The sequence below is a fragment of the Equus asinus genome, chromosome 1 (assembly GCF_041296235.1).
Source record: "Equus asinus isolate D_3611 breed Donkey chromosome 1, EquAss-T2T_v2, whole genome shotgun sequence".
Taxonomy (NCBI): domain Eukaryota; kingdom Metazoa; phylum Chordata; class Mammalia; order Perissodactyla; family Equidae; genus Equus; species Equus asinus.
The window spans coordinates 125,812,163-125,956,341 of record NC_091790.1 but is presented as its reverse complement, the minus strand read 5'-3'; positions in this window follow the sequence as shown (position 1 = coordinate 125,956,341).

Sequence of the window (144,179 nt, the reverse complement as noted above, 5' to 3'; positions counted from 1 at the left end):
TAAGGGAGTGTCAAAGAAAGGCAAACTTTACTTATTTGAGGGTTAACTTTTCATTTGTAAATCACGCTTTTCCCTTACCTTTTAAGCAGTTTATACATTTTTTTCTGAATAATAATTTACTTCAGTGATGATACAGTTTTGGTCAAGCCACAGTTTAGCTAAAAGTTCCTTGTAATCTTCATCTCTTCTCATTCATTTGAAATATTTCTGAAATGGGAGGCTCAATAAGGTACAATCTTGTAGAATTGAAAGCACTTTGAAGTGCTTTCTGTTTATACACATACTGCACTTATTAATTGTAGAATTAAATTTAACAAAACAAAAATTAAAATAATTCTTTGACTTCATCAAACTTATTAGTTATTACCTTATTAGGCCACATTTCTTAATTATTTGGCCATTGAAATATTAACTTTTTAAATGAAATTTTACAACTTTTTTTTGAGGTTTCTAAAGTATTCATGATTTTTAAAATTTTTCCAAAAGTAAGATAGGTTTTTTGTTTTTGTTGGTTTTTTTTTTTGAGGAAGATTAGCCCTGAGCTAACTACTGCCAGTCCTCCTCTTTTTTGCTGAGGAAGCCTGGCCCTGTGCTAACATCCGTGCCCATCTTCCTTTACTTTATATGTGGGACTCCTACCACAACATGGCGTGCCAAGCAGTGCCATGTCCACACCTGGGATCCGAACCAGCGAACCCGGGGCCCCAAAGAAGCAGAACGTGTGAACTTAACTGCTGCACCACTGGGCTGGCCCCCCAAAGATAGTTGTTTAGCATCATGTAATTTTTTTTCCCAAACAGGGAAACATGAGTTACTTTTTTCATTTGATATTTCAATGAATTTAAATCAACTATGTTGCCTTAAATGTAGCATACCAAAACCAGTGTTTAAAAATATAGTCAAAGTTCCATAAGGTAGCATTAATCACAGAAATCTGATGAGAATACAAAATATATTCATTTTAACAAATGACCTTAAGATGTGTTGGGAATGGATCTACATTATTATTCTTGCAACTTTTTGAAGTGTTTTTTCAATTTTACTTTAAATCACTTTTTAAGTAAAGGGAAATTGCATATTTCAAGCACTCAAAAGAAAAAAGTTGTCTTCTCTCATTTATTTTAGCATTTCCGGATAGTAGTTGTGAGAAATAGAGAGAACCTGTCTCTGGAGTCATGCATTGGCACCATAACTAGAAACGTTAAGAATGTTAATGACGAGAATCCTCTTCTTAAGTAAGAAATGAGTAATCTAAATATTTAAGTGCTAACATTTAACCATTGAAGCTTTTTTAAATAATCGGGTAAATATCAGTGTTTTGCTATTAGTTCCGTTGTCAAATTTCTTACAAATATTCAAAGTGACCTAGAAGCCAACTGCTATGAGCTCTGTATTATTGCTCTTTTTACATACAGTTAACTCCATTTATATTAACTCCATTTATATTTTGTGCTTGAAACCACAGAAGAGTCATATTTTTTCTGATGGAATAAGAATTCAAAGCTTTCTATTTTCCTGCTGTTTGTCTTTAATAAATAAAATATTGTAGAAATGCACATTGATACATTCATATTGCAAAATCAATGTAGCTATTAAAGGACTTTGGGCAACAAGTACTTGCTGTTATGGAAATATTTCCAAACATGTTTGAAATGAAAAAGTGATGGCAGATGTGTTTGCAGTATTTTGTTATCTGAAATAAAATATAATTTACCAGTCAGCAGAAGGACTAGAGAAAGAGTATAGGTAAGAGGAAACTTTTAACTTTACTTTATAATACATAAACATTTTCTAATATATATATATAAAAATTTATAAAGAAATCTTTTTTGTTAATGACAGGGGCTTGACACTGTATCATATATATCATATGAAATTTAAAATATTTGTGCTGTGACACAGGTGAAAAGAGACATTTGTTTACACTAAATGATAAAAAAATCCCTTTTGTCCTAAAGATACATACCAGATGCACCTATAAATATTTATGAAAATCTGCCTGTTGGACCAAAGCTAGTCAAGTTTACAGCAACTTATAGAGACATAGGAGACTCAGTACATTGTGAATTGATAGGTACACAAAAATAATTTTCAATAAGTGAGGGTATAATAACTTTTTGTTGCCAATCATTTTATAAAGTATAATATAAAGTGTGTTTTTCACTAATTAAAAATAAACCTGATTATCATTCTGTTAGGATAATAGAATCTTTAAAATACTGGGAAGAATATTTAGTATATTTTTTGTGAGGTAAAAAGTGATCCTTCCTTCCATCTCAGAAGTACGGAAATAGTCTGCACAACATGTCTACTCCGGGGGCTCCCCAACAATCTAGACCCGCAGCAATGTTCTCTGGGATTACATTGTATGATTTTTCTCTGAGAAGTGGATTTTCCCATGGAAACCAGAATACGAGTCACATAAATTGAATATTTATTCTATATCATACATTCTCATAAGCACTTTGCATACACAATAACTTCTTTGGGCTTTTACTATCCTAATCCTCATCTAACATATGATGTCTGGAAAGGAAAGTTAATTTACCCGAACTCGTGCAGCTAATTTGCATGGCAAGATCTGCACTTGAATTCAATCTGTTTGATTATGACACCTATAACTCTAAGTACATGCTGTATGACCAAAAGTTCACAATTCAAACAACCTAGGCATAAAGCAAGGGCATGAGAGACAGACAGGCTTCTTTCTTCTTAAGAGGTGATGTACATTTTCACACATGAAAAGGGCAAAATTAAACACACATTGCATACCATATCAGCGGAAAGAGTAAATGTAGGGAGTAGAATCAGAGGAAAGTGACCTGTGGAGGTGAGGACCTACGGCAAATCAGAGCTTAGGCAAAGGGAAAGGGTGCCCAAGCCAGTAGTGAGGAGAAGGGAGTGGGGGCAGAGATAGATTAGTTACATATAACGGGATTAATAAAATAACTATGTTAAAATAAATGGAGGTTGGCTTCTCCTGTCAGACATGCGAGTTACAAATGGAGAAAATGAGGAAACTAGAAAGAACAATATGAGAATGAATTAAAATTGAAGGTGTTAGAGTAAACCTAAGTTTTTCATTTTAAGTATGTGTATAGGAAGATATATGTCTGTGTGTATAGTTACATAAATAAATATTGATGTAATTGTATTTGTTCACATGCATGCGCACACATACAAATGCATTTCTGTAGTTATGTCTACTGAAAGAGTTAAAGAGCTTAGGAGGATGATACCACAATAACAATGAGCACACCTAGTACCCAGATATTGATTTCTAAATACCATTTACCCTGTAAGAGCCTTAGAGAAATGGCTTCTCTTTTTTTGAGGTGACAGGAGTTAAAATACAAGATGAGCTTGAAATATCTTGTTGTGACAGAAAGCAAAAATATGCCAAAAGAATGATGAGGGTATGATAAAAAGACACAAATCAGCTTGAATTGGCTTCCTCTAGCCATTTCAAGGACAATTTGAACATCAAAATGAATAATAATAGTTGCAGATTATAACCCATTATATAAAATGGGACACCATGAGTCCACAGAGACGTAAATACATAAGTAAATAGTTTGACGGCGAACAGGATGTTTACATATTTTCAAAATATCTCACCACAAAATACTCATTAATTGAAAAGGATAAAATAGCAACTTTGGAGTAGACAAACCTGGCAGACACCACTTTAATCAAACAATTAAAGTGGACATCGTCAGTACCAAAACAAACTGATAGCATTCAATAAGAACACAATATCACTTCTGTGATATTTAATCCAAGGCTACATAACCAAATCTTATCAAGAGTAGATAATCCAATTTGAGGAAAATTCTCCAAAATTACCAGCCTTTAGTCTTCAAATGGTCATAAAACTTAAGGGAAGATTGAAGGAGACTAAAGAGATGTGACAATGTGTGATTCTGAACTGGACCTTTTGCTATAAAAATATTATTGAGACATTGATGAAACTTGAAAGGGGATCTCACTAGTAGATGTATTAATGTTAACTTCTGGATTTTCTTCTTTTTATTGTGGTAATGTTGGTGTTGTGGTAATGACATAGGTAAAGAAAGCAGATAAAATTTTAGGAACATGAAAGCACTCAGGAAATACTGTTCCTATGAGTTTTTCCTGAGGAATTCACTAAAGAATGCACTCCAGACAACCAAAATAACTGCAGAGATATCAACGTAAGAAATGATTGTGAGAATTAAACATATATTTACTTAGAGAATTAAAAATAAATAATGTTTATAAAGGAGACATAGGAGATATTACACATAAAGTCTACATGCTCTGCAAATAGAGATACAATAAAATTATTTAAAAAGCAACTCAATTAAAATATTAACAGTTTTTATTTTTTATGAATTTTGCTTTGTTCTTGTTTTTTTCTTTGCATACAGCCCCCTACCTCAACCCTACTTTAACTGGAGATAGAAGAAGAAAAAGTATTTATGGTAGGAAAAAAATTGGAATAGAAGAGCAATGAGGGGAAGCTAAATCTAGCAGATGTTAAAGCATATTTTAATGCCTTTGAATTGCAAGCAGTGTGATACTGACAAATGATGAGACAATTAGACATATGAAACAGAATATAAAATCTTGATAAGAGTTCCAAATGATCATGAAAAAGTAGCATTCAGTAAAAGTGCATAAAAGATTGACATTTTAATAAGTGATGTAATTACTGGATAGCATTAAGAAAATAAAATATTTTTATACTGTACACCAAAACAAATTAAACGGACTAGATTTTTTTAAATGCAACCATATGTGTAATATAAGTAAATATAAATGAATTTCTTTATAATCTAAGAGTAGGGAAAACTTTTATACTATAACTCAAAATTCAGAAACCACATGGGAATAAATTGATGAATGTGATTAATCATATCATCATCATCATCATCACACCATTTTTATGGCAAACAAACAAAATCACCATGAGCAAAGTAAAAATACAAAAGAGAAAAGAAAACATTTGCATATTAGAAGAAATGAGAGTAACAATCATCTATAAAAATGGGCTAAAGATAAGAATTATCAGTTTAGAGTCATTGCAAATGATTCTTGGCCATATGAAAAGATGCTCAATCTTGCTCGCAATAAAATTGAAAATTAAAATGACACTACGTTGCTGTTTCTAATGTATCAGATTAGCAAAACTTCATGTTTGACAATATCCTCTGTTGATGAAGTTGTGGGAAAACAGACCTTATATACTGCTGGTGAGAATGAAAAATACTACAACACTTACTGAGGAAAATTTGGCAGACCCTAGAAAAATTGCGTATGCATTTACATTTGACTCTGCAATCCAACCTCTAAAAAATATCTCAGAAAACATAGGAAAAGTATAAAAGACGTGTATGCACTTGCTATTCATTGCAGCATTATTTAATAGCAAGGCTGAAAACATCCATAACATACTGGTTGTATACGCTGTGATACAACTAGACAATGGAATAATATGAACCTAGAAAAAGAAATGAGGGAGTCTCTTTCTATATTATTATGTAATGATCTCCAAGATGTATTAGAGGGAAAAAGGTGGAGAAAAGTGTGTATGGTGTATTACCATTTAATTTATCAAGGAAAGAACATACAATATATAAAAAACTTAAAAATGTTGGAGAATTTCAAAGAGAATTAAGAGACAAATCAACCAATTACAAAATATGGACTTTACTTAGATGATGATTTGAAAAGCAACAAAACGTCATGAAACAATCCAAGATATCTGATCATTACTGGATATTTGGTAATGCTGAGGAATTAATGTGATGTTTTTAAGTATGATAATTATGTCCTAGTTATATTTTAAAAGAATAGATAGGAACATATTTTTCTTCAAAATAATCCAGGTAGGGGATAAAGTAGACGATGCTCTAGATGAATCAAAATTGAACATGTACTGTTGAAGCTAGTTATGGGTACATGGAGGCTTACTGTATTATTCTTTTGGACTTAGAATATGTGAATACACCCCATCATAATATAAGCATATAATTATTTTCAATTGCAATAAGCTATATCTTTAAAATAATTTGAAAAGTGGATGGATTATAGTAAAGATATTAAGAATTTCTCTCATTGTCTTCATTCTACGTGTGTTGCACCCCCTGCCAGATACACATGTCCAATCAGCCAGAATATATGTTTATCAAGTCTACCTGCTAAATATGAATTGCTGTTCTTTCAACATCTCTCACCCAGTCTTCAGCAGTGCAATTTACTTTTCTCAAAATGCTCTGTTCTTGCATGTGTTTTTGCCCTTCCATGTGCTGTTCCACCTGCCTGGCGTGTCCATTCTATTTCTTTCTCTTTGGCTTCTGTTTGCCATAATTCCCTCCTTGCAATCTCCACGTCACCCCAAACTTCTCTACCTGTATTTCCTGTGCTGGTTTTTCAACACTCAGCCTAGACTTCACTGTGCACCCCTCACCCCACCTGCCATGACCCTCCTATGTAACATTTTCTGATCTATGCCGCTTGGGTGGCTTCTCTCTTCCCCATCACTAACCATTCCCCAGAGATCCCCAGTGGTGACTAGTTTATGAGCTTCATCAGACGACAACTGTGATTTGTCCTTTAATTTATCCCTAGAATTATTTGATCCATGTCACTATTTTAATTCATAACGTGTTCATCTTGTGAATGTTGAACACATTTGTATGTGTCTGCGTTTTTGATTCAGGACAGATCACAATTTCCTGTCCTTTGGATTATGAAGACATAGCCATCCCACATTCTTGGGTATTATATGTTAGAGCTTATGACAATGAATGAATGCATTTCAGAACTGGAACACTCACAGTGATTCTACAAGATGTTAATAACAATCCACTTCAACACACTCGTGATATTTACATGTAAGTTATCATAACAATTTGGCCTTCAGATTTTGGCATAGAGAGAAAAACAAATGGGTAAGCAACATACCGTTCCTGGAATGAAGAAGAAGCCCTTCATTCCTTCCTTCTATATTTTTCAAACAGTTTGTATCTTCTCTTTTTTCCTCCCTGATACGTTGAACTTGCTTTATTTTGTCTTAGAAAATTATAAAAATTAAAGCTAGAAAGAACCCCAAAGGATGATTTTTGCCTAGCCCCTTGTTTTCAGGGAGGTAAAACAACTATCACATTAAAAATCTATATATTTGTATATATGTATAAAAAGCAAAGAAAAACTATTTGTATATATAGTAAAGTTATAATTCATTTTTAAAAATTTTATTGACATTAATTTAAAGATACTTTTAAGCCACATGCAAACTTATCTTTCTTGGTGTGGCTTTTTAATTACATAGAGATTTAAAAATATAGGCATGTTAGGTTATTCCCATTATATAAATGGAGTGCCAAATCTGTAAGATTTCATTTACTTACAAAGTTTACACAGTTAATCAGGAGTGTACTAGATCTTGAAACCCAAATTTCCTGATCCTTGGTACACTTTTCTCTACAGAATACTCATTTGCTCAGAAAATTCTTAATCTAGTATGGGAGTATTCATACTCTTCTTTCAGTTTCTAGTTATACGTCTCATTCCAACAGTGTGTGTAATAACCAACCCTAAGGAAAACCATAGAAACACGTGCTTTATATCATCAAGCAACAGAAGATGATCGAGATGAAGCCAAAATCAACTATATGGAGTAAAAGTTAGATAGTCCTGCAAGTTGAGCAATGGCGGCTTCGGCTCAATCAAAATTTTCACTTACATAGCAGAAACAATGTTTTATATGCTGTTGTAAAAGTGTTGTAAAAGTGTTTAGGTGGTCTGCTCTTGAAAAACTTATCTCCCACTTAAAATAATACTTTCTGAATATTATTGCAGGCATATATTTGATAATTTTGTAGTAACAACATATAGTCCAAAATCCACATATAGAAACAGTGACATTGCTCTATTGTACTTCAAAAACTGACTTGTAGTTTATAAGCTTTTTGTCAGAGATACGTTTTACTAAATAACCGAGAGGCAGAAATAATAATAATTCTGTAGCCACTCTAATTGTAGATTGCTCTTTCTATTTCAGCTAGTACTTGACAGATGCTCACTGAAGGAATATTAGAATTTTTGGTTTCTGGAATATTCTTTTTCTTAAGTTAGGCAACTCATCTTTTATTCCACTATTTTTTTTCAAAGCTAAGGTAATATAAGTAACTAAAATTAGAAATATTCTTTTAAAGAAAAAAAATACAGCTGTCTTTGTTGGGCAGGATACTTAGTAGTTACTGTAACAAAAAATAAAATTTAAAAAAATCTTTGGCTAAACTCAATAAGCATTTCTTTGTCCCTATGGAAAAAGTAATGAAGGTTGTTGGCTCCACTGAGGAGCACTCCTCTATGCTGTGACTCAGGAGTCCTGGTTTATTGGATCCTCTGGCTTTGCCATATTGTTGTCTTTTGCTTCCAACCACAGGGAGAGATGAGAGAGAGTGAGAGCATGTGGAAGGTAAGCCAAATGTTTAATTACCTTGCCAAGACTGATACATAGCGTTTCCACTTACCTTTCATTTGCCAGCACACTCTTCTCTTCCCCTACTCCCATAGCCAACTGTGGAAGTTGGAAAACTGGGAGATATAGAGGCATATGAATATTGGTAGAAATTAACAGCCCCTGCTAACAGTTAAGTAGATTTAATAGACAGTCAGTAGTAGGACTACTGTAACTTGAGCTATACATGGAGCAGATCAATGTATTAGTTCAAGTCTAATAATTATTTAGGCAACTTCGCAACAAGAAGACAGTTTTAAAACCAAGAAAACAAAGAAAATTATGCTGCTCAGAGAGGCAAGAGGTCAAGGGTTTATTCTTTTCTCCACCCTGTGTATTTTTAATTGTCATTTAACTTCTCTAGTTCTCAGTTTCTGTATTTTTAAAATGGGAAAAAAATAATTTATGTTCCTAAAGGTAAAAGTATGGAGCAAGTAATTTCCTATCACTTTCAAATCTAGGACTTATAAATAAAAAATTACAAATTTAAGGTACAAAATGTCATTTTTCCAATGATAATATGTGTTTGCGTCCTGCTAAATTTTCTGCTGATTAATCCAACATAATAGTGGCTCATTTTCTCTAGGATTTAGCAAGGGTGGCAAATAACTTCTTATCTTTCACATTTTCATCAACATTATAATTTTATTATTGGCAGAAGTGGTTATTTAAAATATGAACCCATTTTAAATTAAATCTTATCATCTTCATAAATCTAGATTAACGTGCTACAGCACATTTTTTCTCATATTTTACTCATTAGAGAATTGTCCTTCCTGAAAATATCCCAATTGACATTCTTTTAGTCACCCTAACTTGTACAGATAAGGATTGAACTGTTCCCAATAATAATATCACTTATTATTTGATTATGGATACTTTTTCAAATGAAACCTTTACTCTCACAAACAATGAACTGAAAGTAAGTATTTTAAAATTGCTCTCTGATTGTGGCCCCGTGATTAACCTTAGATAGAAAAATATTTTATTTTTATTATAAAAATTCTTAATGAGCCACAGTAGTTCAAATAGCTGGTGGCGGAATTTGTTCCTGTATTTTCAACTGAACCTTAAATTGCCAACAAAATATCTTAGTTTGGAACGAATGCTGGAATGCAGTTTTGATCTTGGGAACTGAACTAGGAAGGTTATAAATTTCCTAGAACAAATGGTTCTATGATAAAGTATTGGCTATACTTTTGGAATGTGTTAAAATCACCATAATTGCCATTGATAAGTATATCAAATAACTATTGAGCATTAATGAAATAGAATAAATATGCACACTTTATTACTGCACTTTGGATTATACAATAGCTTAAATATTTTACCAAGTCAATAAATCTAAATTTTACTTTTAATAATTCTTGAAACCAAAATCAGATATATGTTGCTGTATCCACATATTTTTAAATAGAATAAGCAAGGTTGAATTAGGTATTGTGTTCAACCAGGATTAGTGGTTACTATCTGGATATTGTTATGATAAAAAATTGCTCATCTAACCAATTGGCTAAGACACTGGACACGGTCTGTATAAGTAAGACATAGACAGGTAATAAGCAGTTTTTTGGCCTTGATTTGACAGAATCCCTTGCAATTAGACTCCTACCCAAGCCCCAAGTTGCATTTCACACAAACTCCTAATATCTTTACCATTTGCTGCCTCACACTCTATGTTTGAAGCACACAGAATCAATTTCACAATCTTAAAACCCTGTGCTGTCTTTCAGCTCTGGCTTTTACTCTTGCTGTTCACACTGTTCATATTACTAGGAAATGCTCCCCAGCTATTGTGTGCCCTGTTACCTGCACACTTTTGCACAGCCTTCATAACTTTCTTTAGACATTGCTTCTTTTAGGAAGCCATCTCTGATATTTCTTCTCCCTCTTATCTGGGTCAGGTGCTTCTCTTTGGGTTCTCAAAGAATTTTCTATTTTGCTCTTCATCAATATCCTTATCATGATATCTGGTACTCTCACACAATTTAAAATGCTTTTCCTTGATTAGTACCAATGTTGCACATCTTTTCATATATTCATCAATTGTGTGAAAAAACACAAAATATTTGTGTTTCCTTTGTGTGAAAAGCATAAACATGTATTTTTCCATTCTTGTGTTGTTTGTTTTCCTTGTTGATTTATATGATATATTCATATGTTCTGTAAAATATCTTATATTTTCTTGTAAATATTTTAAAAAGTGGCCTTTCATATTTAAGTTTTCTTAACACAAAGGAAGTGATTTCGTGGTTTAGAGTGAAGTAGAAATTCAATTGATTTTTTTCACCATTTGTAATACCAATTCACACAGTGATATTTCTACAGTGACCTGCAATGACATCTCTGACATGTATAGAATTTTTCTATATGTTTGTGCTTGCCTCTGGTTATTTTCCTATTGTTGCTGTAGTTCTTTTCAATGCTTAATTTATTTCTAATTTTTCCATATTATTTTAATGTCTATAGAATGAGAAATGACACACAGTAATTAACAGAAGCACTACCAGTGTGAATTATTAACTTCTTGACTGATATCTGGTTCAGTGACATCAGTGTTCTTCATGTCACCTCTCTTTACCTACTTAGAATATAGACTACAGAATTTTAGGACTAAAAAGTACTTTAGAGATCACCCAATGTTCATTCACACAGAAACTATTTTTTTCATTTGACAATTCATTTACAGTCCCTGATTTCTATAATTCTTGGAATATTGTAGAATCTTAAGAAAACAATTATTCACTTACACTTTTCTACACCAATTCATCACCTAGTTTCTACACATAAGTTCCCTCACTAATAGGTATTGGCTGTTTGTTGAAAAAAATAGTTAATGTGAATGTTGCTAAGGCTCAGAATTGACCTCAGAAGAACTGAAGACACAGCATGCAGTTGTATTCTTTCTAGTCCTCTTGGATGGCCTCAGACCTACTCTAGCTACGGCCACCCTGAGGCTTGTGTGATTATGCATGAGCTGTGAAGGGGGAGGCTCTTACCATTGCCCCTTTTATTTAACATTATGAAAGATCCTCAATGCATCATCCTGCCCTGCACATCCTTCCCAGAAGAGTAAAGTAAAAGAGCAAAAATATGAGATGCTTTGACCTCTCTCACTGAGTTGATCTCAAGTTTTGTTTTTGTGATATTACAAAGCTTGCAATTTAAAGCTTGCTTCTGAGAGATTATTCCTGCTAATACTAACTCATACCTAAGCATTTTTTGAAAATGCAAATAAATTCATGACAACTAATTTTTTATGAATCTTAAATACACATCAGAACAGCTATTTATGAAGAGAATGAATGGAATAGGAAAAAGAAAATCTGTGGCAAATTAATAGGTGTGAACGAATGTACATCAAATATGTAACTCTAGTTTTGCTGTTACTTATACAATATGAAGTAACAGTTACACAGCACCAGAACACACAGTAATATTATTGTAGGTTTTGCAATAAATTTATAGTTTATATATTATAAAACTTTGCTCTCCACTATAGAAGCCACTAGTTATATGTGCTTTTGAACACCTAAAACGTGGCTTGTCTGAATTGCGATATGCTGCTAGTGAGAAAAAAGCAATAAATTTCAGAGAATTAGCATGAACACAAATATAAACATCCTAATCAATATTTTTGGTGTTGATTACATGTTGAAATGATAGTATTTTGAACATATTTGATTAAATAAAATACTTTATTAGAATTAAATTTACCTGTTTATTTTTACTTTTTAAAATGTGGCTGCTAGAATTTCCAGTACGATGTTGAAAAGGATCTTAGTTCTGAAAGCTTATGATTTCTCACCATTAGGTATGATGTTAGCTGTAGTTTTTTGTAGATATTCTTTATCGTGTTGAGGAAGTTCCTCTCTAATCCTAGTTTACTGAGAGTTTTTATCATGAATGGGTGTTAGATTTTGTCAAGTTTTTTTTCTGCATCTATTGATATGATCATGTGATTTTTCTTTTTTAGCATGTTGATATGATGGTAATGTGGCTACTAGAAAAGTTAAAATTATATATGTGGTTTGCATTTATGGCTTGCATTCTTACTGAATATATCCCTATTGAAAAGCACTGTTATGGAATATCATTTTCACTTACTTTTTATGAAAGGTTTCACAAGTCTTGGTTTTAGATTCATGTAAATAATAGATGTTTAATCAAAAAAACCCATCAATATAATATTTTTCATCTGCATATTAGACCTACACAATTAGATTATGATAATGCTATTTTTTAAGAAATCACTTCAAATATGCATTGTTTGTGAGAGTATCTGATGAAGGAAGTCTTCCACTATCAAGTAAGAAATTATTAATTTTAAAAATTAAAATATTTTGACTAAAATAAAATAATAAATAATTTAAAATATGTTCTTAGAAGTTTGTCATATTTGTGAAGATTTGGATGACCTTTTATAATGAAGTATACAAATTATTACTCTTATGTTAACTTATTTAATGCCTATGAACTGCTATTTAAAAAAAGAAAGTCCAAATAAAAATTAGAACATGAGCGAGACAATGACGTCCAAATGTTATTACAGCACATTGCACCTACTTAAAGGCAATTTCAAAGTTGAATTTTTCTAAAATCATGGTCACTTAAAAGATTTCTAAGGGAATAAATTTATTTTGCATTAGAGAGAATACTAGTGTTCACATTCTTATAGTAAATTGCATTTCCTTCATATTTCTCTATTATATTGACATGCTTAACTATTTTAATCATATTTTGACTACTGAACAATATCTGCTCTTGTAAAATATGATCTTTAATTCAGAATAGTAGCAGTTATGTATAAACACATTATAAAAAAATTGTTTTGATGGGTATTCAAAATCAGTTAATAGAGTGTTTTAATCCTAGACTCATTTTTAAATTCTCTATAATTGAAAAGGCAATAACTCAATAACAGAACTTAACAATATAGATGTATTTGTAAAATTTTCACACGTAAAATTTAATATATAATATTATATGTTAATTAAAATGGAAAGGAAAAATAAGAATTATAGAATTATTTTCTATAATTATAGAATTATAGAAAAATATTATTATATATATAATTACAGATAGCATCACTTTAGCTACATTTTTATGTACTTTTTTCTCCATAGCAACTATTACAATCTTCATAAGGGTGAGTCACATAAATGAACTGAATCCAATTCGAATGACATTAGCTCTTGCCTTCAGCATATTTGAAAATAGTCCAGCTGATACCCTAGAAGGAAAAGTTACATTCACAGATGCATACTGGCCCTTTAATAATATAAAATATACCATTGTTGGAGGCAATTTTGGGTCACCTCCAAAATTTTACACTGAACAAGACACAGTACTGTAAAAATGCTGATATCAATTAATCATAAAAATACAAAGATCATATACACTCATTGGGAATTTATTTTTTTGAGAAACTCTGGGTATCAGAACATCTTAAAAACTAACTTTCTGAGAGATCTCATCAAGATGGCAGCATAGGCAGACCCTGAACTCACCTCCTCCCACAAACACAACCAGGTTAAAACTATGGAGCAATTACCCTGGAGAGAAAACTGAAAACTGGATAAACAGAACCCCCACAAGAAGGGACAGTCCTGACTGAAGCATAAGAGGCAGAAATTCCTTCTGGAGAGAAAAAAGTCACCTTTGTGGCCTGTGGAGCTTCACAGCTGGGTGGGTGGGAGCCACCTTAATGTACACAACCCTCCCGGGAAGAGTGGTGCCCTGAGTGGCGACCAATCACCACTATAACCATCCTTTAGACTCAGCACAACTGAGATAAGTGTCCTACTTTCTGGCTTTTCTGACTATTAACTACAATGGAGGATACCATCAGAAATGCTATTGGATGAAAGACAGAAAATCCTGGCTCTTAAAGGGCTCATGCACAAATTCACCCATTTCAGAGAGAAAACTAAAATCATCAGAAAGAAGGCTTCACAGTCCTTTGGTGAAAAGAGACTCACCTGGTAGGCTCTGGGTGCATCTCAGTGAGAGGTGAGACCTTCCAGAGACTGAGACATTGGTGGTGGCCATTGCTGTGACTAGTACAGCCATGCTAACACAGACGCTAGTAGACTCCATTGAAGCTCTTCCCCTGACCTGTTAGCCTAGGGGTCTGTCACACCCTCCAGAGCACAGATTTAATCCAGTTCAGCTAGAGCAGGCAGCCTGCCTTAGGGACTAGCCCCACCCAACAGCAAGCCCTCAGGTTACCTGTCAGCCTGCATAGACTGGGTGCCTTGATCCTCTACGTGTAGGCAAATGTGTCTACCTCTGTAGAGCAAGGCCTGTGTGAGGACCAGGTGGAATGTGGGGGGTGTTGGTGGAGAGGCCTCTGCATTGGGGCAACAGGATACACTCCAGGGGCTTGGGAAGTGTGTATGGGCCAGGACTGTGTTGACAGCGTGTGTATACCTGTGGGGGGTGGGGCTTATCAGTGGCAGAAGACCTGTGCATAACAAATAGCCACAAAGAGTATCAGCCCAACCTACCAAAGCCTGAAACAATTGGTTGCTCCTGGGCCTGGGGCCAGATATACTCAGCTGCAATCCTAAGACAGCTGACAACAGTCTTGCAGGCCTGAGGCCTATAGCAACTATAAGCTCCTGCATCTACCGACCAGGTACACTGGGTACCTACCCAATTAACAGGAAAACTGCAACAGGAACATGCTATTAGACCTTGTAGCCAATGGTGCTGGGGCTCCCCAAACCCAATTTACAGACAACTGGCCAAGGAGGGAAAGACTAGACTCCCTGGGTACCTGCAGTAAGAGCAACCCCACCACAGTGAAAGTACACAAGTAGCCCACACAGTGGCCACTCCTGGATCATTTGGACTGGTGACGAGAGGGAAGCACACTGCGGGGCCCCAAAAGGCATCTCTTACATAAGGCCACTTCTCCAAGATCAAGAGACATAGCAGACTCACCTAATACATAGAAATAAGTACAGAGAAAGAGGCATAATGAAGAGACAAAGGAATATATTCCAATTAAGGGAATAGGACAAAACCCCAGAAAAAGAACTAAATGAAACAGAAATAAGCAATCTACCTGACAAAGGAGTTGAAACAAAAACTCATAAGGATGCTCACTGATATTGGGAGGAGACTGGATGAACACAGTGAGATCTTCAACAAAGAATTGAAAAATATAAAAAAAGAACCAATCAAAAATTAAGAATACAATACTAGAAATGAAAAGTTCACTAGAGAGACTCAAAAGCAGAGTTGATGATACAGAAGAACAGATCAACAAGCTGGATGGAGACTAGAGGAACTATCCCAAGCTGAATAGATAAAAGAAAAAAAGAATTTAAAAGAATGAGAACAGTCTAAGGGAACTCTGGGACAATATCAAGCACACTAACATTTGGATTATACATGTCTCAGAAGGAGAAGAGAGAGACAAAGGAGCAGAGAATCTCTTTGAAGAAATAATAAGTGAAAACTTTCTTAACCTAAAGAAGGAAACAGACATCCAAGTACAGGAAGCACAGAGAGCACCAAACAAGATGAACACCAAGAGGCCCACACCAAGGCACAATATGATTAAAATGTCCAAAATTAAAGATAAAGAGAGAATCCTAAATGTGGCAAGAGAAAGGCAACAAGTGACATACAAAGGAAAGCCTATAAGGCTATTAGCAGACTTCTCAGCCAAACCCTACAGGCTAGAAGAGACTGGCATTAAATATTTAAAATACTTAAAGGAAAAAACATACAGCCAAGAACACTATCCAGCAAGGTTATCATTCAGAATGGAAGGAGAGGGAAAGAGCTTCCCAGACAAGCAAAAATTAAAGAAGTTTATCACCAATAAACTGGTTCTACAAGAAATGCTGAAAGAACTTAAGTGGGAAAGAGAAGACCACAAATAGGGATAAGAAAATTATCAAAAAAAAGGCAATAAAATCACTGGTAAAGGAAAAAATATAGTAAAGGTAGCAGATCAACCACCTATGAAGATAATATGAAGGTTAAAAGACAAAAGTACTGAAATTACCTATTTCAATGATAAGAGGGTAATGGATAGTCACACACAAAACAAAAGATTATATATGATTTCAAAAACATAAAATCTGAGAGGAGGGGAGTAAAACAGTAGAGCTTTTAGAAAGAGCTCAAGCTAAAGAGACTATCAACTCAATTGTAGACTGTTATATATGTAGAATATTATATAGGAACTTCATGGTAATCACAAAACAGAAACCTATAATAAATAAACAAATCAGTAAGGGGCAAGAGATCAAACATATTACTAAAGAAAGCCATCAGACCACAAGGGAAGACAACAATAGAGGAAGAACAAAGAAGAATTACTGAAACACCCTGAAAAAATGTAACAAAATGTCAATAAATACATATTTATCAATATCTACTTTAAATATGAATGGGCTAAATGCTCCAATCAAAGGCATAGGGTGGTCAATTGGATAAAAAAAAAGACCCATATATATATGCTGCATACAAGAGACATACTTCAGACCTAAATACACTCACAAACTGAAAATGAAAGGATGGAAAAAGATCCTCCATACAAATGACAAAGAAAAGAAAGCTGGTGTAGCAATACTTATATGAGACAAAATAGACTTTAAAACAAAAATTGTAACAAGAGATGTAGAAGGGCACAACATAATGACAAAGGGAGCAATGCAACAAGAGGATATAACACTTATAAATGTCTATGCATCCAACATAGGAGCACATAAATATATAAAGCAATGATTAACAGACATAAAAGGAGAAACAGACAGTAACACAATAATAGTAGGGGACTTTAACACTCCACTTAAACCAATGGATAGATCATCCAAACAGAAGATCAATAAGGAAACATTGGCCTTAAATAACACATTAGACCAGATGGACTTAGTAGATATATATAGAACATTCCATCCAAAACCCACCGAATACACATTCTTTCCAAATACACATGGAGCATTCTCCAGGGTTGATCACATATTAGGCCACAAAGCTAGTCTCAAGGAATTTAACATTGAAATTATACCAAGCATATTTTCTGACCATGAAGACATGAAACTAGAAATCAATTATAGGAAGAAAATCAGAAAAGCCAGAAAAATGTGGAGAATAAATAAAATGCTACTGAACAACAGTTGCGTCAATGGAGAAATCAAAAATTACCTGGAGACAAATGAAAATGAAAATACATGACAAAATCTATGGGATATAGCAAAAGCGGTTTGCAGAGAGCAGTTTATAGCAATTCAGGTCTACCTCAACAAAGAAGAAAAATCCCAAATAAACAATCTAACAGCACATCTAAAGGTACTGGAAAAAGAAGTAAAAGCAAAGTCCAAAATCAGCAAAAGGAAGGAAATAATAAAAATCAAACCAGAAATAAATGAGATAGAGACTAAATAAACAATAGAAACAGTTAATGAAACCAAGAGCTGGTTCTTTGAAAAGATAAACAAAATTAACAAATCTCTAGCTAGACTCACCAAGAAAAAAAGAGAGAAGGCTCAAATAAATAAAGTCAGAAATGAAAGAGGAAAAATTACAATAGACACCTCAGAAATACAAAAAATTATAAAATACTATGTAAAGTTATATGCCAACAAATTGGACAATCTAGAAGAAAGGGGTAAATTCTTAGAATCATACAACTTTCCAAAACTGGATCAAGAAGAAGTAGAGAATTTGAATAGACCACTTACCAGTAAGGAGGTTGAAACAGTAACCAAAAAATCCCAAAAAATAAAACTCCAGGACCAGACATCTTCTCTGGTGAATTCTACCAAACATTCAAAGAAGACTTAATACCTATCCTCCTCAAACTGTTCCAAAAAATTGAAGAGGAGGGGAGCTTCCTAAATCATTCAACAAAGCCAACATTATCCAGATACCAAACCCAGTGAAGGACAACACAGAAAAAGAAAATTACAGACCGATATCACTGATGAACATCGATGCAAAAATCCTCAAAAACATACTAGCAAATCAAATGCAACAATATACTAAAAAGATAATACACTATGATCAAGTGGGATTCATGTCAGGAATGCAGGGATGGTTCAACATCCACAAATGATCAACATGATACACCACATTAACAAAATGAAAAATAAAAAAACCACATGATCATCTCAATAGATGCAGAGAAAGCATTTGACAAGATACAGCATCCATTTATGATAAAAACTCAAAATACGATCAGTATAGAAGGAAAATACTTCAACATAATAAAGGCCATATATGACAAACACACAGCTAATATTATTCTCAATGGAGAAAAACTGAAAGTTATTCCTGTAAGAACAGGATCCACACAAAGATGCCCACTTTCACCACTCTTATTTAACATAAAATCAGAAGTCCTAGCCAGAGCAATCAGGCAAGGAAAAGAAATAAAAGGGATCCAAATTGGATATATGAGTGAAACTGTCACTCTTTGTATACAACATGATTTTATATATAGAAAACCATAAAGAATCCACTAAAAACCTTTTAGAAATAATAAATGAATACAGTCGAGTTGCAGGATACAAAATCAACATACAAAAATCAGTTGTGTTTCTATACACTAACAAAGAAGTAGCAGAAAGAGAAATTAAGAATACAATCTCATTTACAATTGCAACAAAAAGAATAAAATACCTAGGAATAAACTTAACCAAAGTGGTGAAAGATCTGTACACCAAAACTATAAAACATTCTTGAAAGAAATTGCAGAAGACACAAAGAAATGGAAAGATATTCCATGCTCTTGGATTGGAAGAATTAACATATTTAAAATGTCCATACTTCCTAAAGCAATCTATAGTTTCAATGCAACCCTATCATAGTTCCAACAATATTTTTCACAGACATAGAATGAAGAATCCTAAAATTTAGAAGGAAAAATGAAAGTTCCTGAATAACCAAAGGATTCCTGAGGAAAAAGAACAAACCTGGAGGTATCACACTCCCTGATTTCAAAATATACTACAAAGCCATAGTAACAAAAACAGCATGGTACTGGCACAAAAACAGACACACAGATCAATGGACAGAATCAAGAATCCAGAAATAAACTCACACATTTACCGAAAGCTAATTTTCAACAAGGGAGCCAAGAGCATACGATGGAGAAAGGAGACTCTCTTCAATAAATGGTGTTGGGAAAACTGGAGAGGCATATGCAAAAGAATGAAAGTAGACCATTACCTTACACCATGAACAAAAACCAACTCAAAATGGATTAAAGACTTGAGTATAAGACCTCAAACAATGAAACTTCTAGAAGAAAAGATAGGCAGTATGCTCTTTGACATCGGTCTTAGCAGCATATTTTCAAGTATCATGTCTGACCGGGAAAGGGAAACAAAAGAAAAAATAAACAAATGGGACTACATCAAACTATAAAGCTTCTGCACAGCAAAGGAAACCAAAATGAAAAGACAATCCAACAACTGGGAGAAGATATTGGCAAACAATGTATCAGATAAGGAGTTAATATCCAAAATATACAAAGAAGTCATACAGCTTGACAACAAAAAAACCAACAACCCAATTAAAACATGGGGAAAAGATTTGAACAGACATTTCTCCAATGAAGATATACAGATGGCCAACAAGCACATGAAAAGATGTTCAACATATTAGCTTTCAGGGAAAGGCAAATCAAAACTACAATGAAATATCACCTCAGTCTGGTCAGAATGGCTACAATTAACAAGACTAGAAACAAGTGTTGGAGAGGATGTGGAGAGAAGGGAACCCTGAAACACTGCTGCTAGGAGTGCAAACTGGTGCAGCCACTATGGAAAGCAGTATGGAGTATCCTCAGAAAATTAAGAATAGATCTACCATATGATCCAGCTATCCCACTGCTGGGTATTTGTCCAAAGAACTTAAAAACACAAAGGCATAAAGATACTTGCAGCCCTATGTTCATTGCAGCCTTATTCACACTAGCCAAGACTTGAAAGCAACCTAGGTGCCCATCAAGGGATGAATGGATTAAGAAGATGTGGTATTTCTACACAATTGAATACTACTCAGCCATAAGAAATGATGAAATCCGGCCATTTGTGATGACATGAATGGACCTTGGGGGTGTTATGCTAAGTGAAATGTCAGAGGGAGAAAGTCAAATAGCATACTTTCTCACTCATAAAATTATGACAAACACGTAGCAACAGAGATTGGATTGGTGGTTACTAGAGGAGAGGGGGGAGGGAGGAGTGCAAAAGGGGTGACTAGGCACACATGTATGGTGATGTATTATAATTTGTCTTTGGGTTGTGAATATGATGTAATCTACACAGAATTTGAAATATATTATGATGTACACCTGACAGTTATATAATGTTATAATCTAATGTCACTGCAATAAAAAATAAAATAGCTTTCTCTTAAACATAGTCTTTGAAGTCTTTTAAATATGTAATGGTCACATTGGTTTGTTAACTATATTCATGAGTTCTTAATTATCAGGAAAAGCACTTAAGCTTTGGTCTTTGCTATCTAAATCTTCAGAAAGCCTGTGCATATATATATTTCTTCCACATCTAAGAATGTATAACAGGTGACTAAAATGGTATGTAAATTAATGTCTGCCATGACTTCACAGATGAATTACATGCTGGGACTATGAATATATAGCTAATGTTGATTTATATTAGTTCACTTCCATTTGTTATTATTGTGATTATTTCATTTATATAGTTTATAATTTAGCATAAATTGAGACTATTTAGTGATCCTGGGATAAAAGTTCTCCATTTTGTGTCAGGAATAATAAAGCTGTTGGATTTACTAGACAGGGATGTTGAATCACAGTATAAGATAGCTGTGAGAATAACAGACTTGGGCAATGATGCTGTCCCCCAACCCCCTCACACAGAGATGTGTCACTGCTCAGGTGACCGTCAATGTTCTGGTAAGAGTTAGTCACTGCTTCAAATGCTGTTATGTGTTAGGAGGTATATTCTTGGGAAATAAAAACAAGGGAAAATTGTGGATGGTTAAAGTTCAGTGCCCTCAGCATGGATCTAAGTTCAAAGAGTAACATGTTGGATTCAAAAACATAACTATAACATACAGTGACAAAGTTGTCATTATATACAAACTAATCTGTGTAATTTCAGAATTTGATTGTCTCACAAATCTGAATTTAGATTGAGTGCCTGATACCTAAAGGTGTATTTAAGAAGTTTTTGGAAGAATCATTCTGTTGTTATACATACTTCCAAAAGCAGACCAAGAGTTTTAGGAGGTTATTCTGTTTGATTCTTTTTAAAAATCTGTTTCTCTGCTCATCTGGTTGTCCTCTCCCCCTCTGGTTTTCACTTAAGAAATATTTTAATATATTCACAAGTGAAGATTCTCAGAGGTCAGCTACAGAGGTTCACAAACAGGAAGTATGTAAGCAAGAACTTCTATCTTGTAAATACTTTTTGAATATACAAGGCAAAAATATATATGACTTGGCTTATTTACAACTTACATCAATACAATTCCGTACATTACTTTTATTGGCAGAACTATACAAAAGGAAAAATTCTCCTTTATAGATAGTGCCAAATTTTCTTTATCATATGACTTTGTGCTCTTTGTTGCTACTTGAGAGCAGTAAGAATTCCAACTGTGGATCCTATGAAACAGGCAATGGCTTCTAATAAACATAATTTAAAACCACAAACACTGTTTAGAGACTATGCATACTCTAAATGGTCAACACTTTCATATGTGTTCTTGGTGAGCTAAAATCCTTAGTGGTGCCCATGACTCAGTGTTACAGTCCCCAGTCATCATGTATGGAAAACTCAATGAACCAGGCCAAAAATCTTTGTGGAGAGAAATTTAATAAAGTGACTTGAGTCGTTTCAACCATGACTCAGAGGATGTCATAAGCTAAGGAACCTGCTGTCCATATGCAAGTTTTTCCTTATACATTCAAGTGTACTCTGAGTTGCCTAAGTTTCAGTAGATGTCCTTTGTATTTGCACTTCTATAGCTGATCATTTCCACTTTCATTTTGTTTGTGAACCCCTATATTCAGATAGGTATAGAACAAAAGATCTTTGTTCCTCAGCTTTAAAGCATTCACATTTCTTTCTTTTATTGGGCTAGAAGGATTTATTCAGGAATGGATACTTCAGGAATGGGATTTCTTGGGACCAAGTAAAAGGCTATACACTCCTTACCATCAGCCAGGTGGGATTAAATTTGCTTAAGATGTTTTTGCTGAATTCAGATAGCTTTCCTCTAAAGATACTTCCAACTGAACTCTGGGTGGAAGGTATCAAAATATTTTATCCAGAAAAATAAATTGAGGCCAAAATTCCCAACATTTACTTTTTTTATACTACACTTTGTTCTAAGAAAGATTGAAGTACATATAAAAATAAATATGATATAACAATACTACTTAAATTAGAAGTAGATGAATGAATTTAAATTTCACCTGCAAGACTGAACAAACAAGAAAAAAATTATGCCTTCATAAAATGAAGGATGAGTGCTGTTAGGGACTGAATGTGTGTATCTCACCAAAATTCACATGTTAATGCCCTAATCTCTAGTGCAATGGTATATTGAAATGAGGGCTTTCAGAGCTAATGAGGACTAGATGATGTCTTGAGACTGAGGCCCTGGTCTGATGGGATTAGTTTCCTTATAAGTGGAAACACCAGAGAGCTTGCTTTCTCTCCATCAGGTAAGGACACAGCAAGCAGGCAGCCGTGCAAGTCAGAAAGACAGGTCTCCCCAGAAATCAAAATAGACTGGATTTTGATCTCAGACTTTCTATTCTCTAGAACTTTGAGGAAATAAATTTCTATTGCTTAAGCAACATAACTATATTAGTTATTAATATAACTAACATATATAGTTTTATAATTATAGAATATATATTATATTATATATAATATATAATATATATATTATATATAATATATAATAATATATTCTATAATTATAGATATATAGATATATAATTATAGATATATAATTATAATTATAATTATAGAACTATATTAGCAAAATAAATATATTATTTTGTTATGGCAGCCCAAGCAAAGACAAATACCAGTTTGTTTTAACAAACATAAAAATGTTACAAACTATAATAATAAAAGATATATTCCTAGCAAATCATAGATACATACCTAGATGAATGGAACAAATTAGGAAGTCTAGGATCCAAGATGCAAAATAGTAGGTTAATGATAAGTTAATTAACCATAAATGGGGTTAAAATAATGAATAAATCATTTGGCAAAAAATGAATGTTGTTACTTACTTTAGGAAGATTAAAGATTTAAATTTAAAATAAATTCTAAATGTAGATGAAGAAACATAAGTAAGTATTTACAAAATCTTGTGTTTGGGGAAAGACTTCTAAGCACCATAAGTAGGTAACATGTAGGACAAGATTGCTAGATCCAACTACAAAGACATTTAAACTGTCTTCATTTCAAAAATATCATAAAATAAACTGAAAGGCAAACAAAAGACTGACAAAATTATGTTTACAGCATTTATAGCAGAATTTCAAATATTAATATCTTTAGTCAACAAAAAGACCTTTGTAATCAGAAAGAAAACAAACTATCTCAATAGGAATTTCAAGTTAACATAAGAAAAAATTAGCAACTTTACTAGTAAGCAAAGGAATGAAAATAGAAATAACCTAATTCATTTTTGTGTACTAGCAAAAAAAGAGCAAAGGATATTTTGCATTAAAAATGATATAAAGAATGGACAATTCATTTCTCTGGGAATTTAAATTAAATTGGCACAATTTTTCTGAAGGGATTTTTGGCAATGCATGCAAATTAATATTCACATTTTATATGTGAAGGAGCTGACATTTACAGAGGTTAATTAACCAGCCTAACATGGTTTTCAAAAGCATAACCAATCATTAGTCCACTCCTTTAATCACTCTATGCTTCTATTCAAGTATTTTTTCAAAAGCATAAACGCAAAGACTATACTTCCAACTTCTGTGATGGAAAATTATCTCAAATCATAGCAAATGTTATTTTCTAAATTGCATTTTTATTTGAAAATATGTTATGGATATACATCCATGTCATTAAATATTCTTCTTACCATCTTATCTATGTCTTTCGAAAATTTTAATTGAAGCAATTATAGTACAGAACGTCTATCTTTGTCTCTAAAACAGCAACAAAACAAAAGGACACTGAAAAACACACCCAGGGCCACACTCGAAAAGCATATATACAATCTTCTGCTATATTCTCCAAGACAAACTAGTTTCAAAATATATTTCAAATTGTTTTAGTGAGATGAATTTTTAGACATCATTAGCTGTTGGCAAATTCAATTTTGTTATTGTCAATTGATTAGTTGATCTGCAGTTCTTTCTGAAATAATGATCTTCTTGGGTCATATGTTTCTCATACAATTCCTAGGTTACCATAATAAACTGCATCATGGTGATAAGCTGGTTTGTTAGAAAATGCGTATTCTATAGAAGCAGATGTTGGGGGGACATGCTCTCACTTTGACAAAATTGGGCACCGAACTTTCAGGGAACTTTCTAAAAAGAATTGAAGTTCAGAACACATCCCATTTACGCCCGTCAGGGAATCATGATCTGTCTGATAAAAGGATAATTCCTAACCACCATGACTTCCGAGTAAATTAGAAAATCTTTTCTCTTGGCTGCTGTCATTACCTAATGACATCTATTCATCTACTGTTGTCCATGCACCAGAATATGAGCTTTCAGGTTTCCTGATTTTGCTCTCAATTTCATGTGTCCTTTACTCTCTTCATCTGTTAGTATTCTATCTATCCTTCAAGGTCTAATATATTCCTTCTATTTGAAGTCTTACTTTACTTTTAAAGTAATTTTATTGGGATTATAATGGTTTATAACATTGTGTAATTTCTGGTGTGCATTATTGTTTATCAATTCCTGAATGCACTTCATCATTCTCACCCAAGTAGTCTAATTTTTATCCATCACCATACATATGTGCCCCTTTCTCCCTTTCGCCCACCCCCCCCCAACCCACTTCACCTCTGGTAACCACTAGCCTGTTCTCTTTATCCATGTATTTGTTATCTTCAACATATGAGTGAAATCATGCAGTATTTGTCTTTGTCTGGCTTATTTCTTTTTACACCATACCCTCAAGATCCACCCATGTTCTTGCAAATGGGATAATTTTGTCTTTTTTATGGCTGAATAGTATTCTTCTTTATCCATTCATCTGTAGAAGGGGCTTCTACATCTTGGCTAGTGTGAATAGTGCTGCAATGAACATAGGAGTGCACAAATCTCTTTGGATCATTGATTTCAAGCTCTTTGCATAAATACCAAGTAGTGGGATAGCTGGATCGTATGGTATTTCTATTTTCATGTTTTTGAGAAATCTCCATGCTGTTTCCCATAATGGCTGCACCAGTTTGCATTCCCATCAGCAATGTATGAGCATTCCCTTTTCCCCACATCCTTTCCAACATCTGTTGTTTTTTGTCTTGGTAATTATAGCCATTATGACAGTTGTAAGACAATATCTCATTGTAGTTTTGATTTGCATTTCCCTATTAATCAGTGATGTTGAGCATCATTTCATATGTCTATTGGCCATCTGTATACCTTCCTTGGAAAAATGTCTATTCATGTCCTCTGCCCATTTTTTGACCGAGTTGTTTTGTTGTTGTTGTTGTTGAGTTGTATGAGTTCTTTATATATTTTGGAGATCAGCACCTTGTCTGATAACTGATTTGCAAATATTCTCTCCCAGTTGGTGGGTTGTCTTTCCTTATTGTTCATGGTTTCCTTTGCTTTGCAGAAGATTTTTAATCTGATGTAGTCCTATTTGTTAACTTTTTCTTTTGTTTCCCTTGCCCAAGTAGACATGGTATTCAAAATGCTGTTGCTAGGATCAATGTCAAAGAGTGTACTGTCTATATTTTCTTCTGGGAGTTTTAAGGTTTCATATCTTACATTCAAATCTTTAATCTATTTTGAGTTAATTTTTGTGTACAGTGCAAGATAATGGTCTGTGTTCATTGTTTTGCATGTGGCTGTCAACATGCACCATTTATTGGAGAGACTTTCCTTTCTCCATTGTATGTTCTTGGCTCCTTTGTCAAAGATTAACTATCCATAGATGTGTGGTTTTATTTTCGGGCTGTCAATTCTGATCCATTGATCTGTTTGTCTGTTTTTATGCCAGTACCATGCTGTTTTGATTACTATAGCTTTGAAGTGTGTTTTGAAGCCAAGGATTGTGATGCCTCCAGATTTGTTCTTTTTTCTCAGGATTACTTTGGCTATTTAGGGTATTTGGTTGTTCCATATACATTTTTGGATTCTTTGTTCTATTTCTTGAAGAATGTCATTGGTATTCTGATTGGGATTACATTGAATCTGTAGATTGCTTTGGATAGTAGACACATTTTAACTATGTTTATTCTTCTGACTCATGCACATGGAATATCTTTCCATTTGTTTATATCTTCTTCCATTTCTTTTGATAATGTCTTATAGTTTTCATTGTACAGGTCTTTCACCTCTTTGGTTAAGTTTATTTCTAGATATTTTAATTTTTTGTTGTGATTGTAAATGGGACTGTATTCTTGACTTCTCTTTCTGCTATTTCATTGTTAGTGTATAGGAATGCAACTGATTTTTTTAAATTGATTTTGTACCCTGAAATTTTGCTGTACTTCTTGATTATTTCTAATAGTTTTCCTGTGGATTCTTCAGGGTTTTCTATATATAGAATCATGTCATCTGCAAATAGCAGAAGTTTCACTTCTTTCTTTCCAATTTGGATTCCTTTCATGTCTTTTTCTCACTTAATTGCTCCGGCTAACGCCTCCAGTACTATGTTGAATAGGAGTGGTGAGAGTGGGCACCCTTGTCTCATTCCAGTTCTCAGAGGGATGTCTTTCAGTTTTTCACCATTAAGTATGACGTTGGCTGAGGATTTGTCATATATGGCCTTTATTATGTTGAGGTACTTTGCTTCTATATCTATTGAGAGTTTTTATCATAAATGGATGTTGGATCTTGTAAAATGCTTTCACTTCATCCATTGAGATGATCATGTGATTCTTATTCCTCAATTTGTTAATGTAGTGTGTCACATTGATTTGCAGATGTTGAATCAACTCTGCATCCCTGGAATAAATCCCACTTGATCATGGTGAACAATCCTTTTAATGTATTGCTGTATTTGATTTGCCAATATTATTTTGAGGATTTTTGCATTGAATTTCACCAGTGATATTGGCCTGTCATTTTCCTTCTTTGTGTTGTCCTCGTCTGGTTTTGGTATCAGGGTGATGTTGGCCTCATAGAATGTGTTATGAAGCAGTCCATCTTCTTCAATTTTTCAGAATAGTTTGAGAAGGATAGGTACTAAATCTTCTTTGAATGTGTGGTAGATTCTCCAGAGAAGCCATCTGGTCCCGGACTTTTGTTTTTTGGGAGGTTTCTGATTACTGTTTCAATCTCTGTACTTGTGATTGATATGTTCAGATTCTTTATTTCTTCTTGATTCAGTTTTGGGAGGTATTATGAGTCTAGGAATTCATACATTTCTTAAAGGTTATTGAATTTGTGGGCATATAGTTTTTCATAGTATTCTCAGGTAATCCTTTGTAATTCTGCAGTATCTGTTGTAATTTCTCTTCTTTCATTTCTAATTTTATTTATTTGAGGCTTTTCTCTTTTTTTCTTAGTCAATATAAGAGTTTGCCAATTTTCTTTGTCTTCTCAAAGAACCAGCTCTTAGTTTCATTGATCCTTTTAAATGTTTTTTAGTCTCCACTTCATTTATTTCTGCTTTGATTTTTATTATTTCCCGCCTTATGCTGACTTTGGCCTTTGTTTGTTCTTCTTTATCTAGTTCTGTTAGGTACATTTTAAGATTAGTTATTTGAGTTTTTTGTTTTTGTTTTTGTTTGTTTTTTGCTTTCTGGGTGGGGGGGCTGTATTGCAATGAATTTCTCTCTTATGACCGCTTTGGTTGCATCCAATAAGAGCTGGTATTTTGTATTTTCATTTTCATTTGTTTCCAGGTATTTTTTAATTCCCCCTTTGATTTCCTCAAAGATCCAATGGTTGCTCAACAGCATGTTGTTTAGTCTCCATGTATTTCTGGCTTTCCCAGTTTTGTTTTGTGGTTGATTTCTAGTTTCATAGCACTGTGGCCAAAAAAGAAGGTTGGGGTGATTTCAATCTTCTGAAATTTATTGATGCTTGCCTTATTTCCCACCATATGGTCTATCTTTGAGAATGATCCATGTACACTTGAGAAGAATGTATATTCTGCTGTTTTTGGATGGAATGTTCTATATATATCTATTAAGTCCATCTGATCAAGTGTTTCATTTATATCTACTATTTCCTTGTTGACCTTTTATCTGCATGATCTGTCCATTGATGTGAGTGGGGTGTTGAGGTCTCCTACTATTATTGTGTTGTGCTAATTTCTCCCTTTATTTCTGTTAATAATTGCTTTATTTACTCTGGTGCCCCTGTGTTGGGTGAATGTATGTTAATAAGTGTTATGTCCTCTTGGCGGAGTGTCCTTTTTATCATTATATACTGCCCCTCTTTGTCTCTCATTGTCTTTTTTAACTTGAAGTCTGCTTTTTCTGATAAAGTATGGCAACATCTGCTTTCTTGTGTTGGCCATTAGCTTGGAGAATTGTCTTCCACCTCTTCACTCTAAGCCTATGTCTGCCTTTGGAGCTGAGTTGTGTTTCCTGGAGGCAGCATATTTTTGGTTCTTGTTTGTTAGTCTATCCAGCTACTCTGTGTCTTTTGATTGAAGAATTTGTTCTATTTACATTTAGAGTGATTATCAACATATGAGGGCTTAATACTGCCATTTTATCTCTTCTGATTGTTCTGTTTCCATTGTTCTCTTCTTTTGTATTTCTGACTTCCATTTCATTTTGGTGGTTTTCTGAAGGAGATTTCTCAGCTTTTTCTCTTTTTGTGAATTGTGGCTCTGCTCTGATTTGTTGTTTAGTGGTTACCATGAGGATTGTATGAAAGATATTGGAGATGAGATAGACCATTTTCTCATAGCATCTTATCTCCATTAACCTAAGGAGGTCCCTTCCCTTTCTTCTCCCCTTCTGAGTAATTGCTGTTACAAATTGTTCTGTTTTTAATTTTGTGAGTTTGTGGCTAAGTTGAAATGCTTATCACTACTTTTAATGCTTTCTTTCCCTTTCTTTTTTAAGTTGTAATTGTGTTTCTCATACCCAGTATTTCTTCTTGATTTTTTTTATGGTTTCAATCTCTACAGTGAATAGATTCATTTTATTGCTGAGCTCCTTGAATTGTCTTTTGTCTGTGTTTTTATTTTCTGTGTTATCTTGCAAGTCATTGAGTTCCCTTATAGTAGCTATTTTGAATTCTCTGTCATTTGCATTGTAAATTTCTGTGTCTTCTTGGTTGGTTTCTGGAGAATTTTCATTTTCCTTCTGATCTGAATTGTTGCTGCAGTTTCTCATGATGCTTCACAAGCTAATCTTTTGTCAGGGCATTTGTGGTATTCTTAGGACACAGATTCCACTTGTTACTGCTGAGGGAAGCAGGAGCAGAGTTTCTGGCCCCTCCCTGTCTGCTGGAGGCTGTGGAGGTATTATGGGTGTTTGTCCCAGCCTGGGTGTATGTTTAGGTGCTTGTGTGGGCTGTGCTTTATGGGCAGGGCTTCCTTGCTGGACAGAGCTAGGGTCACTCTTTGGCACCTCAGGGTCTCTATGAACTGCCCCTCCCTACCATGGAAGTGATCACCAGTGGGCTAAAAGCTGCTATTGTCTCTTCCTACAGCTGCCAGTACACATTCCTTCTTTGGGGACTCAGCAGCAATATGAGTGCTCAGGCGTGTGGGGCCCGGGCTGTGTTTGCTGCAGTGTGTAGTTCTGCTGCAGTCTCTGCTTGAGGTGCAAAGGGCTGCTGTGCTTGGTGGCTGGGGCTCCCTCACTGAGGCCCAGGCTAGGGCTTCTCCTTGTCTCCACAGGGGGCCTACAGACTCCCCCTCCCTGCCAGGAAGGTGAACCCAGGCAAGCTTGAAGCTGCTGTTCCTTTTCCCACAGCCGCCTAGACATGTTCCCTCTTTTGGGGATCAGCAGCACTCTGAGTGCTTGCTCACACCTGGGGAGTGCTTGCCCCACTGCATAAACCTGCTATGGTCTATGTTTATGGTCCATGAGGCCACTGTGCTTGTGGGGATAGGGCTTCCTCACTAGGAACTGGGTTAGGGCTGCTCCTTGGCACTGCAGAGTTCCTCTTTCCAAATTCCCTTTCTCCACCATTAAGGTGAACCCGAGGTGAACTCTTTCAGGGCTGAGCAGCACTATTAGTGCTTGCTTGAACCTGGAGTGTGCTTGCACAAGCATGTAAAATCTGCTGCTGTCTCTGTTCACAGTCCTCAGGGCTGAAGTGCTTGGTGGGTGGGGCTTCCTTGCTGGGACCCATGCTAGTGTCACTCCTAGGTGGCACAGGGGCATGATGGTCTCCCCCTTCTCACTGGGAAAGCAAGAGTGATCACAAACGTGAGCAAGGGCTACCACTACCACCTGCTGTGGTTGCCCCAGTGAGTGTTCCCACTTTCAAGGTGCTTGCACACCAGGGTGAAAAGCATTCTTGTGCATACACAGGGCTATCAGGGGAAAGCAGGGTATGTTCACCCATCTATGCCACTTCGTGGGTAGCCAGCCAATTCACTCTCAGGTGTATAGCTGCATGTGTCTCAGGCGTCCTGTTGTGCTGTGTGGGCTTCCTCCGTGCATCAGTGAATGTCCATTTAGTTGTAGTTCAAAAGTGGGAGAGATAAAGGGAACAGCTCACTCCACCATGTTGCTGACATCACCCCCACCATGAAGCCTTACTTTTAAAATAAAATGCAAGTATTAAGTGAAACTGTATGACAGGGACTGTGCTCATACAGTGACCTAATTTCTCTGCTCTCTAGAAGCCTGCAGCCTGTTGTAGTTATTCTTGTCCAGGGTACATATCGCCCACTAAGATGCTAGTATGAAAGATGCTTCTTTTGGGTTGTAAGACCTACAAATTAGTTCAGATTTTAAATTACAGAACACACAAATTAAGCCATAAAAGAACTAATTGATGCTGCCTCGTAGTGCCGCTCAACCCAGGAGTTTCCAAATCAGCAGGAGTACAACTTACAAGTTATTTCCACTTTCACCTTTAAGGTAAAAGCACTATCCAAAAGAATCTCCTGGCACAAAACACCTTCAAATGTGCAATAAAATATAACACATAAGTCTTTAAAATAGAAAATTGTCTTCTAAGGAAATTAAGAGAAATTTCCAGGGGTCAAAAATAAAGTGGCTACTCAAAACTGTCAATTGTCCTGGGAACATCTTTTTTCAGTAAAGAAGAGGCTTGCAAGTTCACAGCCACTGGGAAACAGGAAATAAAATTCAAGGAGCAAGAAAGGCAGGGACTTGGAATCCATTATAAAAGGGGGCCTTCACAATAATAAAAAATGAAAGAACACTTTCACATACTGGCTTAGGAAGGAAACACGAAAGCTTGCTCATCTAAACCTGGGCTCTGAATTAAGAGGAAAAAAGTCTCCCATGAAATGCAAAGCAAATAAGTTGGGTTCAAATTATAGACACTGCAAGATATTGGAAAACCCAAGACAACACTTTAGAAAAAACATGGTCCTGGGCATCTTTTGTTTTGAGTTGTTCCTGGCAGAAACAGAATCAAAACTTCTCTGGAGAGGTCTAACCTCCACCTAAACTGTAAAAGATTCTTATAGATAAAAACCTGGCTGACTATGAGCTCAGAATCTAAAATCACAAATTCTTAGAACAAGGCTACAATATGCAGAGTACTGAATTCACCAATACAGAGTTATTTCACTCCCATTTCACTGACTGTAAGCTGAAATGACTGGAGTGAGATGGTTTGGGCCTGGATGTAATGCACAGCCTAGCACACACTTATGAGATGACTCCGTGACCATGAATGGTTTGCTTCCTTGTGTTGTGAAGTCTATTGCTGACTCATGTACAGATCATGATATGACAATGCTATGGTTTTGTTTTATTTTGGTTAGCTGCTAATTATGTCATTTAGCTGCTAATTATTAACATATAATGTTTACTTCATACTAAATGTGCATAACAACTATAGGTAGTATTTGCTTATTTGGGGGTAAAAGAAACATATGTGGAAGATAACTATATTGTTAGTAGAACATTTGTACAATGTAAATGATTAGAGCTTAGTGAATACAATGTTTACATGGCAACTGGTCTAAAATCCTCAAAGCATTCTGCACATTTTAACAAAGTGAACAGTAGTGAAAATTAGATGTGGTCCTGATATTTAGAAGGGCACTATTTTATTGTAATGAAAGGAGCTGGGAGGTCATTTAGTAATGTGTTAGTCGAGAAGTTTTTATTACAAGCATCCAACCAAGTTGCATTTTTATTTGACAAGGAGCCTTGTATTGTACTTAAAAAGCTAGAGAAACATACTCATTGGAAAATGGAAAAAATGGTGAACTGAAGAAATTTCAACAGGTTTTTTAAATCAAATTTATGAGTGGATTGTGATATCTGAAACAAGTTTTTAAAAAGATAAAAAAAACTTGCCCTTTTAAGTGGACATGACTGAGTGGCTTCAGTCAGCTGTTAGTCTTGTGCCTTATGTCGATCAGAAAGTGATCGACATAAGGCACAAACAAAGCAAATAACTAAAAGGAAATATGCTTTTATCTAGTCAGAGACAAAATTTTGGCATCCTTAAGGCTCGAGTAAAGTAAATCAATATTCACCAATAATGCTCCTGCCTGGATCTGAAGAAAAACAAACCAGAAACTTCTTTATTGATGTAAAAAGAAATGATAAAACCAATTTCCTAGCATGATCATACATTGTCTATTACACCACTGTGTGCTTGCTGACAAGAGTTTGCATACAAAATTGAAGGCTTTGTCTCATGCAAAGAGCATGATAAATTTCCTCAGAGGATAATTTCTAAATCATCACTGTCTTTTCAGTGATTCTTTTGAAGAAATTATTACCAAACACATTCCCTTTATTTCCAAACTGTGGCCAGATACTTACCTCATTTCCAGAACATGTAAAAATGTAAGCCATTTTCTTCATCTCTAAAATATTAACAGTCAATGACTTATAAATTAATTTTTGTCCTTCCTTGAATGTGGTTATAAGAGTAGTAAAACTCTTAGACCTCAATTGTCTTCTAAAAGAACTAGTATGCAAGAGCGTGGTAATGACCACACTAATTTATCTGGTTTTACAAATAAACTGCGTTTGGTTGGCAAATTTTACTTACTTTTCTTTCCAACAGAGAAGCATTAGAAAGCACAGAAATAACCATCTGAAATGATAAGGCACTACCAAGATTCTCTCTGTGGCTAATATTCCCTTGGAGAATTTTTGTGCCAAAGACATGGGTACTGGATCTCTCTATATTTTTAACGTGGATGCCTATTAACACAAGAGTCAGTAACTATTCCCACATGTATTTAGAGAAGATGGCTTTGCCAAATATGTTTTATGCCATTGCATGTTCCTTAAGAGCACAGATTCTTTAGCTAGATGGCCTGGATGTGAATCTCAGCTTTACCATTTACTGTATTTGTGCTCTTGAGCAAGTTAATGAACCTCTCTTGCCTTGTTTTTCCATTATAAAATGACAATAATAATAGTGTCTCCCCCAGAAGGTAGAGATGAAGCTTTAAAAAGTGAATACTTGAGGGGGCTGGGCCCGTGGCCGAGTGGTTAAGTTTGCGTGCTCCGCTGCAGGCGGCCCAGTGTTTCGTTGGTTCGAATCCTGGGCGCAGACATGGTACTGCTCATCAAACCATGCTGAGGCAGCGTCCCACATGCCACAACTAGAAGGACCCACAGCTAAGAGTATACAACTATGTACTGGGGTGCTTTGGGGAGCAAAAGGAAAAAAATAAAATCTTTAAAAAAAAAAGTGAATACTTGTAAAGTACTGACTGGCTCATAATAGACACCATACAAGTGTTTGGTAAATCAATAAACTAAAACCATTTCCACAACCAGAAAGAAAAGTGATGGAATTGTTGTTCTTTTGAGTCTATATAGTTTAAGATTGGATTTTCATAATTTAATTGTCCAAAAAAGGCCAGAAACCACTTAAATGTGATTGGTAAACACGTCAAAATGTTCCTATTTTTGGCAGGTTATAGAACAAAGCTACAACATAAAAGTCACTAAGCCTGCATATTTTTAAAAAGCATAGTTTCTTGAATTGTTTATATTATTATGAAACGAACTGTAAGTCGGTTTCTTTCATATACTAAATATGGCATAGCTTAAAGAATTTTTAAATATAGCGAAAAGAACTAACTTACTGTAGATTTTATTTATAAGATATGTGAGATCACATTTTGAGATAAAAAATAATGCAAGCTGAAGGAGAGGGCCAGCTCTGGTGGCCTAAGGTTAAATTCAGCAAGCTCTGCTTTGGCTGCCTGGGTTCAGTTCCCGGGCATGTATCTACACCACTTGTCTATCAGTGGCCATGCTGTGGCAGTGGCTCACATACAAAATAGAGGAAGATTGGTGACAGGTCTAGCTCAGGGTGAATCTTCCACAGAAAAAAAAATAATAATAATGCAAGCTGAAGGAAGCAAAAAAAAAAATAACCCACTGCATTAGTCAGAGTTCTCCAGAGAAATATATGTCTATATATCTATATCTATATACATCTTAATCAATATCTATCTTTTTATATAAAACAATTTATTATAAGGAATTTGCTCACATGCTTGTGGAAGCTGCAAAGAAAGCTGGTGGTGTAGTTTCAGTCTGAGTCTGAAAGCCTGAGAACCAGGAGTGCCAATGGTGTAAGTCCCAGTCTGAGGGTAGGAGAAGACCAATGTACCAGCTTATCAGTCAGGCAGAGAATGCAAAGTCTCCCTTCCTCCACTTTTTTGTTCTACTCAAGACCCCAATGCATTGGATGATGCCCACCCACATTGAGAAGGGCAATCTGCTTTACTCAGTCTACCTATTCAAATGCTAATGTCATCCAGAAACTCCCTCTCAGACACACACAGAAATAATGTTTAGCCAAATATCTGGGCATCACATGATCCAATCAAGTTGACAAAATTAACCATTTCATTCACCACAGTTCTAGTAGATCTCTGAACTGGAAATTAATTGTTCTTTTCTTAGCGTTCTAATGTTTTTTATATTGATATTTTGTCACTCAAATCTTTCTGGTTTACATTATAAAAATCATTTTTTTCGTACTAAATTGTTAAATCCTTGAAGGCAGGCTTCTTTCTTATATCTTTTATTTCTATGTATTAAGCATAAGATTTCTACTGAAAATATGTGTATGACTATAAATTCAATAGGAACTCTGAATGGGAAAAAATACAATAGGGCCTAAGTACTTATCGTCCTTAAGTATAAGAATTTGGGGGCTGTAGAAAACCTAAGAGAAACTTGTATCTCCCTTTCTCTCATTTTATACAGAAGAGATTTGCCTTATTAAAGTTGAAAAGCAATGTGGTTATTAATGTTTCCCCAAATGTATAGCTTTGAAGTTGAAATAATGGCAGATACATTGCTTTGTGCTCATCAGATCCTGTTTTATTTTCTGGATAGACTGGAAGACTACATTTTCTGGCTACTTTTCAGTGAGATTGGGGCCATGTGACTGAGATGCTGGCTGAAGCCCATTCTGAAGTCTGGCCATGGAAACCCCACTGCAGTTGTCCACTTTCCCTTTGCGAGGTGATTTTAAGAGATAGAAGTCACTACTTGAAAAAGAGCCTCCAGGAAGACCCACCTAACATGTATGATTGTGGCACAGGCAAGAATTAACCGTGTTCCATCTTAAGTAAATCAAATTTCACGTTTTAATTGTTAATGCAACATAGTCTAGTCTATTGTGCCCACGCAGAATTTTTCTCGATGACAATTGGATTCTTCCAAATAGTTGTAATTCTCACAAATTTCTTTCCATCTTTATATCCCTATGGCTTTGAGAGTAACCAACAATCTTTTTATAACATCAAGATGCACTTCTTGTGTGCTCTTATGGTTCTATTTAGGTTATAAGAGTATGTAAACGTTTATATGGAGAATTTTTCTTGGAAAAAATCATCAATATAAATATTTGCCAGATAATGTTCTTTAAAACTATGGGCTTTTATCATTGTTTGATAATTTTTCCAGTATTACTGAATGATAAAGTAAAAAGAAACTCAGAGATTTATTGATAAAATTTAATAATTATTTTAGAAAAAATTATTTCAACTTCAACAATAAAAGATAATATATTTTGAAAGTCACAAAAATAGGGGTGAAATATCTGTGTAATTTTAAAATTTATTATCTATGTTGGAATTTTTGTTCAATATTAAGTGATTTATGGGATCAACATCTTGAGATAAAGATTGTCTCTAACTTGTCCTTATCTTATATTTTTACTAGACTACAATTGTTATACAAGATTATTATATATAACTACAAGAAACCAGTGTATCTCTGGAAAAACACAATTTTTTGAGAGAGAATTTGATGATTGCTTTAAATAAAACCATAAAAAACATAAAATGAACATAAAATGTCACTTCTGGTCTTCATAATTTAAAATTCTTCTCTAATGAATTCCATTGACAAGTGAGGGAGAAATAAATCACAGGATTTATTCCCTACAATATGTTATTAACCAAAAATATAAAATCTTTTGTGTAAGTTAAATTTGAGCAAAATTGATAAGTGTGTACACCTTTTTAAATGAAAATATGTATATTTATTTCCTGAATGATAAATCATTTATTATTATTATTTTAGATACGTTAACTTGAAAATAGTTTTAATTATTTTAAATTATATTGAAATCTTGGGGATGAGGCATATTCTATATCAACCATTTGCTAATAATCTGCAAACATTTCTGCAAATATGAGAAATATGTGTATCCTATTAGATTTCAATGCTTAATTGTTCATTGTTGTTAGTTTTCCAGGACTGTCATAACAAACTCCCATAGGCTGGGTGGCTTAAAACAACAGAAGTATAATCTCTCCTAGTCTGAAGGCTAGAAGTTCAAAATCAAGGTGTCATCAGAGCTGTGTTCTCTCTGAACATTCTGGGGGACACTCTATTCTATGTCTTTCTCTTAGTTCTGCTGTCACCAGCAATTCTTGGCCTTCCTTAGTTTGTAAATGCATCACTCTAATCTCTGCCTTGGTCATCATAAAGTATTCTTCCTATGTATCTCTTCTCTGTGTTCCTTCTGTTCTTATAAGATTGCCATATTGGATTAAGGGCCCACTCTACTCCAATGACTTCATCTTTACTTGATTACATCTGAGACTCTTTCCAAAAAATATCAGATTCACATATAATCAGGAGATAGGACTTGAATGTATTTTGTAGAGGTTACACAATTCAACTCATAACAATCATATGTCATCTTGGTCAATTCTATTTTTGGGAAGGAAGTTTAAAATAGTAGTTAGAAACATGGATTTTGGCATTAGATAAATCTAGTAGAAGTCGCCATTTTGCCCATACCTTAAGAAAATTATTTAAATCGATGGGCCTCAGTTTCCTTACAAGTAACATGTGCTAAAAATAGTACTCACTTCAAAGATTTTGGGATTATTAAATCCAGAAGAGTACCAGGGACATAGTAAATTTTAGTGTTTATTGTTGTTTTTGCTATTGCTACAACTTATTAGAGTTTTAACAAACTTACATTGAATGGTTCCATACAGGAACTGAAATTTTCTCTAACTTATGCAATATCATGTGCATTTTCCTAGTTAATATGATAAATATACTTTTTGGTGAAGGTTTGGAAAATTTGGCCAGGATTCAGTAACATTGATCAATTTAGAACTAAACCAAAACATAGGATGGGTAGATAGATAGATAGATAGACAGACAGACAGATAGACAGATAGGTAGATAGATGGATTGATAGATAAATAGATGATAGGGTAATGTGTAGGAGAGTATAGAATAAATAATGTCAAAAATTTTTTTATGGTTTGCCTAAATTCTCAGAGAATTTAATAGGCTAACATGTATATGAATCTCTGAGGGGGTTGGGAATAATAGTTTATAGTAGATCCCAAACTCACAGTCTATGGACCAAATCTTTATGGCATACCTTGGGAACGTTATGCTCCTTAGAACACGCATTGAGAAATAATGTACACAAATAATAAATAATTGAGATTAAAATAAAAACAAGAGATACAGATATTAGTGAACAATCTAGCCTCTTAGACATACACTTTTACTGCTAGCATATTTTTAAAATTTATCTATTACAGTAATTTTAGATGACAACTTTAGAGATTAGCTTAAGAGATTTTGCTGCTGCAATTATTTGAACTAAAACCTACAAACAAAATGCTTTGGTTGGAAGACTCAATATTGTCAAGATGTCACTTCTTCCCAATTTGATCTATAGATTCAGTTCAATCCCAATCAAAATTCCAGTAAGTTATTTTTAGATATGAACAAAGTGATTCTAAACTTTACATGGAGAGACAAAAGACAGAATAACAACACAATATTGAAGGAGAAGAACAAAGTTCGAGGACTAACACTACCCAACTTCAAGATTTACTATAAAGCTGCAGGAAACAAAACAATGTGGTAGTGATGAAAGAATAGACAGATCAATGAAACAGAATAGAGAGCTCAAGAATAGACCCACATACACATAGTGAATTGATCTTTGATAAAAGATCAAAGGCAATACAATAGAGCAAAGATAGTTCTTTCAACAAATGGTGTCGGAACAACTGGACATCTACATGCAAAAAAGTAAATCTAGACACAGATCTTATAGCTTTCATGAAAATTCACTCAAAATGGATCATAGAGCCGAATGCAAAATCCATCCTAAACTATAAAAGTCCTAGTAGATAACATAGGAGAAAATCTAGATGACCTTGGGTATAGTGATGACTCTTTAGACATAACACAAAAGGTATGATACTTGAAAGAAATATAAATAAGCTAGATTTCATTGAAATTAAAATTTCTGCTCTGCAAAAGACAACGTCAAGAGAATGAGAAGACAAGTCACAGACTAGGAGAAAAATCTTTGCAAAAGGCATATCTGATAAAGGACTAGATGTACAAAGAATTCTGAAAACTCAATAATAGGAAAACAAACAAACTGATTAAAAAATATGCCAAAGGCTGAACAAACACCTCACCAAAGAAGATAAAGAGATAACAAGTAAGCATATGAAAAGATGTCCAACATATATCATTAGAGAAATGGTAATTAAAACAACAATGAGATACTACTATACACCTATTAGAATGGCCAAAATCCAAAACTCTGACAACACCAAATGCTGACGAGGATGTGAAGGAATGGGAACTCTCATTCACTGCTGGTGTGAATGAAAAATGATACAACTACTTTGGAACAGTTTGGCAGATCCTTAACAAACTAAACATACTCTTACAACACAATATAGCAATCATACTCTTTGGTATTTACGGAAAAGAATTGAAAACATGTCCACATGAAAACCCAGACGTAAATGTTTATAGCAGCCTGGAAGCAACTAAGACAGGCTTCAGTAGGTGAACAGATAAACAACTGCAGTACATCCAGACGGTGGAATATTATTCAGCATTAAAGAGAAATGAGCTATCAAGCCATGAACAGACATGGAAGAAATTTAAATGTATATCACTAAGTGACAGAAGCCAATCTGAAAAAGCTACAATACTGTGTAATTCCAACCATATGACATTCTGGAAAAAGTAAAACTATAGATACAGGAAAATTGTCAGTGGTTGCCAAGGGTTACAGGCAGAGTGAGGGATGAATAGGCAGAATACAGAGGATTTTTAGGGCAGGAAAAATATTCTGTATAATACTGCAGTGGTGGATACTTGTAATTATATATTTGTCCAAACCCATATAATGTACAACATCAAGACTGAACCCTAATGTGAACTATGGACATAGGGAGATAATAATGTGTCAATGTAGGTCCATCAATTGTAACAAATGCACCACAGTGCAAAAAGGTACAGACCAAAGGGTGACTTACTTCCAAATAATAGTTGTAGTAATTGTTTATTGTAGTAATTGTTTTATTTTTAATTTTTTTTCTGAAAAGAGGGAAATAAAGCAAATATATGATGAGTGTTGCAAGGATTTATGGTCTATAATGGAAAAATTAGCCTAGGCTCTTTGTAAATACTGTGAAAGAAGTCAAAATTGTGCACAGCATTTATGTAATTTATAAGTGTTTATTTATTTGGGTTTTTGTGTTTAATGTTCATCAGTTCTCATACTGGCTCACAAGAGCCCACTGTTAGTGTCTCTTCCCAACTTTGCATTCAGTAATGTTTTGGTAGTTTGAAATCAGCTATGGTGGGAGTATTTTCAATGTATTTACTTGGCAAACTCTATAAATCAGAGTTTTTTTCTTTGAGGGGCAGAGTAGAGTCAGTTATTAAACAGCAGCTTACTAGTCTGTAAGTTTTCTGAGGCCTCTGAATGACTAGATCTTCTTTCTTCTTATTCTATATACAGTGTGTGAAACAGAGCCTGTCTCATTGTTGGGGTTCAAACAAATACAGGTTGTGTTGATGAAGCTATTTTGAAATGATTTGTAGTGACATAATGATTGAAGGAAGCCATTGAAAGAATTCAGTCACCAAAGGTGGAAGTGTAGTGAGAAAATGAGGCTGAAATGAATTTGGTAAAGCATCTCTCCTAGATAGAGAAAGAAAAGAACGCATTTTAAAAGGAGAATTAAAAGAGGAAAATTAGCGTTCTATTGGAAGGCAGAGATATAAAAGAAAATTGAGTTTTACAAGCTAAAAGGAGTGAGCCAAAGTCTTCATTTTTAGAAGAGTTGTGAAGCAAAAATCCAAAAGGCAGGAATTGATGCGCGAGTTGAGGTATAGAAACGGAGGCAAGAAGAGTGTGGGAATGTGAAAGAGCACTGTTCCCTTTGAGAGACCTGACAGGGTTTCAGGGCTTTGGTCTGCTCCTCCAGGTAGGTGCCTTGTTTCCTTGCATAAAGCACTAGCTTCTCTGGGCTTTGTGTACCTAATCTGTGAAATAAGAGTGGTGAACTAGAGGGTCATTTCCAGCTGGAAAATTTCATGATTCATGGCTCTTTGAAAAAATTTAGACTAAGGGAGAGAGAGAAAAAAAGGTGATACTTGAGAGAGTAATAATGACTGTTTTCTCATGTATAAGAAAGAATCCTGACCATGTTCGTAGACAGGAAGGAAAAGATCCAAGGTAGAGAGTGGGTAGACTGACTATTTAAATGGGGGAGGATATTTATAGACTTGAATAGGAAAAGGAATACGAGTTGGGGTACCAGAGTTACAAAAGAAGGAAAAAAACCTTTATTTCTCAGGAAATAATAACAATAATTAATGTTTATTAAAGATAATACAGGTATTGTTCTAAACACTTTATATATGTCTCTTAATTCTGACAAAAAGCTAAAAAAATCGGAAGTTTTTATTCTTATTTTACAAGTAAAGAACTGAGAGCTTCCTTGCCCAGGAGCCTGGCATGGAGACAGGATTTTATCCCCAAATTCCCACTCCAGACTGCATAGGCCGATAGGCATAAACCTGTGACTGGAGACCAGTTTGATCACTTATCAGACTGGCAACTTACCCAGGTCATTTACAACTCTGCACCTTTTCTTCTTTATTCATCAAATAGGCACATTTTCTTTTCTGTCTAACTTGGAGGACTGTTATGAAACTTACTTGAGAAATTGTACTTTATGAAAGGTAAATTATGATCAAGGCATAGCATATTTTAATAAAACGTGGACAAAAGAGCATAAAAATTTTTAGTGGATGAAAGTTAAGGGGCTTAATCTTGAATGCCTTTGCTTCATTAATGGAGATAGGGTCACACACTGAAAAGGAAGAGACAAATTGTATTGGAAGCTGAAGGGGCATGGAAAAGATTTGGACAAGTAAATACTGGATAATCCCCAGTAGTACTACTATTTTCACTCTGTTAATGGGAAATTTGCCAGAGCATAACCAAGGAAATTCCATATTGCAATTTAACCGATACTCTTCATGTTGGCTTCAGTGCCATTTTGCTTTCTATATAGTCTGTCAACATTCATACTGTCTTATATTAGTGCAGTCTGTTAGACATACAATTGCACTCACTATGAAAGCCAAGATTTCTCATGAGATTCTGAACATTATGACAACAACCTTGGATACGTATAGCCACACAAGAGCTTTTGTTTTTCTTCTTTGGATAAAACAAGGAAATGCAGAAACAAAGACTTAGGGGTTTTTGTTTTTGTTATTTGAATCTGAATATGAGTTTTCTTCTATTTTCAATGCTATTGTTGTTTCATCCAAACTACTTTTCTTTTAACAATGCAGCAAATCTTAGCACGATAAAAATACGGGTAGGAAGAATTATTATTACTTTTTTGTTGTTATTTGGGCTCAGAGAATCTGTGTGGGAAACAAAGACAAACGGAAAATTGTGTCTATGCCCACCCACAACTGGAAAACCCTCCTAAGTTAAAGTAATTAAAGTGTAGCCCCTGGCTGAAGACTGTGTGTTGTAAATCCCAGAGACGACATAAATATGGCCTTCTGGGCATGTTCAAGCAGATTCCAAGAACTCAAGAACATGTGTTTTACAAGAGTGAAAGCCAAAATACAAACTTTCCTGTAAAAACTACAAATACTATATGGAAAATTGATCCTATAAACTAAGAAGAAAAATATAATAAAGAAATGACTTTTGAATCCCACTATGTTAGTTAGGGGATATAGTCCTATCACCTATCCTAATTTCCAAAAAACTACGATTGAATTAAAGGGGAAGTTTTCACTAGTAATTCAAGTACCATTTCTTATTCTCTTAGCAAACTTTGTACAGACTGCTACCTTGTCTTGTTATTTACAAAAATAAACCAGTTTTTAAGAGAAAGAGAGAGAGATCATTACTTTCATTGGTTTCCTGTATTGTATGCTATTTTGGGACAGTGTTTGTGTTTCCTTTCAAGTAAAGCTATAGGAGGGTAGCAAATTTATCTTGTTTAATTTGCAAGGAGCCTCCCAATATATAGGGAGAATAGAGAGGCCATAGTTTCTGTATGGGAAATAATTTATTTATTGTATTTGTTTATAATGAGTAAGGCAGAGTCAAGTTCAATGGTGAGATCATAAACTACAATTAGCATAAACTCCATCTTCACAAAAAATGATGCTTTTTACATGATCTTTACTATTCTTCCCAAATGAAACAAGAATAATGGCATTTTATCAAATCTTGTATTTTTCATAAGGCTTTATGCTTTGCTTGTGGTTTACAATATTTAAAATTTTTACTTTAGCCAAATTAAGCATACTTGCTTTTATTGTTCCTTTCAGATAATTCTATGATTTCCTGGAGGATTACTTCTATTTGTGTTTTGCAGTTTCTCATTGTACACTTATCTTTTTCAGGAAAATCCATTGACTGACTTGTAAAATTATCCCTCTAGGACAGATTTGCCTTTAATTTTTCTCTGTACTTTATGAATATCATGCGTTCTGGATAAAATTTTATATTAATCTTTTTTCAGAATTCCTACAGTATGAATATAGGGTAAATTTGAACTCTACACCAGAATAAACACAAAGTTATTTATTCCAAGGATCTTTTGATTTTCCTTTCCAGAGCCCTGGGAGAGGAAGGCTTTCTTGCTGTGGACAGAATGTATGTATCCTCTTCTCAATGAAACTATCAGCTTTCATAAGTTCTGACTCTGCAGACTTGTCAGTTTCAACTCCTTGTCCCATACAGTCTAAAGACCTATTCTTCCATCTTTGCGTGCAGACCTTAATGCCAAACTTCTTACTGTTTGGGCCCTGTGAAAATCTGATGATCCTCCAGGGTCTGGGCAAAATGTGTTTGCACCCTTGTTGCTCTGCCTTTTGGTTTCCTTTCCATTGGTGGCATCTATGGATTTCCCTTTCTTTCTTGTAAAATCATTTCAGTAAGCTCATATTCAGCATTTTAGACACTTTGTAGTAGAAGATGTTCTTGTCATTTTTTCTGGAAATCTGAAAGGACCTTTTCATTTATTTTATAAAGTTGACATCAGGTGCACAAATTTGAACACTTCTGTAATTTTTGGTTCATAACTATTATCATTGTTATTCCATGGCCTGATTTTATTACTTATTTTTAGTAATATAATTAGTACCTTCAAGCCTATGACACAAAATAATAATCAGGGTCTTGAAGATAAGGTAGAACAGTGGGCAAATGATAATATAGTAGTCAAATGAATGATTCACAGTAATACCCAGCCATACACATGGATGTTAGCAACGTGCTTTTAAGTGTTGGTTAGTTCCAAAAGATTACAAACACCATTATACCCACTTTCATAAGTTATAAAAATAAAACAAAGCAAGATATTGAATACTAATTTCAGGATGAAGGTTATCTCTGGCGATGATATTTTGAAGGCAGGTATAAGAATAGAATGTTGGGAGTAGGAAACACTGTATGGTTAGATGTGTATTATTTTCAAACTTCTTTAACTTCAACTTAAAACCATATTATGTAAAATTCAGATATTACCACACTGTTCCATCCTCTAATTGTGGAATTTCTTTTTTATTTGTATTCCCAAACAATTATGGAATGTCTACCATTTGTGAAATTGCAAACAAAAGTGTCTACTTCAAAGTACGGATGTATTCATGTCCTTTTGACAACCTCTTTATGACACAAGTGGCTGGCAATGATGAGATGAATTCATAGAATTAATTTCATTTGAGGCAAATTCACTGGGCTGACGAGACATTTCATGGTTCTATATAAAAGTAACCTGACAAGTTTTGGACAAAAATGTCTCACAGGAACTTGGTAAGCACAGAATACATCATGTAGCAATAATGTGAAATTAAACTTTTTGAGAAAGGTGAAGAAGAATCTTCATGTAATTTTATCGAGAAAAAAATAATAAACAGGAAAAAATTGTTATTCCTACCTTTTTTTCCAGAAAGGAAAAAATAATCGAATGTTTAGTGAATGTCTGGGAAATTTACAATTACTAAGTGGACAAAGAGTACCCTACACTGATCACAAATTAAGATACCCTCTCTAACTTTCAAAAAGTTCTCCCTGCCTTCTCTCTGGCCTGGGAGTTTTCAAGAATAGATTAATTATTAGGTTCATTTTCAAAAATAGCAGGTTAACATCCAGTCAAGATGGTGTAGTTTTCTTTCTCCCTGCTCCTCCCTGCTAAGCACCGCTATAAACCCAAGAAATAACACAAGGGGCAACAGAAAGAGAGCTCTCAAAGGTTGTAAGAAAAAGACAAACTTGTTTGGAACCCCATGATTTGAGGAATAACATAGTGGGAGGGCATCTTGCATTTCCCCATCCAACTGAAGAAAGTGACCCAGATCCCTCATTTCTTGACCCCCAGTCTAACATTAGAAGGCAGCTCAGGTAGGCTCATTCTGCTGCAGGATGGAATGGGAATCTGACAACATCAGGGAAGCCCAACACCACTGAGGATGGATCAGGATCTCCAACAACCATAAGCAGCCATTGGAAATATCCTCTTGCCGGTTGTATCAGCAAACGCTCACTCATTAGAACTTTCTCCGTGTGGCCTTTAGCTTTAACTCATATGAGAATGATTTCACTCTAAGGGAACCCTGGGGTGAAAATTGAGGATACTTTCTTCCCAAGAGAATTCACTTTTTGCCTTTGTTTTGAGAAAGGCCTCACTACCCATTAAAAACCACTATAGGGCCAGCCCCATGGCACAATGATTAATTTCACATGTTCTGCTTCTGCTGCCCGGGGTTCACCGGCCCAGATCCTGGGTGTAGAACTATACACCACTTGCCAAACCATGCTGTGGCAGGCATCCCACATAAAGTAGAGGAAGATGGGCATAGATGTTAGCTCAGGGCCAATCTTCCTCAGCAAAAACAGGAGGATTGTGGCAGATGTTAGCTCAGGGCTGATCTGCTTTAAAAAGAAAAACCACCATAATCTTCATGCAGCATGGCTTAACACAAGTGTCTTAGATTCAGTTCTCTTAGCTTCAAGTCTGATTCAAGATTTCTGTACTGATATGGTCACTGGCCAGCTTTAGCATTTACTTACAAATTTGAATTCCAATTTCTTTCTCTCTCTCTCTTTATCATAAAATATTAATTCTGTAAAGGCCATGAATGCATTAATCATTACATTTTATCTAGAATCTATTTGTAACAGCACAGACCTTCACAGCAACTGGTCTGAATATTCCACAAAGTGAAATTCTCACGCAAACTTTTGGTTACTTAAACTTAATTAATATATGCTGGTGATTCTGCAACAACTCGCTGCCTGAGAATTACTGGTGTAAATACTGAGAATTATTGGTGTAAGGCATTGAAGAATATTTTAGAGTAAAATTTATACATTTTCATTAAAACTTTTAAAGAATTATCCACAGTTATCCTTAACTGTAACTAGATGACCATCATATTTTTTTTCCTGAATTTCCATTTGAAATTTCTAAAGGTCATTTAAAATATATTTATATCCAAGTTGAAGAGATATTTCAATGCATGTTCCAGATGATTCTCTTTAATAGATACCTAAATATTTTACCATGTAGATAAAAAATTTAGTCTGTATTGAACATAGTAAGAATTAGAAGCCAAATTCAAGTGCTTACATTTATGGAGACAACAAATCATTCACCTTAGAACTCTATTGAAATTTCATTTGTCTTAAAGGAAAGGTGTCATATGAATGGCAGCATTGCCAATATAGCTCTTCTTGATTTAGATTATTGACATGCAACAATCAATCTTGGCTTGTACCCATATAACATGTTAAGTCATCCATCATAATAGCACAAGAAAAAATAAAGCCAAGATTGAAAACACTCACAAAATATAGTTTATATTGAAAATTTACCACTTTATAAAAGACAAATATAAAGTGCACAAAAACAATAAATAGTAGAAAGTCTTAACCTAAAATCTAATTGAGGAAGTGAAAAATCTTAGAAATCTGTAATATGTTTTGAATCTAGAACCCTATTACAATGACTTAGAATTTTCCATCAACTCCTCAACCATAGTTTCTAGGATTTATTTAACAATTCGTTGAATCAGTGGTCTCATACATAGTGCACTTCACAATCCTGTGAATAACTTGTTCAAAACAGAGATTCTTAGAATTCATCATAGACTTACAAAATCAGAATCTCTGGAGATGGAAACTGGATATCTTCAGTTATTTTCAGTTTTTAAGATTTTCAGCTAATTCCAGAATAAACAGTTTGAGAACTGTAAACTAGATGATCTCTAACTTAATTCTCCATTCATATTCTGTGATATAATTTGGATCCTGCATTAACCAAGATTTAGACATATAGTTACTTTTAACAAAATCTACAAATCACAATTATGAAAAGGATTGTTAATCTGACCATTCACAATGGTAAAAAAAAAAAAAAAAAAAAAAAACCACTATTTTTTTCTGGCCTGTGATGAATTTCTGTAGTATATTCCTCCCCTACTTCCTATAAGAATTCTTTTCAAAATACTGTCTTCTGAAAGCCTATAACAGTTCTTCATGATTAAGCATACTTATTTTGTGTAGGTTTAATATAAAAACATTTTATCTCAAAGCTAGAACGTTAGTTTCTTAGGATTCGGTACTAATGTCATATATTACTATGTTTTCAGACAATCTCAAGAACAATTTTTTAAAAATATATAATGGGATTTTTTTAACAAGTAGTCTTATATGATTGATTATATCTACAATTACATACAAACTTAATACAGCAATTATATTTAAATTTGAATTTTTCATTTAGTAGAGAGCATGCTACCTTAAACAAATAAATGAAAAATCACACTGTTATCCTCCAGTTTTGGAGCTTGAGAATTAGTTGGTTTGATATATTGTACAACACTATGCTTTATATGGTTTCTGGGATCTCCTTCCTTTCCAAATATTGATTTATGTTCTTTTCCAGTGATTCTACCTATCCTCACCTATAGGTATAATAAGTGTAATATTGCCTCTACTTATTTGAGAAAGAAGAGCACGCCCCTTATCCTGCATTTTCACAAAAACATATCCTCTACTCAACTGTCCCATGTCTTTAAAATACAGAATTAGAGTTTCAGAGATTTTTTATTAGCATTTATCATTTATATATATATATATATATATAAAATCTCCCTTTGGGTGTTTAATATTTTGACATGAAGGGTTTTTTTTTTTTCCCCTGAGGAAGGCTCACCCTGAGCTAATGTCTGCCACCAATCTTCCTCTTTTTGCTTGAGGAAAATTCGCTCTGAGCTAACACCTGTCCCAATCTTCCTCTATTTTGTATGTGGGTCACTTCCACATCATGGCCATTGAGGAACGGTATGGGTCCACAGCTGGGAAATGAACCTTGGCTGACAAAGCAGAGCATGACAAACTTAACCACTAGGCAATAGGGCCAGCCCCTTGAATTGTTTTTTGAAATTTTTATCTTTAGTACCAGACATACAAATTTAGTGGAGTAGAAGAAAACATGAATGGCTAGAAGGAGTTTGGGTAGTTATGTTCTAAAAACCCACCAAGGATTTTTCTGTGTAGACCAGTTAACTTCTGAAATAGATAATCTCAAAGTTCCTTCTAACTTTCAAAGTCAATAAAGTAATTTGTGTTTGCATCAACTGATAAATGCATATATATTTATTTTTAATATAATTTATAATCAAATCTAATTTTGTAGAAAATTTTTGTATGATTATTCAAAAGGCCACAAGCCATAAATACTTCTGTGAGATTGTGGCATAAATTTCTGAACAGTGTTGCCTCCCTACCACTTCTATAAAGTGTTTCCAAATATTATCATTATGTCTTCTGAATTTTAACGGTAACATATGTTTTAGTACATAGTTATCCTCTGTTTCATGTTTCCCAGTTCTGTCTTATCAAATAGAAATAAGCTTCTTGAGTTTAGGTTATGTTAAACACTAATTTTGATTATTAACATGGTTCTATTTAAAAATAAAATATTATATCACTGTAGATAAGGGAAGTCACTAGTTTGTTTATTTATTTATTTATTTATTTATTTATTTATTTATTTATTTATTTACTTTAAAGATTGGCACCTGAGCTAACAACTGTTGCCAATCTCTTTTTTTTTTCTCCTTTATCTCTCCCAATCCCCCCCCCCCCAGCACATAGCTGTGCATCTTAGCTGTGGATGTTGTGGCATGTGGGATGCCTCCTCTATGTGGCCTGCCGAGCGGTGCCATGTCCGTGCCCAGGATCCAAACCAGCAAAGCCCTGGGCCACTGCAGTGGAGCACACAAACTTGGCCACAGGGCTGGACCCGAGAAGTCACTAGTTTAAAGAATAATTTCAACAAGAAAAAAAGCAGATTAGTTTACAGCCAAAAGTTTAAAGAATCATTTATCTCAAATAAGTAATGCATAAATATTAAAAAATTGTTTGTAATCTTTATTAAATTTTTTAATTTTTCTAATTGTAGTAACATTGGATTATAGCATTATATAGCTTTCAGATGTGCATCGTAATATGTTTCGAATTCTGTGTAGATTACATCATGTTCATCACCCCAAAACTAATTATAGTCCATCCCCTCACATGTGAGCCTAATCACCCCTTTTGCCCTCCCCCTGCTTCCCCTATGGTAATCACCAATCCAATCTCCACTGCTATGTGTTTGTTTGCTGTTGCGTTTATCTTCTACTTATGAGTGAGATCATATATTTGACTCTGACTAATATCACTCAGCATAATAACCACAAGGAGCATCCATGTTGTCACAAAGGCCAGATTTCATCATTCTTATGGCTGAGTAGTATTCTATTGTGTATATATACCACATCTTCTTTATCCATTCGTCCCTTGATGGACACCTAGGTTCCTTCCAAGACTTGGCTATTGTGAATAATGTTGCAATGAACATAGGGGTGCATGTATCTTTATGCCTTTGTGTTTTCAAGTTCTTTCGCTAAATACCCAGTGGTGGGATAGCTGGATCATATGGTAGATCTATTCTTATTTTTCTGAGGATGCTCCATACTACTTTCCATAGAGTCTGCACCAGTTTGCACTCCCAGCTGCAGTGTTCAAGCATTCCCTTCTCTCCACATCCTCTCCAACATTTGTTGTTTCCTGTCTTGTTAATTATAGCTATTCTGACCAGAGTGAGGTGATACCTCATGGTAGTTTTGATTTGCATTTCCCTGATAGCTAGTGATGTTGAGCATCTTTTCATATGCCTGTAGGCCATCCGTATATCTTGCTTGAAGAAATCTCTGTTCAGATCTTTTGCCCCTTTTTGAATTGAGTTGTTGGTTTTCTTGTTGTTGAGCTGTATGAGTTCTTTGTATATTTTGGATATTAACCCCTTATCTGATATGTGGTTTGCAAATATCTTCTCACAATTGTTAGGTTGTCTTTTCGTTTTGTTGATGGATTCCTTTGCTGTGCAGAAGATTTTTAGTTTCACGTAGTCCCATTTGTCCATTTATTCTTTTGTTCCCCTTGCCCAGTCAGACATGATACTTGAAAATATGCAGCTAAGACCGATGTCAAAGAGCATACTGCCTATGTTTTCTTCTAGAAATCTCATGGTTTCGGGTCTTACATTTGAGTCTTTAATCCATTTTGAGTTGAGTTTTTGCATGGTGTAAGGTAATTATCTACATTCATTCTTTTGCATGTAGCTGCCCAGTTTTCCCAACGTCATTTATTGAAGAGACTCTCCTTTCTCCATCGTATGCTCTTGGCTCCCTTGTCGAATATTGGCTGTCCATAAATGTGTAGGTTTATTTCTGGGCTCTCCATTCTGTTCCATTGATCTGTGTGTCTCTTTTTGTGCCAGTATCATGCTATTTTTGTTACTATGGCTTTGTAGTGTAATTTGAAATCAGGGAGTGTGATAACTCCAGCTTTGTTCTTTTTTCTCAGGAATCCTTTGGCTATTCAGGATCTTTTCTTGTTTGATATAAATTTTAGGATTCTATTTATGAGAAAATTGTTGTTAGAACTTTGATATGGATTGCATTGAATTTATAGATTGCTTTAGGAAGTATGGACATTTTAACGATGTTAACTCTTCCAATCCAAGTGCGTCATTTCTTTGTGTCTTCAATTTCTTTCAAAAATGTTTTATAGTTTTTGGTGTACAGATCTTTCACCTCTTTGGTTAAGTTCATTCCTAGGTATTTTATTCTTTTTGATGCAATTGTAAATGGGATTGTATTCTTAATTTCTCTTTATGCTACTTCATTGTTAGTGTATAAAAATGCAACCGATTTTTGTATGTTGATTGTGGATCTCGCGACTTGACTGTATTCATTTATTGCTCCTAAAAGATTTTTAGTGGATTCTTTAGGGTTTTCCATATATGAAATCATGTTGTCTGTGAAGAGTGAGAGTTTCCCTTCTTCTTTTCCAATTTGTATCTGTTTTTTTGCATTTTCTTGCCTGATTACTCTGGCTAGGACTTCCAATACTATGTTAAATAAGAGTGGTGACAGTGGGCATCCTTGTCTGGTTCCTGTTCTTAGAGGGATAGCTTTCAGTTTTCTCCATCGAGAATGATATTTGCTGCAGGTTTGTCATATATAGCCTTTGCTACATTGAGATATTTTCCTTCTATACTTATTTTATTTAAAGTTTTACTCATAAGTGTATGCTGTATCTTGTCAAATGCTTTCTCTGCATCTATTGAGATGATCATGTGATTTTTATTCTTCATTTTGTTAATGTAGTGTATCATGTGGATAGATTTGTGGATGTTGAACCATCCCTGTATCCCTGGAATGAAAGCCACTTGATCATGATGTATGATCTTTTTAATTTATTACTGTTTTCGATTTGCTAGTATTTTATTGAGGATTTTTGCATCAATGTTCAGCAGTGATATTGGCCTGTAATTTTCTTTTTTTGTGTTGTATTTGTCTGGGTTTAGTATCAGGATAATCTTGGTCTCATAGAATGAGTTAGGAAGCCTCCCCTCCTCTTCAATTTTTTGGAAGAGTTTGAGAAGGATCCATGCTCTAGTAGATGTGGCAGGCCCTGGGCTAACAGGCCAAGGGAAGAACCTCAATGGTGCCTGCTGGGGTCTGTGTCAGCACACCTGGACCAGGTCAGAACAATGGTCCCCACCAATGTCTCAGTCTCTGGAGAGGTCTCTCCTCTCACCAAGATACCACGAGAACCCACCAGGTGAGTCTCGTTTCACCAAAGGACCGTCAGCCTTCTCTCTGATGATTTTAGGTTGCTGCCATGAGGGAGTTTGTGCATGGGCCCTTTAAGACCTGGGGTTTTTAGGCAAAATGGCAGGGTGAGCTGACCTGGGACTCTCTCCCCACCAAACTACAACAAAGGGCTGGGAAAAAAAACCCTGAATTTCAGCTAATAAACTTAATGCCAGGACTCAGAGACCTACAGTATCAAAAGATGGAAGATGGAGACCCTGCTGCCAACCTCGGAGGAGCTGGAACAGGGTAGGAGAGAACTTTGCTCCCTCCCCTAGAGTCTGGGATTGCTGCATGGGTGTGGGAAGGAGCAGGGGAGGGGCCGTGTGACTGGGGGATTGTCTAGGACTCCCACTGCCAGTACAGTGGAAACCTGCAGATGGGGGAAAGCTTCCGTGCATGGGGACCCCGTAACCCAAGGTCTTTGGGAGACCAGAGAACAGAACTGATCCGAATCCAATTCAGCGCATGAGAAAAACCGCACCTCCCCGCCCTGGCAAACAGTGCTGGGTGCTGCCATCTTGCCTGAAGGAAGAGAGCTCAGAAGGCGTGGCTCTCAACCCCCATTTAGTGGCAACAGGTGGTAACTGCAACTGAATTCTACCACCATGTGAAAAAAACCACTCCTCTACCATCCAGCAATTTAGAAAAGCCCCAGACCAGAAGGAAAACAATAAAAACACAGAATTAAGTCCTGAGGAATTGGAAATAGGTAAACTAAGTGAAAACGAGTTTAGAGCAGTTATCATCAAAAAACTCAATGAGGCAGAGAGAAAAATAGAGAAACAAGCCAACGAGTTCTGGAATTACTTCACAAAAGTGATTGAAATTATAAAGAAGAATCAAACAGAATTACTAGAGATGAATAACACAATGGGCCAGATAATACAGAATACGCATTCCCTGAATGCCCATGTAGACACCATAGAGGAGAAAATTAGCACAGTTGAAGATACACAGGCTGAATGGCTCCAGACAGAGGAAGAAAGAGAACTAAGAATTAAAAAGAATGAGGAAGACCTCCAAGAGATAGCAGATTCAATGAGGAGAAAGAATTTAAGGATCATAGGAATTCCTGAGAACATGGAAAAGGAAAATGGAGCAGAAAGTGTGCTTAATGAAATTATAGAAGAGAACTTCCCAAATCTAGGGATTGAGGAAGCAATGTGTGTAGAGGAAGCTTTCAGATATCCTAGATCTGACAATGTAAAAAGACCCACTGCAAGGCGTATAGTAGTAAAAATGGCAAAAATGAAAGACAAAGAATACTCAGGGCAGAAAGATAAAAGAAAATAAGCTACAAAGGAGCTCCTATCACACTTGCAGCAGATTTCTCTACAGAAACCTTACAAGCTAGGAGAGAATGGAGTGACATATTCAAAACTTTCAAAGATGAAAATCTTCAGTGAAGAATACTCTATCCAGGAAGAATATCCTTCAGAAATGAGGGAGAAATTAAATCTTTTCCAGACAAACAAAAGTTAAGGGAATGTGTAACCAAAAGTCCTGCACTAAAAGAAATCCTCAAGAAGGCTCTCATACCTGAAAAAAGAAAAAAGGGAGTCAGGGGTCACAAACCACAGAGTAGGGAGACAGATAGAACCAGAATAGGAAAGCAAATTTTCAACTATAGCATTAGGATAAAGGTAAGGAAATTACCAAAGCAAAGACAATCTTATCACTCTAACTACAAACTCATAACATGAGTTAGAATAAGAAATGAAAATATTAATTTAGGAGGGAAAAAGGAAAGGGACTAAATCAGTCTAGGCCAAGAAAGTAAGAGACCACAAGAGAAAAGACTATATTATACACGAAATTCTAAATACAAACTTCTGGGTAGCCACTAAACTAAAAAACAAAAGAGAGCCACAAAACATAAATAAGGAAAAATCTAAGAAACCCAGCATAAGAAATTGAAGTATCAAATGTGTAGGATAAAGCACACAGGAAGAGAAAAGCAGGAAAGCCAGATAATGAGCAACAGATTGATAGATTTAAGTCCACATGAATCAATAATCACTCTCAAAGTAAATGGAACAAACTCTCCAATAAAAAGACACAGAGTGGCAAAATGGATTAAAGAACAAGATCCAACAATTTGTTGCCTCCAGGAAACACACCTCAACCCCTAGGACAAACACAGGCTCAGAGTGAAGGGTTGGAGGACAATACTTCAAGCTAATAGCAAGGGAAAAAAAGCAGGTGTTGCAATTCTTATATCAGTCAAAGTGAATTTCAAAATAAGACAGGTAAAGAGAGACAAAGAGGGACAATATATAATGATCAAAGGGACACTTCATCAAGAAGAAATAACACTTATAAATATCTATGCACCCAACATAGGAGCACCAAGGTTCATAAAGCAACTATTAACAGACCTAAAGGAAGACATTAAAAACAATACAATAATAGTAGGGGACCTGAACACTCCACTCACATCAATGGACAGATCATCCAGACAGAAAATCAACAAGGAAATAGTGGAGCTAAATGAAAAACTAAAACAATTGGACTTAATAGACATATATAGATCACTTCATCCTAAAAAAGCAGAATACACATTCTTCTTCTCAAGTGCACATGGAACATTCTCAAGTATAGACCATATGTTGGGAAACAAGCTAGCCTCTACAAATTTAAAAGAATTGAAATAATAACAAGCATCTTCTCTGATCATAATGTCATAAGGCTAGAAATTAATTACAAGAAAAAAGCTGAGAAAGGCACAAAGATGTGGAGAGTAAACAATACACTACTGAACAAGCAATAGATCATTGAAGAAATTAAAGAAGAAATAAAAAAATACCTGGAAACAAATGAAAATGATAACATGCCATACCAACTCATATGGGATACAGCAAAAGCTGTATTAAGAGGAAAATTCCTTGCAATACAGGTACATCTTAACAAACAAGAAAAATCCCAAATAAGCAACTTTAAACTACACCTAATTGAACTAGATAAAGAACAAATAAAGCCCAAAGTTTGCAGAAGGAGAGAAATAATAAAAATCAGAGCAGAAATAAATACTATTGAAATGAAAAAGGCAGTAGAAAGGATCAATGAAACAAAGAGCTGGATCTTTGAGAAGATAAATAAAATTGACAAACTCCTAGCCAGACGTACAAGGAAAAAAAAGGAGAAAACTCAAATTAACCAAATCAGAAATGAAAGAGGAGAAGTAACAACAGACTCCACAGAAATACAACAGATTATAAGAGAATACTACGAAAAACACTATGCTAACAGAATGAATAACCTAGAGGAAATGGATAAATTCTGGACTCCTACAATCTCCCAAAGCTCACTCAAGAAAAAGCAGACAATTTGAACAAACCAATCAGAAAGAAAGAGATTGAAACAGCAATCAAAAACATCCCAAAGAATAAAACCCCAGGACCAGATGGCTTCCCTGGGGAATTCTACCAAACTTTCAGAGAAGATTTAATACCTATCCTTTTCAAGCTATTCCAAAAAATTAGGGAGGATGTACCACCTCCTAACACATTCTATGAGGCCAACATCATGCTGATACCAAAGCGTGACAAGGACACCACTTAAAAAGAGAACTACAGGCCAATATCACTGATGAACATAGATGCAAAAATTCTAAACAAAATTTTGGCAACCAGAATTCAGCAATTCAGCAAAAGGATCATGCGTCATGATCAAGTGGGATTCATACCAGGGACACAGGTATGGTTCAACATCTGCAAATCAATCAACGTGATACACCACATCAACAAACTGAGGAAGAAAAACCACATGATCATCTCAATAGATGTAGAGAAAAGCATTTGACAAGATCCAACAGACATTTATGATAAAAACTCTGAAGAAAATGGGGATAGAAAGCAACTACCTCAACATAACAAAGGCCACATATGGCAAAGCCACAGGCAACATCATACTCAATGGGCAAAAACTGAGCGCCATCCCCCTAAAAACAGGAATGAGACAAGGATGCCCTCTATCACCACTCTTATTTAACATAGTACTGGAGGTCCTGGCCAGAGCAATCAGGCAAGAAAAATGAATAAAAGGAATCCAAATAGGGAGGGAAGAAGTGAAACTCTCACTGCTTACAGAGGACATGATCTTATATATAGAAAACCCCAAAGAATCCATTGGAAAACTCTTAGAAGTAATCAACAACTACAGCAAAGTTGCAAGATGTAAAATCAATTTGTATAAATCAGTAGCATTTCTATATTCTAGTAATGAACTAACAGAAAAAGAACTCAAGAGCACAATACCATTCACAATCGCAACAAAAAGAATAAAATACCTTGGGGTAAATTTAACTAAGGAAGTGAAGGACCTATATAATGAAAATTACAAGGCCTTTTTGAGAGAATTGGATGATGACATAAGGAGATGGAAAGACATTCCATGTACATGGATTGGAAGAATAAACATAGTTAAAATGTCCATTCTACCTAAAGCAATCTACAGATTCAACGATATCCCAATCAGAATCCCAATGACATTCTTTAGAGAATTAGAACAAAGAATCTAAAATTTATATGGGGCAACAAAAGACCCCGAATTGCTAAAGCAATCCTGAGAAAAAAGAACAAAACGGGAGGTATCACAATCCCTGACTTCAAAACTTACTACAAAGCTACAGTAATCAAAACAGCATGGTACTGGTACAAAAACAGGTGCACAGATCAATGGAACAGAATTGAAAGCCAAGAAATAAAACTACACATCTATGGACAGCTTACCTTTGACAAAGGAGCTGAGGGCCTACAATGGAGAAAAGAAAGTCTTTTGAACAAACGGTGCTGGGAAAACTGGAAAGCCACATGTAAAAGAATGAAAATTGACTATTCTTTTTCACCATTCACCAAAATAAACTCCAAGTGGATCAAAGACCTAAAGGTGAGACCTGAAATCATAAGGTTTCTAGAAGAAAACGTAGGCAGTACACTCTTTGACATCGGTATTAAAAGGATCTTTTCAGACACCATGCCTTCTCAGAGAAGGGAAACAATAGAAACAATAAACAAATGGGACTTCATCAGACTAAAGAGCTTCTTCAAGGCAAATGAAAACAGGATTGAAACAAAAAAAAACCCCCACTAACTGGGAAAAAATATTTGCAAGTCATATATCAGACAAAGGCTTAATATCCATAATATATAAAGAATTCTCACAACTCAACCACAAAACATCAAACAATCCAATCAAAAAATGGGCTGAGACATGAACAGACATTTCTCCAAAGAAGATATACGGATGGCCAATAGGCACATGAAAAGATGCTCATCATCGCTGATCATCAGGGAAATACAAATCAAAACTACACTAAGATATCACCTTACACCCATTAGAATGACAAAAATATGTAAATCTAATAGTAACAAATGTTGGAGAGGTTGTGGAGAGAATGGAACCCTCATACACTGCTGGTGGGAATGCAAAGTGGTGCAGCCACTATGGAAAACAGTATGGAGATTCCTCAAAAAATTAAAAATAGAACTACCATACGATCCAGCCATTCCACTACTGGGTATCTATCCAAAGAGCTTGAAGTCAGCAATTACAAAAGTCTTATGCACCCCAATGTTCATTACAGTATTATTTACAATAGCCAAGACATGGAAGCAACCTAAGTGCCCATCAACAGATGAATGGATAAAGAAGATGTGGTAAATATATACAATGGAATACTACTCAGCTGTAAAACAGAACAAAATCATTCCATTTGCAATAACATGGATGGGCCTTGAGGGAATTATGTTAAGTGAAATAAGCCACTTAGAGAAGGATAATCTCTGTATGACTCCACTCATATGAGGAATTTAAAAATGTGGACAAAGAGAACAGATTAGTGGATACCAGGGGAAAGGTGGGGTGGGGAGTGGGCACAAAGGGTGAAGTGGTGCACCTACAACACGAATGACAAACATTAATGTACAACTGAAATTATGCAAGATTGTAACCTATCATTAACTCAATAATAATTTTAAAAAAAGACCTGGGGTTTGTAGGCTTTCAGCTGATAGTTTTTCTGGGGGTATCATTGCTGCAGTTAATAGCCAGTGAAACAAATGGTAAGACCCTCGTCTCAGTTGGGCTGAGTCTGAAGTATGCTTATAGCAGTATTGGCCCCCACTCTGGACCTCACTCCTCCATGGAGGGCTGCATAACTTAGGGTGTCTCCTGCCTGGCCAGCTGAGAATGTCTGCTGCTCCCAAAGGTGGCTTTTTTCCTCTCCAGCAGGAATTTCTTCCTCTTCCACCTTAGTCAGGACTGCCCCTTGATGTGGGGGTTCTTTTTATCTAGTTTTCAATCCAGGGTAATTTTTCCAAAAATAGTTGTAACCTTGTTGTGTTCGTGGAAGGAGATGAGTTCAGAGTCTGCTTATGCCACCATCTTGATGAGATCCTGTAATCTTTGTAAAGCATAAATATGCTTCACTTTTGGAGATGGATTTGTTCTTGAGAAGTTTTGTGTAAAGTGTAATTAAAATAACATGAAGTACAGGGTGATTTGTCACTCGAATTGATCATTTTGTGAACTGGAAAATTTACAAATTGCTTTGCCTCATTCGGTAAATTCAGAATTCCATTTTTTTTGGTATGTAAATATATAGGAAGCAAAATGAAAATGTGAAGAACGTGTCACAAACTTATACATGACATAATCTGTAGAAAGTTATATTCAAAAGGCCTTTGCCACTTCCTGAATATTACCATTATCTATTTCATCAATTTGTAAAAAGGAAGATTTTTAAAACACTTTGGATAATATTTAATCCCATTTGTCCCTCCATGAATTCCATGAATATTCATGCAAATAATAGACTATCATTTTCTATTAAAGACTCACACCTTCTCTAAATATTTCTGTCAGACAATGCCCTGTCTACAAATACCTAAGCTCTTAATTTCCCCTTGCAACATAAGTACTTAAATCCATTATTTTATAAGTATTACTCTGTTTTGAATAGGAAGAATCAGTATATAGTACCTATGCTAGCATAGCACATTACTATTAGAAAATTTGCTTAATTTAGTTTTTCACATCTGAGATTTTTTTCATTTGAGTTAATTTATAATATGAAAATGGTTCATAGCTGTCCAAATGGTTCAAGTTTATCTATTTGTATTTAACAATTGATATACCTTTTACACTTAAAGGAAAACTATCCTATCTCCAGTACATAAGATGAAAATAATAATAAATATTGTTAAGAATTATAATTTTTATATTGAGAATAATAATTTCTTGAGTAAGAAATCGAAAAGACAGATAGCTTTGGTTTCTTCTCTAACAAGAGAGAAATTGAAAATGGCTTTTCTATATCACTTAAAGGTAATCTTAGGTTAATTTGTCTTTAATTGGTACCAGTTTTGAAAGAATTTCCCAGATAAATTGCCTAAATTTGTTTTTAGTTACTGAACTTTAGTTAATAAATACATGTAACAAAATTATAGAGTATGAGCAGTAGTGTTTTAAATTATGTTAGCTTGCCTTATTATTTACGTTTTTGTGTTGCAGGATAAAAGTGAAACATTACCTACCACTTTTTCTTAGTGAAAAGAGATTCTTATTTATCTACCAGCATTCTAAAAGTTTAATAATTCTGTTTTTGAAATGTATAAATAGCTAAAACTTTGTTTTTCTCTCTCTCTTATAGACTTCATATTGAGAAAATTTCCATAATCCAACAGTTATATTTCTAATATTTTAAATAGGAATATTTAGAGAAGTGAATGTGTTATATTACCCTGTAATTGGAGATTCAGTTAGTCAGGATAATGATGGTCTCTGGCAAAATTAATTCTGACATGCAAGACTAGCATAACATATTAAATGCCAAGAAACAGCACCCTAGAAATGGGAGTTGATGCTTCAAGCTTGGCATAATCTCTTTTGCTGAGTGTTAGCAACTAGCTTAAAGGCTGGATATAACAATGTTTAAGAAGGAAGAATTCCTTCTTCCAACATGTTCCTCAAGTTCAGAAACATGGAGATGTCAAAAAGATTCTGGAAAATTGCAGCTCTAGAAAATAAGGTTAGGAGATGAACTTGGAAGCCACTATAAATAAAAGCCACAAATGCTCATTGAAAGATTTTTTTGAAAGCTTTTAGACAGTTTCTAAGAACTGTTTCTCTTTGTCTTCTATCCTTTTCAGTAATGCTTTCACTCTCTTTAGATTTGCTAACTCCTCAAAGTTATGATATGGATTAATTTTTAAAGGTAACACACTTTACAAGAAAATTCACGAATAGTTTCTACTCAGTTAATTAACTCATGCCCTTACCATTTGATTCTTGTCCTTGTAAGCTTATAGTAAGTTTTTTTTAATAATTAAGCATTTCTTATCTCTTCATAAATTCATACTATCCCTGTAGCAATAGTACTTAGCTAGAACATCCATACTAAAGCTGTCAGGGGTCCTAAGTGTTATTTTATGTCATTTTAGAATAAGACATTTTCAATAATACATTTTCCTATATAATCTTTGTGAAAGAGCTACTGCATATTCAAATCAGTAGTATTAGTAGTTCAGTACATCTATTTTATTTAACAAATGAGTAACTTGAGGATAGAGAAAAGGTAAAGGAATAGATGAGTCAAATAGGCAAATGAGTGGTAGAATAGGAATTTTCTGTGAAAATAGCACATTGCACCAAATTGTAGAGGTGGAGAACCCTGTCAACATCCAGCTCTGGGCATTTAAACCATCTTGGCTATTCTGCAATCACAGGATCTGAACCATTGAATATAGATATGCATATTTGTGTGTATGCATTTTTAGCTATATAATGTATCTCTGTAGTTTACTATATACATATTATACATATTATATATACATTTATATATATAATATATATATATCTGAGTTTAGTTATATGTATGTATCTCTGTAGTTTACATCAAAGTATCCACAGCACTACTGACCTTCCGAGTCTCGGAAGGGCAGCAATAAAAGAATTAGGAAAGATCATCAAGTGTAAGGAAACATCATTAGAGACCAAGGCCAAGATTATCCATACTCTCGTATTCCCAATTACCATGTACAGATGCAAAGGCTGGGCAGTGAAGAAGGCTGGCAGGAAAAAAATTGATTCATTTGAAATATGGTGTTGGAGGAAGGCTCTACAGATACCCTGGACTGCCAGAAGAATGAACAAGTGGGTCCTAGAGCAAATAAAGCCTGAACTATCACTGGGGGCAAAAAAAATGATAAAACTGAAGCATCCTACTTTGGGCACATCATAAGAAGGCAGGATTCTTTAGAAAATACAATAATGCTGGGAAAAGAAGGTAGCAGGAAAAGAGGAAGACCACATATGAGATGGATTGACTCCATAAAGGAAGCTATAGGCATGAGTCTACAGAAGCTGAGTAGGGCTGCTGAGGATGGGACATTGTGTACATCACTCATTCATTCATGGTGAGTCATAGGATTTCCAGAAGTTGGAGCTGACTTGACTGCACATAACACACATGTATAGCATAACTGAGCAGTCTCATTCTCCAAAGGAAGAGGGCTGCATAGACCACTTGGTCCAGATCATGATTCCGTAAAGCATTCTCTCTGCTTAATGCCATGTTAGGTTAGTAATCACTCCTTACATGGAAGGAATATTATCTTCCTAGTATGCATCTTAAGGATAATATGAAATTTGAATAACAGTAGTATTATATATGTTACTGAATGGAGTTCAGTGTACCTGAGTATAAATATGATATTCTCCATGAGCAAAAGAAAAGTGGTTTTTCTGAAATCTTCAAGTATACTCCAAGAAAAAATCATAAGAACATAAAATAATACAGATAATGATGAGAAAAAATGTTTTGACATAATGACTTCCACCTACATCTTACTACACGTATTGATTATCCATTTCTGCAATATTTTTCTGTTTGTGCTTCCAATAGCTTTTCTAAATCTGGGGTTTTTTAATAGGCATTTTCTCCAAATATATCTGTACATATTTTTCCTTCCATTAAAGTGGAAAAGAAAAACTAATAGAAAAAAATGAAAATTTAGGTTGAGTTCTGGGCAATGACTTTTATCTCATAGAAAAATATAGACACATTTGTATTTTAAATGCATTGTGTTTATAATCATTATTTCAGTTTAAACTATGTTTGGCTAATTAAAAAAATAATATTTGATTAGCAAGGGAAATCTATTTTGAATTTTATTAAAAATTTTAGCTCCAATATGAAGACTTTATAAAATACACAAGCCATAGCTTTTAGTTCTTAGAACTGGAAATGCTTTAAGAGTGCAAATAAAGTGAGCCATCATTTAAAAGATAAAGAAATGTCCTCTTTCAATGAATTAACACCATTCAGAATTTCTTTTAAAGAGTATAAGGGACTTTTTATGAGAACACATAACAGAGTAGGCTAGTGTCATAATATTGTAAACTCCGATTATAATTAAGCATAAAGCAGTATTAAATAGAGAGACAGTATAGCACATAGGTTAAAAGCTTGGGCTCTGGAGATATTTGTTTTTGAATTCTGGTCCCTTTAGACTGTATAGCTGTCTGAGCTATTTTACCTCTTTTCACTTGCCATTTTAGGATAACAATACTACGTCTTTCAAAGGGTTGTTGAATATATATTAATGTCAGTAAATTAGAGTCTAGCACATTATGAATTCAATAAATATTTGTTATAGTTGTTATTATTATTAAAGCAGCTATAAGAAATCGTGAAAGAACAGATACTATCTTTCCCTTTATTGGACTATCTCTGGAGCAAAAGAGGGAGACTAATGATGTTCATTTTTAGTGAAATATGGTTATCCAGGCTTTAATTTTAAAAGAATCAGTACTTAGTGAAATAGGGCTTAAATGTTAGTAAGTATCCCTTTATGACCTCCAGTGAGCAATCCAACAAACCAAGCTGCATTGCCCAGGAGAAAAAAAAATGATGGTGGAATTTGCTGTGCACTCTCAGGTGGCTTCTAAGGAATTGATTGTTCAAAGTGAAGAAGCCTGAGGATGTTTAAGACATATTACTAAGGAAAGGAAGGAAAGCATATGTGGAATTAAACATTTCATTTTCCTAAGTCAAGGACATAAATTGATTTTATTTCACATTCCATTCTGATAAATTGGTAATGTCTTCGAGTGCTACTTTGGAAATATCTCTGAGACTATGTTTGTATTCTTCAGGAGAGAGAACAGATTAGCAATGTCTGTTACAAATGAGAAGGAGAAGGGGAGTAGTGGGAAGTAGCTTATCAGACATTTTTTATCCTAGATTACAGAGTCAAAGAACCTTAGACTTTGAACATTTCAGAGATAATATAGTTCCACTTTCAATCTGATTGCTAAAATTTCCTGTGTTTGAAATGTTAAGTCACATGTCTTATTAGATTTTGAGTCTCTTCAGAACAAAAACTAGTGAGAATCCTTTTGAGGAATTTTTCAAGAGGAGACTTGATGACATACATCTTTTGGATTAAAGGGAAGAGATTAGAGAAAATATTTAGTTTCCAATCTAATTCTAAAATCCAGTAATCTCATAAATGTTGTGAGTACCTGTCCTAGCTGTATTACATAGGAAATAGACATTTATTAAAAATTAATTCTTCATTTATAGAATTAAAAATAGAATATAGACTAAACTTCTGGATAACCCCAAACAACAAAGTTTCTATGACAAAACACTAAACTATATTCTTCAAATATAAAACAATTAAGATGAGTTGTAAAAGTATGCTTGAGCAATATTATGAAGGTGAAAATAATGAGTAATAAAGATTAAACAAATAATTGATCAGATATGGAAATATTTTTATATAATCTAAAATAGATAATATTCTTGTGTTACAGAATATAAATGATGAGCCTCCTGTATGCAATCCACCACATTTGGAAATTCAGAGTTTTTCCACTATTAAGATTCCTTTTATTCAAGTCAACCATTCAGACAAAGATTCTCCACAGGAACAGCTGATTTATCCAGTTGTAGGAGGTAAGATAACTTCTATGTTGTTTTACAAGATATCCACGTGAGTTATTTTGTAACTGTTGGAAGCATATTATCATGAAACAGATTTTTAAATAAGAACTTACAAGAGACAATAGAAATAACATAATACATAATGTAGTTTTATTAATCATTGTCTGGAAATACAAATAATCAAGTCACACTTTGGAGACTAGGTGTTGATCCTCCTTCTCTGGCCACCACACAGAATTTCCAGTATGCTGTATTTCAAGGCATTCAGGACACTATGGCTTTCCAGCTCCTTATTGAAGTTACTAATGAATTAGGTGGGAATAAATCTAGTCAGCTGTAAGCCACTACAACAGTCATATTTCATGTGTTTCCTTGGACCAAAATGCAACCAACTTCTTCCACAAAAACAACTACAACTACAGTAGGTACTTAGTGATGAAATATAATTCTAAAGTAGTCTGAATTCATAAAAATATAAAGAGTATTTGGGAACTCTCACAGGAGTTATCCTCACATTTTGACAATGAAAGACATCAATGAAACAGTTACTTTAATACATTAGGATTTCCAACACCAAAATAAGGAGAAATTATTGTGGCTGGTAGTCTTTAATTTTGAGTCAAGGTAAATATATCAATGTATATCATTTTTATAGGCCCTTTGGCTATTGTTTAGTTTAAAATCTTAGTAATTATGTTGATTCTCATCATCTTAAACTTTTCCCTGCTTAAATGAGTAATCATGAAGGTTTTGTCATACACATAGGACCATATAAGTTTTTAAAAAATATCTGACAAGCTTATTTCCTTGAAAAGCATACAGTCTCACTGAAAGGAAGATATACACTCAGATAATTTAAATAAATACTAACCAGCATCAAATGATAGTGCAATTGTTATTTAACTTTAAGGTTGAAAATAAGGTAAGTTTCTTTGGGCTGAAAAAGGCAGTTAAATCTCTATAACTAGAAGAAGAAAATAATAACGTAGTTCTTTAATAAGAGATTTTTTTTTAATGTAAAGAGAAGAAGGCTTTGCAAGAAGGAGTAAAATTACCCTGGGAAGAATATAATATATTCTGGAGAATGTTGAGAAGGCAGTGAAGCTTGAGGCTATATTTGTGTCAGGGAAAAGGAAGCTCATGGTAGATATGTAAAATATTCAAGCATGGGACATCTTGAATGAAAAGATGAGAAGTTGGGATGATTACATAAAACATAATGTTATAAAAGTTTCACAGCAGAAAAGATAGACTCGCAATGCCTCACAAATTTTGTTAATATGGGAATAAAGAGAAAATAAATGATATAGAATCAGTTTGTGTGGAATATACTGTTTACTTTCAAACAGGTGGAGTTTAAACAGCCAAATAAGTATTCATATCCATGCCCTCATTAACATTATTATGATGCTCTCTACGTAACTGAGCTAACACAACTAAAGATATTTGAATTAAAATAACCATTTGTAGAAAAAGCTATAGAAAATTCCTCCCATTGTTTGACTTCACAGTGAAGAAGGTTTGCATTAACTATAAAAAATCATAATAATACAAATTTAAATATTCTCTTGTATGTGTGCGAGGAAGACTGGCTCTTAGCTAATATCCACTGCCAATCTTCCTCTTTTCTTTTGCTTGAGGAAGATTTGCCCTGAGGTAACATGTGTTGCCAAATTTCCTCTGTTTGATATGTGGGTTGCTGTCACAGCATGGCTTGACAAGTGGTGTATGTCCACGCCTGGGATCCAAACCCACAAACACAGTGCCGAAACAGGGCACCTGGAACTTAACCACTATGCCAATAAGCCCCCCAAATTTAAACATTCTTGATCCAAAGAAAACAAAAAATTTGGATTAAATTGGTATAGGGCTGTAATGCTCCCCCATGCCAAGGAGAAGGAAATTAAAATTCTCTCTGTGGGGGGGCTGGCCCCATGGCTGAGTGGTTAAGTTCACACGCTCTGCTGCAGGTGCCCAGTGTTTCTTCAGTTTGAATCCTCGGCTCAGACATGGTACCACTCATCAAGCCACACTGAGGCAGTGTCCCACATGCCACAACTAGAAGGACGCACAACTAAGAATATACAACTATGTACTGGGGGGCTTTGGGGAGAAAAAGGAAAACAGTAAAATCTTTGAAACAGAAAATTCTCTCTGTGGGAAGGTAATAACATCCTAGGCCTTCAATTATTTCTAAAATTTTTTTCAATCCAGTAAACACCACATGCTTAAATATAGCCAGGCACATGAGGAAATAAGATGCCATGATCAAGAAGCAACAAAATCACACAAAGCAGAAACAGAAACACATTAACTACACAAATTTTCAAACACAAACTGTAAAATCATTATGCCTATTAAGTTCAAGAGATATAAGTCAAGTTTGAAATTTGGTCAGGGTATTTGAGACTATAAAAGTAGTACAGGATATTTGAAAATAACCAAATATATCTATAAACTAAAAATAAGATAACTGAAACTAAAACTTGACCATATTTACATATGGAATATATAAGCGCTATACCCATCAATTACTGAATACACATTTTTTTTAGCACATGTGACTATTCACAAAATTTGTGATATATTAGGCTATAAAACAAGTCTTAACAGATTCCAGTGGATTGAAAATATGTATAGTATAATCTGTGGTCATAATCATTATGCTAGAGATCAAAACAGACAGGTACCTAGAATATTCCCTGTATCTTTAGATGTTAAGAGAACAGAGAATATTTTTAAATGAATGAATAAAAATACTACATAATAAAGCTGTGAGATGCGGTTAAAATGGATTGGAGGCTATATATTTTCCCCTAAGTACCATTTTAACTGCATCTCACAAATTTTAATATATGATGTCTTTGTTATAATTCATTTTAAAATATTAGCTATTTCTTTAGAACTTCTTTTCCTTGCATGTTATTTAAAACTGCATTTCATCTGAAGTTGGAAAAAGAACAGCAAAATAAGCTCAAAAAGATTTTTGAAAATGAAATAATAAGATAAGAACTGAAATTATTGAAATAGAAAGCAAACATACAGAAGTAAGGACAAAAGTTGTTTATTTAAAAATAATAATGAAATCTGTATAACTCTGAGGAGGTTGATAAAGACAAGAGTAAATTCATTTTACCAATGTCAGGAATGAAAAGGGAACATCACCAGGTTCTGCAATCCTTAAAAAAACCTAAGAGAATATTATGAACAAACTTGTCAATAAATTTGATGAAGAAAAATCAAGGTGGGAGGACTTGCTGTACTCCAAAGACCTGATATAAAATACAGTAATTAAGACAGTGTGATATGGGTGAAGGGAAAACAAATAGACAGGAGAACAGAACACAAAGTCCAGCTAATAATCCACAGCATATGGACCTATTATTTTTATCAAAAATGGTACTACAGAGCGGTGGTAAAAGAGTGATAGTTTCAATAAATTATATTGGGCAATTGGTATGCTATAGACAAAATAGGAATGATCCTCTACCTAAATTAAGTCCAGATGAATTATAGACTTAGATAGCAAAAATAAATAAAACAATTAAATGTTAAAAGACTGTAAGAAACTAACATAATAATTTTGGGGTAAGGAATGATTTCTTAAATAAGACCAAAAAATGCTGCCATAAGAAAATCTTGTAGAAAATTGAATACATTAGAATTAAGAATTTCTTATTATTGATGAAATGATACTATATTTGACTATGTGACTTTTACTTCAGAGTAATTTAGTGAAGAAGACTAAATGTAAGTAAGTTTAAACAAAACTGGGCATAGGTTGACACTTACTGAGATTGTGTTATGGATATATGGTGGGTTATTGTACTTTTTTTCTACTTTTGTATACATGTTAGTTATCACAAAAAATAGTTGTAAAATAATTGAAAGGGAAATAATCTGAGATGCCTATGTACTTTCTTAAGCTATTAGCATTTAATGCTATAAAGTTTTCCCCAAATAACCCTCACAAATAAAATGTTCTCACTTGTTTTGGAGCTTCAGTAAAACTGTCTGCTTTCGAGATTTTAATTATATGTTTTATATAATCAAATTCTGAAATTTATTATTTTAAGAATGAATATGCTCCTGGTCACTCAGTAAATTAGTTCTTAGTCCCTCCCCCGACCCCGGGATATATGACCATGGAACTTTATTTCACATTCCACAAATATGCATTTAAATCATTTTATAAGTCAGGTGAATATTGCCTAAGTTGGAGCTATAACATCAGTAATATTGTAAGATGTTATAGCAGATTTTAAGCTGTTAAAATGCATTGTTTTCCATTTCTGGCTCAATATGAACCTCACCTAACAATTCAGAGTCAATCTTCTTTACTTGCTCTTGCTCCTTTAGGAGAGATCATTTTAGCCTCTACCACAGTGGAAAAAAAATCTAACATACATTAATACATGGATTTCTACCATCCAAATTCCTGCTTAATAAAGCAAAATCTAGCAAAGCAGAATGTTGTAATAAAACAGACAGAATAAACAAATTCTGCAGCAAGATGCAAAAGAAAGCATTTTTAGATTTGTAGTTGAGTGGTATTTTAATCCGTATGATTCTCTTGGCAAACTACACTAGGCTAACTAAAAGAGGCAAACCAATTAATGCTGTCTGGAAATGATTACCAATCTATGACTTTCAAATTTACTCCCCAGGACTATGGCAAATGGTCTTTGGTATTCTCCATAAGCTATATCAGTTTTTATTTTTATATGCATATTTATACAAAACACACATCTCTACAGGGAGATATATGTATACCTCTCTTTGCAAAAAGTATTACCAAACCAGAAGTAACCTTAGAAATTCTATAGTTCAATTGATCCATTGTGCAGGAAGGGGAAATGGTATCCAAACAGGTTACAACTTCCATTTGCTTGAGAGTGAGCAAACAGACACAGAAAAACACCCACATATTTTAAGACAGTTTTTAAAAAGATAACATTTCTAAAGTTTTATTTAATGTATTACTGACTAGCTATTACTTATTTTTCAGTATGTTATAAAAATTACCCAGTAAAGATCACTGTATCTCCAGATGTCTGTCTATTTATCAACTGCATAGGCAAGCCTAGTGATAGTTGTTAGCGTACAAAGTTGAATAAGTCAGAGAAAAACCTATAAATAATAGAATGCCCAACAGGAAGTGGCTTAAATAACAAAAACTCCAGGTGAGAAAAGTATTGATTATTAGGGCAAAAATAAGAAGATCTCTGTACATCACCCTAAGGAATAAGGACTTTATCATCCAATCAGAGAGGATCCAATCAGAGAAGGACGATAGGATCAGATATATCTGATAAGTGTGAGTGATTTTAGAATAGCTGTGGAGAAAACATCAAGGGACGGTTGGTGAATGGAGAAAGCAGTGCCCATGAAATCAATTAGAATTCTATTTTAATAATGCAGAAAAGAGTGTTAGGCCCTAAAATAAGGCAGTGGCTCTTTATGTAGAGATGGAGTGCTAGATCTAAAATATGAATAAACAATAGGATTCACCATTAATTGTGTTTGAAATTTGTGTATTATAATATATCAGGGGAAAGAGAATTTCTCTTAGAATTTGGCCATTATTATTAGACTGTAGGTTTTTATTATTTGGCAAATCTTTCAATTTAGAATGTTGAATAAGGTAAAAAAAACTTAAAAACATTTCTAGATGGCTAGAATTTACTGCCAGAATTTTATTTGCTTCTAAAATATATCTGTAAAATCCCACTACAAAAAATAGAACATTCTTAAAGCCAGATTGCTAACAATATGTTTGTGAGTTATAGAGAAATAAGGTCCTGAGTATAAAAAAGTAATTAAAAATGAATTCAATAATATTACAAATATTATAGGAGACATCTTCAGGATGAAATTCATTATAAATGGAGGGTGGATTTTTTTTTCCAAAAAATTCATCTAGGCTCTTGAAAAAAATAATAAGGCATCCCATAAATTGTAATCTAATGAAGGTATTCAATAAAGACTTCTGCATCTTTTACTATGCCAATATGGTACTTAATAAATAAAAGGACCAATGTGCATGTTATATAAAAGGAATGTGATAGTTATTAATTGGAGGGAGTGAGTATTCATAAACTGCTACAGAATCTGATGAAACTTAAGGTTTCCCTTTCCAGAACAATGTAAGCATGTGTATGTATATACACTTTTATATTCAACGTTAGGGGCTTGTAAAATCCCATCCGTGGAACCCAGATTAAGAAACCCTGACTAAAAACAAGGGTTTATTACTGCTTCTGAATTGTAAAAGATGTTTCCATGAGCAAAATATATTTCTATTATTATACAGTTAACAAAGCAATATAAGCTACTAAAACAACCATAGAGAAAAATTTACTTAATATATTCCTTAAATATGTTAACATTTGGCACGCTCTTATGGACATTACAATAAGTAAAATAATGCCTTGAAGTTTAGAAAGGAAAATAGGAAGAAATTCTTTTATCTTCAATGTATAAAGTCTTAGTCAAATAAGCTAATAATAAATAAGCCCAACTCTAAGTAAAATGAACAGGATGGCTGTAAATTGTCTCCTGATTAACCTTTGTCTTTGAATCTATACTTGCCTATTCCAAAGTCCCTTTCAGGGCAAGTAGAGAAGAAGAAAGAAACTAAGTCATGTTTCATGACCTGAATTAAACTCATCCAATTTAAGTGCACATTGGCTAAAGAGACAATGAGGTAACTGGCTAGACACCATTTCCTGCAAATACAATCCCCAAAGAATTGTGAATCAAAATTCCTGAAACTATCTGCATGCAGCAAAATGAGTCCACAATGAAAAGCCCAGAGTTAGTATCCATTTTTAAAATATGAAAGATAATAGAAACTTTAAATCATACTAATTTGTAACTATAGCTTTTACTGTTATTTCAACATAAACAGTGCACAGGTAAAAGAGTAAACAGGGGAAAGTATAAATAACTCTGTCTAATCTTTCCATCAATTCATTCTAGTAACCCATGCATGTTTTAGAAAGTGTACCAGCACAATGAAAGGATTTTAACCCACCAATGAAGAATTGAAAAAGGCATTCAATGCATAGAGTGACAATATTGGAATTATTCAGTGTCTTTCATTTAATCTGAACTTTGAAGACTAAGGGGTTTTATCTTTATAAATTTACATGTTTTCTACACAATTTTGTTTACTGCAGAGGCACTTGCCTACTTTGATAAGGCTGATTTTGACTCATCAAAGACCAATCCTTTACTAGCATATACCACACAAAATAATTTACAGTCAAATATGCCCAGAACTTTGTTTTCAGCTGGTAATTTGGAACTGTGGTGTGCTGGAGCTGGCTCATTCAAGCTAATGAGAGTCTGTTGTTAAATATTCAAAAATTATGTAGGCTGGTTGTTAAACCTTTGGTAACTTGAAATTGGTCAGGGTGAGAATAATTAACACTATGATAACTGGTAAATGCTACATACTAGGAATTCTTTCTGCTTTCTTTTTCCCATTATTTTATTGAAGTCATATTGGTTTATAACATTACATAATTTTAGGTGTACATTATTACATTTCAGTTTCTGTGTAAACTACAGTGTTTCTCTGTCTGGCTTATTTTGCTTAACATAATACCCGTGTTGCTGCAAATGAGACGATTCTGTCTTTTTTATGGCTAAGTACTATTCCTTTGTATGTATATACCACATAGTCTTTATCCCTTTATCAGTTGATGGGCACTAAGGTTGCTTCCACAACTGGGCTATTGTGAATAATGCTGCAATGAACATAGTGGGGCCTAAGTGTCTTGGAACTGTTGATTTCATGTTTTTGGATTAATACTCAGTAGTGGGATACCTGAGTTGTATGTTATTTCTATTTTTAACTTTTGGAGAACTCTCCATACTGTTTTTCATAGTGACTGCACTAGTTTGCATTCCCACCAGCAGGGTATAGGGATTCCCTTTATTCCACACCCTCTCCAACATTTAGTATTTTTTGTCTTGGTAATTATAATCATTCTAGCAAGTGTAAGGTGATATCTCATTGTAGTTTTGATTTGCATTTCCCTAATAATTAGTGTTGTTAAACACCTCTTCATGTGCCTCTTGGCCATCTACATATCTTCTTTGGAAAAATGTCTGTTCACATTCTCTGCCCAATTTTTGATCAGGTTGTTTCATTTTTTCGTTGTTGAATTGTTTGAGTTCTTTATGTATTTTGGAGATTAACCCATTGTCAGATATATGATTTGCAAATGTTTTCTCTCAGCTGATGGATTTTCTTTTCATTTTGTTGATGGTTTCTTTTGCCTTTCAGAAGCCTTTCAGTCTGATGTAGTTCCATTTCTTTATTTGTTTTGTCCCCCTTGCCTGAGTAGACATGGTATTCAAAAAGATGCTGCTAAGACCCATGTCAAAGAGTGTACTATCTACATTTTCTTCTGGGAATTTTATGGTTTCAAGTCTTACATTCAAGCGTTTAATCCATTTTGAGTTAATTTTTGTGTATGGTGTAAGATGCTGGTCTGCTTTCATTCTTTTGCATTTGGCTGTCTAGTTTTCCCAATGCCATTTATTGAAAAGATTTTCCATTCTCCATTGTATGTTCTTGGCTCCTTTCTCAAAGATCAGATGTCCCTATATATGTAGTATTATTTCTGAGCTTCAATTCTATCCTTTGATCTGCATGTCTGTTTTTGTGTCAGTACCATGCTGTTTTGATTTCTATAGCTTTGTAGTATATTTTAAAGTCAGGGATTGTGATGCCTCCAGCTTTGTGCTTTTTTATTGGGATTGCTTTGGCTATTCAGGGTCTTTTGTTGTTCCATATAAACTTTAGGAATCTTTGTTCTCTTTCTGTGAAGAATGTCACTGGGATTCTGATTGCACTGGCATCGAATCTGTAGATGGCTTTCAGTAATATGGACATTTTAAATATGTTTATTCTTCCAATACATAAACACAGAATATCTTTCCATTTCTTTATGTCTTCTTCAATTTCTTTCAATAATGTCTTATAGTTTTCAGTGTTTAGGTCTTTTATCTCCTTGGGTAAATTTTTACGGAAATATTTTATTCTTTTTGTTGTGATTGTATTTTTGACTTTTATTTCTGCTAGTTCATTATTAGTGTATAGAAATGCAACTGATTTTTGTAAGTTGATTTTTTACCATGGAAATTTGCTGTAGTTGTTATTTCTAACAGTTTTCTGATGGATTCTTTAGGATTTTCTGTATATAGAATAATATCCTCAAATGGCAAGTTTCACTTCTTCCTTTCCAATTTGAATTTCTTTTATTTCTTTTTGTTGCCTAATTGCTCTGGCCAAAACCTCCAGTACTATGTTAATACAAGTAGTGAGAGTGAGTACTCTTATCTTGTTGCTGTTCTCAGAGAGATGTCTTTCAGCTTTTCACCATTAAGTATGATGTAGGCTGTGGGTTTGCCATATATGGCCTTTATTATGTTGAGATATTTTCCTTCTATACCCATTTCATTGAGAATTTTTATCATAAATGGATGTGGGATCTTGTCAAATGCTTTCTCTGCATCTATTGAGATGTTCACGTGGTTTTTATTCTTCATTTTGTTAACGTGGCTTATCACATTGATTGAGCTGTGGATGGTGAACTATGCCTATGTCCTTGGTATAAATCCCACGTGGTCATGGTGTATGATCCTTTTAATGTATAGCTGCATTCAGTTTGGCAATATTTTGTTGAGGATTTTTGTATCTATGTTCTTCAGTGATATTGCCCTGTAATTTTCCTTCTTTGTGTTGTCCTTGTCTGGTTTTTTGGGTAATATTGGCCTCATAGAATGTGTTAGGAGGCATTCCATCTTCTATAATTTTTGGAATAATTTGAGAAGGATAGATATTAAATCTTCTTTCAATGTTTGCATAGAATTCTCCAGAGAAGCAATTTGATATGGGAAATTCAGTTTTGGGAAGTTTTTTATTGCTCTTCTGTCTCTCTACTTCTGGTTGGTCTATTCAGATTCTCTATTCTTCTTGATTCAGTTTTGGGAGGTTGTTTGAGTCTAAGAATTTATCCAATTCTCCTAGGGTATCCAGTTTATTGGCATTTAGTTTTTCATAGTATTCTCTTATAATCCTTTGTATTTCTGCAGTATCTGTTGTAATTTCTCCTCTTTCACTTTTAATTTTATTTATTTGAGCCTTCTCTCCTTTTTTTCTTAGTAAATCTGACTAAGATGTTGTCAATTTTGTTTATCTTCTCATAGAACCTGCTCTTAATTTCATTGGTCCTTTCTATGGATCTTCTACTCTCTATTTCTTTTATTTCTGCTCTAATTCTTATTATTTTGCTCCTTCTGTTCAGTTTAGGTTTCATTTGTTCTTTTCTAGTTCTGTTAGGTGTACTTTAAGGTTACTTATCAGAGATTTATTTTGTTTGTTGAGGTGGGTCTATATTGCTATAAATTCCCCTCTTCGTACCATTTTTGCTGCATTCTATGCGAGTTGGTATTTTGTTTATTCATTTTCATTTGTCTCCATATTTTTTTTGATTTCTCCATTGATCCAATGGTTATTCAGTAGCATGTTGTTTAGTCTCCATGTATTTGTGACTTTCCTAGCTTTTTTCTTGTAGTTGATTCCTAGTTTCATCCACTGTGATTGGAAAGGATGTTTGATATGATTTCAATCCTCTTAAACTTATTGAGGTTTGCCTTATTTCCCAACATATGGTCTATCTTTGAGAATGTTCCACATGCACTTGAGAAGAATGTATTCTGCAGTATTTGAATGAAATGTTCTGTATATATCTAAGTCCATCTGGTCTAGTGTCTCATTTAAAGTCACTGTTTCCTTGTTGACTTTCTGTCTGGATGATCTATTCATTGATGTAACTTGGCTGTTGAAGTCTACTATTACTGTGTTGCTGTTAATTTCTCCCTTTAGGTCTGTAAATAGTTGCCTTATAAACTTTGGCGCACCTATGTTAGTTCCATATATATTAATGTGTCATGTTCTCTTGGTGGAATGTCCCTTTTACCATTACATATTACACCTCTTTGTCTCTCATTGTCTTTTTTATCTTGAAGCCTACTTTTTCTGATATAAATATGGCAACACCTGCTTTCTTTTGCTTGGAGTATCATCTTCCATCCCTTCATTCTGAGCCTATGTTTATCTTTAGAGCTGAGATGTGTTTCCTGCAGGCAGCATATTGTTGGGTCTTGTTTTTTAATCATCCAGCCCCTCTATGTCTTTTGATTAGAGAATTCCATCCATTTACTTTAACGGTGATTGTTGATATGTGAGGGCTTAATACAGTCATTTTATCTCTTGTTTTCTGTGTCTTCTCTATTCCCATTGTTTCTTTTCCTTTGTATTTCTGACTGCCATATCAATTTAGGGGTTTTCTATGATAGTTTTCTCAGTGTTCTCTTTATTTATGATTTCTGGCTCTGCCCTGATTCTTTGGTTCAGTAGTTACCATGAGGCTTGTATAAAAGATCTCATAGATGAGATAGTCCATTTTCTAATAACTTCTTATCTCCATTAGCTTATACATGTTCCATCCCTTTCCTCTTCTCCTTCTGAGTTATTGTTGTCACAAATTATCCTTTATTATGTGCCATGAGGTTGTGATGAAATTGAAATGTTTATAGTTCCTTTGATGCTCTCCTTTCCTTTATATTTTATGTTATAACTAAGTGATTGATAACCTGTTCTAATGCAATTTTCTGATTTTGTCTGTCTAGTCATCTCCTAGTTCAAAGTTTTGTAACCCTTTCCTTTTTTGTTTCAGGTAAGAGGGCTTCCTTCATCATTTCTTATAAGGGAGATCTAGTGGTAGTGAACTCACTCTGCTTTTGTTTATGTAAGAAAGCTTTTATTTCTCCACCGTATCTGGAGGATAGTTTTGCTTGATAGAGTATTCTTGGCTGAAAGTTTTTCTCTTTCAGTATTTTGAACATATCATTCCATTCTCTCCTAGTCTGTAAAATTTCTGCTGAGAAATCTACTGAAAGCCTGATAGGGATTCCATTGTGGGTTTTTTTCTGCCTTGCTGCCCTTAACATTTATCTTTGTCATTGACTTTTACCAGTTTTGCTATTATATATGTTGGAGACCTTTTTGCATTGGTGTATGTAGGAGTTCTTTTGGTTTCATCTACTAGTAAGTCCAGTTATTTCCCCAGGTTTGGGAAGTTCTCAGATATTATTTCTTTGAACAAGCTCTCTGCCCTATCTCCCTCTCCTCTCTCTGGAAAAAATTCTTATGTTGCTTTTCTAATTGAGTCAGATATTTATTGAAGAATCTCTTCATATTTTTTAAATCTTAGCTCTCTCTCCTCCTCCACCTGAAGCATTTCTAGATTCCTGTCCTCTAATTCACTAATTCTGTCCTCCAGAACATCAGCTCTTTTTCTAATGGTTTCTAGATTATTTTTTATCTCATTAATTATTTTCTTCCTCTGTAGAATTTCTGGATAATTTTTTTAAAGAATTCAATCTCTTTGGTGAAGTATTCCTTCTGCTCATTAATTTTATTCCTGAGCTCATTGAACTGTCTTTCTGAGTTTTCTTGTAACTCTTTGAGTTTCTTTATGAAAACTATTTTAAATTCTCTGTCATTTCAATTATAAATTTCTCTGATTTCAGCATTGGTTTCTGGAGATTTGTAGTTTTCCTTCTCCTCTGAAGCATTACTGTAGTTTTTCATAGTGTTTTATGAACTGATCCTTTGTCTGCACATTTGTGATAATATGAGGTCTCAGATTCCACCTGCCACCTGTGGTGGGAAGCAGGAGCTGTGTTTCTGATCCTGCCACATCTGCTGGAAGTTGTGCAGGTGCAGCCGCCCTACATTTTCATGGGCTGGTCTCAGCCACTTGGTGGTAGCTCTCATGGGGGTGGGGCCTATGTGCTCAGTGGGTGGGTTGTGCATGCACAGGTAGGTCCTGCACTCATGAGTGGTTTGGCTGAGCCACTGCACTTGATGGATGGGGTATCTTTGCAGGGGCTGAGGTGCTACCACTCAGTGAAAGTGTTCCCATAGTCAGGGCCACTGAGTCACTGTGGTCTCTCCTGCAGGCCAGGCTAACCCTCTGAAGGAGTTCAAACATGCTGGGCTGCTCCTGCCTCCTCTTACAGTCATGCTGGCTGCTGTGTTTCATGGGTGGGCCTCCTTCATGGGGGCTGTACTGCTGCCACTTGGTAAGGAGCATTCCCTTTGGTGGGGCTACTGTGGCACAGTGCACACTCCCACAGACTGGACTAATCTTCTGAAGGCATACACAAACACACTGGGCTGTCCCTGCCTCCTCTAACATTCACACTGGCTGCTCTGCTTGGTGGATGGGACACTTTCACAGGAGCTGAGCTGCTGCCTCTTGGTGGGGAGCATTCCTATGGTCAGGGCTGCCATGGCACAATGTGCACTCCCATGGGCTGGGCTGCCACTTTGAGCTACCATGCTAGGTTGCTCTCACGTCCTCTTACAGTCATTCACAGTCAGTTTGTGAGGCTCTGTGACCTGGCTTGCTGCTGCCAGGGTGAAGGAAGGGTGCACTCACTGAGTTCCATTGCTTCCTGGGGATCCAATCCACCCACCTTCAAATGTATAGTTGTGTGGGTCCTGTTGTGCTGTGTGGGAATCTCCTGTTGCTAATTGAATGTCCATTTAGTGGTAACTTAAGGGAGGAGAGACAAAGGGAATGACTCACTCTGCCATAATGCTGACATCAGTTTTTTTTTTTTGCATTTTAAGAGTTAGTTTATCAGCACACTACTGAACCAGTATATCTTATTCTTTAGTAGAGTTAAAAAGGCAAAAGAAATTTAAAGTTGGTAGGAAGAAGATTTGAGAGAAATTATCACATACTTATGTACGTTAAGCAAAAATTTTGCCACCAGAAATGAAAGAGTATTTACTTTACTTTTTAACCCCTCATTTTAAAGAATAATATAGTACTATAGTCATATTTTTAATAGTTCAGAGCATCCATGGAAGCCACTGGCACTTTCTGCTGATCTGAGTCTAACCTTTACTGTTTATATCTGTCTAAAATTACATAGGAAATTAGGGAAATATATTACTTGCTGTAAGCTGTGCTTTAACAGCCACTCTGCCTTGTCAGCCCAAGAAGTGAAGCTCATTGTGGCATTTCTGTGGTTGTCCAACATCTCCCACCCTGAACTAAATTTCTCTTGTTCTTTCTCTTTTCTAGTATAAAGAAATAATGACATAGTAGTAGTGGTAATAGTGGTCACTAATTGATTGCCTACTGAATGCTAGAAGCTTGCATAGGTTATTTTTATTCCTCATAGCAACCCTACTAACTAGAAAGAATTGTCCCAAACAGAAATTAACTTGTCAAAATTAAGCAACAGTCACAATTTCTGCCCAGATCTGTCAATTTCCAGAGTCCATGTTTGTTCCACTATTCCACTGTTACTGTATTTCTTATACTTGATTAATCCATACACCCTTTGATAAGGAAAAATACCTCCCAAACACCCAGCATTGATTTATGTTATTTTTGTAATAAGAATAGAAAAAAGTATATTAATTTGTAACTTTTTAAATGTTCTAGCAGAATTATAACAAATTCATGTCTCCTAAATTATTTCTTAGAATAGATCAGTGAAGAAGCATTGATATAATGTATTGACAATGATAAACATTACACCTTTATGATAGGCCAGAAGTGGAGTGTGAAGAAACATAAAAAAGGAATGCATGCCTATTTTTATCTGCTCTAACTGAGCATGCAGCACAGATGTATTCCCTCTGTGTGAAACAGTAATAAAAGTTCCCTTGGATCTGTGGGAATAGATGGAAATCTTTTCTTTATATCTTGAATCATTCTGCTGTTCAACTTTTATCTATAATTATCTAATTTTTCTTCTTTAATTGCAGACATGGGAATCAAGTGACTGTCCCTCTTCTTTCTTCAAGTGGCTTGGAAGTAAAGCCTCTTGGTGACCTTCAACATATTTCACTTTATTCTATGTTGAGAACTGACATATGTTAAGCAAGTGTTTGGGTATTTATTTTCATTTGTTTTATGTGACATATTTATATACTTCATAAGAAAACTAGCTCTGTGAATAAATAGTGAGAATCACATTTACATTCATTTATTTCTTGACCTTCATGTCCATACAACTAGTAGGAAATAGAGTAAAGAAGACTTCTGGAAGGAACTATTTAAAAATGTGTCGGCAGAGATAAGCAAAACCAATATGGCATAACTCTCCTATCACTTCATAAACAAATTATATCCTAGACCATGGATATATAATTTCTCTTTCTGATTCTACTTGACTATTCTGTTGCCTAAAGGTACATGACTAAGCCTTCCTGAACTGCATAGCAGAAGAGCTATGGTTTCTTTTCAAGGGAAATAGAGTATTATCTAATTAAAAAAATAAAATTACATATATTAGTCTCTTGATTGGTGGTTTTATATATTTATGGCTTATAAATAAACTCTCTCCTCCCCCTAGGAAAAAAATAAGACTTTGTTTGGTCACATTTACTGAAATTCCTACATAAAAGTCCTCAAAGTTTCAAAAATTTATAACTGTCTGCTACATGTGAGTTTTCTTTATTTTTAATTTTTTTTAAACATTGGTACCTGAGCTAACAACTTTTGCCAATCTTCTTTTTTTCTTTCTTTCTTTTCGTTTTTCCCTTTCAGCTTTTTCTCCACAAATCCCCCCACTACATAGTTGTATATTTTAGTTGTGTGTTCTTCTAGTTGTGGCATGTGGCAGGCCGCCTCAATGTGGCCTGATGAGCGATGCCATGTCTGCACCCAGGATCCAAATCAGTGAAACCCTGTGCTGCCATGGTGGAGCATGGGAACTTAACCACTCAGCCACAGAGTCGGCCCCCATGAGTTTTCATATGCAAGAAAACATTGGATCAAACTTAAAAAAATGGCTAGTCAAACGTGCAGGTATAAAACAATGCTCAGCTTCATGATGTGGATTATGACTTTTACTATATGATTTGTCATATATTTGCATATTTAAGTACACTGATATTAGATTTAACATTACTTCATTGTGAGATACAACATAACTTTCTTTGGAACTTTATTAATATAGCTGATTTATTTTAAAAAGTTATTTGTAGACTAGAATCCAATAGTGTATTTGATATTTTACAGAATATAAAGAAAGTCACATGGTCTTCAAGGGTAATAAAATGTTTAATCAAAGTGAGATAAGTCACTGATGAAAGAGACTTGGGAAATAATTATTTTTGTTTTGCTTTCCTTTTTTCCTTTTTGCTAATGGCCCTATCCTTCATTCTAGGATAATTATAGTTGCATAATTAATTGCTTTAAACTTCTGTCTTTTTACTTTTAAATAATTTTTAATGTTTTTTTCTATTTTTGCATTTATTTTCATTTGTGTAACATATTCCAATTGAATTAGCACCTCAGATATGAGAATGAATAATATGCTCTGAGTGATATCATAGTAAAAGAAAAAATGAGTTAATTTTTTAATAATAACAATGGTCAGAAAACAATTTGACAACATTACTTTTTTTTTGCTGAAGATTCACCCTGAGGTAAAATGTGTTGCCAATCTTCCCCCTTTTGTTTTTTTTGCATGAGGAAGATAAGCCCTGAGCTAACAACTGTGCCAGACTGCCTCTATTTTGTATGTGTGTCACCACCACAGCATGGCTGATGAGTGGTGTAGATCTGTGCCTGGAATCCAAACCCACAAATACAGGATGCCAAAGCAACTGCACCAAACTTAACCACAATGCCATGGGGCTGGTCCACCAACAACATTACTTTGTAAATTCTCACCATATTCATTCATTCATGGTATGACCAGGCCTTCTAATCAAAAGAAAGTAGAGCTTTCAAATGAAACTTTGAAATAAAAAAAAGATATTAGTATAATTTTATGCAAATTCTGTCAAAATAGTTTTTACATGGACAGTAAGCAATCTTAAAGTCTAAGTTATATAACAGAAGGAGCGTGGCCTTCAGAATAAGCAGATCTTGATTTGAATCCCAAGTCTTCCATTCAATAACCATGATGTTTACCACCTCTGACCCTCAGTTCCTAGTCTGTTGATGGGGATTGTTAAAAGCTACTTCAGAATCCTCTCCTAGTGTAGTTCCCAGAACATAGGAGGTCATTAATAAGTAGAAGTATTATGTTAGTTATTTTAAAAATGTTTTTTAATTTACTGAACACACAGAAACAGATTCAGATGCTTTGCAAACATTAGGTATAAGTAATGGCTGATATGGTTATCAAACATCTACTTCTCATTTGTAATTCCAACCAAGGAAAAAAATTTTCGTGCTTTTACTTATAATATTAATATTTTAAAAATTGTTTGATAATATGCATTAATTTATAGTAATTTTTGGAAAATGGGAAAACTACCATTTCTGCTTAAATTAGCAGTGTTTTACCACTAAAAATTACATATTTTTTATTTAATATGACCTATATTTGACTTGAAGTATTTGAGACAGCATGAGAAGCAACTATTATATAAACGAATCAGAATTTCTTATTGGCAAACTTTTAAAAACTCGTCTTAAATGAGAGTTAAATGAAAAAATTTGAAAGTCAGCAGAAATATGTGAATTTTACTCTGCTGGTTTATAGCCTTGCACATCTACTATGACTCTAATACCCACTGATGAAAGATTTCATGACAGAGAAGAATATTATTATCCTCTCTCTAAAATATAACAAGTTAAGTAATTAAGGTTATGAATCAAACAAAATTAACTGCACACAGATTTAAGAAGCTTAGAACATGACCAAATAACTGATGGAAAATTCTTTTGTTTTCACTAGTGATTTAACTAATGGTGAGACAAATGTTTGATGATGTACATAGTCCAGTGGCTTGTTAATCCTTAGCTATTTCATCACTCCTAATCATCATAATAGAAATGAGTAACTGCCCAATTGTTCAATTATCAGACTATCTTCATGGTTTCTATTTAAGCAAGTCCATAAGCAATAAAAAATGTTTCAACCTGTATTTAAAATGTAGATATAAAAGAATACTTTGTACAATAATATATACATAGGATACAACAATTAATACAATAATTAAATCAAATTTTAATAATTTTCATTAAGAGAAAATAACTCCATTAATATATTAACAAAACTTCCTATCTAGTCATGAAATTTATGTTTGTAAATCTATCTATACATAAAATTTTCACGTGGTTAAAACCATTATAATTTAATACATAACTTAATATTTAATTAAATTAAAAGTTTCAGCTACTTTTGTCCATATTACAAAAGCAGAAACTGAGACTTCAGGAGTTTAAATAATTTTCCCAGAGTCACAGACTTAGTAAGTGGTAGATTCAGGAAGACTGGCAAAAAGAGAAATGGTTGAGGTTTGAACAATCTTCTGACCAGTGTGCTGAGTTAGAGAAAAGAGTGAAATGAAATGAAGAGATTGGCAAAGGTCATATCATGCAAAGATTTATAAGTTACAGTAAGCATATAGATTTATTTCCACTTAATCAAATTACAAGTCATTATGACATATGCTATAAAGGAAGAGTGAACAAATGTGTGGTAGTACAGACAACGTCACAAATTCTGGCTTGGAGAATATGAGAAGTTCCAAGAAGAAATATTTGAAATTTATGTAGGCCTTTGATAGGTAGAACAAGAAGCAAAGACACTTAGAAATGGTGGAAATTGAGGAATATAGGAGTGAGAGAACATAGTCTGTTATTTAAAGGAGACAAACCAAGTGTGACTAGAGTATGTAAGGAGAGTTGACCAGAGGTAAGCCCAGAAAGGCAGATATTAGGTAGATTGATGCAGATCTGAAGTCAATGCTATGGATTTTGGACTTTGTTTTATAGATAATGCAAAGCCAATTTAGATTCCTGGGAAGCATAAATGGCTTCAGGATTAAAACTAACTTTATCAGCAGAGTGGAGGATAGATTGAGGAAGAGGAGATGACCAGGGCAGCAAGACCAGTTAGGTTACTACTGCAAGAAGTAAGCCAGGAGTGAATATCCTTGCCCTCATGATTATTATCTACTGGGGACTCCAAAAAGTTTAAAAACAATTGATAATAAGATGATAATGTAGTAAGCTGTGGAAGCACTGAGAGTATCAAATGCTAAGACCCAAATTCATTTCTTTAATTGTTTTGAATCACCAACTGAAAGAGTATATAATTGAGAGAGCCAAGCCTGCACATAATCCATATTTAAATATTTACTCTGTGTACATGGATTACTAAAAGGATTAGAATAGCTGTATGTATTGTACAAAGGATATTGCAAGGATCAAATGAAGCAAGAGTCATGAGAGTTCTTGTAATAAACCTGTTATGTAAATACAAGTCATTGATATTATATTTAATCCCTGTAGAAATATTTTGCTCTTTTTACGTAATTCCTGAAAAAAGTAATATCCCAATATCTTAGACTTTGAAAAATTAAAAAAAATAGATGTGACTTACTTTTTTCATAAAAACTTTAGATATTTTTGGTGTATGTACATGAAAGAGAAAGAAAGAGAATAAAGATGGGCTACCCCATGACCAAGTGGTTAAGTTCATGCATTCTGATTCAGTGGCCCAGGGTTTCACTGGTTCAGATCCTGGACACAGACATGGCACCACTCATCAAGCCATGTTGAAGCAGCATCCCACGTAACACAACCAGAAGTACCTACAACTAGAATATACAACTGTGTACTCGGGGCCTTTGGGAAGAAGAAGAAAGAAAGAAAAAAAAGATTGGCAACAGATGTTAGCTCAGGTGCCAAGCTTTAAGAAAAAAAAAAAACATTAAGGAGATATTTTTAAAAAAATAAAGAAAGAAACTGGGAAATCTACCCTGTTTGTCAGGCAAACCAAGTAAAAGAAGTAAAGATGATTCTTTCATCTAACCTCTAAGCAATTTTCAAATACCTTTATTTTGATCTATACAGCTAAGTTCTCATGAAAAAAAATTTATAATTACTTTTATATGATATAGGAATTGAATTTTTTCTCAAAACTCTCAAAATATCCTCATTTTCTTGAGATGGAACATTGTTTACTGGAAAGAACAAAATCTGTATGTGAACACCAGTTCTGCCTCTTAGTAACTGTGGAACTTAAGCAATATACAGAACCTCCCTGACTCGCAGACATCCTTTGTAAATTGGAAACAGCGAACATTCCTTTTAAGATTGGCATTAGAGGAAACTTAACAGAGCTAAAAGGCTTAGCATCAACCATGGCACATGGTGGCTGTTAAAATAATTGCTCCTCATACTCTTTACAGTTTTAAAATTTTATAAAACTTTTCCTATATATGGTGATTCTGATGCACATTTCTTGAGATGAAGAGTCCAATAAATATTTGTTGAGAGATAGATAGGGGAAGGAAGGAACGAACGAAGGAACAGAGGAAGGAAGGGAAAGAAAACAAACTAGCTATGTTAACAGGTTGAGGCCTGGAGTCTCTTTTTTCATGTTAGTAGTGGCATTTGTCCCAAATGTGTTTGGTAGGGATGTTTTTTCTTAATGAGCTGAAAATAGAGTTAGGTGATTAAGACATAACCAACTTGGTCTATAATGGTCACTTATCACTTGGAAATACAGTATATTCTTAGGAAAACAAGGCCACAGTTTTTCCACCGACACTGCTGGAGCTTAGTCTGATTTCTTGATCTCTCTTTGTTCAGACATGCCCAGATTGTTGTAGTATAAAATAGAATATTTACTCATCTAATGCCTAACCTCAACAACTACCAAAATTCAACAGAGTAATCAGGATTTCTCTCCCTTACTTATGTAAGTAGTGCTATTTCTACTACCACCACCGTCGATGGATACTTGTTGTCAAAGGTCTGTTTTCTCCCTGTGTCATTTCTGTGAAATAAGCCCCATACTGATGTTGCCTTAAGAAACGGCACGCCTAATGCCTAAGTGTTCTTTCCTTATACTATACTGCCATCTGCTGGAGCATAATGTTCTTTAGTCATGGAAATTAAATAAAAATCTACATTGGATTTTTCGTTCTTAATGGTTCTTCTTAAATGGTAATATTTTTTATGGGAATTTATCTGAGAAAAAACATTTTTGCATTTGTATGATAGAGAATGAGAAAGGGCAAGAACTTATAATTTTTTTCAACTACTTTATTGAGATCATATTGGTTTATAACATTGTGTAATTTCAGGCATACCTTATTATATATCAGTTTCTGTATAGACTGCATCGTGCTCACCACTAGTAGCCTAGTTTTGATCCATCACCATACATATGTTCCCCTTTACCCCATTCACTTAACCTCCCACTCCCTTCTCCTCTGGTAACCACTAACCTGTTCTTATCCATGTGTTTATCTTCCATATATGAGTGAAATCATATGTTGTTTGTCTTTGTCTGGCTTATTTCATTTAACACGATACCCTCAAGGTTCATCCATGTTGCTGCAATTGAGATGATTTCATCTTTTTTATGGCTGTGTAGTATTCCATTGTATATATGTACTACCTCTTCTATCGGTTCATCAGTTGATGGGCAGTTGGGTTGCTTCCACATCTTGGCTATTGTGAATAATGCTGCTTTCCTTCTATAACCATTTTATTGACAGTTCCATCATAAATGGATGTTGGATCCTGTCAAGTGTTTTATCTGCATCTATTGAGATGGTCATGTGATTTTTATTGTTCATTTTGTTAATGTGATGTATCACATTGATAGATTTGCAGATGTCGAACTATCCCTGCATCCCTGGTATAAATCCACGTGGTCATGGTATATGATCCTTTTAATGTATTGCTGTATTCGATTTGTTGAGGATTTTTGCACCTATGTTCATTAGCGATATTGGCCCGTAATTTTCCTTCTTTGTGTGGTCTTTCTCTGGTTTTGGTACCAGGGTAATGTTTGCCTCAAGGAATGAGTTTGGAATTGTTACATCTTTTTCTGTTTTTCAGAATAGTTTGGGAAGGATAAGTATTAACTCTTTGAATGTTTGGTAGAATTCTCCAGAGAAGCCGTTTCCTGGACCTTTGCTTTTTGGGAGGTGTTTTTTAATCCACCCATCCCCTATTGGGAGGTTTTTGTGGTTTTTTGTTTCTTGATTTATCTCCCCAAACGCCCCTGTACATAGTTGTATATCTTAGTTGCAGGTCCCTTTAGTTGTGGGAGGGAGGTTTTTGATTGCTCTTTCTATCTCTTTATTTGTGATTGGTCTATTCAGATTCTCTAATTCTTCTCAATTCAGTTTTGGGAGTTAGACGAGTCTAAGCTTCATCCATTTCCTCTAGGTTAACCAATTTGTTTGCACATAGTCTTTCATAAAATTCTCTTATGATCCTTTTTATTTCTGTGATATGCATTGTAATTTCTCTTCTTCATTTTTAATTTTTTTGAGATTTCTCTCTTTTTTCTTAGTGAGTCTGGTAAAGGGATTGTCCATTTTCTTTATCTTCTCAAAGAATCAGCTTTAGTTTCATTGATCCTTTCTATTGTTTCTTTAATCTCTATTTCATTTATTTGTGCTTTAATTTTTATTATTTTCCTCCTTCTGCTGACTTTGGGCTTTGTTTCTTCTATTTTTTCTAGTTCTTTTAGGTGTAGTTTAAAATTATTTATTTGAGATTTTTCTTGTTTGTTGAGGTGGACCTGGATTGCTATTAATTTCTCTTCTCCTACTGCTTTTGCTGCATGTCATAAGAGTTGGTATATTATGTTTTCATTTTCATTTGTCTCCACGTATTTTTAAATTTCTCCTTGGACTCCTTCATTGACCCAATAGTTGTTCAGTATCATGTAGGTTAGTCTCCACATATTTTGACTTTCCCAGCTTTTGCTTGTAGCTGATTTCTAGTTTCATAGCACTGTGGTTGGAAAGGATGCTTGACATGATTTCACTCTTCTTAAATTTATTTAGGTTTGCTTTGTCTCCCAACATACGGTCTATCTTTGAGAATGTCCCACTTGAGAAGAATGTGCATTTTGCTGTGCTTGAATGGAGTGTTCTGTATGTATATATATTAATTCCATCTGTTCTTGTGTTTCATTGAAGCACACTGTTTCCTTGTTAATTTTCTGTCTGGATGATCATTGATGTAAGTGGGGTGTTGAGGTTCCCTACTATTGTGTTGCTATCAATTTCTCCCTTTAGGTCTCTTAGTAGTTGCTTTATATACTTTGGTGCTCCTGTGTTAGGTGTATATATATTCTTAAGTGTTATGTCCTTTCGGTGGAATGTCCCTTTTATCATTATATACTACACCTCTGCTTCTCATTGTCTTTTTTATCTTGAAGCCTGCTTTTTCTCATATAATTATAGCAACATCTGCTTTCTTTTGCTTGCCATATTCTTGAGGTATCATCTTCCATCCCTTTACTCTGAGCCTATATTTGTCTTTAGAGCTGAGATGTGTTTCCTGCAGGCAGCATATTGTTGGGTCTTGTTTTTAATCCATCCAGCCACTCTGTGTCTTTTGATTGGAGAATTCAATCCATTTACTTTTACAGTGATTGTTGCTATATGAGGGCTTCATACTGCCATTTATCTCTTATTTTTTGGCTGTTCTTTATTTCCATTGTTTCTTTTCCCTTGTATTTCTGACTGCCATTTCAATTTGGGGATTTTCTGTGATAGTTTTCGCAGTGTTCTCTTTATTTATTATTTTTGGCTCTGCTCTGATTTTTGTTCAGTAGTTACCATGAGGCTTGTATAAAAGATCTCATAGATGAGACAGTCCATTTTCTGATAGCCTCTTATCTCCATTAGCTTATGCAGGTTCCATCCCTTTCCTCTTCTCCTTCTGAGTTATTGTTGTCACAAATTATCCTTTATTATGTGTCATGAGTTTGAGATGAAATTGAAGTGTTTATCATTACTTTTTGATGCTTTCCTTCCCTTTAACTTTTATGTTATAATTGTTTGCCCACCTGTTCTGATAGAGAGCTGCAATTTTCTGATTTTGTCTGTCTATTTATCTCCTAGTTCAAAGTTTTGTGAACTTTTCCTTTTTGGTTCAGGTAGGAGGGCCTTCCTTCATCATTTCTTGTAAAGGACGTCTGGTGGCAATGAACTCCCTCGGCTTTTGTTTATGTGGGAAAGCTTTTATTTCTCCATTGTATCTGAAGGAAAGTTTTGCTGGATAGAGTGTCCTTGTTTAAGTTTTTCTGTTTCAACATTTTTAATATCTCATTCCATTCTCTCCTAGCATAGAAAATTTCTGCTGAGAAATCTGCTGAAAGACTGATAGGAGTTTCTTTTGGGTTATTTTTTTCTGCCTTGCTGCCCTTAATATTTTTTCTTTGTCATTGGCTTTTGCTGGATTTTACTATTATATGCCTTGGAGAAGGTCTTTCTGAATTGATGTAAATAAGAGTTTCTTTTTTGGTCTCATGTAGTTGTAAGTCCAGTTGTTTTCCCAGGCCTGGTAAGTTCTCATTTATTATTTCTTGAATAAACTCTCTGTTCCTTTCTCCCTCTCTTAAGTCTCTGGAATAGCTATAATTCTTATTTTGCTTTTCCTAATTGAGTCATATATTTCTTGAAGAATTTCTTCATTTTTTTGAAATCTTAGTTCTCGCTCCTCCTCCACCTGAAACATTTCTTTATTTCTATCCTTTATTTCACTAATTCTGCCCTGTAACATCATCTCTATTTTTTTATAGTTTCTAGATTATTTTTTTCTCATTTATTTTCTTCATATCCATAATTTCTGTTTTTTTTTAAAGACTTGAGTAGAAATTTAGGTTTATTATGAATCAGAAAGAATTTACAAATAAATCTCTGTAATTGTGAGATACTTTTATAGGCTGGGAAAGGATTTCCAGGCACCAGTACATAAAGGTTTTTTTTTTTAAGAGAAGGCAACTTTTTATCCTGAGTTCCTACCTTATTACCACTGCATACTTTCTTTTTGCCATCAGCTAGGGTCACTGCTTTTTATTTACCAGGAACAGTCAAAGAGCGGCTTCCATTTTGAAAGCATTTGCTAGAAAAATTGACATTTAGAAGATGCTAGTAAGATGTAACGTGGAAGACTTTGTGAATATAGGTGAATATTTAATCATTGGTTTGTTTGTTACTGTATAATCCTCTGTCTTTTTTTAGATGCTGTTAATTCTGTTGAAATATAACTACTTTTTTATTGAGTTAATGATAGGTTACAATCTTGTGTAATTTCAGTTGTACATTAATATTTGTCAGTCATGTTGTAGGTGTGCCACTTCACCCTTTGTGCCCACCCCCACCCCACCATTCCCCTGGTAGCCACTAATCTGTTCTCTTTGTCTACATTTTTAAGTTCCTCATATGAGTGGAGTCACACAGAGATTATCCTTCTCTAACTGGCTAATTTCACTTAACATAATTCCCTCAAGGCCCATCCATGTTATTGCAAATGGAATGATTTTGTTCTGTTTTACAGCTGAGTAGTAGTCCATTATATGTATATACCACATCTTCTTTATCCATTCATCTGTTAATGGGCACTTAGGTTGCTTCCATGTCTTGGGTATTGTAAATAATGCTGCAATGAAGATTGGGGTGCATAAGACTTTTGTAATTGCTGACTTCAAGCTCTTTGGATATATACCCAGTAGTGGAATAGCTGGGTCATATTGTAGTTCTATTTTTAAATTTGAGGAATCTCCATAGGGTTTGCCATAGTGGCTGCACCAGTTTGCATTCCCACCAGCAGTGTATGAGGGGTCCTTTTTCTCCATAACCTCTCCAACATTTCTTACTATAAGTTTTTGTCATTCTAATGGGTGTAAGGTGATATGTTAGTGTAGTTTTGATTTGCATTTCCCTGATGATAAGTGATGATGAACATCTTTTCATGTGTCTATTGGCCATCCATATATTTTCTTTGGAGAAATGTCTGTTCATGTCTCCAGCCATTTTTTGATCAGGTTGTTTGATTTTTTGTTGTTGAGTTGTGAGAATTCTTTATATATTATGGATATTAAGCCTTTGTCAGACATATGACTTGCAAATATTTTTTTCCGTTAGTGGGTTGTTTCTTTGTTTCAATTCTGTTTTCATTTGCCTTGAAGAAGCTCTTTAGTCTGATGAAGTCCCATTTACTTACTCTTTCTATTGTTTCCCTTTTCTGAGAAGACATGATGTCCAAAAAGATCCTTTTAATACTGATGTCAAAGAGTGTACTGCCTACCTTTTCTTCTAGAAAGCTTATGGCTTCAGGTCTCACCTTTAGGTCTTTGATCCATTTTGAGTTTATTTTGGTGAATGATGAAAAAGAATGGTCAGCTTTCATTCTTTTACTTGTGGCTTTCCAGTTTTCCCAGCACCGTTTGTTCAAAAGACTTTCTTTTCTCCATTGTATGCCCTCAGCTCCTTTGTCAAAGATAAGCTGTCCATAAATGTGTGGTTTTATTTCTGGGCTTTCAATTCTGTTCCATTGATCTGTGCACCTGTTTTTGTACCAGTACCATGCTGTTTTGATTACTGTAGCTGTGTAGTAAGTTTTGAAGTCAGGGATTGTGATGCCTCCCGTTTTGTTCTTTTTTCTCAGGATTGCTTTAGCAATTCGGGGTCATTTCTTGCCCCATATGAATTTTAGGATTTTTTGTTCTAATTCTCTAAAGAATGTCATTGGGATTCTGATTGGGATAGCATTGACTCTGTAGATTACTTTAGGTACAACGTACATTTTAACTATGTTTATTCTTTAAATCCCTGTACATGGAATGTCTTTCCATCTCCTTATGTTGTCATCCAATTCTCTCAGAAAGGCCTTGTAATTTTCATTAGATAGGTCCTTCACTTCCTTAGTTAAATTTACCCCAAGGTATTTTATTCTTTTTGTTGCGATTATGAATAGTATTGTGCTCTTGAGTTCTTTTTCTGTTAGTTTGTTATTAGAAAATGGAAATGCTACTGATTTATGCAAATTGATTTTATACCCTGCAACTTTGCTGTAGTTGTTGATTACTTCTAAGAGTTTTCCAATGGATTCTTTGGGGTTTTCTATATATAAGATCATGTCATCTGCAAACAGCGAGAGTTTCACTTTTCCCTCTCTATTTGGATTCATTTTATACATTTTTCTTGCCTGATTGCTCTGGCCAGGACCTCCAGTACTATGTTAAATAAGAGTGGTGATAGAGGGCATCCTTGTCTCCTTCCAGTTTTCAGGGGCATGGTGCTCAGTTTTTGCCCATTAAGTATGATGTTGCCTGTGGCTTTGCCATATATGGCCTTTGTTATGTTGAGGTAGTTGCTTTCTATCCCCATTTTGTTCAGAGTTTTTATCATAAATGTCTGTTGGATCTTGTCAAATGCTTTTTCTGCATCTATTGAGATGATCATGTGCTTTTTATTCCTCAGTTTGTTGATGTGGTGTATCACGTTGATTGATTTGCAGATGTTGAACCATACCTGTGTCCCTGGTCTGAATACCACCTGACCATGATGCATGATCCTTTTGCTGAATTGCTGAATTCTGGTTGCCAAAATTTTGTTTAGAATTTTTGCATCTATGTTCATCAGTGATATTGGCCTGTAGTTCTCTTTTTTCATGGTGACCTTGTCAGGCTTTAGTATCAGCGTGCTGTTGGCCTCATAGAATGTGTTAGGAAGTGTTCCATCCTCCCTAATTTTTTGCAATAGCTTGAAAAGGATAGGTATTATATCCTCTCTGAAAGTTTGGTAGAATTCCCCAGGGAAGCCATCTGGTCCTGGGGTTTTATTCTTTGGGATGTTTTTGATTGCTGTTTCAATCTCTTTCTTTGTGATTGGTCTGTTCAAATTGTCTGCTTCTTCTTGAGTGAGCTTTGGGAGATTGCAGGAGTCCAAGAACTTATCGATTTCTTCTAGGTTATCCACGTTGTTGGCATATAGTTTTTTGTAGTATTCTCTTATAATCTGTTGTATTTCTGTGGATTCTGTTATTATTTCTCCTCATTTACTTCTGATTTTGTTTATTTGAGCTTTCTCCCTTTTTTTCCTTGTAAGTCTTGCTAGGGGTTTGTCAATTTTATTTATCTTCTCAAAGATCCAGCTCTTTGTTTCATTGATCCTTTCTACCACCTTTTTCATTTCAATAGTATTTATTTCTGCTCTGATTATTATTATTTCTCTCCTTCTGCTGACTTTGGGCTTTGTTTGTTCTTCTTTCTCTAGTTCAGTTAGGTGTACTTTAAGGTTACTTATTTGGGATATTTCTTGTTTGTTAAGATGTACCTGTATTGCAAGGAATTTTCCTCTTAATACAGCTTTTGCTGTATCCCATATGAGTTGGTATGGCATGTTATCATTTTCATTTGTTTCCAGGTATTTTTTTATTTCTTCTTTAATTTCTTCAATGATCCATTGCTTGTTCAGTAGTGTATTGTTTACTCTCCACATCTTTGTGCCTTTCTCAGCTTTTTTCTTGTAATTAATTTCTAGCCTTATGACATTATGATCAGAGAAGATGCTTGTTATTATTTCAATTCTTTTAAATTTGTAGAGGCTTGCCTTGTTTCCCAACATATGGTCTATCCTTGAGAATGTTCCATGTGCACTTGAGAAGAATGTGTATTCTGCTTTTTTAGGATGAAGTGATCTATATATGTCTATTAAGTCCAATTGTTCTAGTTTATCATTTAGCTCCACTATTTCCTTGTTGATTTTCTGTCTGGATGATCTGTCCATTGATGTGAGTGGGGTGTTGAGGTCCCCTACTATTATTGTGTTGTTTTAAATATCTTCCTTTAGGTCTGCTAATAGTTGCTTTAAGAGCTTTGGTGCTTCTATGTTGGGTGCATAGATATTTATAAGCATTATTTCTTCTCAATGAAGAGTCCCTTGGATCATTATATCTTGTCCTGCTGTGTCTATCTTTACCTGCCTTTTTTTGAAATCAGTTTTGTCTGACATAACAGTTGCAACATCTGCTTTCTTTTCCTTGCTATTAGCTTGAAGTATTGTCCTCCAACCCTTCACTCTGAGCCTGTGTTTGTCCTTGGGGCTGAGGTGTGTTTCCTGGAGGCAGCAAATTGTTGGATGTTGTTCTTTAATCCATTTTGCAACTCTGTGTCTTTTTATTGAAGAATTCAATCTGTTTACATTGAGGGTGATTATTGATGCATGTGGATGTAATGCTGTCAATCTGTCGCTCATTATCTGGTGTTCCTGCATTACCTTTCTTCTCGTCCTGTGTGCTTTAGCCTACCCATTTAATACTGTAGTCTCTTATGCTGGGTTTCTTAGATTTTTCCTTATTTATGTTTTGTAGCCCTCTTCTGTTTTTTAGTTTAGTGGCTACCCAGAAGTTTGTATTTAGAATCTCATGCATAATATAGTCTATTCTCTGGTGGTCTCTTACTTACTTGGCCTAGACTGATTTAGTCCCTTTCGTTTTCCTCTCCTACATTACTACTTTCATTTCTTATTCCAACTCCTGTTATGAGTTTGTAGTTAGAGTGATAATATCATCTTTGCTTTGGTAGTTTCCTTACCTTTATCCTAATGCTATAGTTGAATATTTGCTATCCTATTCTGGTTCTATATATCTGTCTCCCTACTCTGTGGTTTGTGATCCCTTTCTCCTTTTTTTCTTTTTTCAGGTATGAGAGCCTTCTTGAGGATTTCTTGTAGTGGAGGACTTTTGGTTATAAACTCCCTTAACTTTTGTTTGTCTGGAAAAGATTTAATTTCTCCCTCATATCTGAAGGATATTCGTCCAGGATAGAGTATTCTTCACTGAAGTTTTTCATCTTTTAACGTTTTGAATATATCACTCCATTCTCTCCTAGCTTGTAAGGTTTCTGTAGAGAAATCTGCTGAAAGTCTGATAGGAATTCCTTTGTTGGTTATTTTCTTCTGTCTTGTTGCCCTGAGTATTCTTTCTTTGTCTTTCGTTTTTGCCATTTCAACTACTATATGCCTTGCAGTGAGTCTTTTTACATTGACAAATCTAGGATATCTAACAGCTTCCTCTACACACATTTCTCCCTCAATCCCTAGATTTGGGAAGTTCTCTTCTATAATTTCATTAAGCACACTTTCTGCTCCATTTTCCTTTTCCATGTTCTTGGGAATTCCTATGATCCTTAAATTCTTTCTCCTCATTGAATCCGCTATCTCTCAGAGATTTTCCTCATTCTTTTTAATTCTTAGTTCTCTTTCTTCCTCTGTCTGGAGCCATTCAGCCTGTGTATCTTCAATTATGCTAATTTGCTCCTCTATGGTGTCTACACGGGCATTCAGGGAATGCGTATTCTGTTTTATCTGGTACATTGTGTTTTTCATCTCTAGCAATTCTGTTTGATTCTTCTTTACAATTTCAATCTCTTTTGTGAAGTAACTCCAGAACTCATTGGCTTGTTTCTCTATCTTTCTCTCTACCTCATTGAGTTTTTTGATGATAGCTACTCTGAACTCATTTTCACTTAGTTTACCTATTTCCAATTCCTCAGGACTTAATTCTGTGTTTTTATTGTTTTCCTTCTGATCTGGAGCTTTTATAAATTGCTGGATGGTAGAGGAGCGGCTTTTGTGCATGATGGTAGAATTTGGTTGCATTTACAGCCTGTTGCCACTAGATTGGGGTCGAGAGCTGTGCATTCTGAGCTCTCCACCTTCAGGCAAGATGGTGGCGCCCAGCGCAGTTTGCTGGTGGGGAGGGGCAGTTTCTCTCACGTGCGGATCTTGATTCGGATCAGCTCTGTTCTCTGGTCTCCTGGGTCCTGGCTTTATGGGGTCCCCACACACAGAAGCTTTCCCCCATCAGTGGGTTTCCACTGCACCAGCGGCAGGAGTTCTGGATGATCCCCCAGTCGCATGGCCCCTCCCCCACTCCTTCTCGCAGCCACGGCAGCGATCCCAGTCTCTAGGGGAGGGAGTGAAGTTCTCTCTTACCCCATTCAGCTCCTCCGAGGGTGGCTACAGCCTCTCCATTCTGTCTTCTTACTCTGTAGGTCTCTGATGGTCTCAGCATTAGGGGTCATTGGTTGAAATCCAGTTTTTCCATTTCTTTGGTTTTATTTTGGAGGGGAGAGAGTCCCGGGTCAGCTCACCCGGCCATTTTGCTCCGTCTCTCTCCAGAATTTCTGTTTTTTTTTTTTTTAAGGACTTCAATCTCTTTGGTGAAGTATTCCTTCTGCTCATTAATTTTATTGTTGAGCTCACTTAACTGTCTTTCAGAGTTTTCTTGTAAGTCATTGAGTTTCTTTATGACAATTATTTTGAATTCTTTGTCATTTAGTTTGTAAACTTCTGTGACTTCAGGATTAGTTTCTGGTGACTTGTCATTTTACTTCTCCTCTGAAGTGTTACTGTAATTCTTCATGGTGTTTGGTGAATCAATATTTTGGCAGCACGCTTGTGATAGTATCAGCTTGCAGATTCCCCTTTTCACTGCTTGGGGCAGGGGCAGGAGGTGTACTTTTTGTTTCTGCCCCATCTCTAGTTGTACCATTTTTACCACTCTACATGTGTGCAGGCTAGCTCCAGCTGCTTGGCAGGTTGTGCTCATGTGGGTGTGGCCTCTGTGTTTGATGGTTGGGTCACTGTCACATGGTTGGGGTCACAGTGCTCAGCAGGGTACCAGCTGAGCTGCTGCTCTAGGAAGGAGAGCTGCTTTCTTCTGTGCAGGCCAGCACTGCCCTTACAAAAAGTTTTGCTGAGCTGAAGCACTATCTGATAGGGGTGCCTATCTGGGGGCTGAGCCACTACTACTCGGTGGGGAGTGCTCCTATAAGTGGGGCCACTGTGGCACAGTGAGTGTTCCTGCAGGCTGGGCTACACTTCTGAAAGCATTTGCACATGGGTAGTCTGCCCCTGCCTCTACTTACAGTCACATCAGCCACCTTGTGAGGATCTGAGGCATGGATTGCTGCAACTGGGGTTGGGGAGGGTAAGGCATCCACTCACCTAGATTCACTGCTTCCCAGGGATCCAGCCCACCCACCTTCAGTTGTATGGATGCATAGATCTCTCAGGCATCCTGTTGTGCTGTGTAGGGAATCCTCTATTGGTTAATGAATGTCCATTTCATTGTTACTTGGAGGGAAAAGAAGCAACTCACTGCACCATGATGCTGACATCACTCTTGCAACAACGTTTTTTTTTTTTGATGATGATTAGCCCTTAGCTAACATCTACCACCAATCCTCCTCTTTTTACTGAGGAAGACTGGCCCTGAGCTAACATCCATGCCCATCTTGCTCTACTTTATATGTGGGACACCTGCCATAGCATGGCTTGACAAGTGGTGCATAGGTCCCCACTCAGGATCTGAACTGGTGAACCCTGGGCCACTGAAGTGGAATGTGCGAACTTAACCACTGAGCCACAAGGCCAGCCCCATGACAACTTATTTTTTAAAAAATACCTTGTCCTATAAACAGCTTGTTGATTCATTCATTCTGCCATTTAGCCAAAACTCATTAATATCTTCTCTGTGCCAATAAGTCTATAGAATCTATATCCCTATAGATGAGCACGTAATGGTACTTGTTTAATAGGAGTTTATTTCCAAGTAGAAGAGTCACAAGTAAAGGGATAAAATGTGGTAAATTATTCTATATGTTACAGTAGAAATATGAACAGGAGATGTGGTAATTTCTACCCAGAAGTCAGTGTTGCAAAAGTAATGATGGAAGATAACTCTGATAAGTGAATTAGTGTTCTACTCCAGCTCACCATGACAACAAAGAGAATTCTGGCCAGAGGCATTTGTTTGTTTGTGGTGGCAGAAAGAGATGTTATTTTATTATGCCTTGTAATTTGTTTGCATTTTTTATTTTTCAAGTAAATATGAGGTGATAATTTTATTTTAATAATGTAAAAGGCAGAAATAGTGAACTGTGCAAAAGACTCTCAGTGTATATTGTTTTTGATTTTGACAAAAATGCACTGCCACTAATACCTAATACATATTTATTATGTATTATGTAAATATGTATACATATTTATCTCAGATTACCACTTCTGTCTTAACAAAGATTTCACATTATTGGAGCCTTGATAACTGCATTCTTGCAGTGCTAACGCTAGAGGGAGTTCTTTTTCTGATGTCTCTCTATGATGTTGCATGGCGCCTTTCAAATAATCAGATTTGAATTGCTGCTTTTATTTGAGTTTGTCCCATAGTCTATCAAGAATGCCTTAAAAAGGACCATGGTGGAAGTGGAGAGAAGAGACTGGGAAAAATGCATTGAGTACCTATTACTTTTATGCTTTACTTGCTTCTATCCTTGCTGATAATCACAGCAAAGCTAAGAGACAGATAACAGCATCACTGCTTTAGATTTGGATTCAGGAATGTTAACCAAGATCTTCTGGTTCCAAAACTAAAGCTAAAAACCATTTGTCCGAATAATATAGTTAACTAAGAAAGTATAATATGTGGGTTTAAAAGACTGTGTTGCATCCATTTCCTGCTCTTCTCTATAATGAATTTCTGGTCTGAAATCATAGATCATGGAAGGGGATGTGTGGCTGTACTATAGCCAAGAGGAGCATGACAGAAATATATTGCTACAACATAGTATCTCTTAAACTAGAAACTTCTTCGCAGGTATTCCAATGCCATCTAGCATATTCACAGTTTTATTTTTTTTCTTATTGCAAAAATGGCAGAAATCTGAAATATCTTTAGCATCTCAGAAGCTGATGTTTTGTTAGGGAAATTTTATTAAAATGCTTTAAGGGTATCATTTTCACTTTCATATTCAAAATAAATACTTACAAACACTTATTGACATTTTGTATAGATTAAGTTTTATTTTGTGTGTGTGTTGAGAGTGTTAGCTGGGGAGCTAAATGTTATTTGATTAATATCAAAGCAGATAATTGATTTTGATAATTTTGACAATTTTGATAAAATAATAAGCACTCAGTTTCTTTTGAAACTTCTCTGTCTTTTGTTACTTTATCTATAGTGCTCCTGTCATTCCAAGGTTCTTTCCCCACTGTCACGAACATCAGCAGATCCAACCAAGTCTCACTACCAAGGACCCCAGGTAGGTACCAGGGGAAAAGCCAACTTGATGCTTTAAAGAAAGAAATTTTAAGCATTAAGATTTTGGTCCTTAACGCTTCATTACATTTCAAGTTTAGCGCCAAAAACTGTTGATTCACCTGTAAAAAGATTTAATTTCACCCCCAAATTCTTTATCAAAGTATTTTTTTAAGTAGTCCTACCTTTAGTCAACAATAATTATTGACTACTTAAATACTATTGCAGGCATAAGGACACAGCAAAGAGCAAAATCAGATTCACAGATGAGCATTAAGATCCACTACTAACATTTTATTGCCAACTGTATAATGTTATTACTATTTTTGAGTGAACTTGTTTATTTATGATGAGGAGGCATAAATGCCACAGGAATAAGAAAAAATATGCTTTTTTCAAAAATGTAAGATGAAATACATTTTTGCCTTAGAACAGCATCAAGATCCATTATCTCTATTTAGAAGAAGAGATAGTATCTGAAGGCATTAATAATAATAAAAACACTTCTGTTAATCTGCATTTAACATAAAATGATTATGATTTATTATATATAGGAGGCTATCAAGGGCCTATTAAAAATTCTATTTAAATATATCATTATGTAGTGTTTTCCTACTTATTTATAAAAGTAAACTATTGAATCACTTATTATTTATGCTAAATGCACTAAAATACATTTTTGTATTAAGGATTAAAACAAATTTTTCCATTATTTCTTCAATTTTTTTTATAGGCATGGAAACTTATTGAATAGTGACCCAAAATCAAACATGAAGCCAAACTTGCTGCCTGGAAATCATCAGGTAAGGGCAAAGAGAAAAATCATAAGTATTACAATAATTACCCTTTCATGTTTCATAACCTCTAGACAATAGAAAGTATTTGTAAGCAAATTATAGTGAGAGGTAACTCAAAGATAAATGAAAGAATTTAGGAATATCAGTAGAAAATACAAATGGTAATTGAGGGAGAAAAGAGCTGACATTCAATTTTCAGTGAGTGACATTGGTGATATCAGTGATAAGAAAAATAATATTCTAAGGTTGATACATCTGCAGAAGCACAAATTGATGACGTGTATTGGTTAGGTGGCATTCAAATTTCTATTGCTCTCCTTTTCCCTTTTGATGCCTGCCAAAAAAAGATAGGTGAAATTGGATTACAGAGAGAGTCTAGTGGAGGTTTTGCTAACGATGCCTGTGATTCAGGTATTCAACAAATATATACTAGATGGCAAATTGTCTTATAGTGGTTCTTCCATTACAATATTAATTTAGCATATATTTTATTTCAAATTGGAGTTAAAACATTGAAAACAAAGAACAATGTTTTATTGGATTACAGAACTACTGAATTATGTAAAACTATATTTGTCTCAGTGTCTTTGGATAGATGTTTTCCAGTCAATCTCAAAGTAATTAGCACTTAAATTAATTAAATTAATAAGATTCATCCAACAGGTATTTATGCAACATTTAACTATCAAATTCACTTTGCAGATTACTTGAAAGAATTTAAAGTATAAAGCATAGTCTTCACTCATCAAGATCCCATATACCAGCTGGGAAAAGATATAAGTAAAATATTGTAGGGAATAAGCTCCATAGGCATACAGAGAACAGCAAGGTCCTTGTGAGCTAGCCCAGTCAGAGGAAACTTTGTAGAAGAATTATCACTGGGGTTCACATGAATAATATGTGTTTTATAGAGGGAGAATGGGGGAAAAGAGGTTGCATAGTCTTGACATTAAGCAAGGTGTACAGGGGCTGGCCCCATGGCCATGTGGTTAAATTTGTGCCCTCCACTTCAGCAGCCCAGGGTCTCGCCAGTTCAGATCCTGGGTGTGAACATTGCATCTCTCCTTAAGCCATGCTGAAGTGGCATCCCACATAGCACAACCAGAAAGACCTATAACTAAAATGTACAACTATGTACTGGGGGGCTTTGGGGAGAATATGAAGAAGAAAAAAAGAAGATTGACAAGAGATGTTAGCTCAGGTGCCAATCTTAATTAAAAAAAAAGCAAGGTGTACAAACTCCAAGTTTTTTTCACAAGCTTTCACTTCACCTGGATCAGCTTTCCTTTCTTTGCCTTTCTTATACTTTGGAACTGGACTCAGATACCCTCACTGCCACACTCTCCAATCCCACCATGCAAAGTTAGATGAATCTATAGAAATCTACATGTATTTCATCATAGAATTTATGACACTGTATTAAAACATGCATGTGTGTCTCTTCCACAATGCTATTCCTTTAACCTTCTTGCGTTAGTGGAATTTTTTTTTTTTACCTTGAAGAACACCACTGCAGAGGTTATATTTACAAACACATGCCAATATCTCAGAGCCTAGAGATGGAGTAAGTGACTTGTTCCCATTTCTTCCTCTTCTAGCATATGTCTCTTTCCTCCTTGACAAATTGCTGCCCTCTGAAGTATATATCACTAGATTTTAACAAGTATTCGCTGTTATTATTGTCATCCTCAAATTTATCAATGACTCATTTATGGCTTATGGGTTTATTTCCACCACTTTTCCTGGCATATTTCATGGCATACTGAAATTCCACAAAAAATTATCCACCAATATCATGGATGATCAGTTTTTTTAACTGCTCTGTCCTACTCTTTTGTCCTTTTCCCTATCCAGATACCGACTCCCAGGGTCACCCTCAGGACATTGTCATCATCAATAATTGTAACACTTAAGAAAATCTAGATGACAAATATCCTACTCTGATCATTGCTCAACTTAATCTAAAATATTTACATGTTTATTTATCCCATATCCTCCATGCTGATGACCCTACTACTTTTTCCTTACCTGTTACTTCTCTCATATGTCCCTTCTCTTATTATCTGCTTTGGATCCATTGTCCAGCATTATTCTGTGTTTGCAAATGGTTAACTGTTTTGTTCACCAGCTTCCTACAAATTCACTCAGGAAAAACATCTCAATCCTGCTTAAATCCAACTATCATCTGATCTATGACTGTTGAAAATAACACAGCCTGTTGAAAATAACACAGCCTGTTGAAAATAACACAACTATATAGTTTGGACTCACTTCAGATTTATGATCATGCTTTCAAATGGTAGCTCAATACAGCCACATCTGCCTACATGTCCCTAATAAATGCACTGAACCACTTCCAGTAATGACAATTTCAGAGTTTTCCTGCTTTCTCAAATCTCTAACACTTCCATTTTTTCTCACCCTGATCAGCAATATATTGTCACATTTCATAAAGAAAAGAGACATAATTAGATTTTAAAATTCAGATTCCTAGAATCTATTCCACAAACCTGCCTTCATCGTACTCTATGGTCTGACTTCTTCCTAAGTCCAGAAAAAGTGCTCCTGCTCCTATCTAAAGCCATCCTTCTGATTGTGCTCTGGGTACTTATCTCTCTGATATTCTCACAGGAAAAAGTTCTCTTTCTCTCTCTCTCTCTCTCTCTCTCTCTCTGTCTCTCTGCTAGACTCACATTACCTTACATGACTTACAATATTCTTTCAGTGCCTCCCTTGATCCCATTTCCCTCTTCAGCAACCACTCCATTTCTGTTATTCTTCATGATAATACCATTTGAAAAGAGTTATCTAGCCTGGCTATATACAACTTATTGCCTCCAAATATCTACTCACTCCAAAGAGGAGTTTTTCTCCATCATTCCATTGATACAGCCCTTACATATCTCCAATGACCAACATTAATTTCCATTTACTAACTGAATAGCCTTAATTAATCACTTTTTGCCCGCCAAGGCAGTAGGTTCCTAATTGCCCTCAACGTATCCTGCATTTTCTTCAACAACTCCAATACTGCCTCCACTGCTACTATATAATGAAATAAAATATGGACAACATTGTGTGAGCATGTACCAAGAGCCAGGCCCAGTGTGTAAAAAACATCATAATGTGCAATCCTCATGAAATCATCAGGAAGAAGGTAATATTATTATTTCAGCTTTGACCTATAAGGAAAAAAACTTAGGGCCAACTTCGTATTGCCCCAGTTCAAATCCTTTGCTAATGAAAACAGTCATGTTCTTCACTATCCCTAGACATATACAATCCCAGATATATACAATTAATTGTGGGAATATAGCATCACCTGTAGCTCACTAAGTCTGTCATGATATGTCATGCTTCTATTCTTTTGCATTGGACTTCATTGCATATATTCTGTTTATGCCCTTTCTGACTCCCTTCACCTTTCTTCAACAAGTAATTCCTACTTACAAAGCAAGACAGCTCAGACAACACATTCCCTGGATAATCTTCCTTGGCTGGGCATGCCTTGACTGTACTTCTATCACACATCACCATATATAATATCATTGGCCTCTCTCTTTGTCTTTCTTACTATAAACATCTTGGAAGACAGATATATTAATTGAATGTTTATCCCCATTGCTGCCCAAATTCTGGGCACTCAAATCATGTTTGCTTACGAGGAGATTTGGTGCTGGTAACCTTTAAGAAGGTAAATACCATGTTACAAGGTATTAGCAACTTAATGAAAATGAGTAATTGGGGATAAACTGTTCTTTTCAAAGATTTTCTAACAGAAAGGAAGAAAGGCATGGGATAGTTGCACCACATAAATCACTTTTAAGAGATAGCTATAAAATATTTTGGTTGTAGAATAGGGCAGATTGCATATATCTTTATATCTCTTCTATGTGTGTATGTGTGTAATTTGTGTGTGCGCATAATGATAAGCTAAAGTGAAAATTTTACTGGAATCATAGATGGAGTAAACAATAGTAATGTGTGGTTCAGATATTAAAGACAGAAGGAAGAATTTGGGTGAAATAAGAGCTAAATTGGAGTCACAGCTTCATTCAATTTCCATATAGTCTTGAGGAAAACGCTTGGTCTGTTTGAATATTAGCTTCCTCATCTGTAAATGAGAGGTATCATTCTTATAAAAAAATGCTGATGCCTGTGTCCTACTTACAGAAGTTCTTGTTGACTAAGACTGAAGTATGGTAAAAGCCTATTTGCCCCTCAGGTGACTGAAATGTGCAGCCAGGATTGAGAAGCACTGCTCTATGCAGAGGGATTGACACTCTTTAATATCTTTCTTGTTCAAGTCTTGATGGTTGGTTTGTGATTAGAGTAGGAGGACCCCATAAGAAGGATAGGTGAGGGGAACTCTAAAAGGTGAAGGTAAAAGAAGTGAAGCAGAAGCTAATAGACAAGTATGAGAGTAAAGGAGCCAATAGCAAGAGTGAGGTGTTTGTTCTTTGGGTGTTAACTGTATTTGAGGTGAGGCATCAAAAAAGTTGGTATGTAGGGGGAGAGAAGCATTATGTTGGCTGAATTTGGAACAAAATATAAATAAAACAAAAAATAAAGCACATAAAGCACATCTACAACTTACTTATTATTCACAGTATACTTTGAACATGACAGATATAATGAAAAATGTCCTATTAATATTAAATTTAATATGCTGCCAAACAAATCTAGAGAGGCATCATGTATCCCACAGAAAATTTGTCAAAATGACAATTTTGTGTCTCTATTATAAATTTATTAACTATATTCAGGAGCAATGTTTTCCAAGGTTGCCTAATAATAAGAATTATTTAAGATGCTTATTAAATAGATTTCCAGGTCTCATTTCACCTAAATAAATATCTTCAGGAGGAGCAACTTGGAATTGTGTATTTTTAACAGATATTTTTGAATTATTGTAATGACTAGAGTATTTGAAAAATGCCAACCTGAATTGCTGTCGTTTCCTGATTAATGTACCACATGATTAATATAACACATGATATCACCATCAGAGCACAAAAGCTAACGTTAAACTTAAAAAAATAAACAATGTGGCTTTCTTTGAAGTGCCTAAGTAATATATGAACATGGTAAAAGTAAAATAGTACATGAAAGCTTATAATGAAAAGCAACTATCTTCTACCTCGTCCCATAGCACCCCACCACTCACCTCAGAGTCAATCTCCAGAGATAACTATAATTTGATTTTAATAATTTGATTCTAAAAGTTAATAAATCACAAGCCATATGATATTGTGATTATATCAATACTCTTCACTGAAGAACAAAATAATATGTGGGTCATTTTATTTGCTACATTATTGCTCTCCAAACATTTTTCATTTGCAAGCCCATCAGAAAATAAATTGTTTTGAGCAACAACCCCAATAAATAATTGTTTTTTACATATTATATACAGATGTTTGCATGTGAAGTACTGTACTATTATGTGCATCAAAAACATCGACAAAATATAATTTTTAAAACAATAAAAATAAGTAAAATTCCTGATATGCTTTCTGTGGTTATTGGACATCTTGCGCGACCTTTATGATTTATGTCCCCAGCCTTAGAGGCCATTGCTTTACAGACTCAGCATTACAGGCTCTGTGCTACATGAAGGAGGACATCCTTATCATCAAGGTCAAATTATTCTTTTTCATACTTTATATCCATTGCTGTGATTATCATGTTTTAATATGCCTCATATTTGAAATATGACTTTATGAAATAGCTTTCAATTTTTTCAGGGATTCTGGCTGACTTTCTATTTTTTACTGACCAAAAAATAACATGCATTATCAATTTCTCAAATTAATTTTATTTCTAGTTGTACCTGTTGTATAGAATCCAACCCCAACACCATTACTTTTTGTTTTTTCTCCAAAGATTTCCTTTCCAAATTTCTCCATCTATCTCCCTGTGTAATCTGGAACAATAGTTATAATAACCCTGTTTCCATCCTGATACTTTCCTTCACTGTAATTTGACCTGGATTAATGCTGTCCATTTAAAGACCAATGGTTATATCACACATATTTGTGAGAATATGTGAGCGTTTGTTTAGTTTAGTACCAAACAGGGGAGTTTCTGCATAATTTTTTCTTAGCCAGTATGATAGAGTGACTACTCTCAGCCAGTGAAGGCCAACCAACCGTACTGTTCCTTCCTTAGTTAGAAAACAATTCACTCATCTCTGTATTCGTTCACCACAGTCTCTTTTCTATTGTTTCATGTCTTCGTGAATAGTTGTAACCTTTATGTAGAAAAAAATTAGTGAAAATGAAAGTGTGTGTTGAGTATACCAAGTTTGCTATTAAAATGTGTCATTTTACTCCCATTCCAAGAGAAAAAATGAAAAGTGATTCCCAGAGTTAATGCCAGAGTACATTCTACATGGAAATTGAACCACCCCAAATCAACAAGTATCACCAATTCTAGGAATTCACCTCCCATATGAATGTTAAATTCATTGCTTTCTCAATTTTAGTCTTGTTCTTTCTTGATTTATTCCACCCATTCTGCTGCTTAATTAATTTCTTCATTAAGGGTGAAAAGTTAAACCTTTCAAGTCTTACAGGAGAGTAGATCCATATGACAATATGTACACAAGAGGAGGGAATTTCCCTTCTATCATCAGTTGACAAAAAATCCATTGATTATTGATCACTCTTTTTAAGTAACAGGCATTTGTTTAAACTCATTTAATGTTCGCATCCAGCATAGGAGGTAGGCACTATATTTAACAGTCTCATTTTGCATATAAGGAAATGAGGCAGAAGAAGTTCTAACAACTCATATAACATTACACAGATGGTAAATGGTGGAGACATTCAAACCTGAGTGGTTTGGCTCCAGAGCCTGCAATTCCAACCTCTCTGAGATGATATTCAATAAATATTTGTTGAATGAATGAGTGAATGGGGATTAGGCAACTTTAAATGATTTACAATATTGTTTGTGCATGCATATGTGTGTACCCACTATGTGTATATTTTGCCGCATCCTGAAGACTTCACATCTTTCCTAATCTTTCAATGAGAAATTTCTTCAGGGTCTTGGGAGACTGAGTCAACAAATGTTAGTAAAAGTTGAGAAAATAATTTCTCAAAAAGATAAACTAAGCATTCAAGAGCACAGAGTGACCCTGTCAGGTTTATTAGAAGAGAGTCAAGGAAGTTCATTAGTGGAGTGGAGTGATAAACAATATTTAATATATATTTATTATAATGTTTTTAAAGGAGATATATTAATTAATCCAAACCCCTACCTCCTCTCTTTGTTTATACCTTATAAAGAATTTAAGACGTTGTTACTTATGGGTGAACCTGGTGCCATGTGTTCACAGCTGCTGAACCAATGATTAAATTAAATAAGTTATCTCCTCAAAATGTTAGTGTTACAAAGTGTTTACATTTCTGTCAACTTTTATTGGGTCAAATTTAGGTTTCCAATATTTAACAGTCATTCAAATTTTTATTAATGTTTTCACAAAATATTTTTTTCTTCTGCGACAGCAATACAATATCCATTCAACAGTCAGACAGGTGAAGTCAAGATGTTGAACAATTAAGAAAAGAAAGTCCTGGGGACTGGCCCTGTGGCCTAGCCCTGTGGCCTAGTGGTTAAGTTTGGTGTGCTCCACTTCAGCAAGCTGGGTTCAGTTCCCAAGCACAGACCAACACCACTCATCAGCAGTCATGCTGTAGTGGTCACCCACATACAAAATAGAGGAAGATTGCCATAGATGTTAGCTCAGGGCACTCAGGGCGAATCTTTCTCAGCAAAAACAAAAAAAAAAGAAAGAAAGAAAGAAAGAAAAAAGAAAAGAAAAGGAAATGAAGTGACTCCTCCAGGGAAAACACTTCAGTTTAACCAGCATATCTTCATGGCACTTGCTTTATTTGAAAAGGTCTTTCAAAAATGCAGCTTTTAACAATAAAACAATATCTATTTTTTCAAAATAGCTGAATACTTTTGTGTAACTTGTCACATATTTTCATAGGTCTTATTTTAACTGCTGCAATTATTCTAAAGTTTATATGTTGTAGAGATGTGTTTCTTTTTAGTTTAAAATTTTACAATGACAGACTAATCACCAATAGAAAATAAATCTATGATTCTAATTGTGACTGGATTGTGATTGTATTTCAATAACTAACATTAAATTAAGACATTTAAAAATAGAAATATTCATATGAAATAATTTATAAATTAAAAAATATATCATGAAATTAGACTGAATTCTTTATAGACTGCTGAGAAACGGGATTTGATTCTCTTTGTTTTCTTAAACATGTACACGTGTGCACACACACATATATTTATTGTTTTTATGATTAAATAATTAACACATGTCCATCATAGAAAATTTGAAAAGTACAAAAATTACAAAGAATAAGTCAAAACTCACAATCCCACCACCCAGACAAACCCCCATTAACTCTTTAATGTATTTCCTTTCCATTTTGTCTTAGTGTGTATGTGTATATATATATATGTGTACACATCATATATATGTTCTATGGTCTTTTTCAAGGCTTGATTATCTTTTTCAAAGGGCAAGATCAAATATGTAAATGATAAGCAATTTCATACCTTTTTGACAATGAACTTGTTTGATATGCTTTGAGACTATCCCATGTGCTCACTTTATTCTAATATCCTAACATACTTCAAAGGGTTTAAAGTTTTACTGCAAAATTCGTGCTATTTTATGAGTAGCAATATGGAAAGAAAAAAAGAGTAGATCTGCACTTGCTTAGGTTTTTCCGAAGTGTACATCCTCAGTCAGATAGTATCTTAGGCTGGGTTCCCTGAAAGAACAGTTCCCAGGCAGAGATTTGCTTGCTGGAGGTTTACTGCAGGAGTGCTTTGGGGAGCAATATCTAAGGCAGTGAGAGAAGAAGGATTGGGCAGAAGCAGAACTGTGATATGTTTGCAACAGAGGACTCATCAGAATGTTGTAGCTTAAAGTGAAAGGAATCTAAAATAGGTAGTAAGGAAGGGAGATAAGAAATAGCAGTTGTGGTTTTCAGACCAGCTGCAGCAGCAGAAGTCCCTTTTCTGCTTGTATCCATATAATGAGCTAGTTCACCAGTGAAGCAAAATCAGCCTTTTTCCTTCTTCAATCCTATGTTGCCTTAGATATGAACTGAGGGAGCAGTGTCAATGCAACTGTTGTGAAAGACATGGAGGTCTGGGCTACCCTCTGGCACTGCACATACCTGATCCCAGATGAACTTCTGTTTTATCCTGAATTGTTGTTGATTTCATCCAGATTTTGACTTGGTGATAGAACTCAGCTCATGATGGGCAGCTGCAGCCACATGTCGCTTAGTATTCCGTGATCAGGTTTCTAGCACACCAGGAAGTGTTTTTTTTAACGGTGAGGTGCTCTCTCCCTTCAGATAGCATGGCCTTGCCTTATGGGTTTATATTGTTATTCTTTTATTGGGGTTTTCCATTAACTCCACATGATGCCTTTCTCACCACATTCCTTTAGTATCATAGATTCCTGCTAGGTCACATGGCCGAGGAGGCAGGCTGCTTATCCTATAGCCTAGATCTGCTCCAGAGCCCTTTCATGATCTAAGCCCCAATCAAATTTGTTAGCTTTTAATGTCACCTACTAAAGAGATCGGTGTGCTATTACCAGCTGATGTGTTTCCATTTAGTACAAAGTGAAAAAGTTTTCTTATACTTTGGAGGAAATGTTCCAGCTACCCAAAACCATGAGAAGTCTAAAAAAATTGCTAAGGTACCAGGGCCCAGAATCTTTGTAGGATTTGCCTCCCATCCTCTAAGATGCCTGTGTCTTACCAAGGCCTCCAACTTTCATACCACTTTTTGCTCATCTCTACAGTTAATATGATGGCATAGATATAATGGAATAATGTGATGTGATGGCCAGACAATCTTGGACCCTTTGGAGTACATTATGACATAAAGTGAGAAAATTAACCTGAACCTAAGCTACACCATTGTGATATTGTTTTTGATTTACTATCTTTGCCAGGGAGGGAGCAGTTTCAGAGACTTACATTTGGCCTTTGCGACAGGCCAAGGAACCAATGTTGTGGTTCTTCTAACAATCAAGTCCACTCCGATTATACATCTGAGAACCATGGAAACGTTCACCAGATGGAAGACGAGCTGAGTAGACCAATAGTAAGGGGAACTGGACTGGGACTCCATGTAAATAATACTTGGCATCCATAAGCCCTAAATCTGAGGTCATGGTGATGCTTCAGATCCTAGGATTCAACTTCAACTTGAACCCTGTATCCAATAGTTGTCAAAATGTCTGGTATGCCCCCTTTTACACTGATCACTTATAGAAGAAAATGACATGTTTCCCTTGGAGAAAGGGCTACTAGGGGAATTATTGCCACTTACACATTCTGCACTATTAATGGGTTTTTTCTTCCTCATGGGGGCTTCCTCTGGTTCTTCAAAATATCTTAGGTCTGGAATACTGGTCATGGGATCATAACTTTTTATTGAGATGGCTGCCCTGAATCTCCAGATGATGGATATTTGAATTCTTTTAGTTACATAAATTGTAAAATACCCTAATTAGCTGTCCATCTATCTTGTACATGGAATAATGTGTCCTAGTTATCATCTCCATAACTCTCTGTGGGCCAAGCACTTCCAGCTGCTACTCTGACCATGTTGATCATTATGATGTTTCTCGCTTCTGACTCTTAAGTGCATGGCTTCTCTCATTTTGGTTTCATATCACCCCCATTGCAACTGGGGTGCTCAATTCTGTAACAGAAACTTCTACTATTAATTCTGGATTACAGAAAACAGCTATCATTGAGGTTCTCAATCAGACACCACTCTCACCAGCAGATTCCTTATTGATTTAAGAAATACAGTGTTCTCTGGGCCTTCTTGTGGAGAATAGCTGGGAGTGGGTTTTCTGCCCTTTTCCAGTATATCTCCTCTAGAATGCCATTTGATCCCTTCCTGAACCATCTGCTATGAAAATTCTGCAGTTTTTACATCATTTAGTAAGGTGGTTTATTTTTTCAAGCTTCTAGGATCATGCTAACACTGTTTCCTGTGGTCTTTGCTAAGGTAGTGATCACCACTGTCATAATGATAAATTCTCCCTTATTAATTTTATGTTTCAGAATTCTAGATCCATCAACCTCAGCATGCTCAGGATTTAGTCTTGCAGTTTATGCTACTACATGCTAGCTGGTGCTATGGTCTAAATGTGATTCCCCTAAATTTATAACTTGAAACCTAATGCCCAAAGTGATGGTGTTAGGAAGTGGGGTCTTTGGGAGGAGATTAGGTCATGAGGGTGGAGCCCTCATGAATGGGAAGTCTTCTTATAAAAGAGACCACACAGAGCTCCCTAGCCGCTTCCTTCCACCATGTAAGGTTACAGCTAGAACCAGGAAGTGAGCTCTTACCAGACACTGAATCTGCTGGTGCCTTGATCTTGGACTTCCCAGCCTCCAGAACTGTGAGAAATAAATTTTGGTTGTTTGTTATTGCATCCCAAACATACTGAGACACTAGATTCTGCAACTTTTCTGGAGCATAGTCATTTTCCTTCCCTGGTAGAATCAGCATTTCCCCAGCTGGGCTGTGTTTTGACTTGACCCTAGTTACTGGTCTGTTAGCCAGGAGAAGAGGTGGAGATCGATCCTAAATAACCTTCAAGTTAAATTGCCGGGCATTGTCTTCAAGCAAATGGGAAGCATTCATCTGTAAGAGGGGAGAATGGACCACTCCTACAGGCCCAGAGGTTCAGAGAAGACCTAGTTTCAAGTTTATCAAGTGTATGATCCCAGATATCTTGATTCTAAGTTTTACCTTTTTTTCAATCAAGGTCCTGACGTTAGTAGAGCAGACTTTCCAGGGTTGAGAATAATTTTCACTGGAGCTCCATTACCCTTATGAGTATATCCTAAGCCCGAGCCTTGCTTTTCCTGACCTCTGGTTGCTGAAGATGACAGTAAGAGTTTTTTAGTAATTAAGGCAGTTGAATTTCTAAGCCCTCAATTGGTAATCCTTCCAATGTAGTCCCTAGCTCTGGGTGTAGTATTTCTTTCCCTTTTTCGTCTTTCTTCCTCTCAGTATAGGTGAGAATGATTTCAATTGATGCTTGCATATGCGTTAATATTTATTATTAAGAGAAATCCCTCTCAGACCATGTATTTTCATGTGTGTGTGTGAGGAAGATTGGCCCTGAGCTAACATCTGTGCCAATCTTCCTCCAGTTTATATGTGGGACGCCACCATAGCATGGCTTGACAAGCAGTGTGTAGATCCATGCCCAGGGTGCAAACCCACAAAGCCCAAGTCGCTGAAGCAGAGTGTGCAAACTCAACTACTACCCCACTGGGCCAGCCCCTCAGATCGTGAATTTATATAGTTATGAACTCCTAAAGACAATTACTTCATTCAAAGTAGATAATCATCAAGAATACTTCTTGCTAATTATTACACAAATGACACTTTTTTAATATACTTGTCTCAAAAAAGTAAAGCCTTCCCTTCATCTTAGTACTGATCAGATTTGAGTTTTATTTTTTAAGACCTCATACAAATTAGCTTACATGACTAATGCTTCATATTGAAAATGCTTGGTGACGTTTTTCACAGAAAAGACCAGGAGGAAATGTCCTTTTCCCTTACATAATTCATATATTTAAAATATGTATATAAAATCCTTCTTTATTTTAACTGAATATAGAAATAATCATGTGCTGTTATTTCAACTACTAAATAATTGTACCTGATTCTAACATCTTTGAAAAAATACGTAAAAGTTCATTAGTTTTAAGACAACAACAGAAAATTGTGAAAGATGCAAGAGGAGCTAGGTGGGAGAATGTATTGGATACTTTGCAAAAACAAGTCACGTTAAATCTCCTTAAACTCTGGTCAAGTGAGATTCACAGCTAACATATGCCATCTAGTGGCAAAAGAAGCTTCACGTACCAATTCTTGATACCACATTCTCCATTTCTTAGTTCTCTACACCTCTCAGTTTATTTTTGTGACTCTTTATATACGTCACCCTATGGAAAAATTCTATCAGATTGAAATTCCACAGTTTTATTTTCCCTGCCTCTTATAAAGTACTGTTTATGCATAAAAATTATAAGAAAATTAAAATTAGTTGTTATTAAATCATAATGTAATCTATTTAAGCCTGAATTTTATTTTCACTCCGTATAACTCACCTACAAGATTATCAAATCAGATGTTTTTTCTCCTAAGACACACTAATAAAAATTTACATTTAGGGTGATACCCTAAATAACTTGTTTTGAAAATGTTATATTAGGAAAATTTTATAAACTAATTTATAATAGTAAATAAAGCTAACAACAATAACACTGTTTATAGTTCTATTTTTAAAATAGGATATTATAAAGCTTTCAAGTTGAATTTTCAAGCAATTTGGTGCTGTGCCTTTCTTTACAACCTGTACCCAAAATACCCCCAAAATATAGCTAGAGGGGAAGTATTTCTAAATAAATGTTAATAACACCACAGTCTTTTCTAAAGACTGGTACTAAATAAATTGTGAATTACATTTTAATGGGTAAAGAGAGATATGCTTATTTTATTAACACTCATATTACATTGATATTGGAGTTGGAATTCTGTTGTCCTTCTTACCCTGCATATGTATCACATGGACCTACAGCCAGAAGATGTGCTTTGCAGGTAGCAGACATTCAAACTATACATTTGCCTAGTATAATCAGATGCAAATGACAATGTCAGAGAAGACAACAATTGGGGACAGCTAGAAAAGAATCTTCACTAAACTCATATAAGCTTGTGCATAAAGCTAACAACAACAAAACAACGACAACAAAAGAACATCTTGATTTGGATAATATGAATTATTACTTTATTATAACCAATATAATTTGGAAATATAGAATATAAGAAACAGAAAAAATATCCTATTTTATGATTTGGATATTTAAAAATCATAACTAAAAACATAAGTGTTTCAAGATTTCAGTAAATGTAAGCGTAATTTTTCAAGTTTATCTTCATAGAAAATATGACATATTGGTTGCTTCCAAGTTTGGGCCATTATGAATAAAGCTTCTGAAAATATCCATAAGCAGGTTTTTGTGTGGATATAAGTTTTCAACCACTTTGCATAAATACCAAGGTACACGATTGCTGATTCCCGTGGTAAGACCACGTTTAGTTTTGTTAAGAATGCCAAACTGTGTGCCAAAGTGACTGTACCATTTTCCATCCCAGCAGCAATGAATGAGTGTTCCTGTTGTTCCACATCCTTGTCAGCATTTGGTGACATCTGTGTGTTGGATTGTGGCCATTCTAATAGGTGTGAGAGGCATCTCGTTGTTGTTTTAATTTGCAATCCCCTAATGGCATATGATGTTGAACGTCTTTTCACATGTTTACTTGCCCTCTGTATATCTTCTCTGGTGAGATGTCTATTTAGGCCTTTGGTCCACTTTTTAGTTGGTTTGTTTGCATTTTAACAGCTGCATTTTAACAGTTCTTTGCACATATTGGATAATAGTCCTTTATCAGATATGTCTTTTACTAAGATTTTCTTACCAGTCTGTGGCTTGTCTTTTCTCTTGACATTGTCTTTTGCAGAGCAGAAGTTTTTAATTTTAATGCAGTCCAAGTTATCAATTCTTTCTTTCATGGATCATGCCTATGTGTTGTATCTCAAAAGTCATTGCCATACCCAAGGTCATCTAGGTTTTCTCCTATGTTATTTCTAGGAGTTTTATAGCTCAGGGTTTTACATTTAGATCTATGATCCATTTTGAGTTAATTTTAATGAAGAGTTTGATGTCTGTGTCTAAATTCATTATTTTTGCATGTAGATGTCCAGTTGTTCCCACACTATTTCTTGAAAAGACTATCTTTGCTCCATTGTATTGCCTTTGCTTTTTTGTCAAAGATAAGTTGACTATGTTTTTGTGAGTCTATTTCTGGGCTCTCTATTCTTTCCATTGATCTGTTTATTCTTTTGCCAGCACCACACTGTCTTCGTTACTATAGCTTCATAGTAAGTCTTGAAGTTAGGTAGTGTGAGTCCTCTGACTTTGTTATTCTCCTTCAATATGTGTTGGCTATTCTGCATCTTTTGTCTCTCCATATAAATTTTAGAATCAGTTTGTGTATGTCCTAAAAAACTTGCTGGGATTTTAATTAGGATTGCATGGTATCTATTGATCAAATTGGGAAGAACAAACATCTTGATAATATTGAACCTTCCTATACATGAACACAGAATATCTCTCCATTAATTTAGTTCTTCTTTGATTTATTCATCAGAGTTTTGTAGTTTTCCTCATATAGATCTTGTCCATATTTTATTAGATTTATATCTAAGTATTTCATTTGTGGGGATTGCTCACGCAAATGACATTGTGTTTTTAATTTCAAATTTCACTTGTTCATTGCTGATTAACCTTGTATTTTGCAAGCTTGCTATAATTGCTTACTAGTTCCAGGAGTTTTTTTGTAAATTATTTCAGGTTTTCTACATAGATGATCACATCATCTGCAAACAAAGAGACTTTTATCTCTTCCTTCCCAATATGTATACTTTTTATTTCCTTTTTTATCTTATTGGATTAGCTAGGACTTCCAGTATGATGTTGAAAAGGAATAGTGAAAGAAGACATCCTTGCCTTGCTCCTGATCTTAGTGGGAAAGCTTTGAGTTTCTTACCATGCAGTTTGATGCTAGCTTTAAGTTTTTATAGATGTTCTTTACCAAATAAGGAAGTTTCACCTAATCCTAGTTTACTCAAAGTTTTTATCATGAATGGATGTTGGATTTTGCCAAACACTTTTTCTACATCTATTGGTATGATCATATGATTTTTCTTCTTTAGCCCGTTGATGTGATAGATCACATTAGTTGGTTTTTGAATGTTGAACCAACCTTGCATACCTGAGATAAATGTTACGTGGTTGTAGTATAACTTTTATACATCGCAGGTCTATTGACAACAAATCCCTTCAATTTTTGTTTGTCTGAGAAAGTCTATTTCTCCTTCAATTTTGAAGGATAATTTTCTGGGGCACAGACTTCTAGTTTGGTGGGTTTTTTTCTCTTAACACTATAAATACTTCACTGACCTCTCTTGCTTGCATGATTTCTCAGAAGTTGTATGTAATTATTATCTTTGTTGCTCTATAGGTAAGATGTTTTTTCCCTCTGGCTTTTTCAGATTTCTCTTTTTCTTTGATTTTCTATAATTTGAAAATGATATGCCTAAGAGTGTTGTGTTTTTTTTTCGCATTTATCTTGTTTGGTGTTGTCTGAGCTTCCTGGATCTGTGATTTGGTGTCTGACTTTGATTTGGAGAAATTCTCCATCCTTATTGTTTCAAATATTTCTTCCGTTCCTTTCTTTCCTCTCTTTGTATTCACATTACACACGTTACACTATTTGTCATTGTCCCATTTGTCATTGTCATTTGTTATCCTGTTTTTTCAGTCTTGTTCTCTTTGCTTTTATGTTTTGGAGGTTCTATTGATATATCCTCAAGCTCAGAGATTCTTTCTTTCAGTCATGTACACTGTACTAACAAGCCCATCAATGACATTCTTCATTTCTGTTACAGTGTTTTTGATCTCTAACATTTCTTTTTGGTTCTTTTTTAGGATTTCCATCTTTTGTATTACATTGCCCATCTGTTCTTGCTTTATTTACTTTATCCATTAGAACTCTTAGCATATTAATCATAGTTGTTTTAAATCCCCAGTCTGATCATTCCAGCATCCCTGTTATGTCTGGTTTGATACTTGCTGTGTCTCTTAAAATTGTGTTTTAGCCTTTTAGTAATTTTTGTAATTTTTTCTTGATAGCCAGATGTGATATACTGGGTAAAATGAACTGCTGTAAATAGGTCTTTAGTAATGTGGTGATAGTGTCTGTGGGGAGAGAAAGTGTTCTATGGTCCTGTGATTAGGTCTTAGTCTTTTAGTGAGTCTTTTCTTATTGACTGTGAATTTCACAAATGCATCTCAGTTTTTTCTGCCCTTTTAGGTGGAACTAAATGGTAAGAGTGGGCTGGAATTGGGTGTTTCCCTTTTCCCTTGTGGAAGGCTAGACAGAAGTTGGGTTTTCTTTCCCCAGGTCAGGTAGGCTCTGATAATACCACAGTGGGTTAGGCTCTGGGTAATTAGTTTCTCCTGAGGATAGGTCTTGTTAAGAACAGAGTGCAATGGCGTAGTTCACAATGGTTCCTTTTCCATTCCTCCTGCTAGAAGCACAAGGAGATTTCTCTCTTATTTACTGTGAGAACCTTGTCAATCTCCTGGAGGTAAATCTCACAGAAGTGTGGGGGCTCCCCTATGGCTGGGGCCCCATGGAATGTTTAACTTAGACTTGTCCACACTGAGCCTCCAGCAATTTATCAGTTACAGCTGAGATTTTCATTCCACGCACTGGTTGTCCTGGCAGTTTCCACTCATGAATCTCTGCTCAGGTAAGCCATGATGCCTTCCATCTGCCTTTTCGTCTCTTCAGTCTTGGGGCAGTGGTTTGTCCTGTATCCCTACCACTGGAGGAGAAGGATCCAAGAAGAGTTGTTCATTTCTCAGTCTGTTCAGCTCTTTACTTGTTCTTAGGACAGAATGGTGACTTCCAAGCTGCTTATATGTGGAACTGGAAACCAGAATTCTATTTATAGAGGTTTTTTAAAAAAACATTTATATTCTTTATATAAGGTCAGCATACAATATAGAAAATTTTAAAATATAAAATTATAACAAATTTTTATTTAGTTATTAAATACCCTAAAAAATGTGGTACAGACTGGTCTTGAAGAAAAATACATTCTCCTCTTTGGTTATAAACAGTACACATATCTGTCATTGTGTTATATATTACACTCATGAATAAGTTACCCCTTGTAGAAAATACTGTCAATGCTCCTCCAGGTCTCCTTGCCCTTACCACTTCAGTGTACACTGCCCCACCTTTCAACTGATGGCACCTACATCTGTCTGCCTGAGGTCTTTTACTATTACCAAAGCTCACATTATAGCCATGCAACAGACAAGGATTTAATGTTTCTCAAGACCAGCCCTCAATCTATGACTGGAGGGAATAAGGTATAAATATCCAGCTCCCTCAATCCTGGCTAAGACAACTCTGAGGTGCACATTTTATCCTGCTTCCAGTTCCCCAACAGGATGAGCTTCAATTATTGTGATAACTTTCTTTGTAAGAGCACTGTGCTGGCTGCCTTCTCTTTCCTGTCTCATTTCTACAATATTTCTGGGCTTTGTCTACAAAATAAACCTGCTACCCTTGAATCATTGCCTCACTATCTTCTTCTGGTATCTCCTCCATTAAGACAATACTCTTGTCCAGATGTCATAAAAGAAAAGTTATTCTGTGTTTTAGCTTTGACAAATAAAAAAAGTTATAAGGAAATTATGACATCTTAAAATTTCAAAGAAAATCTGTAATGTGTTTTACTTATTATTTAAAATCTACAAATAATTTCTAACTCAATGCTGGTGACTTTGCAAGTATTTTATAGCCGTTATTTAATTGTTCAACAATGTTGTGAAGTAGGTAATATTATGATCTTTATTTTATAGAGAAGATAAAGCCTCAAGAGGTCAAATAACATTACCAAATTGTCATAACTTTGGGTTGAAACCCAGAGAAGTTGCATCCCCACACTCTAAGCTATCAATTCTTTTGCTGTGCTAGCTCTTTGATTCAATTTGTGAAATAAACCTATTCAAATGACTCATGCCCAATGGAAGAAAAAATATTTCTCAATTTCTTCTATTGGAATTATTCAACTTCAAAACCTTCTGCTGTGTCCAACAGTACTCTTCCTTCCTAAGAACTTTACTTCTGGTTCTCCTGAGTCCTTCCCAAGACTCAGCATCCCACCTGGACCAAGTTTTCTGACCACACTAGGATCTTCTTTCTCATCTACGTATTTTTCTTATCCATCTACATAATTTCTGTCCCAGTTGTCCAATACAATCATAAATTACTTGAAATCAGAGAGTTCCTAGTTTTCAGCTAGTCTAGTCCTTACATTTAGTATATAATTGGTGAACAAAAATCATTGATTTCTTGGGGCCGGCCTGGTGGCATGGTGGGTAAGTTAGTGCTGTCTACTTTGGCAGCCCAGGGTTCACCAGTTCAGATCCCAGGCGTAGACCTACACACTGCTTATCAAGCCATGCTGTGGCAGGTGTCCCACATATAAAATAGAGGAATATGGGCAGAGATGTTAGCTCAGGGCCACTCTTCCTCAGCAAAAAGAAGAGGATTGACGGTGGATGCTAGCTAAGGGCTAACATTCCTCAAAAAAAAAATCATTGATTTCTTTGGTGTAATCAGACTTTGTATTCACCTTAAGGCCATGTACAGCATTCAACATAAAAACACCTGTACTTTTTCTTTCACCACCAAATCTGTCTATAAAATATTTGAAGAGTTAGTAGAATTTTAATGAGTGGTGCGTGTGTGTGCATGTGAGTCTGTCACATCATACGACACTCTTCTAATATCTCAATATTCTGCTAGAGTGCTCTGTCTTAAACAACATTGTGTCATCTTCACTTTCTTGCTTTTGCACAGAAATTTTTCTCTCAATCTTCTCCTTTTTCCCTCTGGCTATGTTCTCCTCTCCTTCCCCATATCCAAAGTTCTCATTGTGATTTGTCCATTCCTTTTTTGTTTGTTTACTGAGGAAGACTTGCCCTGAGCTAAGATCTTGTGCTAGTCTTCCTCTTTTTGCTTGAGGAAGAATCACCCTGAGCCAACATCTGTGCCAATCTTCCTGTATTTTGTTCGTGGGTCACTGCCACAGCATGGGCACTGATGTGTACTGTAAGTCTGCACCTGGTAACCAAACCCAGCCCACCAAAGTGGAGTGCACTGAACTTAACCACTAGGCCATGGGGCCAGCCCCTGTCCATTCCTTTTTATTCAGAGCAGTTTAACTTTCTCTTGGTTTATACAATTCACATTCTCACTCATGACTCCATTGGAAATGAAAAAAAGTCTTTTTTTAATCCACTTTTGAATCATTGCCTCAACTATCTTCTGGGGACTCCTATACTACAACACTGATCATGCTCACATGTTATAAAAGAAAAAGCCTTCTGTGTTTTACTTTCAGATTCTATAGCAAATTCATAACTAAGCAATATGGACAGTAGAGAATTATGAGGCTCTGGGAAGCTTGAAAGTTATATAGCTTTAGGATCCTTTTGTGAAGAAAAATTTACAAAAATTATGACTTTAAAATTAGGTACAAATTGCAAGATAAGCATTGATGTGAAGGGCCTTGATGTTTAAGCATCATTAGCTTCCTGGTAAATCTGGTTCTGACAGTGTGGTAATAGAACAAAGGATTTCCTTGGAAAACTTGCCTAGATTTGAGGCTCTATTATCTCATTATTAGGTGTTTGAACTTAACTATCTGACCCTCAGTTGTTGAGTTAATTTTATGAGGAAGCCTACATGAAAATCCCTAGCAAATTGTGCTCAATTGATGTTAGTTGTGTCTGAATGAAGTACATTTATTACTTTTCACATTTATAATCAAAATATAACTACATTTTAAGTGTAAGTATATTTATATCAAGGAAAGATTTTAATACCTGGTAACTTTGAAAGCTTTCATATTTTTTCATTACATTTCTATTAAAACAATTTTTCAAAATGAATATTTCCCCTAAAAGAGTGACATAATAAGAGTTATAGTACGTGGATTAAAAGAACAAGTTTATAAATGAATAAATGATACTAAGTTGTATTCCATTTTTAGCACCACTGAAAAAATAACTACTCACATCTACCGTTATTTTCTTTATAAAATAGAATATAAAGGTTTGATAAAGGCAAATTTTATATACACCCAAAGCACTATAAATAATTCAAAGAAGGAACATTATTGAATTATGTTTCAAGGTCATTTTAAATAAAATGTTATAAAAACCATGACTTTTTAATGACAGATATTTGTATCAGAATAAATCTTAAGAAGCCAAATATATAAGAAATTGCCTTTTTTATTGAGGACACCAAAGTTTCATCTACTTAGCCTCTAAGGCATCTTCAAAAAACCATAGAGCTCAGGGTAAATAGAACTTGCCGTTCCATCACCATTGCATTTATCAGCTTCAAGAGAGTTATATGTTTGAAAACATTAAAAACATCCTCCTCCAACTTATTTAATATCTCAAAGTCCCCAAATTAGTCAGTCATTTGAATTAAGGCATTGAAAACCTCTGCTAGCATGCTCCTTGGAAATTTAGGGGTATGGGGGAAGTTTTATTTATTCTTTTCCCTAAAGCCCCCCAGTACATAGTTGTACATTCTAGTTGTAGGTCCTTCCAGTTCTGCTATGTGGGATGCTGCCTCAGCATGGTGTGGTGAGTGGTACTATGTCTGTCCCCAGGATCAAAACTGTTGAAGCCTGGGTTGCTGAAGCAGAGTGCACGAACTTAATCACTGGGCCACAAGGCCAGCTCTTGGAGAGGTTTTTGATTGGCATCTACCCCCACCCATGTTGGAATATCAGCTAGAGTGGAAAGTTGAGTTTATCACAGCCTTTGGTTCATGAAAAATGATAGTCATTGATCTGTACTGGGCCTTTTTCTTATTTTACAAATAATTTCATTTCTCCCCATCACTTGTGTTTTCTCTCCTTCTTCCTGCAATAGTGATGAACTGTAATGTGTTTAATATAGGTACTTAAATTGAAAAGTATATAGTGATATTTTGTGTGTATATATCAATGTTTATAAATGAAATTTGCTATGAATCTCACTCTGTTGCTATTTCTAAACTCAAAATTATTCTTTTAAAAACCATACATACTGCTGTATATATATATATGTATATATATATCTCCACATTGATGCTTCTGATATTATGCCTATATAATATTCTTTCCTATGCATTCACCAAACTATATTTATCTATTAGCTTAGAGATAGACAGCTTTGTTGTCCACAATTAGCACACACAGTGCTGAAAAAAATGTCTTTATACATATCCTATAATGCATCTGTGCAAGAATTTCTCTGGGTGAGATATTTTTTCAGGAGAGATATTACAGGATCTTGAGATATTGACAACTTTAATTTCACTTAATAGTTCAATATAGCACTCTAGAATAGCTTCACAAGTTTATACTTCCACATCATATCTCATAAACATTGGTTTATCCAAAATTGTATTCTTTGCCTATATAATGGATATTAAGGGATTTCCCAATTTTTTTACTTTTATTTCTCTTATTACTGATGAAGTTTTGCATCTCTAAAGTGTATAAGTTGATCACACTTATTGGCAATTTTTATTTCCTCTTCCATGAAATAAATACAAATATATATTTTAACAGTCCTTTGTACATCTGCAAAACTTATCTTTAAAATAAAATTTTATTTTGATGTAGTAAAATCCACCAAATTCTCATTTTATGATTTTTGCCTTCTGAGATGTTTAAAGAAATACTTCCTATTTTATTTTACTTTATAGTTTATCTCTTTCCATTAGATTTTAAATATCCAGGAATTACTTTTTCAAAGGTAAGAGGTAGGGAAACTCTTGTTTTTCAAAACATTGTAAACCAGTTTTCCGCAAGTCATTTTTCTTACTGAATTTAATTTTTCTTGCTCCACAGATTATGATACTAAATTCATATTTCCACTGCTGATTCAAGGCTCAGAATCCTAAGAGTTGTGCTTTTGAAGACTTGGGTACTTAGTGTTATCCTGTCCATGTAGGTCCCAGCTCCCTACTCTTTTCTAATCAACAGATCATTGCTTAGAAACTCTGAGGGAACTTTCTCTTTCAGAGCAACTATATCTTTCATAGGACATGCACTGTGAGCCACTGTTCCTAATCAACCATAATATCACAAGAGAAAGTTCATGCCTTTCTAAAAATCCCCATGAATCATGTTACTCTGCAGTTCTCCATCAAAGTGATTTACTTCACTCTTCAAAAGGTTTACTTAATTTCCTAGTAGAACAAAGAATTTCTCAATTATGATTTTTGAATTATATTTCTGAAACAGTAGATTGAATGACTTTTTAAAAAAATAAAAGTATTTTACTTGTTAAGACTTGGGTTTATATGTCAAGAGTTAAGCTTAGAAACAATAAGATTCATACTGTGAAGCTTTAGAAGAAGAGATACAGAATGTGATATAAGAGAAGTTCACCACTTGGAGACCCACACAAGGGACCTGTTGGTCTTTATTGTCATTGCCAATAATTATAGCAAGCAATGGATGGGCCAAAAAGTAACTCCCATGGAGACATTACATTGCCAATCTTCTCTACATACAAACACTACCTGAAGAGGTTCACTTCAGTTCAGAACTTTCTGTTAAGCTTTACTTAAATTACATTGGTTTGATTGAATCACATGGGCAGAATCATGAAGTAGCTCCAGTGTCAATTGTTATACCTGGTGTTATCCAAGGCTACTTGGGCCCAAAAGGGTAGCTGCTACCACTTCACATAAAACCAAGGTGATACTAGGGCCAAACTGTCTCTACGATCTCCATTTGATTAGCAAGTCTTTCTGGGCCCTTTCCTTATTAGTCATGAGGTCTGATTTGACCTACTCTAAATTCAGGCCATCAGTCAGTCCTGGAGATTCAAACTCTCTGAATTGTAGGTGCTCAGCTTCAGCAGGACAAAACTCCCCACCCATCCACCAACCTCTTTTAGAAAGAATTTACTTGCTTCAGGCAGGTTGCACCTTTGTACTGAGAAATGGCCTTTCCTTATGTAGCCATTGTCACCTCTCCATGTAGGCCATGCCTGAATGGAAGAATTCACTCTAGACTTTATGAACATTTACAGTACAAGTATATGACACATCAATTCCAATTATACATGCAACAGTGGAGCCGACAACAACGTTACACTGAATAACCCCAAAGGCTTCACCTAAGAGATCACTTTAATTTTCTTCTCCACTACAATTTGCCCAAACCCTATCGATTGAGTCTAAGCGTGTTTTCCCTAGTTGAGAACACAGACCAAGGGGTTTAAACACATTTGTCAGAAGCTACAGCCACAGCCACTAGGAGATTATACTAGCCTTCTACTGGAACACAGGAAGTACGGGGTGGGGGAGGCTAATCCATGGGAGATGGTGGTGCTAGAAGAGATCAGTGGGGAAGAATTTTCTTCTTAGGTCCTTAGCTCCAAGGTGGGTATTTCCTCCTCCCATATGCATCTCAAGGGTCTAGCAAGCAGGCAACTCCAGGGACACTTTTGTGCCCCCAACCTCACTTCTATGGCTCCTCCCTGCAGTTCTTGGATCCTTGGGCATCCCTGTGCTTATCAGCCCCTTTGCAATGGAGCCAAGTAGAATGTGACTTGGGTGCATGTATTCAACAGTTATAAAAGTTTGAGTCCTTCTCTTCCCAAAGTTCCCCACATACTTAGCCTTTTTCTTCAATCAGATGAAGTCAGGATAAATGGGAAGGAGGGAGGGATGAGGATGGATAGAAGAAGAGAGCAGCTCCACTCCAGTAAAGTAGACTGCATTTATTTTCAGTTTCAAGGGTCTCTTGATCTCTCAGACTCAAGAATCTTTTAATCTTTTCTGTACACTTAAAGTTTTATTTCCTCATTGCTAACACCATTTATTTCAGCTATAGTGTCCCTTACTGCCCCGTTGTCATGATAACATCCCTCCTCCTCCCTCTTCCCTTCTTCTTCCTACTCCTCCCTCTTCTTCTCCTCCTTGGAGAAGAGTGAGCCATTTAGGTGACTTGTTTCTTTCAATTCTATTTCTTGCTGTTCAGACTCATTCACAGTAGGACAATGGGTGACCTTATCCTTCCATCTCCCTTATCTCTTTGGCAAAAGCATTTATTAACTGATCCTATGAAGTCTTCCCATAGCCCCAAATCCAGCCCACCTGGGCGCTCTTCCTTCCCCTTTCAGAAAGTTATGTCTGTGTCAGCATTTCATCCTTGTTAAAACCATCACAGTCTAGGGTTTTATCCTACTTAAATGCTAACATGTTAGCTTGTTACTGTTTCATGGATGCTGGCAGAAGACATAAAACTCTAGGATCAGACAAAAGACTGTTAGGTATAATACAGCAGGCAGCATAAGCATCTTATTTGCATAGGTCTCCGTTATTCCCCAAGTGCCCCGGGACAATTTGGAAGGACCTAGATAGATATTGTACATTCAGTGGGTTTTCATTGCAGCTGAGGAACACTGAGCTCAAAGAATTCACTGCTCTAATGTAAGCAGTAGACAAGTCTGATCTTTGTGGAGCATATATTACCTCATCACTCAAGGTTTCTGGCTGCAAATACAACCCTGAGAAAGTCATGGGTAAAGAGTGGTCAAAGCCTTATATTCTTGGCACACCTGGCAAGAACCAGAGGGAGCTAAGGGCTCATGGCAGATTGACTCTTGTAACAGACAGAAGAAAATAAATGGAGCATCATAGTCATTGATAAGTGAATACTGAGTGCATTTCAACCTTAAAAGCAATAGAAGATACTGCAGATGAAAATTTTGAGTACATAAACATTTAACATTTTTGTGTGTGCAAACCACTGAATTTATTTGAACATAAACATAAAATATGGAAGAGAGAAACATTTTAATAACTTTATTTGGAGCTAATTCAAATTAGTATGATAAGCCCTAACATTATAATAGATAAATGAGTAAAGGATATAAATAGGTCATTTAAAAAAGAGAAAATGCAATGGTTAGAAATATTTGAAAAGATTTCAATGTTAATTTCAAGCATACAATGGATAATGGTGTTTGTTTATCTAATTATTATTTTTTATTAATAAAAATGCCTAGTGTTGGAAAGGGTTCTGAGAAAACACTCTCACACAGTGCCTTTGAGTAAAAGCTTTTTGGAACTTTTCCATGTTTATCAAAAGCCTTAAAATGAGTATATTCTTTAATGCAAAAATTCATTTCAGGGACTCTACCTAAGCTTTTATTATAGAGTATTAAATGTAGTATATGTATGTTTGGTAGTCTCTCAAATTCTGTTTGGAAAGTGAGAAAGAATAAAGCAATAAATAGCTCCTAAAAATGTGAAGACCATATGAAAATTTATTATCAAAAAAGTTGTGTTCTTAGCTCCAAAAATATTAGAAAATAAAAAGGGCACAAGGAAACTTTGGGAGGTGATGGGTAATGTATGCATAGATTTTGGTGATGGTTTCATGAGTGCATACTTATCTCCAAACTCATCAAATTATATACATTAAATATATACAGCTTTTTGACTGTCAATCATACTTCAACAAAGTGCTTATTAAAAATATTCATTCAGAAATTATACATAAAAACATTGAAAAGGATTTAAATGGTTATCAGTGGGGAAATGGATTTTTAAAATAAAGGTTAGCATAGAAATAAAATATTTTTTTCACCAAGAAACTTCTTTCTTCTAAACAGTCTACATTTTAAGTACGAAAAAGTGAGATTAATCCCTTTATATACAATATGATCTCTGGTTTGTAAGAAAAATATACCTAGATAAAAGCAGGACTAGAATTATGATCAAATGTTAAAAGTTACTGCCACTGGTGAGAGTTTATGGAAATTTCTTTTGTTACCTCATGCCTTCCAAATATAGCAATATCATGATGTGATTGATACCATATTTAATGACTTGATGTCATGATATAAGCTCTTGTATAAATTTTAATAATTTTTCTATAAACATTTATTTAAATGATTGCAAATTACATCTTCAGTCAAAATGCATTCAGCATGCATTCTAGATATCAAGATAATAAAACTGATATAATTACTTTTAAGTTTTTTAATGAATTATATTTTAAAAATTAATTAAAAAATTATATAAATTCTTATTTAAATGCACTATTCAAATGTTAAAATGAATTTTTAAAAATGCATTACAATGTTATTCAATTCTTAAATATTGTACACGTAATTCTGTTTTAATACACTTGGAAAAACTGAAAAGTAATAGATGAAATATGCTTCCAAGGACATGACAACTAAATTTAATGTCGTATCCTGGATGGGATCCTGGAACAGAAAAGTGACATTAAGTAGAAATGAAGAAAATATGAATGAAGTATGGATTTTCATTAAAAATAATAGATCAATATCAGTTCATTAGTTATGACATTGTATCATACTAATACAAGATGTAAACAACAAGGAAAATTGAGTATAGGGTATCTGGGAACTCCTGTACTATCTTTGTAATTTTTCTGTCAATCTAACACTATTGCAAAATAAAAATTCACTTAAAAAATGCTCCAAGGAATGCCTCAACATTTGTAAGAATTTTAAATGAATTATTTAATTTTGAAAAAAGTAGTGCATGCATGTGATATCTAATTACTATGGTACAAATAAGACGTTTGTATTTACAAATTACTCTGTCACCTATGTAAATGTAAGATCAATTTTGTATTGATTTATGTATACCTAGCTGGCTTACACAAAGGCTCTTGAGAATCATTGGCCATGTCTAACAAATAATACATTTATCCTTGTTTCTACACTCCCTTGATCTTTCTGAACAGTGAAAATCATCTTGATTAAAAATCAAAGCCTGGAGTATGTCTGCCTCTGTGGGGCAGGGACTGTGTGTGGACTAGGTGAACTGTGGGAGGCATTGGTGGAGAGGTGGGGACCTCTGCAGTGGGGCATTGGGGTATGCTCCAGGGTGTTGGGAAGTGTACATGGACCAGGACTGTGTTGACAGTGTGTGTGTGGTCCTGTGGGGGGTGAGGCTTAGCAGCAGCAGAAAACCTGTGCTTCAAAAATAACCATAAAAAGGATCAGCCCCACCTTCAAAAGCCTGAAACAATTGAGTGCTCCTTTGTCTAGGGCCAGCCCCACTCATTTGTACTCCAGAGAGAACTGACAACAGCATTGTAGGTCTGAGGCCTATAGCAACTGTAATCCCCTGAGACTAGCAACCAGCTGCACTGGATGCCTACCCAATTAACAGGAAAACTGCAATAGGAGTGTGCTGTTAGTCCTTGTAGCCAATGGTACTGAGGCTCCCCAAACCAGATTTACAAACAGCTGGCCAGGGAAGAAAAGACTAGACTCCCTGGGTACTTGCATTAAGAGCAACCCTGCCACAGCAGAAGGACGCAAGTAGCCCAAAAGGGGCTCACTCCTAGATCATTTGGACTGCTGGGGCTCAAAAGACATCTCTTAAAAAAAGCCACTTCTCCAAGATCAGGACACATAGCAGACTCACCTAATACATAGAAATAAGCACAGAGAAAGATGCATGAAGAAAAGACAAAAGAATACATTCCAAGCAAGGAAATAGAACAAAACCCCAGCAAAAGGACTAAATGAAACAGAAATAAGTGACCTACCCGACAAAGAGTTCAAACAGAAACTCATACGTATGCTCACAGATATTGGGAGAAGACTGGATGAACACAGTGAGCTCATCAACAAAGAACTGGAGAATATTTTTTAAAAAACAATCATAAATGAAAAGTACAATATTGGAAATGAAAAATACACTAGAGGGACTCAATAGCAGAGTAGAGGATACAGAAGAATGGATCAGCAAGCTAGATGAAAAACTAAAGGAAATCACCCAAGCTGAACAGAAAAAAGAATTTAAAAGAATGAGAACAGTCTGAGGGAACTCTGGGAGATTATCAAGCACACTAACGTTTGTTTGTTTTATAGGTGTCCCAGAAAGAGAAGAGAGAGACAAATGGGCAGAACATTTAATTTAAGAAATAATAGCTGAAAATTTTCCTAACTTAAGGAAGGAAACAGACTGCCAAGTACAGGAAACACAGAGAGCTCCAAACAAGATAAGCCCAAAGAGGCCCACATCAAGACACATTATAATTTTAATGTCCAAAATTAAAGAACAGAGAATCCTAAAAGTGGCAAGAGAAAGGCAACAAGTGACATATAAAGGAAAGCCCCTAAGGCTATCAGCAGACTTCTCAGCCTAAACCCTACAGGCAAGAAGAGAATGGCCTGATGAATTTAAAGTGCTAAAAGGAAAAAATCTACAGCCAAGAATACTCTATCCATCCAGGTTGTCATTCAGAATGGAAGTAGAGATAAAGCACTTCCCAGACAACCAAAAATTAAAGGAGTTTATCACCAAGAAACCAGTTCTACAAGAAATGCTGAAGGGACTTATTTAAGTGGGAAAGTGATAACCACAAATAGGGATAAAACAACTATCCTAAAACCACTTCCAAAAAACAAGGCAATAAAATCACTGGTAAAGGTAAAAATATAATAAAAGTAGCAGATCAACCACCTGTGAAGATAATATGAAGATTAAAAGACAAAAGTACTAAAATTACCTACTTCAATGATAAGAGGGTAATGGATAGCTGTCCACAAGAGATTAGATATGATTTCAGAAACATAAACCATGGGAGGAGGGGAGTGAAAAGTAGAGCTTTTAGAAAGAGGTCAAGCTAAAGAGTCTACCAACTCAATATAGATTGGTATATACAGAATATTATATAGGATCCTGAGGGTAGTCAAAAATCAGAAACCTATAATAAGTAAGCAAATAAGGAAGACAAAAGAAATCAAACATATTACTAAAAAAAGCCATCAAACCACAAGGGAAGAGAGCAAGAGAAAAAGAAAGGAAGAGAGAGAAGTACTAAAACACCCAGATAAAAGGGAACAAAATGGCAATAAATACATATTTCTCAAAAGCTACTTTAAATGTCAATGCACTAAATGCTCCAATCAAAAGGCAGAGGGTGGCCAATTGGAAAAAAAAAAAACAAGACCCACATGAATGCTGGATACAAGAGACAAACTTCAGACATAAAGACACAAACTGAATTTGAAAGGATGGCAAAAGATATTCCATGCAAATGGCAAAGAAAAGAAAGTGGGGGTAGCAATACTTAGACAAAATAGACTTCAAAAACTGTAACAAGAGACGAAGAGGGGTACTACATAATCATAGGAACAATCCAACAAGAAGATATAACACTTGTAAATATCTATGCACCCAATATAGGAGCACCTAAATATTTAAAGCAATTATTACCAGTCATAAAAGGAGAAATAGACAGTAACACAATAATAGTAGGGGACTTTAACACTCCACTTACACTAATGGATAGATCATCTAAACAGAATATCAATAAGGAAACACTGGCCTTAAATGACACATTAGACCAGAGAGACTTAGTAGATATATATAGAACATTCCATCCAAAAACCACAGAATACACATTCTTTTCAAATGCTCATGGAACATTCTCCAGGATTGATCACATATAGGCCACAACACGTCTCAATAAACTTAAGAATTTTAAAATAATGCCATGCATTTTTTCTGACCACAAAGGTATGAAACTAGAAATCAACTACAGAAAGAAAATCAGAAAAGTCACAAAAATGTGGAGATTAAACAAAATGCTACTGAACAATCATTGGGTCAATGAAGAAATCAAAGGAGAAATCAAAAAGTTCCTGGAGACAAATGAAAATGAGAATATGACATGCCAAAATCTGTGGGATACAGCAAAAGTGGTTCTAAGAGGGAAGTTTATAGCAATTCAGGCCTACCTCAACAAAGAAGAAAAATCCAAAATAAACAGTCTAATAGCGCATCTAAAGGTACTGTCAAAAGAAGGACAAATAAAGCCCAAAATCAGCAGAAGGGAGGAAATAATAAAAATCAGAGCAGAAATAGAAGAAATAGGGATGAAATAGGGATGAAAAAAGCAATAGAAAAAATTAATGAAACCAAGAGCTGGTTCTTTGAAAAGATAAACAAAATTGAAAAACCCTCAGTGAGACTCACCAAGAAAAAAAAGAGAGAAATCTCCAATACATAAAATCAGAAATACAAGAGGAGAAATTACAATGGAGACCTCAGAAATACAAAAAATTATAACAGAATACAATGAAAAGCTATACACCAACAAATTGGATAATCTAGAAGAAATGGAAAAATTCTTAGAATCATACAACTTTCCAAAACTGGAACAAGAAGAAGTAGAGAATTTGAATTTGAATTGACCAATCACCAATAAGGAGATCGAAACAGCAATCAAAAACATCCCAAAGAATAAATTTCCAGGACCAGATGGCTTTCCTGGTGCATTCTACCAAACATTCAAAGAAGACTTAATACCTATCCTTTCAAACGCTTCCAAAAAGTTCAAAAGGAGGGGAGGCTTCCTAACTCATTCTATGAATGTTCATATGAATTCTATGTTCAGTGTCCACAAATCTATCAACGTGATACACCACATTAACAAAATGAAGAGTAAAAATCACATGATCATTTCAATAGATACAGAGAAAGCATTTGACATGATACAGCATCCATTTATGATAAAAATTCTAAATAAAATGAATGTAGAAGGAAAATACTTCAACCTAATAAAGGCCGTATATGACAAACCCACAGCAAATATCATTCTCAACAGAGTGAAACTGAAAGCTATCCTTCTAAGAACAGGAACAAGGCAAGGATGCCCACTGCCCCACTCATTTAACATAATATTGGAAGTCCTAACCAGAGAAATCAGGCACGAAAAGGAAATAGAATAGATCCAAATTGGAAAATAAGAGGTCAAATTGTCACTCTTTGCAGAAGACATGGTTTTATATATAGAAAACCCTGAAGAATTCACTAAAAAACATTTAGAAATAATAAATGAACACAGTCAAGTCACAGGATACAAAATCAACATACAAAAATCAGTTGCATTTCTATACTCTAACAACGAAGTAGCAGAATGAGAAGTTAAGAATACAATCCCATTTACAATTGCAACAAAAAGAATAAAATACCTAGGAATAATCTTAACCAAAGAGATGAAAGATCTGTACACTGAAAATTATAAAACATTGTTGAAAGAAATCAAAGAAGACAAAGAAGTGGAAAAATAGTCCATGCTCTTGGATTGGAAAAATTAACATATTTAAAATGTCCATCCTTCTTAAAGCAGTCTATAGATTCAACGCAATCCCTATCAAAGTTACAACAACAATTTTCACAGAAATAGAACGAAGAATCCTAAAATTTATATGGAACAATGAAAGAACCCAAATAGCCAAAGGTTTCCTGAGAAAAAAGAACAAAGCTGGAGGTATCACATTCCCTGATTTGAAAATGTACTACAAAGCCATAGTAAACGAAATAGCATGGTTGGCACAAAAACAGACACACAGATCAATGGAACAGAATAGAGAGCCCAGAAATAAACCCACACATTTAAGACAGCTAATATTTGACAAGGGAGCCAAGAGCATACAATGGAGAAAGGGGAGTCTCTTCAATAAATGGTGTTGGGAAAACTGGACAGCCACATGCAGAGGAATGAAAGTAGACCATTCCCTTACACCATGCAAAAAACAACTCAAAATGGGTTAAAGACTTGAATGTAAGACCCAAAACCATGAAACTCCTAGAAGAAAACATAGGCAGTATGCTCTTTGACATCGGTCTTAGCAGCATATTTTCAAGTACTATGTCTGACTGGGCAAGGGAAACAAAAGAAAAAATGGACAAATGGGACTACATCAAACTAAAAAGCTTCTGCACAGCAAAGGAAACCATCAACAAAACAAAAAGACAACCTAACAATTGGGAGAAGATATTTGCAAACCATATATCAGATAAGAGGTTAATATCCAAAATACACAAAGAACTCATACATCTCAACCACAAGAAAACCAACAACCAATTAAGAAATGAGCAAAAGATCTGAACAGAGATTTCTCCAAACAAGATATATGGATGGCCAACAGGCATATGAAAAGATGCTCAATATCATTAGCTATCATGGAAATGCAAATCAAAACTACAAGAGGTATCACCTCACTCTGATCAGAATTGCTATAGTTAAAAAGACAGGAAACAGCAAATGTTGGAGGGGATGTGGAGAGAAAGGAACCCTTGTACACTGCTGGTTGGAGTGTGAACTGGTACAGCCACCACAGAAAGCAGTATGGAGTATCCTCAGAAAAATAAGAATAGATCTACCATATGATCCAGCTATTCCACTGTTAGGTATTTATCCAAAGAACTTGAAAACACAAATGTGTAAAGACACATGCACTCCTATGTTCATTGCAGTATTATTCACAGTAGCCAAGACTTGGAAGCAACCTAGGTGCCCATTAAGGGGTGAATAGGTAAAGAAGATGAGGTATTTATACACATTGGAATACTTCTGAGCCATAAGAAATGAAATCTCGCCATTTGTGACAACATGGATGGACCTTAAGGGTATTATGCTAATTGAAATAAGGTAGAGGGAGAAAGTCACATACTGCATGATCTCACTTGTAAGTAGAAGATAAAAACAATGAGAATCAAACACATAGCAACGGAGACTGGATTTGTGGTTACCATAGGGGAAGGAGGAAGGAGGGAGGGCAAAAGGGGTGATTAGTCTCTCATGTGAAGTGATGGACGATAATTAGTTTTTGGGTGGTGAACATGATATAATCTACACAGAATTTGAAGTATATTACAATGTACATCTGAAAGCTGTATAATGTTATAATCCAATGTTACTGCCATAAAATAAATCAAAAAATAAAAATAAAAAAATAAAAACTCATCACCAAAAAAAAAGAAAATTTTTGTGAAAATTCTTTGAATGTGGGATATCCAAATAGTAACACTGTGAATTGAGGTATTCATTTGGCCACTCAATGCAACAAATGCACTCTTCCACATTAAAAAACAAAAGAAATCAAAGCGTGGGTGTGATCAACTTCATTAAAGTTGCAGATGTGGCACCATAAACCACCCCTACACCTAACCCCTCCCCAGAAGATGCGAAAACAGAAATTAATCAGGAGATTGCTAACCCAGGACACTATAATGCAACACTGATGACTTGAAGACTCTGAACAACCATATCCATTTCTGGTCTGTGACCACTCACTTTTTAACAATGATATTGGCCAGTATGGAAAGATAAGAAAAACAAATGAAGATAATAGCTAATTACATTGAATTAATGCAGAGATAAATCTGATCTCTTTAGACTATATCCTATAGCCATCATTTGAAGCAACATTTGATGACTACAGAGTTCATGCATATGGAAGTTATTAATGTTAGTCCCACAAGGGATAAATTGGTAAACGCTATGAAAGACTGAATGTGAAAACAGAGATGCTGTTACACATGTAGGGAGCACGTACCAGAAAAGCTTGGGACTGCCTCCAAAAATAGTGGTCAGTTACCAGCTCCATGAAGATTCAACTACGGAGGGCCACTCTACCATTAAAGTGAGGTTTGTTGTTTAAGAGCGCTTATTCATTGATTCTTGGAGGACTGTCAAGCAATCAAGATTTGAGAGCTAACCTTAAGCTTATTCAGAAGCCATGTGGACTGTGTGAAAATTTGATTTATACTTAATATCGTTATGATATATGGAAAGTCTCACTTGACTTTATCCTTTGTCTTGAACTTCTGTGTGTTAGCTTCTTTCTTTTCTTTTTCTTTTTTGGCTGGAGTATCTGCTATAGAAATCAAAAAATCCTAGTACACATCATCCTCAGAATCTGTACTGTGTTTCTAGCCCATTCTATAATAGCTTAGTAGAATTATTGTTACAGACACATTTATCTATCCACAATATTTGGAACATAACTTGCATTTCTCTCCCTTACAAGAAAAAAATTCATTGAATGTTTCATTGTATGTGGTAGCATATTTTGCTGGTTTAAAAGACTGTGAATACAATTTTCTAGAATTTTTATGGTATTATTTTTGTTGCATTCAATTTTTAATGATTTCTAATGATTTTCATTTTTTTTTACTTTTGTTTTTCCTCATGTTAATATTGGTGAGGTATCAGGGAATATGAAAAATGTTAATTTTGTCCTCTCTCAATAAAATCAAAGCCTGCTATTCTGCACGTCTGCCTGTTCCAGCTATTTATTTGTTCTAATTTAATAGACCAATGACAATTATAAAGTAACTTTATTCATTTACACACATTATAAGCATGAAAATAAGTGTGAAACATGCCACAAGGGAATAACAAAGCACTATTGAGTTTTTGAGGAGGGGCCATCACATCCTCAGTTGCATAGTCTTGAATAGTATTTTGATGTTTTGTTTTGATTCTGTTTTTATTTCAATCTCTAAAACAATGCTTCTTTATGGCAACCAAGAGAATGGGTCTCACAGACCTCCAACTGTGGGGATATAATTGGCGAAGGGCCCAGCATCTCTACTCTGAAATCTGTCATTGAGTATGTATGTGCCCAGGACAGACTTCCCACAGACTGCTCCCATCCAACAATGGAAGGAAGCAGGAATCCTAAAAGACCCACTTTCGGTAGACAAGGGATTCCTTGGGCCAGTGACTTGGCTCATAGTTTCCCCCAAAGCCTTGCTGAACTTTTCTTTGACTATGTAGCATTTTACTTCATAATTCAGTGACAGACTATTTTTCTTTCAATTTATGATTTTCGCCAATAAATATTGATAAGGTAAACATATTTGGTTTTGGTTCTGGCATCATATTTTATGTAATTCTTTCTCTTTTCACTTTTTTCCACTTTCAATCTCTGTATGAGTGTTTATATTTTGATAATTGAATGGTTTATATATTCATTTTAATAGTTCTACTTATAACTGTAAGCTATAATGCACTTAACTTTCTATTTGTTTTTGCATGGTTGACTCTCTACAGAACCATAATGAAATTAATACATTATACTTCCCCCCTCCTCTCCTTCATCTGTGTCTTCCAATTTTAGTTAATGTATTGAGTTTTTCGTGGTTACCTTTATAACATCTATTTGATATATTATTTAATTGATGTTTAACCCTTGCAATAAAACACAAAGGAAACAGTTTACTTATACCATTTCTACTTTCCCTTCCTTCTTTTCATATTTAAATCATTTATACATAATCATGGCTTATAATATTTACAGCCTGTTCTATATTGGAATCCTCATTTATGTTAGGCTAATTATTATGGTTAAAACATGTCAATTCTCAACTCACTTCTGTTCATGATGGAGTAGCCAGGACTGGTTATACACACCTGCCTTAAAAAAACTAAAGGAACAAGACAAAATATATGATACAATTGTTGCCTGAAACATTGGACAACAGGCAGCACAGGACAGTGATGCCTGTGGGAAGGGAAACAAACAAGGTCACCCCTGACTCTGCCACAGCTCACTGTCTGGAATCTCAGTCTACAGTGCAGAGAAGCAGAAGCCAAACAAAGCCTGGTGATCTGCCTGAGTTAAAAGAATGAGACAAAGTTGAGAATTCAGGGAGGTCAACATGGCTAGAATTCACAGGACAGAACCAGAGAGAAGGGAACAGCAAGAAAAAGGCAGAGCCAAACACCCCTTTTTGACCTTAATACAGAACATCATGTTCAGTTGAAGATTCCTTCAAGCTCCTTAAACTACTTCATAACTTTATTAGGATGTAATATAATGACATATTTGAAAATGCCAGAGCATTTTAATGAGACTTAAAATTTAGTGTCCTTCCTCTCTTTATATAATGTTTTATTGAAGGGCTCTAATAGGACAGCTGCAACCAGAGAAACAGATTATCTTTTCTAGGAAAATATAAATATATAGACAAGCCAGCAACAGTCCTGACAGGCAAGGGTAGAAAGAAGAAGTAGAGTTTGAGCACGTGATGGTCAGATGTGGCTTCATTGTGTTAACAAGTTATTTCATCAGTATTAACAGCCTTCTGTTCTAGAGTGGAAGATTATTTGAGGTTAGATCATGTAAGGAAGTTTGTTCAAAGCTATGAAGCTAATTAAAAACTGCTCACATGTCTTAACTTTACTAGCTGTACACAGTTGGACACCCTCATTTTGACAGAAGAATGGACTTCAACAGAAAGAAGGGTTTAGGTAGGAGTGAACCATGAAGACTTCTGTAATAAAGCATGTGTAAGATCATTTTGTAAAAATAAATGCTTGAGATCTTAGTAATATTTCATTTCTTTTGCACATTATTCCAATTCCAAGATTCTTAAAATGTTATAATTGATTAAGTAAAGATGTTCTCAAAGCAGTTCAAAGCCATTCAGGTAATGATAATAACAAAACAAATCTTCTAAGGTTAAAAACTCTTTTGCATTCTTTATCCTAGGTTGGAATTTTCAAGAAATTCAAATTATATTTAGTTCATTTTTCTAACTCATATTTGGTTTGGAATACTATGCTTAATTATTCTCTAAATCTTATGTAAGGAGGAAAAAGGAAATAATGAGGAGTCTCCTTTAATTGCACATGCCACTACATACTTCATGTATATTGCCACTTAATTTTCTCATTAACTATGAGAAATAGGTATAATTATCTTCATTTTTCATGAGAATAAAATTCTAAATAGATAAAACAACTCTTTTCCCAGGACTCCATAGTTAAAGTTAGAAGCAAGACGTAAACCTGGATTCAAAAAGTAGGATGAGAAACAGGAATGAGAAATGCCAGATAAGTCAAAAGATTTGAAAGTTTTAAAGAGTGAGTGATCAACCATTTCAAAAGAAGCAGGAAAGGTAAGGACTGAATGATGTCAATTGGATTGGGATATGAAAGTCATTGGTAATATGCCAAAGAAGTTCTTTTTTTTTTTCATTGAATTCATAATAGTTACATCACTGTGAAATTCAGTTGTGCATTGTTTATTGTCTGTCACCACATAAGTGCTCACATCCACCCTGTGCCCACCCCACGCTCCCCTTCCCCTAGTAACCACTGAACTGTTTTCTTAGTCAGTGTGTTTGTTTATAATCTACATATAAGTGAAACTATATGATGTTTGTCTTTCTCAGTCTGGCATACTTTGCTTAGCATAATACCCTCCAGGTCCATCCATGTGGTTGCAAATGGGATGATTTTGTCTTTTTTATGGCTGAGTAGTATTCTATTGTATATATATACCACATCTTCTTTATCCATTCATCAGTCGATGGGCACTTGCATTGTTTCCATGTCTTGGCTATTGTGAATAGTGCTGCAACGAACACAGGGGTACGTATGTTACAGCAGATTGTTTATTTCAAGTTGTTTGGGTAGATACCCAGTAGTGTGATAGCTGGGTGGTATGGTACTTCTATTTTTAGTTTTTTGAGGAATCTCATACTGTTTTCCATAGTGGCTGCACCAGTTTGCATTTCCACCAGCAGCGTGTGAGGGTTCCCTTTTCTCCACACCCTCTCCAACATTTGCTATTTTTAGTCTTAGTGATTCTGCCCATTTTAATGGGTGTTAGGTGGTATCTTCGTGTATTTTTGATTTGCATTTGCCTGATAATTAGTGATGTTGAACGTCTTTTTATGTGTTTATTGGCCATCTGTATATCTTCTTTGGAAAAATGTCTGTTCATATCCTCTTTTTTTGATAGGACTGTTTGGTTTTTTCTTGTTCAGTTGTGTGACTTCCTTATATATTATAGAGATTAACCCCTTGTCGGACATATGATTTGCAAATATTTTCTTCCAGTTGGTGGGTTGTCTTTTTGTTTTGATCTTAGTTTCTTTTGACTTGCAGAATTTCTTTAGTCTGATGAAGTCCTACTTGTTTATTTTTTTCTTTTGTTTCCCTTGTCTGAGAAGACATGGTATGCGAAAAGATCCTTTTAACTTCAATGTCAAAGAGCATACTAACTATATTATCTTCCAAGAGTCTTATGGTTTCAGGACTTATCTTCAAGTCTTTGATCCACTTTGAGTTTATTTTTGTGTATGATGTGAGATAATGGTCTACTTACATTCTTTTGCATGTAGCTGTCCAGTTTTCCCAACACCATTTACTGAAGAGTCTATCTTTTCTCCATTGTATCTTCTTGGCACCTTTGGTGAAGATTAGCTGTCCGTAGTCGTGCAGTTTGACTTCTGGGCTTTCAGTTCTGCTCCATTGTGTGTGTGTTTTTGTACTGGTACCATGCTATTTTGATTACTATGGCTTTGTAGTACATTTTGAAGTCAGGGATTGTGATGCCTCCAGCTTTGTTCTTTTTTCTCAGTATTGCTTTAGCAATTCAGGGTCTTTGATTGCCCCATATGACTTTTAGGATTCTTTGCTCTATTTCTGTGAAGAATGTCATTGAGATTCTGATTGAGATTGCATTGAATCTGTAGATTGCTTTGGGTAGTATGAGCATTTTAACTGTGTTTATTCTTCCAATCCATGTACATGGAATCTCTTTCCATCTCTTTATGTCATCATCTATTTCTTTCAATAATGTCTTATACTTTTCATTGTATAAGTCTTTCACCTCCTTGGTTAAATTTATTTTGAGATATTTTATTCTTTTTGTTGCATTGTAAATGGAATTGTATTCTTGAGTTCTCTTTCTGTAAGTTTATTGGAGTATAGAAATGCAACTGATTTTTGTAAGTTGATTGTGTACCCTGCAACTTTACCAGAGTTGTTAATTATTTCTAATAGTTTTCTGATGGATTCTTTAGGGCATTCTGTATATAAGATCACGTCATCTGCAAACAGCAAGAGTTTCACTTCTTCACTTCCTATATTCCTTTCTCTTGCCTAATTACTCTGGCTAAAACCTCCAGTACTATGTTGAATGAGAGGGTTGATAGTGGGCATCCTTGTCTTGTTCCTGTTCTGGGAGGGATAGAGTTCAGTTTTTCCCCATTGAATATGATGTTGGCTATGGGTTTGTCATATATGGCCTTTATTACATTGAGGTAATTTTCTTCTATCTCCATTTTGTTAAGAGTTTTTATCATGAATGCTGTTGGATCTTGTCAAATGCTTTCTATGCATCTATTGAGATGATCATGTGGTTTTTATTCCTCATCTTGTTAATGGTGTATCACATTGATTTGTGGATGTTGAACCATCCCTGTGTCCCTGGCTTAAAACTCACTTGATCACGATATATAATTTTTTTTTTTTTTTTTTTTTTTGCTGTATTGCTCTATTTGGATTGCCAATATTTTATTGAGGATTTTTGTATCTATCTTCATCAGTGATACTGGCCTATAGTTTTCCATTTTTTGTGTTGTCCTTGTCAGGCTTCGGTATCAGAGTGATGTTGGCCTCATAGAATGTGTTAGGAAGTAGTCCATCTTCCCTAATTTTTTGGAATAGCTTGAGAAATGTAGGTGTTAAATCCTCTCTGAAAGTTTGGTAGAATTCTCTAAAGAAGCCATCTGGTCCTGGGCTTTTATTTTTGCGGATGCTTTTGATTACTGCTTCAATCTCTTTACTTGTGATTGGTCTATTCAGATTATCTTCTTGATTCAGCTTTGGGAGATTGTAAGAGTCTAAGAATTTATCCATTTCCTGTAGATTGTCCATTTTGTGCATATAGCTTTTCATAGTATTCTCTTATAATCCTTTGTATTTCTGTGGTGTCTGTTGTTATTTCTCCTCTTTCATTTCTTATTTTATTTATCTGAGCTTTCTCTCTTTTTTCCTCTCTGGCTAGGTGATTTTAAATTTTGTTTATCTTCTCTAAGAACCAGCTCTTTGTTTCACTGATCCTTTCTATTGCCTTTTTTGTTCAATAGCATGTATTTCTGCTGTGATTTTTATTATTTCTCTCCTTCTGATGACTTTGGACTTTGTTCTTGTTTTTCTAATTCAGCTAGGTGTAGATTGCTTATTTGGGATTTTTCTTGTTTGTTAAGCTGAGACTTTATTGCGATGAATTTCCTTCTTAATGTTGCTTTTACTGCATCCCTTATGAGTTGGTATGGTATGTTTTCATTTTCATTTGTCTCCAGATATTTTTTATTTCTCCTTTAATTTCTTCAATGATCCATTGGTTGTTCAATAGCATGTTATTTAGTCTCCACATCTGTCCCTTTTTCAGCTTCTTTCTTGTAATTAATTTCTAGCTTCATATCACTGTAATAAGAAAAGAGGCTTGCTGTTATTTCCATCTTCTTAAATTTAATAAGATTTGCCTTGTGTCCCAACATATGGTCTATCCTTGAGAAGTTCTGTGTGCACTTGAGAAGATGTGTATTCTGCTGTTTTTGGGTGCAGTATTCTATATATGTCTATTAAGTCCAACTTGTCTAGCTTTTCATTTAATTCCACTGCTTCCTTTTTGATTTTCTGTCTGGATGATCCATCCACTGTTGTAAGTGGAGTGTTGAGGTCCCCTATTATTATTGTGTTATTACTAATATCTTGTTTTAGGTTTGTTATTAGTTGCTTTGTGTACTTTGGTGCTTCTCTATCAGGTGAATAGATATTTATAAGTGTTATGTCTTCTTGGTGGAATGTCCCTTTGATCATTATATACTGCCCCTCTTTGTCTCCCTTTACCTGTCTTATCTTAAAGTCTACTTTGTCTAAGTATTGTGACACCAGCTTTCTTTTATTTGCCATTTGCTTGGAGTATAATCTTCCATCCCTTAACTCTGAGCCTGTTGTTGGATATAAGATGCATTTCCAAGAGGCAGCATATTTTTTGGTCTTGTTCTTTAATCCATCTCACCACTCTGTGTCTTTTTATTAGAGAATTCAATCCATTTATGGTTAGGGTGATTATCAATATATGAAGGCTTAATGCTGCCATTTTATCACTTGTTTTCTGGTTCTCCTGCATTTCCTTTGTTTCTCGTCCTGTGTATTTTGGTGTACCAATTGAGTTATATAGTTTTTATGTTGTGTTTGTTTGTTTTCTCCTTATTTATTATTTTTGTCTTTGTTCTGCTTTGTTGTTTAGTAGTTACCATGAGGTTTGTATTCAAAATGTTGTAGATAAGACAGTCCATTTTCTGATGGCATCTTATTTCCTTCTGATGGTCTCTTTACATCTGCATTGACATAGGAGATCTGGTAGTATCCTCCACATGGAATTCCATCTCCTTTCCCAGGTTTTGGAAGTTCTCTGCTATTATTTCTTTGACCAAGCTTTCTGCTCCATTATCTTTCTCTTCTCCCTCTGGAACACCTATAATTCTTTTTTTTCCCCAAAGATTTTAGTTTTTCCTTTTTCTCCCAAAGACCCCTGGTACATAGTTGTGTATTTTTTCAGTTGTTGGTCCTTCTAGTTGTGGCATGTGGGATGCCACCTCAGCATGGTTTGATGAGCAGTGCCTGTCCATGCCCAGGATTTGAAGTCCATGCCACTGAAAGAGAGCACATGAACTTAACCACTTGGCCACAGGGCCAGCTCCTGGAACACCTATAATTCTTATGTTGCATTTCCTAATTAAGTCAGATATTTCTTGGAGGATTTCTTCATTTCTTTTTAGCATTAGTTCTCTCTCATCCTCTATCTGGAGCATTTCAACATGTCTATCCTTGATTATGCTGATTTGCTCCTCTATGATGTCTGCTCAAGTGTTCAGGGAATCCATATTTTGTTTTATATCATCCATTGTATCTTTCATCTCCAATATTTCTGATTGATGCTTCTTTATAGTTTCAATTTCTTTTGTGAAGTAGCTCCTGAACATGTTGAATTGTTTCTCTACATTCTCTTTTAACACATTGAGTTTTTTGATGATAGCTATTTTGAATTCTCTGTCATTTAGATTACATATTTCTCTGTCCTCAAGACTTATTTCTGGGTACTTGTCATTTTCTCTCTGGTCTGGAGATTTAATATAATTTTTTGATACTGCTACAGGGCATGGTTCTGTTTTTGCACATTACGGTTTTATTGGTCACAGTTACCACCTATTGCCACTGGGTGGGAGTCAAGAGCCAAATATTCTGAGCCCTCTGTGTTCTGCTGACATCCTAGGCACTAGAGCTGGTGCTAGGGGGGTGAGGGCCACTTTCTTCTGCATGCTCTTGGGGTTTTCTCACTCTGCTCTTACTATGTGCTCTCCTGGGGTGTTGGCTTGATGAAGTTACCCCCCACAATAGCTTTCACCCTGGTAGAGGTCTTCCCTCTAGGCTACAGGGACCTTGGGGATCCTTGACATTCCCATGAGTGAATGTCCCCTCCCTGCTTTCTTCCCTCTTGGAATCTGTGCATGGTCTTGGAACACAGTCTTTTGGTGAGGGAGTGAAGCTTTCTCTCTTACCCTGTTCAACCTCCTCTAAGGGGGCCTCCAGCCTCTCCACCTTCTGTTGTACGGCTGCATGGGTATTTCAGATGTCTTTTGTGTTGTGCTTGGATGTCCTCTGTTGGAGTATCTAGTCTTTTTCATTGTATGGTGGAAGGGAGAGATCATCAGGAGAACTCATTCTGCCATGATGGTCACCAAAGAAGTTCTTTTAGAGTCTGAGGACAGACGTAGAAGTGGAAGTGGAAGTGTAAAATGAAGTGAATAAATGGAGAGTAGATAGCTGCTTTAAAAATCTGGGTTGAAAATAGGATAAAAAAGATATGACCAGATTAGAAGCATGAGCAGGTTCAAAGGAGAGTTATTCTATGTTTGGGTTTGGATTATTTATCTCATTTTTAAAACTAAGATGGGGGGACTTAAGCACTTTGGAAAAGACCTAAACAATATGTAGAATTCAAAGGAAAGCTCAGGTTCAAATTTGTGAAGTAAGAGAAGTTTATTTTCAAAGTAAAGTGGTTGCAAGGGAGTCTAGTTTTCAGATCAAATAGCTCACTGGAAAAGACAAAAGAATATTGATATTTCAAATTTTTATACGGCAGTTGAAATTCTTATTAGGTAATGGTGGACGAGCTGTGATAAAAATCAGATACATTATTCATGGTTTTGGAAACACGGTATGCTGGCCCTGCCATAAACTTGGAAATGTCTAAATAAGAAAAAAATATATAATAAAGAGTAGAATAAAGAGAAGTAGAAGAGAGAGAACATATGATCGGCACACGTGGAGGAAAAGAATGTATAGTGTAACAGGGCATATTCTGAGGAATGAGTTAGCCTTCAATGGGAAATATGGAGCCCAGCTTGGCAGCCAACCTTGTCGGGGGATTGGTGACAACAAAGGTCCGGAAGCCCTAAACTGGAGGAGGAGAATAAGGGAGATGATGGGGAGTTAAGTCTTCCATGGACAATATTTTCCCTACAGCTACACTGAGAATCAAAGTCTGATAAATTCTTCATGACAGAAGGTAGTGATAAACTGAGCTTTTGAGAGTTAAGTGACTTTCCAAATTGTCACCAACAAAAGCAGAAATAGGCATTAAATTACAACTTCTGACTCCTTCCCCAACTATCCTTCCAAAGTACCATACTTTTCTTTTATATACTATACTGTATTTATATTGACAGTTTCAAAAAGAAAAGTAAAGAGAAGTTACTATTCTTCATATTTGCTTAACATTTTCACATAAGTTAATATAATTCTAACTTTGCCTTTCTTCCTTCTTTCCGTTCTTCCTGCCTGCCTTCCTTCTGTCCTAGGCTAGAAGTGAAAAAGTGGAAAATATTTTCTGAGTCCTTCTCCTAATTTTACTTCTGTTCTATCTCATACTCACAATATTTATTACTGACAATAAAGGTGTTAGTTTCATGGAGTGTGTTACTCTTACACTTTCTAGCAAAATTCAAAAATATCTTTATGATTTTATGTATGTTTCCTACTCTTTCTTCTATTTTTCACGGCATAAATAGTCTTTATCATCACAAGCACAATTTTCTTAAAATTCACTTATTTCCTTGGGCAAATAGAATAAATTTTGACCTGATAAAACTGACTTAAACTCAAGTACATCACTTCTGATATTCTCTGCTATAAGCTTTTTCCATTACCTTTCACATCCAGCACTTCCTTCCTATTCTTGACCATT